The sequence below is a fragment of the Lepisma saccharinum genome, chromosome 16 (assembly GCF_977018435.1).
Source record: "Lepisma saccharinum chromosome 16, izLepSacc3.1, whole genome shotgun sequence".
Lineage (NCBI taxonomy): Eukaryota > Metazoa > Arthropoda > Insecta > Zygentoma > Lepismatidae > Lepisma > Lepisma saccharinum.
The window spans coordinates 3585866-3719147 of record NC_139244.1 but is presented as its reverse complement, the minus strand read 5'-3'; the positions used below and the strand labels follow the sequence as shown (position 1 = coordinate 3719147).

Below are 133282 nucleotides of genomic sequence, written 5' to 3'. Positions count from 1 at the left end.
TATTATTTATGAGACACTTGGTTTGGAGCCCTCCCGAAATATACAGGATGTCCCACGGGATATACAATATAAAACTGTTATACTTGTAAATATGTGTAGCATATACGTATTTACATCAACAGCAGACATACATATCAGTTGTACACATATTGCCATTACTTAATAATCACACTTTGAAACTTACATGACAAACACTGTTTTTTGAAAATAATATCAGCCAAATGGCGTCCATCTGCATCGATGCATTGCTGAAGACGTTCGTGAAAGCTTCTCGTGACGTTCTGAATCATTTCGGGAGGGATGACCGCAATCTCTTCTTGGATTGTGGCTTTCAACTCATCAATATTATGGAGACGGCGTGAAAACAGTTTGTTCTTTAGGTAGCTACAAAGAAAAAAACGGGTGGAGAGATCGGGTGATCTCGCAGGCCATTCAATATCACCAAATCGTGAGATTAATCAATGTGGAAAGTGGCGCCTCAGTTCAGTCATGGAAATACGGGCCGTATAGGGCGTAGCACCATCTTGCTGAAACCATGTCGTGTCTCGAAGACCTTGTCCCTGCAGTTGTGGAATGAAGAAATTGTTAATCATGTCCACATATCGAACAGCATTAACACTCACTGTACGCCCGTTTTCTTAAAAAAAATATATGGTCTAATAGCACACCAGACGTTGACCTTTGGGCTACCCTGGAACCGTTCATGAATCAGTTGTGGGTTAGTGTCAGAGTAATAGCGAAGTTTTGTTTATTCACAAAACCGCTAAGATGAAAATTTGCCTCATCAGACATCACAAGATGGGGCAGTATTGCATCATCATGGTTGATTCTGTCCAAAAAGGTTGTGCAGAATCTCCGCCTGCTCACTTTATCGACTTGTACAGAATGGGTCCGGGGGAACTGTGGGAAGATGTGAGGGGCGGGAGGTGCGAAACTGGGATGTTGCAAATTATAAGGGAGAGGTTGGGGAACGGTAGCAGGCAAGACATCATGGCAGAATGTAGGGAGAAGGTAACGCTCGCCGCCGCACAACCGCCAGGGGTGTGGGTGGAATGGGTGAGAAAACGATACATTGATACGTGTACGTACCAGCAAAGAAGTGGATTCGCCTGGTTCCTGCTAGGGGGTGGAGGCAACACAAACTCAGGGGGCCGGACGGTCGTGCCATCTGCACGTTATGCGGCGGAGAGGAGACGAGGGCTCACATCCTACATGAGTGTGTTTGGTCGGCACCCCTCAGACAACGCAAATGGGGGGACAGCATTGAGCAGACCATCCAGGCTGTATGTAGGGAGGAGAGGAGTGATATAACGAATGCAAACATCAAAGCCCTGGGCTCCTATTAACATGCAGTTTGGAGGGAGCGCAGAAAAATGCTGCAAGGAGTCAGTGAAAGTGAAGGGTACGGAACAGCAGTGGCTCAGGCATAGGTATAGCGTGTAATGTAGTGTTGTGGATATGAACAATCTCAAATGTAAGAAGAGGACCACATTGCCATTTATATATGTACATAGTATGTAATTCTTTTCCAAATGTTTCTGTTTATAAATGTTCCTGAATGTATGATCAATGAGGTGTTTATGTAACAATATTGTAGGATACGCACAACCGAAGGGTTCGTATCGATATCAATAAATATCAATACTGGCCGTAATTGTTGAGCCATTTGCACTTTGTAAGGATGAAACTTTAAATCCTGTTTAACAATCCTCTGGAGGGATGTGTGGGAGATTTGTAATGTTCTGGAATGACGACGAACTAATCGCTTTGGACTTTGTTGCAGAGCTACACGTGCACGTTCGATATTCTCTGGCGTTCGAATTGTCTGTCCTTTCAGGCCCTGCAGGCTTCACATTGATTACCGAACCAGATTGATGAAATTGGTTTATCCACCGGGAAATTGTCCACAGGGAAAAGGCGGTATCTTCCACGGCGCATATCGCGTTGGACAGCTGCGACGCTCCTCACACGTGCGGACTCCTCCACTGCCTCAATGCGGAAGTAGACTGGCCAACGTTCCATCCTGTAATGAATGGCAGTAAGATTACCTGAAGTAGATTTTCGAGGGTGCCCATGTCTTAGCACGGTTGCCAAATGATAATGTGCTATATCCCGTGGGCCACCTTGTAGTTCTAGATACGTGCCTGACATGTACGTACCAATTGCCAACCTCATGGACAGAGTCAGTGGCGGCGATTGGGTTCCAAACCTGGGGGAGCAAGGACAGTTTACTTTCCCTTGGCAAGGTAAGGTTTAGCATAGTGCGGGGGCAAATGTGGCACTTACCCGCCCCCTAATCGCCGCCACTGGGCAGAGTGGTTAGTACAGCACGCTACGATTTCAGGAGCCTCGGGTTTGAGTCCAGCCTTGGACATGGATGTTCTCTGTGAGTGTTCATCATATCATCATCGTCGCGTTTAGCCAAAAGCGACAAAATAGAAATCAAATCAAGCTGTGTTAAATTTGGCTGCTAATATTATTTGCAATTTATTATTGCTAAGAATAAAGTTTGAAAAATAAGTGAGTGAATATTAATTATGCTGTAATTTATAAATTATACCATTCCCATTCGTGCATGCACATGCTTTGATAGAGAGACACCTCTGGTTTTGACATGCCTGTCTCAATGACTGAGGTTCCTGGGTAACCGTATTTGAACTTAGGTCATGGATGTATTAGATATGTATAAAATCCAAGGATAATTAAATTAGACCCTGGCCAGCGCATGACTTGTGTTGTGAAAGTATAAGCAAGCTCTGCATATCTTGCTGCCGTGTTTAGTCTATGGCGATGGAAATAGGTTTTTGAAATTCGAACAGAGGGCGCTGCCTTATCAGCTCTCGTTGTTTGTTCTTCAAAAGCGGGAAAACCCAGTTTCAGTGCGTTGCGGAGAACCTTCACTGTCAAGAAATTGAAACAAATCAATCTTGATATAGAGCTCTCTTTTATTTGTGACTTATGGCTCTGACGAAAGCCGACAAAATCTTTCTGGGGATCGAGTCAGGTAAGTTTAGATCATTTTCTACAGCTATAGTGCATGGAAGCGAATCTTTGGTCAAAGTGGTTTTTGACAATTTTTAAGTACCAATTGGTCGTGCATATGTAGAAGCATTCGAATCTACTGAATATCTATTTATATCTAATACACTGACTGATAGAAATACAAGTGAATAAGTAATTTTAGTACAGTCAATGATGACGCTGGATATGGACACGGGTGGACTCCTCCCCCAGCAAACAAGAAAAACTACGGAACTACAGGGTGTCCAACAAGTCCCATGCCATAAGCCAAATGGTAAAAGTGACTTTTGCGAGACTGGCTAAATACTTTTACGAAACACCGGATGAGTCCCCAGAGGATCCGTTGAATGGACTCCACGCTCACCGGATTTGAATCCTTTGGTCCTTGTATTCTGGGGGTATCTGAAATCCCGAATACAGCGTGAAGAATCGTGATCTGACCCACCTTCGTAACAGGATCGAGGACGAATGTCATGCCTTGACATGATCAAGTTCCCCTTCCCCGTGTGCTTAACAACTTGCTATTACGGCTAAAGACCTGTCTGAAGTTTGGCAGAGGACAAATACTGTTGTGAGGGTCGCTTTTTTAAAGGTCCAGGAATTTTAAATAAATTCAATTCCGGTCGAGGAGAGAAAATCAGCAAGTGTAAATGGGTTCTGGACCGTAACGAACCTTTTTATCTCTAAAGTAGATTCAATCCGGTCCAGGAACCCTTTTCCTGATGAATTTAAATGCAGTCCAGGAACTTTTTTTCCGAATCAGTTTAAATAGGATCCAAGTTCCATATTGAAATGAAACAATACGTAACTTGGATCGAATATTAAATATAATATATGGGTTCTTGGACCTTCAAAAACCCTGCTTCTCATTACGGACCTGACGAAAGACAATCACCCACTTGTGAGCATGAGAGACTAATCGAGGTGCTGGCTCTCTCTCTCGAGAATCTAAGGAACAAGGTCGTGCATAACGGTAGAAAAGAGGAGAAATATAGTGGGCGAATCACGTTACTCCTCTCCGCGTTCCTTGCCTTGGTTAAGACCTCTCGCGTCACTATTTGCGCCCCATTTGCTTCGAGAATTTCCTTATAAAGGACAATTTCTCTTGATGTAGCAACACTGCCCGTCCCTCTTGTGATTGTTACTGGCAAAGAGAATAGGATTGCAAAAGAGAAATTACTCCCTATCCCTACAATGGAAACATTTTAGCAGACGGGTTGAGATGACGTCAGAAATTTTGAAACAAACTGGCCAATGAGGAACGGGCAGGTGGAATGGTGCTGCCGCCGCCGTCTAGGTACCGAACTACATTCGTTGCCATAGCAACGCAGCAAGCAAGTTATATGCAGACGTCTTTCAGATTCAACACGGCAGTCAATTGGATATTGAATTTAGCAGTTTCGTGTTGCGCAAAACATTAAAGGGCTGAAATATGTTGTTCGATTATTAAAATCAATTAATTGTCTATACTTTAAGAAGATTTTGATAATAGTTATCACTAGGGCTAGGATCATTTTCATGACACAGCATATTTTTTTAGGGTAAGGGTGATATGTTCCCTAAACATGTAGAATTCATATTATGAAGAAACTAATTAAATTAAGGTGCTTTTACTGGAAGCACAGCAGGCCGGACATTTTTAGAAGGCAACTTTTAATTGGTCAACCCTGGTCCATGAATTGTAAATAAATTCAATCCCGGACTGGGAGAGAAAATCAGCAAACATAAATGAGTTGTAGACCGTATAGAACCTTTTCATATTTAAAGCATTTCAGTTCGGTCCAGGGATATTTTTTCCGGATTATTCTAAATACGGTCCAGGAACCTTTTCCCAATGTAACAATACCCAACTTGGACCGAATTTATATTGTGTGAGAATTAAGGTTCCGGTCCTGCAAGGAACCCATTAGAATTTACGGATCCCTGGACCTTAACGATCCTGCTTCAGACACCTAGATAAATGAATGCTCTTTTTGTAATCCAAATGTGCCTTTTATATGGTAATTTCGGAGTGAAAACCAAATATAACCCCCTCCTCAGAAAATTGTATGAATGAGTTTTTGGTTTGCTGATGTAGCTTAATTAGTAACACTGTAGTTGTTTTTCGCAACAATGTGGTCATGAATGATTCACAACAAAATACTGCTCCTGGGTAATATTGTATTTTTCAGAATGTTTATATTTGCATAAATTACAAGTAATGCCCCTAGTTATTTCCTAAATTGTATATTATTTTATTTTATTTTATTTGGAGTCCGGGTTCAATCACCAGCGTAGGCCCATTACATCATGGTTCAAATTTCACTTCAAACTGTAGGTCCCCTCCCGATTAGTTTATCTGAGCATAAAGTAGCCCTAAAAACAAGTGTTGATAATCAAGGGATCTCTGGTCCGATACCCAGTTGAGGCACATTACACTTTAAACTGTAGGTCCAATCCCGATTAACCAATCTGAGCATAAAACAGATTAAAACTTTCGTCATTGATTTTTTGGGGGTGAAGCCCCAATCCACCCCCCTTTCGGAACGCTCTTACTAGTAATGTTTATGTATCACTCTATTTCGGAATTTCTCGTGTTGTTTGTTGTAATATACGTAATACTGAAAAAAGAGAATGTCCACCTGAATTGTAATGGCTAACATAAACTACTTTTTCCCCTAAAAAAAGAACGTATGCGCCTGGTTCGTGATACAAAGATCTGGCCTTCAGATTTATTTTTTGGTATTTCCCCACATCTGCCCTAAAACAATATAACAAACAGCCTTTCAATCAAGATCGAATAACGACATATGGTTCTCTTGTTCGGGGATTAATTTACAAGTGACTTGCCTAAGTACACATCCAAGGAAGGTAGAAAAACTAGATAACAGCTTTTTTTCATGCCTCGCCGGGGATTTCCGAACAGCCGTAATGATAGCGACTATCACGAAACCTGTTGAATATTTTCTCTGTCTTATCTGGCAAGACTGCGTGCATGGTACGGGAACTCCCACCGGCTGGATTGGACGTGCAGGTCGAAAGCATTTGTTTTTCTGTTTACACTTATTTCATGCAAGGCAGTGAACATTCGCAGGTCAACTCGCATATGCAGGTCCACGGTCAATGCGCCGCAGGTTGAAAGAGACTTTTTATAAATTACTTTCCCCTCAGCGGCGTGAACCTGACCTGCCCAACCGGAGTTAAGTTGGTGCGACTTAAGTTTCTTTCCCGTGACGAAACATGTTAACTCTGCCGAAATTTCTTAGTCTGTGGCTTAATTATCACTTAATTATTTTCACTTCCCACTGAAACTTGGAGAAAATAACAACCTGTGTACAGAACATTAACAACGTGTTACAGTTTCTGAATTTTCTTTTAGCTTAAGCCTGTGGTAGCACAATGCAACATCCTGCGCGAAGGACTGAAATTATAGCACATTCATTATCTAGTGGCGCAGGAACCGGGAGGGGAGGGGGCGGAAGGCGCTCGCATTATAAGTACGTGGGTCGTACCGAAAGTAATGCAAAAGTGGTCATCTCTCTCTCTCTCTCTCTCTCTCTCTGCTTAGTACATAGTTACTGATGAAATAAACCCATCCTTGTACATAGTCTTCGAAGTGGAAAGTGTTAGATTGGGAGGGGGGTTGCTTGAGCCTTGGTGCTACCTGGGGAAAAGGCAAGTGCTCCTATGCTTTAACATGGAGACAGCTGGGTGATATCTTTGCACCCCCACTGATCCGACAAGTACACTAAAAATTTCAGCCTGCATCATAGACGTCCGGAAGGGGACAAGGGGGCCACGCCCCTCCCCCCCCCCTGGAGAATGAATGTCCGCCTAAAAAGTATATAATTCACACACAAAATTTCATTTCAGTCACAATGATTTATGTTAATTAATGTAAGTGCGTTGAAGGAACTTGATAATTTCAGACTGAAACAGTGTTTTTTGAGGGGGCATCACTATTATGGGGAAAAATATGTCCCCCTGAAAAAATATACCTTCCTTGCCCCTCCCTAGAAAAAATCCTGCCGACGTCCATGGCCTGGATTGTATTTTGCGATGATCATCATCGTCTTTTGAAAGATGAGCAATGTTAAGAGGAAATCTGGACGCGAACCAGGGGATCCCCGCTCTTTTTACACTTGATGCCGGATGTTTGTGTTTTTGCAACATCCCATACCTCGAGCAGCCTTCTTTCAGGATATCACATGCAGATTTTGAGGATCCATATTTTTCCTTGTGAGAGGATGTATTCTGTGCTGAATTCAGTGTTTTGGGTAGATTCCCGAATTCATTTGAAGCTAGGAAGAAGTTGTCGAGGGAATGGATTTTGTTCAGCCTGCAATGGAAGAGAAATAGAAAAGAAATTGAAGCCACCACGTGCAAAGCACCATGCGACGAGGGCCAAGGTCTACCTACCAGCTGCCGGTCTCAATCCCACGTGTCTCAGCAGAAGTGGCAGATCATCCAACCAGGTACGGGGTGACCTGTGGTCAGCACGACGAACCTCCGGTTGTTGTAGGTTTTCGTGACCAGGTTACGCTACTCATTCAGCTCCCCAATTTCCTCACGATGGTGGGTGGTCCCCATACACGGGCCGAAATCTCAGGAGAAAAGTTGTTACGCTTACCTCAGGAGACTCGAACCTGAGAGCGTCCCATAGCCCGAGGTCAAAGGCTGACGCCTTAGATCGACCACGGTGTAGACTTATTTTATGTACCAGAAATATAAATAAAGTCCATATAACTCCTCATATATTTTTATAACAATTAACCCTAGCAATGCCAAGGTAGTTTTTGTTACACGGATTACCAAGAGGCGGGGTGGGGGGTCTCAGAGGCCCATGAATGAAAGTTCAATTGAACTGGACTGATGTGTGTTTTCTGTCATTTGTACACATAAGTTAACTAATTAGACACTACTTTCATGTTTTGTTATGGATTATACATGAAAGATAAATTACATAATGATTTTTAAGTAATTATAGTAAATCACTGTAACATTTATTACTTTTATTCAATTACAATGTTGATACTTGGAACAATGCTTAAACTGTGCAAAATTCTAGCAAAGTTATCTTTTTTTCTTATTTTTCTACTACCCATACATTCATTATTTGGAATTGTTACTATAGTTTAGAAATTGAATATATCCTCTCATGTATTGAAATACCTTTAAAACATCATTGCGAAATCTTTCCTTAGAATTACCAAGGGGTGGGCCTTTCAGGCCCATAAACAATATCAACGAAATAAAGTAACTTTTTAATGAACATTTTTTGGGGAACTCACGCGATGTCATTCTAAATATTGCAAAGAACAATTACTATTTTTTATGAATATTTACATTGATGGATATACAGATACATGTAATACGCAAAAAATGAATCAGTGGGCCTTGGTATTGCTAGGGTTAATATTCATTGATTGTTTGTAACTGTAAAAATAACTTACAACTATTGTAGTTTTCAAGTAAGTGTAGTTGAGTTACTTTTTAAAATGAGTAACTGTAATTGTGCTACTATTTGAACCAAGTACTTTTAAAATGTAACTTTCGGAGCACTAGTGAAGATAACTTTATCAACAAGATTTGGGATATTCACATTTGCAAGTTTCACAGAAATAGAAAGGGCACCGTAGACCTATCGCTGTCTGTCACTCCTAGACAAAGGGTGTATTGAGTCCAGCTATTATTTAGTTCACTAAATTTTATCTTTATAGATCTGGAAGTTTCCTAGAGGCCTATAATTAACACTTATGGACGAACAGGCAGTCACATAAGGATACTTTTTTCGTATCTGGCAGATTAGTATCCTGAAATCGAATACGTGTTCGTGTTTTGTCTGGTTCACACACAAATCGTCCACTGAGGGTACAAATTCAAATTTTCTTTATTGAAGGGCGAGGTTCAGCAATGTCCTATCTCTAATTGTAATGCAATTAGAGATAGGACATTTGCATTCTCAGTGGACGAAATACCTCTTCCTGACGTCATTTACTATAAACCAATAACCGTTCACTAACTCGTGTGTAGTCTACCAGCCCAGTGGAATATGGCGGCCTCGACACTGCCGCCACCTGGTTCGTGTAACTACGTCATTTCAAGCCTTGATGAAAACAGTTTTCATATTTTTTATACGAGTAGTATTATTTTCAGGCGCTTTATAATTGTGTGAATGCCCTTGAGATTTTATAAAATTGCAAAACACCGTTATCCAATCAGGTTGTGAGTCATGGCTGACGACGATTTGTTTTATAAATTTGAACCATGCGTCCATATAGTACCTCCAACATCCGATGGGCTCCTACAATTTTTGTTTTATTTTATTTCACTTCCCTGCAACTTTTGACTAATTGCGAATATGAGCATGATTGGTGATAAGACGAAATGGTGAAAGGACAATATCATTCTGACAGGGCACGTACAGAGGATTATGCTGGCTGTGGGGCCAGACGCCAGGGCTTCTTTAGTCTGTAAAATACAGTACAGGGTGTACGACCAGCGGCAGAAATATTAGTAGGCGAATTGTCTATAGTCAATTTAATTAGCACTGTTTTCCTGTGATTTCCATGAATTGAAATTAAAAAGGTAATCTGCAACAGAAATTCATTCCTTAAAATAACACAGGATGAAGAATAAATTAGAATGAAAATAGATGAACAATTTGTACTGTTATTTTTGCCGTTGGCTGTAGTACGTGGAAGAGTAGTACATATGTGTGTATTCATAAACAGTCGTCCCTTACACTCTAAGACACCTACGAAAATGACCATATATGGCTCCCCCTTTCCCGTCTAGAGAAAGGAAAAATTGCCTAATTTCATTGAAAGTGTATAATGAAAACTTACATTTATTAAGAAGTAAGTTTTCCCTGGAATTTGAGTAGTTATAAAGGATATCTGAAATGTATGTGCTAGTGGTCGATTTTGGACCTCGCCACTCAAGTCCGCGGGTTTGAATCTCAGCCTGGGCATAGGTATTCATTGTGAGTGTTCATACGTCATCCTCATCGTCACTATTTGCCAAGAGTGGCAGAGAAGCGACGTAAATTAACAAAAATACAAATACAAAAGTAGCTCCCGTTTTTGGTATCATGTGGGTCGTAGATATAAAAAAGCGTTACATTGTATTGAAATCAAATTCATGTTTTTGGATTGTCTTATCAGAATGTCTTTATTCATTCTGGTTTCTGCAATGCGAGGTTCGTGAATTGAAAAATAAACGCAAGTAAACAGGGACCAACGTGTATTTTTGAATCACAAAATTCCACTTAATACAACATAGAAATAGAATAAAAATGTTCGAAAATAACGATGGACAATTTGACTACTATTATATTTGCCGCCTATTATACAGTGAGGTACATAAGTATTACCAAGCAAATTTTCCATCACCATGACTATTGAAACATGCTGCTGACAACCTCTACACCAGTAAAGTGGGATCCATAAGTATTGCTCGGCAAATTGTCCATTACTACTTTCATTAATTTCTCTGTTGCATCCTGTTAGTTTTAAAGTAAATGATTTTTACTTATACTGATGCAGAGGTTGCCAGCAGCCTATTTGGCGTTTTGTTCGAATTCTTGAAGCTCTCATTGCGTAAAATAAAGATAGTAAACTTGGTGATGGACAATTTGATTGGTAATACTCATAGATCCCACTGTACATGTAATAATTCATTCCTAATTAACGTAGGAAATGATCGAGTGGACTTATATGCTAAACAGGCCAGAGATTTACAACTCATAAGTTTCAATAGATTAATGTATACGGATTTATTACCAGGAGTGAAAATCAAATTCATGGATCAATGGAACAAATGGTGCAAGGAACAATTTAAGGTTGTGGGTAATACTTATAGATGGATAGCAGACTTTACTACAAAAGATTCATGGTTCTTTTTATACACACTCCCATGGCAGGTCATAGTTTTTATTAATAGGTTAAGGAAAGGTCACGTCCGTACTCCAGCTCATCTAGCAAAGATACATATCAAAACCCAAGAAAATTGCAAATGTGGTAATGAAAATCCTGATGCACAACATTTATTTCTTGAACGTCCTATTTTCTCAAATCAACAAATTACACTCTATAAAGGTTTTCAACGTTTAAAAATGTCATTTCCTATATATCTCTCTTCCTTTCTATCAGAATTATCTCCTCCATTAATATGGCTTCTTTATGCATATGCTCGAAAATGTAAGCTTGAATTATGACTTCTATATAATCGCATATGACACTGGTGAACTAGAGTGACTAATTTCAGAAGGAAAACATTAATACAAATCCAGAAACGATGTCCAAAGTCGACAGGTTTTTGTTGACAGAAGAAGTAGAAGAATTGAAAACCTGCAGAAAGCACGAGAAAAATTGCTGGGTAAAATTTGTGTATCGCAATGTACAGCGGTGGAATTGTAAGTAAGTGGAAAAGTAGTGTAATGCACTTAGCTTATTGCTAAGTAGTTTTTTAAGAGAGAAGATATATCATTAGCACTAACTAACTAACTCCCTAGCCTTCTTAAACCCGAAGGTTCATGGCTGCAGCAACACAGGTCTTCCATCTTTCCCTATCTTGAGCAAGTTCTATATACTCTTTTCCATCCCTACCGATTTCCCTTAGGTCCATCTCAACGTTGTTCTTACATCTTCGTCTTGGCCTTCCTACAGGTCTCTTACCATCAGGTTTCCCAACAAGAATCCTGTAAACTCCTCTTTCCTCTCCCATTCGTGCCACATGGCCTGCCCACCTAAGTCTTCTTGATTTAATTATTCTGATAATATCTGGACATGAATACAAATTATGTAGTTCTAAATTATGTAACCTTCTCCACTCACCTGTCTCCTCATCCCTTTTAGGTCCAAAGATTTTCCTAAGGATCTTATTTTCAAATACTCTCAATTTATGTTCCTCTTTCAATGTAAGGGACCAAGTTTCACACCCATATAATACTACAGGCAAAATTACTGTTTTGTATATTTTATATATCATTAGCACTGTTAGTATAATTAAATGCACTAGTATAGGATATAATCAAGGGGTTCCGAGTTCGATGCCTGGTGGAGGCACATTGCACAATGGTTTGGATCCCACTTGAAATTGTATGTCCAGTACTGATTATCCTATCTGTGCATAAAGTGGACTTAAAACAACAATTCAAAGAAACAAACAAACTACTAAGATAGAGCAAAATATAGAAATATCTTGAAACTCATTAGTTGATGGATTTGTATTAATTTATTTTAAACCTTGGCCAGAAGAAGTAGCAACATTGTCGTTCAATTATTCATCCTGTTCAAAGAAAATTTGTTTCATGCTAACACACTGAAAAATATAGGTGTCTTGGCGAATACAATAGTTGCAAAATGTAATAAAAATGAAATGAATGGTGTAATTACTTAAGGTAGAAAGAAAGGCATTAGAATTTATTTTGTTTATTGCAATATTATGCCTTTATTCCCCATTCTCCCCTTCCCCAAATGGTTGTACAAAATCGTAGTTTGCCGCCCTCTGTGGCGGAGTGGTTAGCACAGCGCCATGTGTTCTTTGTGAGTCTCATCATAACATCCCCCATCCTCACCTTTGTAATTAGCCAAAACTGGCAGAAAAGCAATATAAAGTAAACCAAATCAATCAAATGAAAATCGTAATTTGTGTGAAAGTATGTCAAAGTTTAAGCCCAGTTTATGCAGAGATAAGCTGATCTGGACTGGACCTACAGTTGAAGGTAGAATCCGAACCATTATGCAATGTGACTCTACCGGGGATCGAACCAGGGAACCCTTGTTTACAAGGCCACAACACATAAGAACGAATGCAGAAAAAAATTGATTTAATTATGTACTTTCTTATGAAAATATATTCAAAACATTTCTGAAAACTCATACACTAATACAAAGCAAGCAAAGACAAAATTTATACAATTTTTATTGACTTCTCACGCTTCGACAATTTCTTCGCATCTGGCGATGGTTGGCATTTTGATTATTCAATATAGGTGGAACATAAATGTAGTGCAATGAAAAAAATAACAGCAAGTATTGAAGTGACAATTATTTTTTATTAATACAAATGTAGTACGTGTTTTCTTTCTATATTAGTCGAAAGTGTTTTGTCTTCATCCAAAGGATATTGGTTACGAGATTGTGAAGTCTCGATACCATAGTCTGAAGGCAATTTTTCCTTCTTATTTATCTCACTGAATTATATTCTTGTAATTACTGCTAATATTGACCATTTATAACTTAACAAATAGGCTACATAATTTCTTCAGATTCAACAATAAATTTCATAAAACGAATCTGATAAGTGTCGATCGCTTCATAATCGATTACAGGTTTTCGGTCTTTGCAACATTGCGTCTGGCTATGAACTTCAATATTATTTATACAGCATAGATGCTAGCAAAACAGCGATTTGTGATTGACATTACAAAGTGCTTGCTTGAATCCTAATTTTGCTGAGACGAAAGGTGCTGTAATTCAAATTTGTTTAGTGCTTTATCAGTCAAGAATCACTGCAAATCTTAGTAATAAAAGAGATAACTACGTGATAATTTTCCCAGAAGATTTTTATACCTGTGTGATATGAAAGTAAGACTTTTACACCATTGTAATAATAATAATAATACATTATATTAATATATGTGTGTATGTATAATAATAATATTTTACAGTAAAACTAACGTTGCTAGGCCCCGTTCACATAGTAGATTTCAAGTTTACTCTACCCACATATTCCCATTTTATTTCTTTAAAAACTTGGCTGTTTGTAGTAGCGTCAAGATGAAATTTGTTTTTCGAAGGAACATTACTGCATAATGAAGTTCACTTGCTTGTTTGTTGAAGCTTACAAATATTTCCAAACTAATTTTTAATTATTAATGCATGTAATAGCAGGAATGACGAATGAAGAAGTATTACAAGTATTGTAATATTTTTAATATATTGCGTCCATCGCGATTGATTGCAATTTAAATAAAGGAGAGAACAATAAAATGTCAATACGTCACGTGGGTTTCGAACTTCTGCTGATAAATAAAGAAAAATAAAAACCCTAACTAAATGTATTTGTTTAAACTCCGCCTTATGCACAGATTAAACTGGCCTGTCTACTTACGGTTTAAAGTGAAATCCCCACTTACACTGAAATTGAACCGTGATCACTTGATTACAAAATGAAAATGATTACGTACATCGTTAACGATGTAAGGGACTGTTGTTTATTATCAACAAAGTTATAATGCTGTGCAGTTTTTGAAAACTAGTTATTAAAATCCGTATATTTTTTGCGCGGATTTCTTTTTACATATTATTTAACTATTCAGCCAATCAAGGTTTTACTTACCAAGAAATTCCTCGTCTTTAACCAGAATGAAATTTGAAACCGATTATCACCAGATGACCTCGAAGTGCGATTATAATCGATATTCACTTCGAGTCGCGAAGTTTAGAAACAACACTGTCGGCAAGTTTTGAGCAACGTGTCCAGTTCTTGCGATGCCGTTCTATTGTGTCGTGGAGATGAAATGTGTGTCGGTGTCAAACTTTAAGTGAAGGTGGATTTGCGAGCAGTGTTTCCCATGTGAATTCAGGTTCATTTTTTTACAAAATTAAAGCTCGATTCCCTTCCCCCGTGGCCTCGCTGTAAACGTTATGGATGGGAGGGGGGCGAGGGCAACTTTGGTTTTCCCAGTCGGAGCCATCAGCCCCGCCTCGACTAACTGGTCACCATTCTCGGCTAGCAGAAGCTGGTAGGGAATTCCAACGTGCGGGCTGGGTTTAGTGCGACTTGCAACAGACACATCGCTGGAAAGACACAGAAATGCCGACCACAGCATTAGTTTTCCTCACGCAACTGACAGGTAAGGTCACAGTACACATCTTCAAAAACATTCTAATGTGTAAGCATGTAATGCGAAACTGATGTACGCGCAAGATAATTATGAAATAATTTTCCCTTGTACACGATTTGTAACAACAGCCCCTGTGCCGTTTTTGTTTTGACCCAAAGGTAGATTTCGTAAGATTTGAACTTGGAACTGGTGGTGGTGAATCATCACGTGATAGAGCTTCTGTGGAAGCCCGTGTTTACCTTTTCCGTGCTATGAGTTTGTGCGAATTTGTTGTGTGTCGTCACAGTACTTTGACCTGTGGAGTTCGTTCGTGTTACCGGTGTGATGTAGAGACATTACGTAGACATATTGTACTTGTACCGTCTCGATCATGTTGGTGATACATTTTCAGCAACTGCATAGCAACAATAATGCGTGGCCATCATTGTTTCTCTTGGCTAAAGCACGGTCTATTTTAATGTGCTGCTGGAAGACCGAGAGATTTTGTCAAGATATTGTTCCACTTCTATGGCGAATTTCAAGTCTAGCAATGGAAAAAATAGATGATAGAAGCAGTATTGTTCAGGTAGGTCGTTATGATACTATAAACATATTTTGATTGGACACTAAAATTGCGTGGTCATAGTATCGACAAAAGGGTTGTGTGATGCGTTGTGGGGTGAAAAAGCAAGGGTTTTCCTAAAGATTCGTCATTCGTGAAAAGGGGAGAGACACGTGACTCATGCACGAAGCCTATCATATAGGGGAGTGCGTTGTAAATACGCGTGTCTGCTTCTTGTTACCACCCGCCTGCGTAAGGCTTAGGAAGGGGGTGGTATTGTGATTACTTCAAGCCACATATTGACCTAGAATATCATTGCCGCTTATTCTTAAATCTTTATTGTTGCGTATGGTCGCACACTGGCGTGGAAAGTTGTAGTAGTAGCATGTTCGCTTGTCCAGTTCAAGACTGCTGTCTATTGGCACTTTGTATTACACGTAAGTAGCGATGAAATAACATGTTAATTTTTGCACATTGCAGAAAAGTGGTTTCTTTTTTATTCTATAATGCACTCAACTTTTGTTTTACCTAGTTGGAGGGTGGTAAATTTACGAAAGTAGGCCATTTTTCTTCATAAGTGTGACGTAATTAATTTTGTGAAAGGTCTGATTTTTGTGTGATGTCACTAGCTTCCCGGAACTTGAGCATGACAGGGTTAGACGTGCTGTTGGAAGGAGTGAGCTTGTGTCTTAGGAATGTTCTTGCCGTATGTCCCTGTTCCCAATAATGAAGTGTATGTGATATGGGCGCTATTTAATTTGACAAAAATATCGTAATTTCAGAATCTAGAATAGTTTCTATTTTTCAAATAACAAGTTGATGCGTTTGAGAGCCTATGTGCGTAGATCTTTATCATGGGAAGAAAGCGGGACTTTGATATGTAATCATGGTGTTAACTGTCTGGCATGCCTAAACCCGAAGGTTATTGCCACAACAGAAGAAACGTATCATCCGTCTCCCACTTTAAACTGTAGGTTCAGTCCCGGTTAGCGTATCTGTGCAAAAAGTGGACTAAAAATAAACTCGACACTAAATTAATGAACCAGATCTAGTTTTGAGGGTACATTGTTAATTTTTAATTGCAAATTCACAAAGCTCCAAGTTGGTATGGAGGGGGTGGGTATAAGAAGTTGCTGTTGAATCGGACACACATTTCTTGTGAAAGTACGTATCTTCAAGTAAAAAAATGTGAAATTCTGGTTGAGGGAGAATAAATTCAACATATTCTAAATTTTGATGATTTCTTATTGGCTTAGTCTCTGAAACAATTCTCGGTCTTGTCTCGAACAACATGGAGACTGGTTTACGTGGCCCCAAACACACAACGCTACCATCTTAAATGAGAGACGCCTTAGACACGAGTACGTAATGTTGACGTTATCAAGAATTACCTCACGTGTATGTGTGCGTAAAAGTGTGGAATAAAATGCTTTGGGCGTGTGTATATACCGGTCGGTAATATAAACGATACGACAGTGATTAAGACATGACGTCATTCAACAGTGTTTGGGTAAACTATTGTATTCAAATGGTTGAAAGTCATTCCATTGACTTCAAACCCTGAGTTGAATACGGGTTATAGACCACTCTTATGTCTGAACCAACAGGTTGGTTTCTTGCCAACCCTGCCATTTTCTACAATCCGATTCGGTATGATAATACAGAAATCTCACGATTTTCGCATTTTAATTGCAGTGTTTCTGAGACACTTGTTGAGTTAATAAAAATGTATAAATGAAATGATTGTTATTTCATGTATTTGAATTTGTTCTTTTGCATCGCTTTTATCTAATCGCGACTACTGCTCTTCTAAACAGGGAGTGGTTAACAATGTATGGGGGGGGGGGGTCATTCATATCCCCAATTGCCTCAGATGTCATAAAGTAAAAGATCAGTGGCGTTCTGAAGGAGTGAATTGATAGGGATTATAACTGCTTCAAAATGACCGCTAGACTTTAAAATATGCACAATAAGACACTGCCTACTGAAAGAAGTATACACTACCTCATCGTTATCAAAGAGTAGGAAGCATACTGGGTTCGGTTGATTGATTATTTTTATTATTAATTTGGCTTATTTCCCTTCGCTTTTTGGCTAATCGCGAAGATGAGGATGATATGATAAAATTGGTGAAGGGACACACAAACTGGGATTCGAACCTGGGACCGCTGACGTGGTAGCAGGCTGTGCTAACCACTACACTACGGAGGTCGGCTCCTACCGGGGGGGATCAATTAAAGGTGAAGTTCCGATTAGCCTATCTGTGCACAAAGTAGACTGAAAATATTTTCCCTGTAATATTTATAGCAACGTGCGTGAAAGTAACAAAGTAATTTCATGAAAACAGACTCTTCTTTTATGGGCCATGTTTAAGTATGGTTAGCAGTTCCATAGGAGAGCAACCTCGATTATGGCGGCATTAGGAAAATCCCAAAGGTACCGAGAGAAAGAAGTAGGCTAAGCCTCTGCGCATACCTATACGCTCAAAGCACACATCGTTATGGAGGTAGAGTCCAGCGCAGATAATTCTGCCGTGCAATGCGCGACAGAACTAAAGAAGCAGTGTTGCTAATGCAGCAGATAGAAAAATCGCTGCGGTGCGCCGATGCACAGCTGTTACGTACAACAATAAAATTAGAGAATTCAGGTCTATCTAACGTTGAGTTTTAAACGTCATGCATTATACCAGGACTAGGATTAATATGTACTAACAAGTGACTATGTATGTAGCTACATACATATGGACTAAAAATTCGCAAAATATGAACTAACACATAAGTAAAATTACCAAAAATGCTGCAAAGAAGACTTCTTCATACGATTCCTTATTTGAGTGATTTCAAACAAAATAAAAAAATATATATATTATTTTTCATTGCATTAATGCACTGGTGGCGTTCTAACTTTTCACTCCCAAAACCCGTATACACTGGTATGGAACTGCAACGGCAGATAATAACATGCCAACGTGTTAAACCGCTACAATTGCACCATAACACTCCTCCTGAAGCAGTATTATTATTTCCTCTCTGAGATCGGCGACAGTCGGTTGCCTTTGTTGTACATTTACGAAGGATGCCGGCTTCCACAACAATAACAAGTACTTATACTGCCACTAGACGATAAGCTGCGCGGCTTTTTCTTTTGTTATGAACCAGGGCCGGCGCTAGTAATTTTGCCTCTCTGGGAGGTGGCGGCAGATGCCGCTCTATTTCGACCCCCCCCCCCCGGTCATTACGCAGCAACGGAAAATTGAAAATCAATATATTCCTAACTAAAACATCAAAATATAAAATAAATAATGAGACTTCTTATGCTATTTCAATACTATTCAGCGCAAAAGAATATCTCGCTCGATCACAGTTTTCAATAGGCTTATTTTTTTCTTCTCTTCAAATTTTGCCGCTCTGGGCGATGGGACGGTTCGCCCTCCCCTTCCGCCGGCCCTGCTATGAACTTGGTCACCCATCAAAGCATGGCAATTTTAACACAGAAAACAATATGTATCGCATTAAGCAGCAAAAATGACAGCCTCCTCTATGCAATTTCTACAAGAACACGTGCCGGAGCCAGAGTTGAAATGATGTTGGAACCACATAATTTATTTATTTTGAATAATTCCAAAATTATGAAATATGAACAATTTGTTGCTGCTGTTCGCTGCTCTCTTGCCAAAATGCTTTATTGGGATGCTAACACCATGACTGGCTTCCTCCTTCATGAACTCGTGCACGTTGCTTAGAATTTCCCGAGCTTGGCTATGCAAGGTTTTTGATTTCAACTTCGACAGAACTGGAGGCATTATGGAATTTAACGTTCATTAGCAAACACACACTTTTACATACACACACGCAATACACGCACACAACGTCAAACCGGTCAAATACTTAGTATAAAATAAAAATATGGTGCTTCCAATCCAACAAAACTCACCGCCACTTTACCTGCCTTTTCCCCTTCCGTGACAGAAATAGTGCTTCATTATTACAGTTGGCAACACTAGTTACTAGCTAGCCAATGAACATGCACTGCATAAAAGAAGCAAGCACTACGCCGTGCTATATTGCCACATTAGCGTCCCTACCGAACGGTGGGAACCGCGAGCTGGAGAGCTATTCAGTTGTTTTCAATGATGTTTGCGCGAGTGTGTCCAGGAATGGAATGACAATGTGGCAACAATAGCGAAGGTTTTCGAGCAGGGTAGAACACATGATGCTAAGAGAGAGGGAGACGAAACGAAAATTCGTTTCTACGCAACGGCAAATTTACGTGTGTGGCACTCTAACGGGTAAAACCGAGCGTTTCTTCAAGTCGGGATTCCCGAAGACACGTTGCGCGTAGAAATATTTCAAAAAGACGTTGCATAACTCAGCAGTGTTGCCATCCCACATGGTGAAAATATCGCTGATCATCTGAAATTGCAAGTTCTTTAGTGCGTTTTTGCTAGGGCGTTTGTTTCTTTCGAGCCCAATTTTTTGCTCGGAAGTGCTAATTGCAATTGGACTACAGACCACTATTCTATCTTTATCCATCGGGATTCGAATCTGGGATCCCTTGATGACAAAGTGCGTCTCCTGAACGTCATTGATTTTCGGAAAAGTAAAGCTATGATTTTTAACTATTTACTACCGTTCATTTGCTACATATCTGTCGTTTCATGAACACTAGTAAGCCGACCTCCATGCCGGAGTGGTTAGCATAGCGTGCTGCGACGGCAGAGGTCCCGGGTTCGTTCCCTGCGCATGGGTGTTCGTTGCGAATGTCCCTTCATCAATTAGATCTTATCATCACTCATGGTCGCGATTAGCCAAAAGTGGCAGAAAAGTAACGCTAAATGACAAAAATATAAATGATTTTTTCGTAAAGACCCAATCACCACAACACGAAAATTCCCGATCACAAAGCGTCTGACGGGTCCACCTCTACATGTGCCACCTTAGTTCTGACGAAAGATCGCCGATAGAAACCAACGAACTGACAGCCTGGCATTCGTTGTTTCGGTGTGGGATTGTCCATAAACTTGTATTTCTGAACGTAAATTGTTAGAAATGTTACGTTAGAATTAATTATATATATTACAACGCAACACAACCTTCCCGAGAATCTAGCCCTGTATTCGGTGGCTAAGTTTCCAAGTCGGCAACCACAGTTGTCGCCCTTTGCCAGAGACTTATCATTATCGATACGACTTTTTTCAAGTAAATAAACAAGAACAAAAGCTTTGTTTTGATTTTTCGAAGATCCGGGAGGTCAGTCGCACGCGAGAGGGCATTCGGTGTTGTCCGCATTCTCGTTAGGTGCGACAGTTCCACAGCTGTTTCGCAACACTGTGACCTTGGAGCGATAGAGCGAAGTAATTTTCATTCTTATTTCTTTAAAACGTTTACTTGTTATTCGTGCCTGTGAAGCGTATTGTACTTACGACATCGTTACGTAGGTAAGTTATCATTTAGTAGTTTTATGTCAAGCACGATTAGGTTCCGGGTTCGAGTTCCGTATGCATGCGTAGAGAGCGACCGTTTCGTGACTCGAACCCGCGACCTATCGATTTTCCACCTGGCATTCTAGTTGTTACGTTTGTCTTTGTCGTCCTGGCTTAGTGGCTAGCGTGCTGAAAGATAGAGCGACGGTCCATGGTTCTTTGTTCTTCCGGGCTTCATGTTGTAAGAGGTGTCACGCCCCCTTAGTTAGATCCTTGCGGGATAGGAGAACGGCCTCGGTGGCTCAGTGGCTAGCGTTTCAAGTTGAAATAAACGAAGAAGCACCTGTCTTTGTCTTTTCATCTAATAATAATTCATCCTCATACTTGAGACAAAATAATACAAATACAATGATAAAAATGTAATTGAAATTTGTAAACGTGTTGGAGATGGTGCCGCGTAGCGGCGACGTTTAAGAAGGGTGAGTCAGTCTGACCTAGGCTTACCATATTTTTTTGGGTCCAACCCAGGACATATTTGCGATTAACTCGTTACTGCTGAATTTCAGTTTTTTAATAAATTGAATTTACTTAAAAGCCTTAATATTTTATTGGAACATTAAACTATACATTATACAAGAAAGAATATTAACATTATTTTCTAAAATCAATCAATTAATTTGCAAATGTTTAATTGAATAATACATTTTTTGATTTTTAGGAAACCTCTCTGTTCTAGGTAGCATTATCTGTTAGTTGACTCAGTTGTACTTTTCACTAGACATGACTTTTTTTCAGAAATGGCTAGTTTGTTTTAATAACATCATAAAATTCACAACATTAAAATTCTGAATTAATTTTAACATTCAGCAGATGTTTAACAGTGGATACTACAGAGCATTCCATGGCATTCGCTACGAGACTCGGCGGCAAGCGGCCCGGCGTCAGCGTTTGTCTTTCCTGGTGAACGGGTCCGCGACAGTCGGCTATTAAAATTACAGTTTTCATATTGTGTACTAACCTTGACTACAGAAGGTGTTGAAAATGATCCCTCTCTGCTGCAACACATTCCTGGCATCTCCGAAGGAAATTGGCATTTACACGTGCAAGTTCGTCTACTGTAATTCACCCGATTTCTCCTACAATACTCTCTTTTAACTCACGGACGGTGTACGGATTGTCTTTGTATACTTTATTTCCCCATTTTTCTTTCCACTTTTATTCAGAACTGACCCTGTTACTCTAAACTTTTTTACGAGGTTTAATATAGCGGTCCTATGTGGAACGGGAACACCAGGAAATTTCGTTGCAAAACGTCGTCGCACTTCTCCACAATTCCTCTTTCCGAAGTAACACTCGACAAGATAAATCCTTTGTTGTAATGTAAACTTTTTTGGTGCCATATTAAGCCACAATCTTCAACACACGGACACGACACAACACAACTTCCGAGGGAGGATTATACTGGCGTCAGTCTGCAACGTCAACAGAAAGGGAAAGAGAGCGAAGGCAGGGAGAGCGAAAAAAAAAAACAGACTGTAGTGCGACTGTCGCGGACCCCGTTCGCCGGGAAAGACAAGCGCTGACGCCGGGCCGCTTGCCGCCGAGTCTCGTAGCGAATGTCACGGAATGCTCTGTAGAAGTCTACCGCTTTTTGCAGACCAAATATTCCCCATAATTGAAAATACTCTCTCAACTGGAGCAGATGTTCCAGGCAAAGACATAGCAAATTCAACCATTTTAGAAATGTTGTTACGTGAAATGTCAGTCTTTTGAAACACCTTAAAAATTGCTTGCCACTCCTGGTACTTTTCAGAACTTGAACCAGAACCTACCTTTTGGTTTTCAATTACCTTTTTCAACAATGCACGTACGTTCATCAAATAGGTCATCAATCATAGGTATAATCAATCTATCCTTGCCGGTCATAAATCCTGGTCGTGAATATTCAATACCGGTAGATATTTTCATGTTCAGATTCTCAAAACCCGGACATTTTGCAATCTCGGACAGCACTAAGAAACCAGGACTGTCCGGACTAATCCCGGACGTATGGTAAGCCTAGTCTGACCCCCAGTTTTACAAACAAAAAATAATTTGGTTTGATATTTGTTATTTTGCGTCGCTTTTCTTCCACGTTTTTAGCTAATCGCGACGATGAGAGTGAATGATGAAATGGATGAAGGAACACTTACAAAGAACTCCCATGTCCGGGCCGGGATTCGAACCCGAGACCACTGGCCTCGTAAAGCGTTGTGCTTCACACAAAAATAATTTGACTATCAACATATAACGGTATCATTATTCCCACACATTGGAGTAAGGCTGTGGCGTCGCGTGCGGTTCGCATACCAGTGTTCACAATAATGTTTTTGTACTGAATGCAGATTTACTGCACTCCCAAGTAACTTCATCTTGAGTTGAAAAATTGAGAATAACAGTTCAATTTATTTTCAACAATTTTCCCCCAAAATTGCGCTATATTTAAAGTAATACAAGAAGGACCCAGGGGAAATTGCCCCTCTCCCCCTTGAAATCCGACAGGTTTAGCGAATTCTCGCTAAAGTTTGCAACTATGTAGCATAGACCTTTGCGAGTCCCCCTAGACATGCCTTGTGTATGCTGCACTCTGGTGCCGAATGTAAGAAGTATTGCCGCTTGCATCAGTGTTCGCACAGCGAAGTGAACATCTTCGGGGTATAGTGGCCAACAGAACCTTAGCTGTCAGTTCTTTGCAACACGCACAGCAATTGTGTTCAACGCCCTCCGTGGAACACCGTTGGAGTCAGAGTTACCAACTATCTAGAGAAGTTATCAGACGTGAAAGAAGTCGTGTCAGAGTAAATTGTGTGTATATACTCGTACATCAAACATAGAATTCTATCGAATAAATATACGTATTTGTGTGTGCATTTAATATGTACGTAAATTAAAACATATAGCCTACATGAGTGTTCACGTGCTCATGCGAACATTATCAGGCGACGCGCCTGGAGTAAGGACATGCAGTCACCTCGTGGCCTAGGGCGCTGACTGTTGGACTCATGATCACTCTACTGACTGCCCCTGGGTCGAGTCCCGGCATATTCACAGGTGTTTCTTTACAGGTGCTCATCGATTTAATAGGCCTCTTCCATGGCGCAGTGGTAGCGTCATTGCCTTGTAATCAAGGGGTCCCGGGTTCGATACCCGGTGGAGGCACAAGTGGTTCGGATCCCACTTTAAACTGAAGGTCCAGTCCCGATTAGCCTTACTGTGCATAAAGTGGACTTAAAACACCAACTCAAATCAAATCAAAATCAATCAATTTAATCAGATTACCACTCATTTCTCATCGTCGCGACGAGCCAAAACAGATAGCTTTTCGAATTTCTTTTCAGTACCGGAAATGTTTCAGCCTGCCGATGGCCTAGTGGTATAGTCCTTGTCTTGTAATCAAGAAGTTCCGGCTTCGACACTCTGTGGATATGGACGCCCGCAGGATTTTTTCCCTGGGGGCAACAAATGTAATTATTTTCCAGCGGGCCGCACGAGGCATATTTTCCCCCATAATAGTGTTGCCCCCCTCAAAAGACACTTCTTCAGTTTGAATTTTTCATTTCTGCAGAGAGGGGGGAGAGCCTATCTCTCTCCGTCTCCCACTCACTCACACAATATCTTTCCAAAACTTAATTTAATAAAATACTGTGATGTAAATGAAATTGTGTGTGTGTGTGTGTAATATATACTTTTTTTTTTTTTGGTGACTCATTTTCCAAGGGAAGGCCATGACCCCCTTGCCCCCTCCCATTCTTCCGGACGTTCATGAAACATAAACTCGGTATCGGAATTTTCCATAAAATTTCCCTTTTCCCTTGAAGCGGAACAAGTGCCATCACAATATCTGGTGAAATTGCGCTAGAGTTAGCAACACTGGTTCAGTGCGCCGGTGCGGAGGTCGAACCCGAGATCTGCATGGGTTCCTGCGAGTCCCATTTTCCCCCACATGCCCCGTCGTTGCGGTTGGGAAAGGCCTGCGTACAAGAGAATATGCTTAGTGGCACGTTCCTTGTAGGGCGAAAGAAAGCTGGTATTTACGCGTGAAAGTGGGTATTCCCCGTTCTATTGTCGATGGAATTTCTATTCTCCCCAACGAGCTAGAATAATAGTGGCCTCTCCCGTTTGAGCCAAATTGAATTTCTTTGTGAACGGATGGGCCTGTCTACTTTCTTTCTGGGACTCCCCGATAGCGTAGTGGTAACGTCGTTACCTTGTAATCAAGGGCTCCCGGGTTCGATACCACCTTAAACTGTAGGCCAAGTCTCGATCAGCCTCTCTGTGCATAAAGTGGGTTTAAAAATTCATAACTTTATTTCTGTGTTATGGTCTTTGTATCGGAGTTGAAATATTACACTGGTGTAAATACGTGCTTCACTGCGAGCACTGGCGTACGAAGATGGGGCCTGATTGGGCTACAGCCCTTCCCAAAAATCTGAGAAAATCAAAATTTTCAAATGAACGCAGTAAAGAACTCGGGGGGACCCAAAATGATAACTGAAGCCCCGCCTTATTTTATTTCTTTCTTTTTGTCTTTGAGTAGCATTTTAGACGAAGGTTATAATGGTAATTTGAACAATTTTTACAGATTTTCCCGCCCCGTCTAGAACGCATCTATGTTATATCCACCTTTACAATTACAGCCCTCCGAAGAAAAATCCTCTGTATGCCATTAACCGCCAGAATAATAGGTTCGTCGGGCTTCTAGGTAAAATTCGGACATGCATACGTATACAGTGGCGTGAAATGGGGGGGGGGGGGGTTGCGGGTGTTATATACTCCCACTGGCCTAAAAATTTCTATAAGACAACTAGAGGGTCAGATACATGGAAATATGATAAAATTGTAGTGATTATCCCATTTGCGGTCTCATTCTTCACATCACAAAATTTCATTGCACTCTACTATACCTATACTCAATGGGTTCGTTTGTCGATCTAACCATTATAATAATAATTATATAATTATGCTCATTGTCCTCGTGGAAAAGAAGCATTCATCTTTAGCACAGCACTCTTCAAAGGTATCAAGTGGTTGGCGGCACTACGATTAAAATAATGTCTATGTTAAAAAGTAACGAATTTCGTTTCGCTGGATATTCAACCCCCACCCCCTGCTCTCTCTCTCCCCCAAAATGTGATATTGTTTACTATAATAATCAGTAATCACGCAATAAAGATTTTTTTCACTTTATCACACAGAGCTCATACACAAATGGTCGGCGTGCACTTATCCCGTTCCGAGCACAGCCTCGATTGCAAATGCAACCTTCTTCAAATTACAAAAATAGTAATTTAACAATTATTTCTCATGAAAAAGTTAGTTAATTATAAAATCCTATAATAATCCTTTGCGCAACAGCCCTGAAGGGCCTTGGCTTACCTACCGACTGCCGGTCTCCCTCCCACGCTTTCCTTCGTCACCTCTAAGCGTGGAGATCTGCAACCAGTATTGGAATAGTCGGGGGGTCAGCCCGACGTATCGCCAGCCGTTATAGTAGGTTTACGCTTACTCATTCGAAGCCCCCAATTTCCCCACGATGGTGGGTTGCCACCGCCCCTTTACATAGGCCGAATAAATTCTGACAAGAACCGGATTCGAACCTACGCCGTCCCGCAGCGAATGATCTCAAGACGAGTGAATGCTACGGAGGAGGACTAATTATAAAAACCAGTTGCCATTAAATAAAAATATGGAACCTTATACTGAATCTGCAATAGTGAATGGTGATTCATAATAATATAATAATTAGTGATGTATTAATAATTAAAGTAATTACTTACTTTATCTTATAATCATTTGTCAGTTAACGTTTATAGCATATAGGAATGTCAAACCTAAAATCCTCGTCAAACAGAAAGTGATCTTCCCGCGCGGGTGTAGAGCGATCCAGTGCAGGGAGTTCACCGCACAAGGTCTAGAAGTTTTTCAACGTAGTCATCGGCCATTTTTCTGTTGTGATCGCCGCGGTCTCTGAAAAATTACAACCCGAAAACTGACCGCCGAGTCTGCCCACGTACTGTTTGACTGGATAGTAGTACCGGGTGTCCCAGAAGTCTTTCCCTGATTACAAACTTTATTCATATCCGCTATATGCAATGTAGAAATGTGAAAGTGGTGGCAAAATGTTGGAAAACTAACCAAGTTTATTTGTTGCAGGTTTCAGTAATGTGGCTGTAGTGTAGCAGTGTCAGTGCCAAGGAATCCGGAATTAATGCTCTTGACATCGGGTGGCATCTTTCCATGCAATGTTTCTTGGACTTGACAGGATTTGGGAATGAAGATAAATTCCATTTTTTAAATACCAACTTATTGATGGCAGATATTCTAGACGAAAGAATTCTGTACATTTGAAAGTTCCTCTGCACTGTTATTGGTGACCGGGGTCTCGTGATACCAGAGGACATGCTGAGCTTTTTCCTGATTTGTGAACATTTCCGGTTTTCTGGGCACTGACACTGCTGCACTACAGCCACGTTACTCAAACCTGCAACAAAAAAAACTTGGTTAGTTTTCCAACATTTTGCCACCACTTTCACATCTCTACCTTGCATATAGCGGATATGAATAAAGTTTGTAATCAGGGAAAGACTTCTGGTACACCCGGTATATCTTAATCAAACAGCGACCGCGTAACGTAGCGCGATCTGCCCGTGCGGGAAGATCGCTTTCTGTTTGACGAGGCCTTAAATTATCTATAAAGATACTTTTTAATTCCACAAATATATCCATTAAACTGAATTGTCGTCTTCACAACTTATTTACATTTATACATAACAAGAACATTGAAGTAGTAATCGACACCACACCAACCTATTTGTGGAGCTCTGAGCAATTTATAAAGTTGTAATAATAGTGATTTGGTCGTTCTTTATGTCGAGTAAGATTTACGAAGATTTGTCTTGATTATTTATCCTGCAGTGGACCTAAAGTGACAAGATAACTAATATATATTAGTTTTTTTTATATATATATATATATTCAGACTACAATGTTAAAATTTCTGAAATGTATATTTATTGTATTTTGATATAAACTTTGAACACATCTTGTTTAAAATAAATTTTCAAAGGGGAAAATTTAGCCGTAATGTTAGCCGTGACATCTCGCATAAACCTCTAATTTTTAGCATTTTTTAAAACTGGAAAACCATTTATTCTTTGGTGTAAATGGTAGAATATGAAGACAATCTGCTCCCTGTATTTTAGATTCAACTTCTGGTTATTGGTTATTTACGTTTGTAATATTTTTCGTTTTTTATGAGGGCGGTAGGGAGCCTGATTGAACGATTGGGGAAGCAGCCCCCCCTCCTCCGACGCAGTAACAAAGGAAGTGAATTCCCAAGTTCATATGATGTATATTTTCTATCAACGTAAAGTTCGAATTCCGGGTTTTTACTGGGATTCGAATGTGCAAAATATGCACAACCCATCTTTGTAAAATGTTCCTTGCAGAATAAAGCAAAGAAAATCCCGTTATTTGTCGATAACGGTGGACTTTCACCTTCCCTGTCGTTCAAGACGTGCAGAATGGGGCAACAAAAATCCCCAAGTAAAATCTCTGAACTCTGTGTTTACGTAATAAATCCTGATATCGCCTGCTTAGGGAATATCCCTCGCTTCGTTCGCTCCATTGCGGGCATGCATGTGGCACCCGTTTGGGGATTTTGAGGCGAGATATTTACGAGAAGTAATTCCCTTACCATACGCAGAAAAAACAAGTCACTCGTGTTGCGGGATTCGTAAATATAAGTAAGCACTTTCGCACCTCATTTCGGCATTCTTGCTCGCACACGTGACACAGTTGAGTTAAAAATTTCGTTCCGTTGACGTAGCTCCTCATGAATAGCTCCTCCCACTTGGGTTTTTCCTTGCTTCCCAGCGCTCGGATCCATACCTACATGGCGATACAGTTGTAAGGTCGTACGAGCAACCGAAGGTCGTTTACGAATACCAGGGGGAAAAGTTTCATTTATCGATCAAGAATTGGACGACACAACAAGATTATACGAACAGTGAGTTTGCGCGAAGCATCGACTATGTACGAATCTTCTAGCGAACGGAAACGTTGTCTTTGCGTCTAACCTACTTTTAACCAGTTGTGCAGTACAGTACGACTGGCTTAGGCCTAATCGAAATCAAAAAAGCTGTAAATGTGTCGAAGTTTTTAGTGCGATGAAATAGTGTCACCGCGATTGTTATCGTTATCTGCCACCGTTGTTTCGATATTTATTGTTGTTTTGGATACAAGTGTGTTTATAACAATGTGGAATCATCCTTCACATGCAAGCCATATTGACAATCCTGATTTGGTTGTTTCAGAAAGTGCACCTGGACAGGCTGTTTCACAGAGAGCGTGCATACATGGATTGGCATCGCAAGGTTTGTCGTACGAGGAACAGTGCAAAATCACAGGAGTGCAAGATCTGGGAGGTCATGTTGTGAGCAGAACGCCAACCTCACCCACCTATATGAGGGGTTATTCAGATAGTGGAAAGTGCTCGTCTTTATACGAGTCTGGACGGACAGATTCGGGGTTTGTGTCTGGACCGAATATCCTATCCTCAGAACAGTGTTTAACAGAAGAGTTGTCGTCGAGAAAATTGGACGAGACGGAAGAAAAAGAAACTTTCGGCAAATCATACATGAGGATTGATAGTGATAGTGGTGTGGATCTAGGGCTGCAAGAAAACTTTTCAACTTTGAGTTTGAACGATTTAAACGTGCCAACAAAATCTCATCAAGAGTCGCCCTTACCGTACAAGAATATTAATTTGCAGTCTCCTTACCTGCTGCACCCACAAAATGAAACCCAACTTCGTCAACCTGTCACGTTTCAATTTAGTTGGCAGAAGTACTTTATCCAGGACAAGGAAGGTGACACGTAAGTAGAGCTATTTATTATTATTATTATTATTATGGCTGTGAAAACTAATTTTGTTATTGTGGTCTAGGATTGCAGGATCGGAACTAAGGAGCGACAGCTTTGGCAACTTGCAAATGTACACGCAGCTGTCATGTTATTGGGTCATGTATATATTGTACTACACCTAACCTACTTACATTTGCTGTTGGGTGAATACGTGAGTAGGTTAGGCAGGTCAGGTTTTATGCTGTTATCATATATCTCCAAGTTACCATAGCTGTCGCTAGCTGTTTGTAGATCACATTCAATAGAAACAGTTCTATGGTGCATTTTCTGATGGGTGACAGTGTAAATTAATCTTTGCAGGACTTTTTTAATTTTTTTTTTTTTTATTGTTCGATATCACCATTATGAAGGACTGTGGACTGTGATTCAAGTAATGTACTGCATGGCAGTGTGAATTACTCGCTGATTTACAATGTAAGGCTTATGTGACAAATGAATGTCACTGTATTTCCTCCCCCCCCCCTTTATGTATGTATGGTTAGTTTAACACATTTTATGGTAACCAGCTTTCAAGGTCAACCACTGACGCATGTAGTATTTACCTAGCTGTATCTTTGTGTACAGTTCTCTTTTCCATGCTGTAGGCACATGATAACAAGGAATAACATGTTGACGTCAAAGGTGCCCAGTCACAAGTCACTCCAACATATTGGCTTGAATAGTCTCAACCATGCATTGTGGCTATTTTCCATTGGCATCTCTTGGGTGCTCATTGTGAACTTTTTAATTTTATTTCCCCTTCACAATTCATCACATAGAAGTTTCCACATCAAATACTTTGAGTACATTGTAAACTTTCAACAAGTTTATTTTTATATTAGACGAATAAGGCATGCCTCTGTGAGAAATGAATAAATAACTACGGTTTGGATATGTACTCCGTCATAGTGAACATAACATAATTATATTTGTACTTTTTTCTATCACAGATTAAAATGTTGTTGTCATTTGCAAGTTCACATGCCACTTAGTTGTACGGCTATATGATAAACAGTTTGCTATAGGTAATCTAATTATTAAATATTGATAATACCTTTTTCCCATCACTTTTTTTTTTTTAACACAAGACACTAAAGTTGGTGATTGTTCTTGATTGGTAATACTCAAGGTATGAATTAACAGGTAGGAGATATCACCCCCCCCCCCCCCCATAAGAAATTATCCCCAGGAAAGGAAAATTATTTTTATCCCTGTCGGTGATGTTTTTGTTCCCTCAAAGAGAATGGAATTGATACGTATAGTGTACCATATTTTTTTAGCTATATAACGAACACAACTGAAAAATCATTTCTTTCCATTAATGGTCCAGTCATCAAAGATTTCCCTGCCAAAAAAGTAGGTAGCCTTGTGGATTAAAGAGGGAAACCATTGTGTGATTGACTAACCTCACAGAACCAAGAGAGCAGAGTTCATTGCATTCTAGTAGCTGTTTTCATGAAAAAGTGCTCATGTTTTACAGCTATTAAAGTGTTCACAAGAAACTTGTAGGCATGTTAGATGGCCATGAAGTGTGAACTTGGCAATAGAAATTCAGTCGAGTTTTCTGTGTCGCTAGCTTTATACCTCTTTTCGTGTGTTTAGAAGCCCCTATCACAAGGAACTGGATTTCTAGTAGGAATGCCCTAGTTGGCGCTGAACTAACTTTCTAGGTAGCAATCATGGCTGACTGGTTGACTGGTTTGGAGGAATATGACATGTTCTAATTGCTACTTGCTTTCCTCGACTGGATTCTGTGGAAAGGAGCGTTTTTGTCTGTGGTTTGTGAGTGTTACTCCAGCAATGTATAACGTATACAGCATGAAAGGCGCGTTGAGTTACACCATCTATGCTGAGTGCAAGGTGTTTACATTTGAAACAACTAAAATATTCTTCGATACATGTACAGTGAACGTTGTAAAGTATGTATTTAGTCAGCGCCATTGTTTTGTACCTAATAACGTTTTATACGAAACGTTATTCCTCTCGGTTGTTAGTTATCGGCTTTTAAAAATGTGAAGTGATACATTGTTTACATCTCACGCGGCCGCCATTACAACTTCTCTCGTATGGCAACAAAAGTATATCGACAAGTACGCTGATAAGTATCGTGTGGGGTGAAAACTAGCAAATTGGTAGCCAGTCCAGGGCCAAGTAGGGCATATCTACTGGAAATCCAGTTCCGTGTGATGCAGGCTTTAGAATGTAAGTATAACATTATCCGTGGCACAACAGCTTGCCAGGGCCTACCTACCAACTGCCGGCCTCACTCCCATCTGTCGAGGTGCGAAATCATCCTACCAGTTACGGAATGACGTGCGGCCATCATGTCATTGTTGTAGGTTTCCATAACCAGGTTAGGCTACTTATTCATAGCTCTGCAATTTCCACAGGATGGTGGGTGGCCACTGGTCCTATACACAGGCCGAAATCTTAAAATCTTCCCCCAGGAGACTCGAATCTGTGTGCGTCACATAGCCAGAAGAATATTAAAAAATGTACTGTTTCTAAATTACGTTTAAATGTTATAAGATTTAATGCCCTAGGTTAGAACCAACGTTCTAAGGCTTTTATAACCACAGGGCATTAGTTTAATTGACTCACTGGTAATATATACAAATTTGCATACCCACAAGAAACTGCCTTCCGAAATGAAATGACAATTACACGACTGTGTTGTTGTCCCTGCAAAGCAAAAAGCCTAATTTTGCACAGTGATAATACTGCTAATAAATATCCCCTGATTTATTTTGGAGAGATAAGTTTTAACTGTAACTTGATTGTTTTACTGTAAAAATTGTTCAGGGTTTCAGGTGGGCAGTAATACTGCTGGCACTTTTGGGAACCTTTATACTTGTGCTTATATTTTTTTTTTTTCATATTAATGTGTACAATTTGATACTCTTACTTCAGGGTGGCGACAGACCTGGAAAACCTGGAAAACCGGGAAAAGTCAGGGAATTTGAGGTGTCAAAAAAAGTCAGGGAAATGTCAGGGAATATCGTCTTCATTGACTTCGAACACTCTTTTGACGAAAATTGTTATAACTCGGGCACTATGGGAGCAATCTACTTCGGATAAGTTTTGTTTTTCAGCTAAAACATCAGCGCATGCAACCGTGTACAATTTAGAACACCGGACCGAGGAAGGGGGCTTGGGGGGGCACGTCCCCCGAATTTCAATGGGAAAAAACATAAAAATCTGTAGTTTGCCCCTCTTCTCCCGCTATTTTGGGGAGAAGACGCAAACTTTAGTATTCTTTTCAAAGAATGGACATTTGTCACGAGAATGAAACATGTTTCATGCTCTTGAGTGCCATACAAGTTGAATAATAAGCCAACATGTGATTTTTTTTTTTAACAGAAAATAGGTAATTTGCATTTTTGGAGGAAAATTGTTATAACTCGGGCACAATGGGAGCAATCTACTTCGGATAAGTTTTGTTTTGCAGCTAAAACATCATAGCATGCAGCCGTGTACAATTCAGAACGCCGAACCGAGGAAGGGTGTTTGGAGGGCGCGACCCCCGAATTTCAATGAAAAAACCATAAAAATCTGGAGTTTGCCCCCTCTTCTCCCGCTATTTGGGAAGAAGGCGCGAACTTTAGTATTATTTTTAAAGAATGGACATTTCTGAAGAGAATGAAACATGTTTTATGTTCTTGGGTGTCATACAAGTTGAATAATAAGCCAAAATGTGATTTCTTTTTTTTTTTTTTTTTTTTTTACGAAAAATAGATAATTAGCATTTTTGGAGGAAAATTGTTATATCTCGGGCACAATGGGAGCAATCTACTTCGGATAAGTTTTGTTTTTCAGCTAAGACATCAAAGCATGCAACCGTGTACAATTAAAATCGCCGAACCGAGGAAGGGGGGTTTGGGGGCGTGACCATCGAATTTCAATGAAAAAAAACAACAAAAATCTGGAGTTTGCCCCCCTCTTCTCTCGCTATTTTCGGAAGAAGGCGCAAACCTTAGCATTCTCTTCAAAGAATGGACGATTCCAAAGAGATTGAAACTTGTTTCATGTTCCTGGGTGCCATACAAGTTGAATAATGAGCCAAAATGTGAAACTATTCGGAAATGTGTCATGGATATGTTGCGGAGAGGGTAGGGGGGGAGGTTGGTCATCAATATGAATTTACCTAGGCTTGCTCCAGACCTGTGTCAGAGTTTCAACCCAAACAGAAGGGTCCAAAATGCACATTCATTTCGTAATCTGCACCATGATACCATATGGTTTCATCGGGCCAGAACGACCTTACTCTGATGATATCATATAATATCATCGGGGGAGTAAAGGTTAAGCCTCTAAATATTACGTGGAAAATGCATTGAATTATAATTTTCTCTCGTCCGTATGGGAGTAGTAAGGAGACGGAACTGTCAACAGATGGAGGGGATGGGAGCGGGTGGCGCCGTCCGATAGTTGTCGGACGTCGTAGTAAGGCATTTTGTTGGGCAAACTGAAGGACCATGGAAACAAATAGGTTCCATTGAAACATACGATTTTTGTCGAATATCAGCACCCGACAAAGTATCTCACTACAACATGTGACAGAAATTGCATGCATGGGACTCTTATGATTTTTGTTCGATGTCTTCGGACTGCAACATCCAACAAAAATCGCATGCATAAACAAGAAGAGCTTTAGACTGCAAATATGCTGCTGGAATCTTGTTACTCTTCTGGCTCACTTCACCTCATTTAATGTAGCAGTGCTTTCATCCTCCTGACGTATTACTGGTTTCGCACAAGTTAACATACGTTTACAATCACATTAGATATCAAGAACAATCCAACAAAACTGAACATATATTGAATACTATCACGAAAATGTGAAACATAAATCTAAATTCGTGAACGTTATAAAAATTGGCAAGTGCATGCTCCCAACCTCAAATTTACTGCAACACTAGTATTGCAATGACATTAACACCATTTTCTGTCCTGACTGTTTAAACTCGTGAGAGATGCTCATTAATCTCTCACTGAGTAACGTTAATGTCCAATATTATGAAATAAAATATAATAAATACGTAAATATTTTAATATCATATTTACTCGAATCATTCAATCATAAAAGCAAATCACTTTCTTCAAGAATTGACTTTTTTCTGCCAGCCCTGCTAAATTTTCACTTTCCATCTACTGAGTTATACGAGGGGTGGCCAGAAAGTAATTTCCGATTGATTTTTCGCAAACTCCAAAACCGTGAAAAATGTTAATTGCTGCGAAGTTATTTTTAGGAATGTGCAGTGATGTCTGGACACATTTTTCGCCCTTTCTAAATATCGAAATAATGCGAATTTGGCATAAAATGTGAATTGTTGGCATTTTTAGCAATTTCTTTAAAAGAAATGACCTAAAACAACGAAAAATTCCATGAAATCCAACATTCTTGTCTTTTCTAGGCCATGTTTGTGTACATAGAACATGCAAGTTTTCCAGCATTTTACTCCAGAGTAAACTATAGAGTTATAAGTACATGGAATAATTCCGACAGCCACATTAAATCATGTATTTCCCACGATGTTTTCAACTTCTATCAAAACCATTTGCATCACAGAGCAAAGTGGCAGGGTTCTAACGAGAGATCGAGTGCGTATCTACCGTCACACGGGAGCCACATCTTCAGTATTTGTCACGCGAGATGTGTTTTGAATTACCAATCTAAGTTCGCACCATCAGCATTTGTCGAGCGAGAAATAATGGAGCTCAGTCGTTAGGGCGTCTGACTACCATTCCAGAGACCCGGGGGTCAGTCCCCTGCGGAGGACAACCGGGATCCTTTCCTCCTATTCAAACTGCTGCGGCGCCCACCCAGCGTCACATCAAACGGGTACATGGAGGAAACTTTGAGGGATAAAGGTAGCCAGGAGCGTGGTGCTGATCACATCACCCCCGCCTTCAGCCGTGATCAAGAAAGTGTGGGGCCCTAACTCCACACCCCTATACACCTTCATGGCAAAGTGCAGGGGAGCACTTTACTTTTACTTCCTCAAAAATCTGTTCCAACATATCAAACTGTCACGAAAATACGTAGACCATGTGATCTATAATTTAAAATAATCGTTTAAGAGCACAATGGAGTATTATGTTTCGGTATATTTGGCAGATAAATATTCTAAAACAAAAACGAGAATTTTGTGAAACGTAATACTGACAAGTCAAAAAAAGATAATACCAATTTTTGGTGCCATAATATATCGGTATCTGTCACGTGAGATTGATTGATTTTAATTTTTTGGGTGCGTCGCCACTTATGGTCATTATGCACCCTTCAGTATATATGGGGGGAAACTCCATTATCTAAAATCCTTACCTTAAAATTAAAAAAGGGGTATGGAAAATAACTTTCCCAAAAGAACTTTCAAGATATCAAACTCTCACGAAGAGGCGTAAGCCATGTGAAACAGTAGTTTAAAAATAACATCAAGGAATAATTTCAGATATTTGCCAGAAAATGCTCTAAAATGAAAATGTGAATTTTGAGAAAAATAACTCGGTATAGTGAAAAATAAAAAATAAGAAAATACACCAATTTGAAAAAAATAACAAAATATCAAGGTCCCTACCGATTAGGCATAAATAAAACAAGAATATCAGTTGTAATTAATTGCATTAGTAACAGGGAGTCCTAACCTAATTTTCGACATAATCACCACCGTTGTTCTGGCATTTGTCGTAGCATGGCACTAAATTTTGTATGCCCATGGTATATGTGTCTGACAGCAAAGACTGGAACTATCTCTACCGCAGTGTAGCTGTCAAATCCTTGCCCTGCCAGAAACCTCTTCAGTTAAACAAAGAGATGAAAGTCGGTACATTCAAGGCCAGGGCTGTTCAGGGAGTGTTCCAAGATCTCTCACTTGAAGTGATGCAAAGGGCCCGCATGTACTCAGCTGTATGGGGTTGTGCACATTCGATTGGCCTTCCGTTAATTGTCTGCACCATCGTCTGACCATAGTATCACTCACGACGCCCGGTCTGCACACCTCACAGGATTGATGGTGGCTCTGTGCCAAATTCTGAGCGTGCAATGTAGGCTACATCGCAGTCGATGGGAGACTGTATGAGAGCTGCAATGTTTAACCTAGAACTGTCCTAAAACGGCTGCGTTGCAACTGTACCAGATTCCAGCTACATGCCACTTCTTCCTGCCTGCATGGGTGTGTGTCTATCTCTGACCACCAGTGCTGCGTGTAGGCACCATTGGAGCTTTTTTCAGGATGCCCCTCGTATATGAACTTTCAGAAGCTTTTATTATTAGAGTGTTCCTGTTTTAATGTATGGTTAGCTAAATCAGGTACCTATACAATGCAATTCTATAAATTCCTTGCGTTAAATTTCTAAAACCTACATACCTTTTCGACAGCATTAATGGTATAACTTCATGTTGTTGTCAGTTTCACAGTACTTCACTTGGATATACTGCACTGAAGCAGAAATCCCATTGATAATGTAAGGAAATATGACACTTTATTTTGTTCGATGCAATTGTTTCACTTATATGCAAGAGTTAAGTTGTTTGCTGTACAGAGAAGAGAGAAGTAGCTTTATGCATTGAAAAATGAGTCTGCACTCATGGTTCTTGCAAGCAGAGGGTGCCAAACGTCAGTGGAAATATCAACATATAATACCGAGAATGTATAAGGAGACTGATAAATTACAAATTGTATTTCTTAATCAATCACTCTTCACTCTTGTCTCATTTAGTCGTAACTTTAAAAATAATCAAGTATTTTATTTTAAACTTACTGCGTATGACAAAATTCCGTAATCCTTCCCTAGCTTGTGAATTGTAATAATTTTCCAAATTCACTATTTTGCAGTTTGAATTCAAATCATAGAGAATAGAGAAATTGAGTCAATTTCACAGAAGATAATATTGGTACTTAACAAAACCATACGTGGATCTGTATGAGTTTATTATTTACATTTGCAAAAACATCGATTTAGTTTGGTTTGTAATTGTCAGGGAAAATGTAAATTTTGTCCTGGAAAACCTGGAAAAGTCAGGGAATTTCATTTCTGCTTGTTTGTAGCCACCCTGTACTTGCATTCAAAAACAGTGTGCAATTACAACAAATTTACACACTTTATATTTTCTCTCTAACTTTCAGTGTGGTCTGATTCAAAAGAAAATAGTGCTTTTTTTAAATATGTGGAACATTTAGGCAAAGCAGGGATAGTTCACTTCAAGGTTAAATTATGAACATTACTTGCTGCCCCTGACAGCATCTATTGGTGATGTATAATGGTGGTGCAGTGGAATGTGTATATCAGGATGTTAAATTTGGACCCAATGGTCATCAGTATTCACTTTCATTTCAAATGTACAAGTGCTGTTTTTTCTAATTAATTATTGTTGAATATAATAGCTCACCTGTAATTGAGTGATTAGCTGTTTTGACTTTGGTGAGAGCGGTCCTGTTTTAGTTCCCTGGTGCGAGTTCTAAACTTTTTGGTGGTCATCCAACATCGTGAGGGCAAGTAGGGAGCTACTTGAAAATAAAAGTAGCATGATAACATTCAGTTTTGTTCAGTATAATAGAGTATGTATCCAAATTGTAGATATTTGTTCATATCTCACAGAGGTGCCTGTCAGCTGTAGAAAGCCTGTCATCCCATGAAGCTTGGTCCGAAACTGCACTACAGTGAATCACAGTGTCATGGAAGAGGCATTTTCTACTTGACAGTAAAGTTATCTGTTTCTCAGATTGAATCGTATGCCATGTGCAGTTGTATGTGTATTCCACACTGAAGTTCCAAAATTGAGCAACTTGAGAGGCTAAGTTCCCTCTCATACCTCCTCAGAATTATATTTTCTGGGAGGCTGTGTTTTGATGTGACTGCGAAACTTTGGTAACAGTTCTACGTTCGAGTTCTTGACAGGACATTGGAGTTTCGTTGTTTTATGACGTTTCACTTCATTTGTTTCCATGTTGCACCTGTACATTAGCTTGACTTTTACTTATTTATTAGAAGTTCCAAATTCTTTACTTGAGGTCGTTGCCCTTGCCCCCCTTCCCCCCCAAAGAGAGCCAACTGGATTATTATTGTTTCAAAAGAATGTGTTCAAGATATGGTTGCAAAGAGTTTGTTTTTATAGTGCAACTCAACTTTCAAAACAATAAGTCATTTCTTGAGCCTGTTAAGTCTTGGCAAGAAGAGGCCTTACAAATATTTTCATGAAAATAAGTTCGTAAATAAAATATTTTCACTGATTTCCTTGCGTGTTCACCAACTTTTTCTCTTCAAACTTATTTCCCATATCTAAACCTCAGAAAAAAAGGTCAGTTAGTATTCCACCTCAATAATCAAAGTAAAAACTGTATTAGACCGAAACATAAACTTTATGACCTAAGTTTCCCCCCTAAGTTTTGAAGATTGTTCTCGAATAACAAATAAAATAACCATGCATTTCAGTACAGTAAGTGTATGAAATCTAAAAATGTAATGAAAACCGTTGTGCTGGAATACAAGTGTAATACATTTGGACTACAATGTTTAGTAGTTTATAATTGTTATTATTGTACAATAATCAAAACAATCATAATAATTGATTCAAGTTTTATGAATGGATTGCCCCCCCCCCCCATTCTTACAAAGATGGTCATCATGCTGGAGTGGATATTGGCAGGAAGAAATTGTTCCTCAATCTTCCTGCCTAACCAGCTCATGCAGCCTCTTAGTACTTTGGAATAACCTAGGTGTGGGTTGGAGGTTCCCCCGTGCTGACTAACAAGGGGGATTCCAGCCCATTACTAATCCAATTACCCAACGCTCACCTTGAACCCTCGCGTCTGAGCACGTGGACGTTGCTCCATGCAATAGAATTCCTCTTGTTCCTGTTTTCGACTTCCGCCGGATCGCGTCATTGAGGACTTTGGCACGCCACATAGCACCATTCACATTTCGCGACTGGACCCTTTGTTCACAACTGTGCTTGGTTCATGTAGTGTCGGTGTTAAGACTCGTACCACCAAGAGTACAGTCACAGGCGCGGGTGGGTGTAACAAACCCACTGACTTTCATTGGAAACATTACAACCCAGAAGTGTCCGTGACTGTACAAGGTGTATCCAGAATTTTCCATTGGGGGGTGGGGGTGGAAGCATAAATTTAGAGCCAAAATGACCATAAATTTTCTCTTTGCATCATCTGGAAGCTATCGTTTGTTTTAGCTGCATTGAGGATTAAATGAATATATCATTTGCACATTCACCAACAAAAATTATCATCATCTGTAGCCTATATATACTTCACATATCAAATAAACTAATTTTGCTACTGGTTTAAAGCGTCATACACACAACACATTTCCATTGATTCATTCAGGCCAGGGGGGAGGGGGTGGTATCCCCCAATTAGCAAAGCCCCTCCCCCAGTTGCCATTGTCGCCATGCTAAACTATAGGTAGCTAATCCCAAGGCTCGGCCAAACATCCCCCCAGCTAACATTTTTCACCTCAAGCTTATATGTATGTATATCTTCGTACTCAGGTTGTTTTTTTTTCATTTGTTAGCAGCACAAAGTACTTCATAATTAAATGAAATAAGTGTATGAATATTTTAATCCACATGTGTAGATCCTTCACACACATAACGCTGGAATGCCCCCTTTAACAGGTTGACAACATGTTGAATGCCATATATAGGAAAATGATGGAAGCAATTGTATCGACTCATTTTCTTCAATAAAATTAGAGAGGAGGGGGGGAGGGGTTGATCCACACACCCCTCCCCGTCGCACTTTTTAATCTTCTTTACTTGCCGTTTCCAGTTGCATAAAGGTGTGATGTACTAGATTTCAAGTACAGCATATGCTCGTTTCATCCACGTGATGTATGATAATTATTATTATTAGAATTATACGCCTATCCAGGTTCTTGTCCCACCTTTTTATATTTTACTGATTACGCGATTCCCTCCTTATTGTTGGGGGGAGGAAGATTGCCGAGTTGGGTCCCATTGTTCTGACTATCAGCACTGGGGCTATCTTACTCGTGGTTTGACGTGGGATCCTTAACTTGGGAAAATCCATTGCAGAACTGCGTTTCGCAATTGTTCAAGCGGGCTTCAGGAATTTCCGAAAGGGCCGAGGTGGAAGTTCACGTTGATGTCTGCAGAAGTACGTATTTCGCCATTATCTGGCGATAAGCGAACTTGGCTTGCTTGGGTGTGCGTGTGGTTCTGGCATCTCAGCGTCGCTCTTCCGTCACACTTAGATAATCGCGACGATGCAGATGTGATATGAAATTGATGAAGGGACACTCGTGCCCAGGCCGAGATTCAAACCCGGGATTTCTGGCGTCGTGGCGAACCGTGCTAACCACCCCGCCACAGAGGTTGGTTGAATCCCTGGTTTTCTATGTTGGCATGCGTACGTTCGAGTATCTGTGGTGAACGGTGTGGTTCACGTCGCATGTCTGCCACTTTCGGCTAATCGTAACAATGGGAGTGAGTGGTAATATGAAGGGATATTCACAAAACGCACATGGACGACACAACACATGCCCCACAGGGGATTAGATTGGCTGTGCCCATTCACCAGTCTCTTTTTGGCCTTCAAGACTGCAGACACTGGGCTGTACTACGTGGAAGTGAGGTTGACATACATTTAGAAGTGGTTTGTTTGATTTTTTCTCCGCTTTTCTGCCAGTTTTAGCTAATCGCGAAAATGAGGAAGAATGTTGATATTGATGAAGGGACATTCACAAGGATGTCTATTTTAACATGGGATCGGATCAACCGGGATTCGTATCCGGATCCAGGAAGCCACCACGCTATCTCCATTATTTGAGATATTCCCTCTTCCACATATTTGTCGAAGGAATTGTCCCATGAAGGCTCGATGACTTGTTAACTGAATACTTCGTGGCCTGGCGGGGTGTGGTATAGCCACGAGCCATTTTAACGCTCGGGAGATAAGGCTAAACACAAACACGGCGTAGAAGCTAAAATTAGCTGTTGTCATCTCGATAATAAACATATGCATTGAAAGATATAAATCAACCCATTATCTTATTGGGTTTCCCCTTTTCGCTTCGAGTGCTTGCAGACCACGTACTGTGTGTGTGTCGGAGGACGGGCGGGGTATTGTTTCTCTCTTATCTCCAATAACGGAAATGCCCGCAGTCGTTTATCATGGGAAAATCCAGGAGATAAGGGGTCCATTGCACGGCTGGATTTGCAATGTGTATGTGTCTGCTATGTTTATTCTTAGATTGCAAGTGGGCACGTCACGTACACACAACGGCAAAAGAAACAGAAATTGTCCATCACCATTTTCATTGTCTGTTTTCCACAATGGGATGATCATGATCTGCTTTCGAATCGGCAGAATTCCATTCGAGAAAACGCCGCCCGCCATGTATGTATTTAATGTCATACATAATGATTCAGATTGTCATTGCATGCGGTGAGGTCATATTTATTCTTACTTGATTGGTTTTGCGTTACAGCTACACAGAACAGACATGCGTCCTACGTGTATCAAAAGTATAATGTAACACAAGTTTTTTACCTTTCAATAATTATATTTTCTTCAAAAATATTATTTTCGAATATTTTATCTGAAATCTTTTTTGTGCAACAGCAAAAACATCGTAATCTTTATTTAGAAAAAGCATTACTTGTGTGTTCAGTAGGAAATGTTCTAGGTTTGGCTATGAGGACGTGTAAGACATAATGTTTTTTTAAAAGAAAGGTTTTTCTTTCATAATTCCAATTTATTGCTAGGTTTTAATCAAATTGGTCAGTAAGTTGGCTAATTTTTACCCCTCTGTATGCTTGCAAAGGTTTCAATGTCTGCTAAATTTGAATTTTCTCAGTTTGTATGGGACCAACATACATTTGGTTTATTATTAGAATAATTAATTCAAGAAGACTTTGTGGGCAGGACATGCGGCACGAATGGGAGAGGAAACAAGATTTTTCAGGATTCTTGTTGGGAAACCTGATGGTAAAGACCTGTAGGAAGGCCAAGACGATGATGGAGGGATCCTTACCTAAAGGAAATCGGTAAGGATGGAAAATATTGGATTGATCTTCCCCAGGATAGGGACAGATGGAAGGCTTGTGTTGCTGCAGCCATACACCTAGGCTAGAGAGGTAGTTTTTTTTTTAATGGAAAATCGACATGAAAGCCATCCAACCACGTTAGGGTGAAGTGTTTGAATGCCAACCACTCAGATTAGTTTCTTTGCATCCATTATCTTCGACCCGAAACCGATGGCCTTAGTCCTGACTCTACAAAGTTGATGGCCCGCTCGCCAAGCAGGGAGATGTAGAACTTCATATCCTGCCGAAAAGCGACTCCAGCAGAACGATGAACTCCTCCACAGAGACTCCCCGCTCGCTCAGTGCTGCTGGCACGACGACGTCACATCCCGAAGCGCCTTCCGCTATGGCCATTGCGTGGAACGAAGGTCACGCTTTCACGCTCAGAACGACGTTTTCACCACGGAGCGAGGCGAAGAGACAGTGCGTATGCGAGCACCACCATGAAAGCGGATTGCTCCATGTAAAAGCCACGAATATTCCCTCTATCCATCGATTTAGCTTGTTTTTCTACTTCTATAGTTCTTTCATTGAACTTCATCCTAGCGAGCGAAGCGTTCCGTGTTCTTCAAGTGATTAAAAAGTGGGATGAGGTTCCTTTTATGATATTATTGGACTTACATGCTGCCAAATGATAACACAAACGCTTTTCGTAAAGGAATAGAATTCGCAGACTTATGTATAATGTCTATCTTTCTCTCACTCTCTCTCTCTGAATGAAGTGTCACTTATTCGGTACATAAATATTTAAAAAGCAGTTTTTTTTTCCAAAATATTCCATGTTGGTACAAAGATATTGTGAAATATATGAAGAAGCATACAAAAAAAAGGTAAAGTGTTCCCTTGTGCATAGCACCACGCCATGTAGGCGTATAGGGGGTGTGGGGGTAACGCCCCACACTTTCTTGATCCGGTCGTGAGTGGGTGTGATGTGATCAGCATCACGCCCCTGACCGCCTTTACCCCCCAGGGTTTCCCCCCAGGTACCCATGTTATTCGACGCTGGGTAGGCGCCGGGGCCGCTTCCACCGTTAGAAAAGTTCCCGGATTTGAACCGGCCGGGGATCGAACCCGGGACCTTGAGCATGGTAGTCAGACGCGTTACCGACTTTTTTTTTTTTTTTTTTTTTTTTTTTTTTTTTTTTTTTTTTTAAAGGAAAGCCCCTATGCGGAAGCTTCCCCCATCACACTTCATTCACTCATATCATTTCATTCATATTTCAATTTCAAGACTTTTCAGGACAGACAATCACAAACATCCATGGCCGAGCCGGGAATCGAACCCGGGACCCCTGGCGTCGTAGCGCGATGTGCTAACCACTCCGCCACAGGGGCCGCCATCTGAGCCACCGCTTTTCCCTTAATCGAATAAACCGTGACCTGGGTTCGATTCGTCATTCTTTTTCAAATTTACGAAATTCTTAATGTGTGTTAGAAATCTAGAAATCACTAAAAACTATTTCGTAAATCATCTCTAGCCGATGAATACTATCAGGCCGTCTACATTTTGCTTTATACTACAATAGATTGATTTTTTTAAAAAATAATATTGTTTCTGCCACTTTTGACAATAGGTTAGCACAGGCACCCCGGCTTCGAATCCCGCCCTGGGCATGGGAGAGTCCCTTAATCACTCATCATCGTGGTTAGCCGAAGGGGCAGGAGAGCGACGTAAATTTAACCTAATTCAATAATTTTTCGTGTTACTTTCAAGATGTTTGGAATCTTTCTTCTTTGCGAATGTAGTCTTTACCTCTGGTAAAATTGAAGCCGAATTCACCGAGTTGTAGCTATTGTAGCGCTCTCGTGTCCAGAAGATCCTGGGTCCTCCACAAAAAGTTATTTTCAGACTTTCTCATGGGTAAACCGAGATTATTTCACGGTGGCGTAGGGCTAATCCAGTGGCAGTGTTGCCACAATCTGAGGGTACAATTTAACTTTCCAAGGGGCAAAATTTCCCTTTTTCGACCATTTTTTCCCTTCACCTAAACAAAATATAATAATAATAATAATTATTATTATTATTAGCAGTGGTAATAGTAGTAAAATTTCCGTTGGTCCATGATTGTATGAATAAAAAAATGTTGCACAAATTTTTCACATAATGTAAGCTTCATCGCTTGCTGGTCCGATGTCCCAGGAATCCATTAAATCGTTAATTCTAATAGTTACAATTATCCGAAGATAGAAAAGCGACGTACAATAAACGTAAGAGAAATATAAATAGATACAGGTTTATATTCAAGGGAACAAAAAATTTAGAAGTGTGAATATGAAACTGGAATTTCACATAAACTATAATATAGACAGAAGTCTTAAAATTTTCCTGAAATTGTGATATTTTTCTACGAAATTCCCTTTTGGTTATAACTTCAGTCCGAATTTCCCTTCATGTGGCAACACTGCACTGGGCCGCTGAACGAGGTAAAGTAATGATACGAGGAAATTTTTCGGAAGAAAAGGGAAATTTCTGCTTTGTTTGCGGGGAATTCTACGCAACGCGATTAGCATACGGAATCTTGGTGTTAGCACGGCAATCCCATGATTTCTTTGCAGATTTAACGGATGACGTCATTCCGCGTGGTCCTTTTTACCCCCGCGTTGCTTTCCTCTTACATTGCACGTGCGAGCACACACGGGCTCAAGTGCTTGGGACACGCGCCGTTTTGTTTCCTACGCCCTGTTGACCTCGCCAGTGGCGGGCTGCTTCGGCGCGTTGGTCCTGCATGTTACTTCGGCGGAAGAGGCACAGCTTCATATAAGATGCCTGTTTGTTCAGCACCATCGAAGACGTGTTAGATGTAGCTATTTCGCTAGAGGGTTAAGTCAAGTTAACTTTGTGCACAGTAAGGCTAATCGAGACTGAGCCCATAGTTCAAAGTGGGTTGCAAGGGACGACGTTACCACTACGCCATCGGGAAGCCCCTGGTTTTGATGGCGAGCTATGACGATTTACGATCAAATGTTTTCAGATAGCCGTGTATTTCTTATGGAGGAAGGAAATGTCCCAACTTCAACCCCGTTATTGCCTTGTAATCAAGGGGTCCCGGGTTCGATACCCGGTGGAGGCAAGTGGTTCGGATCCCACTTTAAACTGTAGGTCTAGTCCCGATTAGCCTTACTGTGCATAAAGTGGACTTAAAACAGCAACTCAACCCAACTTCAACCCGGCATTGTTTTTTTTTTTGTTATTAATTATTTTATGAATGTTAGTGTCAATGATTTTACATTAGCATGCAATGTTAATTGGACATTATAAACTTCACCGTGGAGTAGTTGGAGGAATAAATAGAGTTCAAAACGCAAGACAATCGATAATGTCGGAATAACATTGCATGCTAACACTGATTTACAAGCTTTTCTTATAAGGAGGCCGTTGTATTTCAGGGTATCACAGTCCCTTCCCAAAACCAGCTAACGTGATCAGCATCACGCTTTGGTAGTCTTCAAACTCAAAAGATTCAGTCATTCTGCCGCTCTCAAGGTTGGCACCGACAAATCGAGAATGAGGCGATAGATAGGTTGGTTAAATTAGGCTTCTTTCCGTCGCTTTTCTTCCACTAATCGCGAGGATGAGAATAAGTGAATAAGCAAGCTTAGGCCAGGATTCGAACCCTGACCCCAGGCGTCGTAGCGTGCTGTGCTAACAACTTCTCCACGGAGATCGGCTAAGAGAGGGGGGGGGGGGGTGCAGGACGAGACCAGCCATAGTATTCGAGATTTTGGTATTATAATCATGTGAACAAAGCGGATATCCACGTCAGCCAGCCTCTTTAGATATATTGTGATTGTAAAGTTAATGGCAACCTGACAGCCTGTGTTGTATGGTTGCACATATTCAGAATATAATTATTATTTCGAAAGTCCGTAGCGTCGAAACGAGGAATGAAACGCAAAAACGTTATGTACGAGGGGCATCTGAAAAGTAGTACCAGTTGTTGAATTTAAAAATAAAAGGAACAATTGTTTTGTGACAAAACTTTCTAATTGTTAACAACAAATTTTAATCTACTTGTACATTTAAGCATTTGTCATAACGTGTGACGAGTTTTTGTAACCCAGCTTCATATTCCTGTGCCTCCAGTCCATTAAGAAAAGTAGTCACCCCCTTCTTACACTTCATCATCACTGTGAAATGTCTTTTCTCCCAAAAAGGCCTTTAGTTTTGTGAAGAGATAAAAAATCGGAAGTAGCCAGTTCCGGGATGTAGGGCAGTTCGTCCGTAATGACAGACGGCCGCCCGGAACGTTCGTCATCGTGGACGTTCTTTCTCTCCGAGTTAAAGTTTCGACACCAGCGGCGAACAGACGACTCATCAATAACATTGTCTCCATAAACCTTCTTTAGTTGACGTTGAATATCAGATGGTCGCACATTCATGGCGTTGATAAATGTGATCACAGCCCTAACTTCAAAAGTGGTGGAGTTTTAAATTCTTTTGAACATTTGTAAACTCATATTAACAATAACTACAATGACGGCGGCTACTCTCCTCACTAGCGCTCCACACGGCGCGAACGGGTACTACTTTCCGGATGGTCCTCGTAGAGAGATTGTTTGCCTTGATGTGCTGTGAAATTCTATATTGCATCGTGTGAATTCCACCCTTTCTTTTATCCATTACTAATTATTTTTTCTTGTCGATTGCTTTGTCCCTGCTACCTCGTTATCAAATATTTTTATATTTTAGTTTTCCGATTTTATTTTTTACTTTGTGGTCGATTGGCGCCCAGAGCCCCCTATGTTTCTAACGGTGCTTCCTCTTGTCTTCCAGGCAGCTGCACATAGCGATAATACATGGGTTCATAGAAGTAGTCTACAGCCTAATCACTAATGTTCCTGATCCACGTTATTTGGACATACCCAACGACCTATGTCAGGTAAGTGGTTTATCACCCCCCCCCCTTTTTAACATAGAAACTACATAAAAATGTGATTGCTCAGTTCATTGGGAAATTAACGTTGGTTTATTCATGCAGTACTCTTTATTTTTTGGAGAATAGCAAAGATTTCCAATACGAATAAAAAATTTTGGTGCGTCAAAACAATATATTCGGGAAATGGTAGGAACATGTAATGAAACATGTATTTGACAAAATGATGTGATGGGATTGTCCAGATTTTTGTCGGGTTCTTCACATCTCAAGTGGGTCGCATCCAGGGTTGAAATTCCAAATTTGACATGTGTTTATCTTATCAATTCGAAAATGTCTCAGTTTTGCCTCTGAACTGGATCTACAAGTTAAGCTATTTTAGAATCGTAAAGAAAACCTTTAGATATCGAGATTATTGTATTTGTAGTGAAAATGGAATTTCCATTTTATTTTCTAATATGCAATTTGGTGCTGCATCGGCAATAAACAGTTAACCATAAAGAATTACACAGAAAGATGACTTTTTGTAAAGGGAAGACAGGGAGAGAACTCTAATTTACTTTGACTGCATTTTAAAAAAAAATCACTTCTTGGTGGGGCTAGTTCATTCTTAGGTGTTCTTTATATTTTCTTTTCCGTTTCATTTGCATCATTTGAGTGTGTGTGTGTGTCATGACACAACATTAGTAGTTTACAACATTACGAATTGGTTCATGGGCGTCGTTAGGGGGGGGGGGGGCGAGAGCTCAAAATAACTGGAAAGTAACAACGATTTTAGATGGATCTCAAAACTATTAGAAGATCCATGGGGAAAAAAATGTAAAGTTATTTTTTCTTGGATGAACAAGAGTAGGGATAACGTTAAATAATAATACTATTAATATTTATTGTTAGGTGTTGGGATAGACATAGGGTTAGATGTTTGTTCTTTTATTTCATCTTGTATTTTTGCCCTATATACGAGAGAGAACCCGCTATAATGTAGTAACTGCTGGAATATAGCATAGTAGTCATTCCTCAGTTTGCCATCTTTTCCTGCCTTTGACGTTCTTTTGTATGTGAATACTTGGCCAAAGGGCGGGGGTTATGACCATGTAAGTGGAATTAGGGTTTTGTAAGCAGCAGACATTTTTTGCAAAGTGACTGATTGTTTGTTCCTTGTGTTGCAGACCCCCCTCCACATGGCCGTGCTGACCCACCAGCCCCAGATCGTTCGGCGGCTGCTGGTCGCGGGGGCGTCGGTGGACGTGAGGGACCGCCACGGGAACACCGCCCTCCACCTGGCTTGCCGCAGCGGCGACGTCGAGTGCCTGAACGCCCTCCTGCAGCCGGTGTCCGTCGCCGAGACGAGGAGCGCCAGCCTGCAGTACGCTGTCATGTTCCCCCACGTGCCACTCAGCCTGGAAGAACGCAACTACGACGGTGAGTACCATAGATTTTCTCCTTGCCTCTTTTTCGGTCGACCCGGTCGCGGAGTGGTTAGCAAAGCTCGCCACGATGCCAGGGGTCCCGTCCAAATAGCACAGTAAGTTCGCTTCAGGCTTTCCATTTAAAGAACAAACTGGCTGCAAGCATATAATGGCAAGCTTGCAGCAGGCTTCTACAAGGTACCTCAAGTTTCGACAAGGTACCTCAAGCTTGCCACTAGCTTTCGTGATATCTTAACGGCTTCTAATCCCGAGCTGGGGAACGCTGTTCTTTGTGAGTGTCCATCAGTTTTCATCGCTCATTCTTGTCTTTTTGCGATTAGCTAAAAGTTCCAGAAAATCGACGCTACATAACAAAAATCAAATCGAAGCCACCTCTGTGCCCCCCAACTCCTTGATTAGCTGTCTGTGATAGCTAATATCTTGGTGGTCACCAAATGTCTCCGTTTCAATGCTCGTCTCTGCAACACGGCCGAGAGATATGAAGTTATCTCCCCAGCTAAGATGCTGTGTTCAAGTCGTGAATGTCCCTTTCTCTAATCTCTGCGATTAACCCAAAGAGACAGAAAAGTGGCATAAAATACGAAATTACCGACCGCGTTTTTTGGTATCAAGAATTAAGTTTTTTCAGTGTTGCGAAACCCACGTTCATTATCTGTGAAAATTCATGTTTTCAGTATAAATTTGGAAAGGAAGTATTTTCTAACATCGCAGTGTGGGTCTCCTCAAATCTGTGAAATCGCAGAGAGAAAACTTGTTTTGAATAACCAAAATGATTTCGGGTAACCAAACGTTTGTTGAAACATGCGACAAACCAATGATTCTTCACGAGAATTCTTTTAGTAATGTCGACCAATTGTTTAGTTACCAAATTTGTTAACTGCTTATTATTTATGCTTACCAAAATACTAGCTAAACGTATTTTGTTGATTCAAACAAATTAACTTTCACTGTGTAGTGTCGCATTGAAATCCAGAGGTCCGATGTTTGATGCCCAATTCGGATTCTACTTTCAACTGTAGGTCCAGTCCGAATAGTGAATCTGAGCATAAAAGTGGACTTCAACTCATTTTAACAACCTGAGATTTGTGAATCAGTATTAAAAACTTGACAAGATTATCGTCATCATATTGGAAAACTTTATTGGAAAGAGCAGTGTTGCAAATTTCTGTACCTTTTTCAGGGGTTGCCTCCCCACGAACATTCTGGTTGGGTGTTCCGATTTTAAAGTATTTGCATGTGTGTGCGTGCTTGCAATTCACTCTGAACCTCCTGGGAGGTGATTTGCAATTAAGAAACATTCCTTTCTCTGGCTGTCAGCGTTATAATGCACCCGTCCGTATTGATCTCTCCGCTGCGATTGACCGGGCCACCCATTCGATGTTGGCCTCCGTCCAGCGCCCCTTCGATTCAGCGGCTTGGCACGCGAGGAACTTTGGCCCACCACCAAACGGCGCACGGCCCTTGCGTAACAGTGGTCCGGGTAATGTTGCTCGAAGTGTAATGGACGCATAGCAGGGTAACTTCGTTTGCTCTTGCCGCCTACCCGTGTCGTCTACATGCAGTTACGAACGTCAGCACATTCCAGCGCATTGAGTGGAACACTTTATTGATTCATGTTATGTTAGCAGTTCGATATTATTGTCTACTGCTCGTAAGTTGTGATTGCATTTTCGTACAGAAAGATCAAAAATTATTTCTTTGTAGTATGCTTAGTCCACTTTAAGCACAGATGCCCTTAACACGGACTGGGCCTACAGTTTAAAAGTGAGATTGGAATATCTTGGTAGGGCAAATGTAATATCCAAGGGATATACTCTAGTAGCACTCTCATTTCCAAATTATATATCGTGATCTCAATTATTACGTTCCCTAAGGGCTCTGTACATCTTTCACATGAATTCAATGATTACTATTAATCTTCATTCATTGTAAGAACGTAGCAAAACCATGTGGCTTCGAAACATAGGTTTTCTCGTATGTGTTTGTTCTGCTGTTATCGATGAGTACATTGGTTGCAGTTGTATAGCTCATAATACACCGTGACGATTTTATAATACTACAATTTCGCTAATATTAAACATACATGAGGGATGTTTGAAGTTTTGTACTGGCTTTAAATGCCTCTTTGAACTGTAGGCACAGTCCCGATTAGCCTATCTGTACATAAAGTGGACATAAAAACAAGAACTTGCCTTACTCTTCTGACCTTGAAGTGGAAGGGTTAATCTGGACCATACAATGGAACACCACAACCCGGTCGACTAGTAGGTGATCCTGTGGGCAGTGCAGTATTTCTAGTGTCACGTCGGTTCCAGCAAGTCTCGTTCTTTGAAAACGCGGTTCCCAGAGCCGCCGCGCACAAGCTGGCAACACGTAGAAGGGTTGCCAGTGGCGCGGTGGTTTCTGCAGTTGGCCGTCCGTCGCTACGGCTGGAAATTTCTGTCCAGAGATTTCCAACCCGTCCAGCAGAAACCTACCTCAACGTTTTCCCACTTGGCAGAGTGGAAAGACTGCGGCAGAGTGGAAAGACTGAGTTCCTGCTTCACTGTTGGAAGTTGCTGCCCTTTGTCTGACGTGTCGAAAGGTCACTTGTTTTCCAAGTGTGGGACATTGATTACCAATTGTATGTGTGGGTGAGTGGGCATCAACATGTAACTGATACTTTTCTCATAAATAAATAAATAAATAAATAAATATGCATTTTAGTACACTAACTGCATGAAATGTAAAAAAACATCGCAGCGCGATGTGCTAACCACTCGGCCACAGGGTCCGGCTCGAGTAGAAGTGTTTCCCCAAGGATATAACAATAATAAAGTTTCAAATAAAGTGTTTATTTTTATTAATTATAATAGTTATTATTTGTACTAGTCAAGTTTTATCAATAGCCTGACGCCCCTACAAAGTTTCTGGTGGCTGGCTGTTTTTCCCCCTTAATTTTGTACTCTTTTAAATTTCCGCTCCTATTTGACTAGTATAAGGGACCATTTCACATTGCAAACACTATAATTTCTACAGCTCGTATAACGACCTTTGACCCACAAGCCGTTACTGTTAGGTTGAATTCTGCGCTTGATTCACAGCGTTGCACAATTAGTTATGACGAGGGCCATTCCTCTTAAGGGACGAATGCCTTGCGTAAAAAAGGTGACGTTGCTTCCGGACGTTGGGTGACTGACGCAATCTCTAATTGCAGTCGGCTGAGAAATCGAGGTCCGTGGAATGGACGGTTTACCCACAACTGGATTCATTCATTTGTTATTCATTCAGTAATGGGCAATTTGCCTCGCTACCAAAGTTTCTGTGTTCCAAGTCCTTACCTAGGGATTCCTTTATTTCTTCATCAATTCCGTTGATCGCGTTATGGTCGCGAGCATGCACGTCCGCAGGATATTTTCACGGGAGGGGAAAGGAAGGTATTTTTTTTCCAGGGGGCAAAACAAGGGATAATAGTGTTGTTCCCTCAAAAAAAACATTGCTCAAATTTGAATTTACCATGTTCGTGCAACAATTAACACATTATTGTGGCTGAAATGAAATATATAATTTTTGGTCGACTTTCAGTTTTCTACGGACCCCCTTGGTCGCGAGTTCGAAACTTGACCACCTCATGCGAAGAAATTAGACCAAGTCAATGGAATAGAGTTTTGGACTTTCGCCCCGAAAAACTTACCAAGTACTAAAAATTAGTAATAAAAATATTCCTCTTTATTTTTGTTATTCAATATACAATTCAATTCTTTACTATTTGACATGTTTTGTGTCAGGGCACTTGTTTTTTTTCTTGTTTTTTCGAATTATGCTGATCTTAACTACATAAAGAATACGTGCTGTCAATGTAAATATTTTAATCTAAGCATTATTACTAGTAGTATTTCTGACACTTGGTTTGGAACCCCCGAAATATATATGTCCGTGCCTGAAGAGAAATTGCAAGACAAGGGGGAATTAGGGATGAAGTAGCCATTTCCTGACAACGTTCAAAGCTTTCAGCTGCTAAAGAACGTTGCTCTTTTCTGCTGCAAGAAATTGCAATGTAATTTCGGGTGTGCAGCAACACTTCTGTCATTAGGTGGGAGGGAGGACCATTCTCCATAACGAGGCATTATGCGGAGGGCCTGGGTTTCCCCAGCGATCCCTCGGTTTCTCTCGTGGGGAATCCCTGCCTCGCTCCGAGGAAGGGAAAGCAGGTGGTTCGGCCGTGGGATTTCCAGTGGCCTGGATTTCAATGGAAAACAGCCTGCGCGGAGCTTTCCATTGTGCATCTGCAGTCTGGAACAATGAGGGCTCTGCAACAATGGTTTCGCGGCGTTCCCTGGCGTCTTGCCTTGGGTTCCTGAAAGAGAAAAAATGAAAGAGTTATCCAGTTCGGTGTGCTTTGGCACCTTGGGGCTGAGCTATCATTTATAAAAAAAAATAGCAAGGCAGTCTCACTTCATATCGTATGATACCGTGATCATCCCCACGCTTAGGCGGGTTTCGCAGTCTTTCATTATTATACTCGTTTTCGTGGGAGATTTTGCGTGCCAAACTATAAAGCTTCCCATGAGCTTTTTTTCTGCCACTTTTGTCTAATCGTGACGATGGGGATGAATTGTTATAATATGAAATGGATGAAAAGACAATCGCAAGCATTCGTGGACAACGCAACACAAGCTCCACAGAGGATTGTACTGGCTGCGAGTTCAGATGCACGCCAGAGCCTCTTTAGTCTGCAAAATGAAGTCCAGGGTGTACTATGTAAAAGATGAAAAAAAAAACCACACACACACCCCTCTTCCGTGTAATGGAGGCACCTAATCGGCGCAATATGTGAACAGCACCGCGCTCCTGCCGCCTTTACCCATTTGAGACTAGGTAAATCCTAAAGCTGATTTATGGAAAGGCATTGCCAGCAAAATTTGTAAAAACTGCCTTAAAATTTGACTGAAACTACCCAATAATAATACCCTCGGTCCTTTTTAACCGGTTTTTGTTGCTCGACAATGCCTGGGGTTGGAATCACATTTGGGGAATGCTCTTTCGTTTGTTTCATGCAATCATCATCCATCCTCGTCACCGCGATTACCCCCAGACTGCGAAAATATGAATAACGATACGCCGACCTCCGTGGAGGAGTGGTTAGCAGAGTGTCTTGCCTCTTCATCAATTTCATCACTCATCATCATCTTGGCATTATCCAAAGTGCCAGAAGAGCTAAGTAAAAATGAAGCAAATCCACGAATAACAATACGACCCCCCCTCCCCCCGTTCATCAGGGTAAAATAAAGTGTACTAGACTCGAGACAATGTACCCATGAGCTTATATGTTAGCACGACAGTCGGCGTCCGTGTTGACAAAGTGCTGGAAATTCCAGCCGCCCTTCCATCATTCCACGAAGAGGTTTTTCGCGCGCCTCATACCTGTTGCGGAGGGAGACGTGGCAACAGCGCACGTGGCTGCCGGATAGCGTGACCCTATTTCCGGGATTTCCCAGTCTGCGAGCGGGATGTTGGGGGCGGTAGCGTGTACACAGTTCACGCTCTCCAGATGGAGCTGGCATCCGTCGGCAACGCGCTTCCTTCCACGCAGCAAAGGGGACTGGAGGGGGCCGACGATCTCTCCTCCACCATAATCAAAAATAAATTTTTGTGTTGTATTAAGGGGTTGAGTGGTGAAGCAGCCAAAGGCTGACCCGCTCCTGAATGATGAATTTGTAAATAAATGTTAAATGAGTGATTTATCACACCCAATTTTGTGGTCATTTTGGCGCAAATTTACCCAATATCCCAGTGGCGTGCCCAAGGGGCGGGTTTGGTGCGGGACATAATCCCATAGCCCAGTATTCCGGGAAAAAGGTACAAAATAAGCATAGTAACACCCCTGCCCCCTTTCGAAAATCCTGAGCGCGCCCTTGCAAAATCCTCCCACTTCTGTGTACCCCTTCAATTTGTTGCGACACTGACACGGTTTCCATGTCGAAGAAACAGTCAGTTGTCGAATAAAGGTGTTTTTCATCTGTTTTTGTGCGTTTGTCTCTGCATCCAGCAGCGTGATTAGGGGCCAGATTTGGGAGTCTGTTAGAACATGAACCTCAGCTTCAAGAAGGTTAAAAATACTATAATGTAAACTTTAATAAACCTAGAAATTTCCCACGGCAAGCATGCTTGTAATGGCAAAGCTGTTTCGAACAGATTGCTTGGCGAAATTTACCTCCTACCGTTTTCTGTGTTTACGTACACTGTAAATTACAGTGAGTAACCAGTGGCGTGCCCAAGGGAGAGTTAGTGGAGATCGTAACCCCCTTTGGCCCAGTATTCCTAAAAAAACCACTGCAAGTAACATCTTAAAGTGATCGACCCAAAATTGATGTGTTTTATATTTATGTATTGGGATTAGCGGTAGTGTGTTCAAGGGGAGGGTTTGTGCGGGTCATTTAACACCTTCTTGACCCGGTATTCCTTAAAAACATGAATGACAGGAAAGATGCTCCCTCGAAAATCCTGGCACGCCACTCGGTAGTACAAGATACCAGAACTGAGACACATTCTTCGATTTTCAACCAGTGGACTTTGTCTGAAGCTCCTTCTGTGAAGGAAGCGACGTTATCGAAGAGTTTAGGGTTTTCCCCAGTCACGTGAAGGTCTTAGCGCAGAGAAAAATCACCCTTTGCATCATGGGTATTGCAGAATAGCAGCCTTTTTGACGTTTTCGGAAGCAGTTCGTAGCAGATATTGCACGTCCAACCTTACCGATTAGGAAGAGAGAGTTCCCGAATCGCTGCGAGAAAACAAATGAAACAAAACACGCTCGTTAAATTTGCGGAAGGGAAAGCAAAACCCACCTAACAGCGGGTTCGTCAACCAATTTGCTTTTTATTTTCTTGTATGAATGACCTTGGGATCTGAATGTAGCGAGAATGACGTATGCTTCGGCGAGGAGAGTTCGATGCCTGACCGGTAGGTGCTGCTATCTTGCGGCCGAACGGTAAACTGACAAAGGGGTTATTATTCCATTCATTCAACGAAGTAGGTCTTGTTTTCGAGTGTGCGTCGATGAGAATATTTTAAGATAGATTTTTGTTTTTGATTTGATTTAGTTTATTTTACTTCGCGTTTTGTGCCTCTTGGCTAATTTGCGAAGATGGGGATGAGTGATGAAATTGATGAATGGACGGACATTCACAAACAACCAAGCCCGACCGGGATTCGAACCCGGGACCCTTGGCGTCGCAGCGCGATGTGCTAACCACTCGGCCACAGGGTCGGGCTATTTTAAGATAGAGTTTATACACTTCTACAAATATGATTTACGGAATACCAGATCAATGATGCTTTGCTATTTAGTCCAGTTTGTCATCAATCGATGCATGTAAATTTCTACATATGTTATGCGGGCTGATTAGCAATTTCTCCGACGGAGTCCTGCAAGTTCCAAAACGCGACTGGCTGTGCACAATCTGGGCAACAATTCGTCTCACGCAACTATGCCATTCACTTGTCACTAGTGTAGCCTTGGTTGATATATCACACTAGCCCCTTCCTCTTTAACCCACATCCAATGCGACGGACATGTTAGTGTATTAGATCCATGACCGACGATTCCAACCACCCACATTTAGAAACTCCAGGACTGTATTCGAACTTATGAATCACCCTGTAGATTGAAATGAATGTGCGGAATCGCCGTAAAGACCAGAAATCTGTAGCCAAGTTTATGATTTATTTAATCGGTGGGGCCTGTTAAGGATTTCGTCAAAGCAAGCTAAAAACGCGCACCTCTTGAAATTTATCGCCTTGATTTTGTGGGGAATTTGACCGCGTGATATGTTTGTCGGTGTCATTGAAGCTACATACCCACTGGGATGAAATTCTTCACATAGCAGTAGACTACTTCGGGAACCCATTACGCGCTGTGACCGGTTTTTGTTTGCGTATCGGATGAGCCAGGAGCCTGTGGTTAATCTAATTACAAGATTAATCTAATTACAAGATCGCACGGATAACGGACGATTCCTGCGCGAGTCGTACTGGGCGCTGAAATGCACGTAAAAGCTCGAGTGTAAGGATGCTACCACCAGACCGCGAAGGTCGGCTACACTGTGAATAAAGCCCTCGCAGCCTAAAACTGCAGTTTTTTTTTGGTGCTAAGTGTTTGTCTACGTGACTTACGGAAAAAGCGAACTCTTCCCCTCCCCCTCTTTATCTGCTGACGAGGTGACTGGAGATTTTTTTTCCGCAAGCTCACAAGGTGTACATGTGGCATCGCCGTGCAGCTGGGAAACCCGCATCACTTCTTTCTCGCCTCTCTGATTATAAAAGCAGCCGGCCGGACGGGTGTGTGTGGGGGGGGGGTCGTATTTCCCCTCCGTTGGTACGCCAACACGTGGATTTCCCTGATCGATTTGATGGAACAGAAACCTTCCATCATCTCGCTTATCACCAGTTCTGTAGTGTTCACGTGGAGCGTGTTTTCAAATTATTACTTCTCAAGCATGCGGGAAATTTTGAAGACTTGAGAAAACCAACTGATTAACAGTTCCTAGTCCTTTCGAAGTATCCCTAAGCTACCCTGTACTTCAGGCTGTGGTCTACTGAGCAGTGTTGCCAATCTCCGAATGCAGAATTTCCCTTTTACCAGTGTAAAATTTCCCTTTTTCGACCTAAATTTCCCTCGATTTTCAAAACACATCTGAAGCTATCTTTGTATTACTATAACTGTTAATAAGGCGGTTTAGTGGGTTCAAACCCCCATCGAATAAAATACTAGAAACTGATCATAGTTTCATAATATAATTATCCTAAAATAAACATTTGAATTTTAAAATAAAACACTAATGTATTGAAAAAATCCCCAAACAAGAAAATAATTCGTCTGTTGCGCAATGATTGTCGGACTTTGAAACCCACCCATTGTCAAAGCTTAGCTAGGGGCCTGCTGTTAATATTTTTCTTTTGACGCCTGTTTTGCCCGAGGAACAAACTTTATTATTATTATTAAATATTTATGAAAATCATAAAAGTGTGAAGTAATGGGCAGCCACTCAATACGATTTTTTTTCACATGTTTCCCAGATATCTTTTCATCCGCAGATAAGGGCCTCCCCCATGGCGCAGTGGTAGCGTCATTGCCTTGTAATCAAGGGGTCCCGGGTTCGATACCCGGTGGAGGCACAAGTGGTTCGGATCCCACTTTAAACTGTAGGTCCAGTCCCGATTAGCCTTACTGTGCATAAAGTGGACTTAAAACACCAACTCAAACCAACTCATCCGCAGATAAATCCCCACGATGTTTTATAACCTTTTTTGGGAGTTACATGTAGCTTCCTATCAGTCACCTCTTCCATTCTCCTTGCAACGACATAGGACACACAAAGTCACACACACAGCCACTAAGACACGTTCTGAAATGATGGACGGAACAAGAAAAAAATGAAAATCCCGTCCCAAATTCTTTCGAGGTGCAGCGCGGCTCGTGCCTTGAGGCCTTTCTAGGAAACGCCACAAATATAAGACTGACCGGTCAAGGTCATCTATAACAGGGAGAAAGAAAGCTTACTGAAAAGTGTCACTGTTGCTAACTATTCGTTTGGAAAAAGTACACGCTGAAAAAAATATTTTCGAACTTTTTAAAAGAATGAAACGGAAATGTGAGTTTAAATTTCCCTGTTTTTTTAGCTATTTTTCATTAAATTTCCCTTTTCCCTTTTCACCCTCAAATTTCCCTGTGCCGAGGGAAATTTCCCTGCTTTTGGCATCACTGCTACTGAGACGACAGGGTTAATTCATCATGGTAGGCCAATCAATGTTCAGTGAACGGAGATTGGTTGACGAGGAATGACGTCAACAAGTGGACTTTTTCCCGAGTTTTCGGGAATCATTACATTCCCAACCGTGCACTAGTGCTTTTACAATTATTGTTGCAATAATTCAGGTCATATCACGCGTATGTATAGATAAATGACTGCGTTGATCATTGTCGCTGCCTGTTGTTCGAAGAACAATTATCTAGTGATAATTTTGTATTCTACGGCAATAGACACACACTTCAGAATCCACGTTTCTGCAGTAGCTATTGAAAATATTCCCAACATACATCGAAAGCGCCCACTGTTTCCGATCACATTTTTTTGTCAAATGGACGTCACCGTTTATGTACCTACCTTCTTAAGTCATGTACAGTAGGATCCATGAGTATTATGTGCAAATTGTCCATCACCATGTTCGCGCACTTTTATTTGACCCAATAAGAGCTTCAAGAATTAAAAGAAAACTCAAAACAAGCTGTTGACAATTTCTGCACCAGCATACATAAAAATCCATCGCTTGAAAACACAGGATGTAAGAGAAAAATTAATGAAAATAGTCATGGACAATTTGCCGAGCAATACTTGTGTATCGCACTGTACCATGGTCTATTGTTGGACTAGTCATATTCTAGACACAGCCGGATTATTTTCCATTGCATCCTATTATATCGTTGTGTACTTGCCTATCTAAAGTCCGCCCGTCCAAAGACTGGACATGAGGAAAGCCAGACTTTCCACTTCCATTACAGGGGGGGGGGGGGGAGCGATGTTCCTACCGGTTGCTACACGCCTGATTTTTGTCCAGTCGTACACGACACCTCTTCCTGTCAACAAGCCCACTTCGTGGCGGCAAACCATTAGGCTACGCCGTGCTTGACTTTGATGAGTGTGCCACCTGTTTCGAAAACTACCCAAAACGAAAAATTTGGCAACGCAGAATACCACGAGAATTCCCCTCACCACGGCAACTGGACAAAGCCGATTGGTTCAGCGGTTCATGTGACCGACCCTCCATGGCTTTCGACAGAAAAGACAAAAATAGAATTTCCAAGTCCGTTCTATGGTCGGAACCACTGTAGGTCTGGAATTTTTACATGTTGGCTTTCCTATCCCACGTCTATCGTCAACTCAATTCTTTGATTCTCTGCAGGAAACTATCCGTATGATGACTTATATATTCTGTGGAGGAATCCTCGAAAATTTTAGCTCCTGATTTCCCATCGGGATAGCGATGCCGCATCGTGTTCAATTACGGATGACGTTTCAATGACTGATCCTAGTTTAAGAGATTTTCCACCGTCTTGGAAATCCTAGAAAGATCAGGAAAATTACCTCTATTAATTAAAAAAAATAAAAAGAGCAATCGAATTTCATAAAAGTGTTAAGAAAAAGCATGGAAGATTGGCTGCAGTAATACAAGGGCTAACGACGTTGCTTTGTAATCAAGGGATATCCGGCTCGATTTCCATGGAAGCATTTTATAGTCGTTTGGATTCAAGTTGAAATTACAGATGATCCAATCACGCAAATTAGGTTACGTAATGGAAAAAATAAAAAAGTTTGGGAGTAGGTTTTGGTTTAAAAAATGGAACACGCCTCTCGTTTGTCACATTGGAAATATTGGGCTGGTATTTTAGAGTGGTATTCAGTTTAGATACAGCCGTGCTTGGAAAAATTAGCCCACGGACGTTCTATTTAAAAAAGAAATTGCTAGTATTTAAGGAGCGATAGATGTGAACCCGTGCCAGATGGTCCTTTCCTCGTTGCGATGGCGTCCGTGGACCTATTTTCAGGATGTTTGGAGAATCACGAGTTCTCGCTTGTTGAGCAGTGCAGGGGGATTTCCCCAAGTCTAAAACTGAGCGGCCCTGTTTCGCAGCCTGCCTGTCGGAGCATTCCTTATACACCCAAAGTGCAGGGACGCCTCGACGGAAAAAGCCCGCGCAGAAATAGCCTCGCGCTTGGTCAAATGTGGCCAAGTTAGGAGCCAGAGCGATGAGTCAAGCTCCAGAAAAGGACCGGGGCTGTTTTAAGACTCCGATAAAAAAAAATGTTTAAAAAAAGGGCACTGCGTATGTTTTCGAAATGTCACCTTCCGCGTGGCTGTCGTCACATGTGGCGTTCACCCGATGTGCGTGGGTGCTGTTGAACCGAGCCTTTGCTTCCTGTGGCGATGGCAAAAACTGTGATTCAATCACAGATCGAGCGGTGATTCCTCCATCACCTATCGGAGATGGGTTTTCCTATATATGTATTTATTGATTTCTTTTATTTTGCATTTCTGCCACATTTGGCTAATGAGTGGTGACATGATGAAATTAATGAAGGACCACCCACAAAGAGTACCCCATGATGCCCAGACCGAGATTCGATCCGTGGCGTCGTCGCGCGCTGTGCTAACCACTCCGCCACGGAGACCGGCAAAGGTAAGAATGAGTCATAATATGATGGACCCTGACAAAGAACACTCAACCTTGGATTCGAACCCGTAACCCCTGGCGACGTAGCGCGTAGTCACGGAGGTCGTCACTATATGTTCGTTAGGGTAACAGTTGTGAAGGAAAGTTGAATGTGTGAGGGGAGGAGACTTTCCTCAGACAGACTTCTTTCCAACTGTTTATCATCCCTGTTGGGAGATGACGACAATGTTTTAACTGCTGTTTATAGTTAACCTACCTCAAGAACCCCGTTTGAAACTTTTAAGGTAAGGTTTTTAAGTAATAGGCCTTGTCCTTGTATACTTTGAAGGGTGCAAAGTGGCCACGTGTGCAGACGCACTGAACAGTGACAATGAAAGTGAATGAAGGATAGATTAAATTGGCGAAGTGAGAAGCATAAATGGACACACAGGATTGACGTAAAGACATAAAATCGACGTAAAATTAGCAAAATACAAATACGAATCATAGATGTCGCCGCTATACTATGAAATACAAACATTGAAAAACTAAAGGTAATCTTTTAAAAATGTCCTCTTCGGTCCTTTCAAGAGAAGAAACCAGTTTAACGAAGTACTTATAAATGCCTGATGTGTAACGTCACTGCTGAATGCCTAACCGTGAAAACCGAGCGGTTGAAGATCGGGTTTTACCGATATGCGGGCTGGTTGTGAAATTGGGTTTCCAGAGGATTGGCCTTTTTTATTTTGCGCAACGCCTGCATCTTATTCGTGGAAACTGGTGTCGCGAGCTCAAGTAGTTGTTTATACAATTGCTCTCTTGAAATACGGTAAGGGCACGGACGGGCGGGAAATTTGTCGAGGGTGAGGTCACTTTCTAGAATGGTGGACGTTGCACGGTGCGCGAAATTAGAATCAGAGTAAAAGGAATTTGTTTTAGTGGTCAAAGGCGTTTGTTGGGGTTCGACTCCCAGGGTGGGCTTCAGTCCTTGTTGGCGTACGTTGTCAACCTCTCTTCCTCTGCATTTTCTCAGGCGAACGAGGCTCTGGCGCCGGGGTTTCCGCTTTGTGTCGTATCCGTTCGTCGCGGTTGACCTACGAATTATATTAACGTACTACTTGAAACATTTATGTTATTATTTCCGAGACCGTTCGGCTCGGACGCCCTCCCCCGAAATATATTTCTAGAGACGTGCCTCGTAATGTCGTTTTTTGATGTGTATTGGAAAAATCACTGGGCGCTTGCCTTCCTTTTGGTATTGTTATTATTCCATGTTTCAGAGACTCGTTTTATCAGGCATCACATCTTGTGTTCGAAATGACCCCTTCTCCACTGCCATGCAGGTAATTGTTTTTAAGACAGGCCGAAACTATTGTAGACACTGTGTACTGTTGTAGCGTAGTACTATTGTGTAAGCAACGTATTGTTCGTAACCTCGTTTCTTAATCGCCGTTCATTTCTTCTCTTTGCAGGCCAAATGTGCGTTCATTTAGCGACTGTCGGCGACCACATAGACGTCCTAAGGCATCTCGTATGGTCTGGCGCCAACCTCAACGTCAAGGTAAGTTCACTTTCGCATCTCCTGCCCTCGATTGTTAGATTCACAAGGAGTTACTTCAATCCACCGGTGGAGGTTTTTTTTTATATAAATACCACGCCCTTTACGCTGTTTGATAAACACGAATGAAACATTGAATAGCAATGAAAGGCCCAGCCTCACTGGCGGTGTCGGCCTTGGTTGAAGGCGTGGAGATGTATTGTTGTTTTCGTCACTTTAAAGAGTCTTCATTCATCCTAATCGTCGCGATTAACCCCAGAGGTAGAAATGGCGAGGCAACTTGCTCATTGCACCGCACCGTGAAGGCATATGCGAGGGATCGCCATTTTTTAAAGATGGTGTAATCAGCAGTACACTCAAGCCGGTTATCCCCAGGTGCCTATTTGTTAGACCCCTCTGCCAGAGCCGCTTTATACAGAGGCAATGTTGGGAAGTTTTCCACTTACCGCGGGAATCGAACCCAGGTCTCTCGCGTGGCAGTCGGACACCCTACTGACTAGACGACCGCGGCATAAAATAACCGAAATAGGAAGAAAGGAAAATATAATGGATCGCACGAGTCCACGTTGATTAATTTGTTTTATTTTACTTCTGTGGCTAATCGTGACGGTGAGATGAGGATGCGTCATATGATGAAACTGATGAAGGGAAACTCTCAAAGAACTCTCCTGTGATAGCACAGAAACATCTCGCCACAATGTCCGTCTGCTGAGTCGGATCGGGACTGTTGAAACGAAATGCGAACCGCTGTGCCTCCATGGGGAATCGAACACGGGACCTCTTAAACGCAACGTTATTCTGTCGGGAGTGGCCAGGTCGAACCCCAAACTCGCCACTGCTTTTGTCCTTAGTCTGGAGACGCAGTAGGTTCGTGGATGGAGCACCGCAATTACGAGGCCGCGCTTTTCAAGGAAATGGCGTGCAGCCGACGAAGTACAGATAATAACGACCGAGGGATTCCCGGCGTTTGGGGAATCCCCGCGCTAATCGATCGAGGTTTTTGTTACCAGGTTAGCGACCTCGATTCTGCGAAAGGTCGCGTCCCTAGCACGCGGAACTCGGGCGGGCGGGAGGTAACCTTGAAGGGGAAGCGCCTTGTTTTGGCACCTGCCCGGTAGGTGGCATCGCTGCTGGTGGCGCTTCCTCGGGAAGCCGTGGTTAGGGCAGCAGGAGAGCGACCTCCGTTACCACGTTTGTGCTCTTTCGAAGCGCCTCGGAGGCAAGAAAGAGGTATTTTGATGCAGACAGTATTTGTCTTGTTGACAAGAAATGAACCTGCCGGCTTTGTGATTGGACTCGCCAACGTAGTTACTGGGTTCGAATCCTGGCCTGGGCATCGGTGTTATTAACGAGTCTCCCTTCATCGACTTCATCTGATCATAACTAGGGAACGGAACTTTATGTGCTAAAAAACTCAGAAATATTTATTTTTTATGTGTCATAAATGTTGAAAATATGTGATAAAAACAGGAAAATATGTGACAAAAATAAAAACATTTGGTAACAAAAACAAACTATAACATGCATTTTAAACACCTGAAATTAGTTTCTAAATGATTACCTCTTAGCGACCTATTTTTTGGAAGAGTTTCAGCGGATCACCATAGTTTTTTCCAAATTCTCCATTGTAAATCTGTGACGATTATCTCTAAAAAGCATTTATATTGTGAGAAAGATCGCTCCACGTCACAAGAAACAATTCTTGCAGATTTGAAGCACGAAATGTCACTAACGCTGAAGTTTTCCAAAGCTTCCTCTTCCTCTACTTCACCTCCTTCCAAAACACATGCAATTTGGCACAATGTTTGAAAACCTTGGTTTTTCCCCAAAAGTTCTGTACATTTAGACATTTAGATCCAGTGAGTTCTTTCAGTTTCGTTTCTACTATACGGACTTTACCAATGGAAGCTGCCAAAGTGTTCGCGGACGATTCAAGCTTTCATATGGAATTAGAGAGAATGGACAGGTTTGTTGAGATGTATGCCAATTCGACTTTTAAGGAGGGCTCCATCAACAGTTCTTGCAGAATTCTTCTTTGTCGAGATCATTTACAACAGATACAATTTTTTTCAAAGTTCTGGGCATAACATCTGCATCGCGTAACTACAGGTGTAGGGGGAAGTGAAACCTCAGGACATTTTTGTTTAAAAATGTCTATTCTTCTAGGCGACTTGATAAAAACTTTCTTCCCATTTGAAACCAGTTTATCGACATTGGGAAAAAGAGCTCTTATCTTTTCACATATTCTATGCAACGCATGCGCGACACATGTAACGTGCACCATTTTGGGGTAGCTAACGGCAAGACCACTGCATGTAAGCTGCAGCATCTGTCAAGAGAAGAACATTGTCAAATTTTATGCCTTCTGGCCACAATAGCTGCATTGCTTCATTAAAAAGCCTTGCTATCGTTACATGTAGCCAGCCCCAGCTACTCACAGCTATTTTCTCCCAATAGGATCGTAGGCGAGGAGCCAGAAGTCTGCCAGCGAGGGTGTTCAAAGACAAAACAAACCTAGCACTCTCGATATGAAAGAGGTGGGGAGAATAAACATTTTTCCTTCCAGGATTTCGAGGTAGATGAAGTCAATGAGCGATTTTATGTATTTAAAATGAAAATTCGCAAAATATGTATTTACATACGGAAAACTGGAAAATATGTGTTTTTATGTAAAATGAAATTTGCTGTGTTGACATATAAGGCTATGATCAGAATTTTTGCAAAAATGAGGGTCTCTATCTTATCGCAGAAAAAACATTTATTTACCTGAAGTTCCTTTCCCTAATCATAACTCTTCCTCATTGTTGCGATTACTCAAAAGTGATAAAAGACGGACGTTAAATAACAAATATAAAATGCAAATACAAGAAATGAGCTTGGTGCCAGTCCCCACCCCAAGATCAATGCACCCCCAGTTCGTCATAATTAAACGTATTTTTAATTACGACCGTGTGTCTTACTACTATCGTATTACTGAAAATCCCTCTTTTTTTTTCAGCTTTACTCAACACTTGACTAGATGCCCCCTAAATTATTCCTTATTTTTTCATCTAACTGATTAAATGTAGTGTAGCTAGTAGCAAATGAGCTGAATTGCTAAATAAATACATTCTGATGCTCTCCTTACCCTTGGCTCATCGCACATATTACAGCATGGTGCCAAGGTGTATTATTTTAAGGGGAAAAAATCCCACCAAAAAGAAATTATGGCACGGCGCGTCATTATTCTCCCTTGTATTTGTGTATTTGTTGTTATAGTAATGTCAGGGTGTCTACCAATCATGGAAGTCAAGAAAAGTCAAGAATTTTTGTTATCACAATGATTGATTTACTTTATTTTACTTCACTTTTCTCTCCCTTTGGCCAATCGCGAAGTTGAGGATGAATGGTGGTAAGATAAGATGGATGAACATATACGGACGACAACACGAGCCCCACATATGATTATACTGGCTGCTAGTCTAGAATGCCAGAGCCTCGGTGGTCTGCCAAATGCAGTCTAATTCTCTTGTTAAATACAGCTTCAGTTTTCATCTTAACTGGCTTTTTGGTCGTTTTTGTTATTGAATACATATTTATTTTCTTAATTGCTAATTTCCAGCTTTACCTAAGTAGGGGTCAGGTAAATAAGACTTAAGAAAACTTAAATTCTTAACTTTTTCATGACCTTTGTTTTTATATTATTATTATTTTGGTAGACACCCTGAATGTTGATTTGAGGCATTGGTTTAAACCTGTTCTCTCTTTTCCCCCAGGAGGGCAAGGGCGGACGGACGCCACTACACTTGGCGGTGGAGCGCAGGAACAAGCGCATGCTCCTCTTCCTGCTAGAGGCCGGCTGCCGCGTTTCCTTGGAGCTGCCGACCTTCGCAGGCTACACGGCGTACCAGCTGGCCTCCTGCGTCGACGCAGACCTCGCTCAGGTGCTGCTGGCCGCCGGCGCCTCTCCCCTCGGGCTGCCAGACTCCGACGACGACGAGGACAGCGACGATGAGGTCAGTATCCACTCGTTTCCAACTTAGGAGCAAATCTCTGCGCAAGTACCGACTCGATAGCTCGACCGATGAGCGCACGAGTGTATGGAGGTGAAAACGGGGCTGCAGCGCGCACTGCTTTGCTCCACAGATTCCCGATGCCGATGGGCTGTTTCGGTGCTAGCCTTTTAAGAACTATGTGCGAGAGAATTTTAATAAAATAACAAGCAAGTATCCATTTTACTGAGGTGTGGACCAGCTTCCTTGTCTTCCTGGTATGGGAATCACGAGGAAAGTTTTTTTTTTACAGTTGTTGCACAATGCATCAATATGAGCTGGGAAGCTACATGCCAACAGTAAGGTTGCGAAAGACTTGCGTAATGATGGGGAAATTCGCTTGTCCAACACGGGAAACCAATTTCTATTTTCCATAAATATTCCTGCGTTATCATCGTTGACTTCATTGATTTATTGTAAAACGAACTGTAATGAGGCTTCATTCCCAAGTGTCCATTTTGACTATTTCGGTGGTTTAGTGTTATATTTCGACATTAAGTATTGTCAGCATGTTTATTACAGAGCTTCTTGCATTGCTAAAGTAAGTTCGTGATTGACTCACCACATCTCTTCCCACCCAAGGTTCCGGGTTCGGGCCAGGACATGGTTGTTGCTTTGTGAAGGTCCCTTCGTCAATTTCATCAAATTATATTTCATCCTCATAGTCGCGATTACTGAAAAAGTGGTAGAAAAACGATATTTAATAGGTTCTTCAACGAACAGTATTTCCTCTCTCCTTTCTGCCGTAATATACAGACTTCCAACAGGGTGGGAACGCTATCTCCTGACAATAGAAGTACATCGGTTCGATCTACGGTGGAGGCACATTGCACAGTGGTTCGGATCCCACTTTAAACTGTAGGTCCAACCCAGATTAGCCTATTCCAGCTTGAAGTGAACTTAAAAAGATTTATTGATTTGGTTTACTTTGCTTTTCTGCCACTTTTCACTAAGATGGGAATGAGTGATGATACTGTGAAATTGACGAAGAGACGCTCACCGTGAATATCCATACCCAGGTATGGAATCGGACTCTGCACCTTAGTTTGAAGCGCGCTGTGCTAACGACTCCCTCACGAAGGTCGGCAGAACTGAGCTTAAAACGAACGACAGACGACCGTGGTATATCCTAGAAAATGTCCATACGAGTTGCATGAAAAACAGACTGTTTGACGCCAAACAGACACGTATAAGAGAAGTGCGTCATCAATAACCAGACCAATAACGTGTTACACAACCTTTTATTAGGATTGGCGCGAGCAAACCGGTAGGGGAGAATTCGGCAAATTTGAATAATATATTTTGATCGGCCCTCGTGTATACGAGTTTGTCAATTCTCGGATGAAGAAGGTTCCTGCCGCTTCCTCAGGGACAAACAAGGCAGGCTCTGACTGGAAGCTCTTTCTGGGGATTCCCGTCTTCGTGATGTCGGAATGGGCGGTAGCGACCAACTTTTTTCTCTGGATCTGCCTCTTGCATGGGAAATGAGAACAGGATCTCGTTGGCGCTCTGCGAGAGTTCTTTCATGGCATTCTTAGAAATTCGTGCAACACGGAATATCCACCCATTTTCTGGTATCCAGCGGCCACGAGATGCAAGTTTGCAACAACACAAATGTTCCAATTTCTGTTCCTAGTTTCGTGAGGATTGCTTTTCTTTCTCATCTTCCAGATAACGTCGAACTGTGTGACAGTGACGCAACTCCTGTTCATATACGTATACTTCCTTATACACCGGGGCACCGAATGTTTATATTCCAATATTTCAAGCCGCATACCTTGATGCCGTCATCTCTTCAACCTATCCTGGATCACTCCTTCATCGACTCATTTATATCCGCTCACATACATGCCCTGTTGGCTTCGTAGACAATATAAGAGTTCAAATATTGAAGCTTAAAATTTACTTTTATGTTGTGCAAGGATTGTTTGCGAAGTTCAGCAAGAGGAAACATTTCCTTTATCTGTTAGAATGCGTGTCACTTGAGTGTGTCATTTAAGTTTCTTAGCTCACAGTGGAATGAATAAAAGTGCCAAGCAAATTGTCAATCATGTTGTACATTCATTTTGTATTATTCGTTGCAAGGTTTTGCCGACCTCCGTCGCGGAGTGGTTAAAACACTGCGCTATGACACCAGGGGTCTTTGGTTCGAATCCCGACCTGGGCATGGATGTTTTTTGTATCACTTTGATCCTATCGTCGCGGTTAGCCCAAAGTGAAAGAAAAGCGACGATAATAAACAAATCGTTGTAAGTTTGAAACATAGCACCAGTTAACAACCTGTGCATCAGTAAAATGCCATTCCTTAAAAATAACATGTTTGGTATAACAGAAAAATACATGAAAATGGTGATGGATAGTTTGCCAGTTAATATTTATACATCTTACTGTACATTCACGAGAAAATTGCCGTTGTTGGAGACTCATTGCAAAACACACTGGAATCCTACAGCCTGTCCTGAAAAGTTTTTATTACCACCATTATCTGACGTTATATTCCAAAAGGAAATGTAAATTATAACAATTTAAGGGTGTTTTGGGGGGGGAGATTCCATGAAAACTGCAATTTACTTCCGACCGTACATGTTTTAACTATTTTTTTTACTGTATCTAACGCATATTTTCCTGATTGTTCTTTCAGATGTTCCAAAACACGGAGAACTGGTACAAAGGCATCGAGATCAACGGTGAACCAATCAGCGCTTGAGGCAGCAGCAGTGTAGAGACTGCAACGGATCATTTGTCGTCACGTCATGCGCCGGCAGAGTTGCGCAGTCGTATTTTTCCTCCCAGGGTAGGCGCTCTGCCTCGAGGGACGCAGAGTGGCTCGGGCGTGAAGGCAGACACAAAAAAAGGCCAACCGGGCGCATAGCCTGTACTTCTGTGTGCATGAGAGAGTGCATGCGTGTGTGAATGGCTGGGGATGAATGTGCGAATGAACTTAAAAGGAACGATGAGTCTGGTAAAGAGAAAGACAAGAAAAGACTGTATATAAAAGCAAAACCACCAAATTTCTGTTCAGGAATTACGGTACCTGCGTTGTCAAACTAAGACTGCAGACGTATAAAGATAAATCACTTATTTATTATTGTCAAGCAATGTGCCTTTAATAAAGAAAGACATATTTTCATGGAACGTAACATGTTCTAACTACCATTGTTGTCAAAAGAAGCAAGGAAAGACAGAAACATCATATTGTAGAGTTTATCATATACACTTAGAATGTAGAATAAATTATATGAAAATTGAATCCTATTAGTTTTTTTCATTTTAACAACTATTATTTGTTGAATGTAAATACAGTGTAAAAAATATTATACATGACTATTTTAGTAATTTGAAGCAGGTGAATAATATATAATAAATGTCACAGATAATTATACTGGTTTTTGTTTCTCCCCTCCTGACTTTCATGTAGTGTATATTTAAGGCAATTTATCAAAAATCAAAGGATTTGCAGGAGGTCGTCCCTCAAGGAATGAAGAGTCTAATGGAAATGGGGGGGGGGGTCGGTTACCCCTTCACCATGACTGAAATGTAGGTAGTGCAGAGTTGTACCAACTGGCACTATCTTATAATCCTATAGCGCTTCAGCCCAATATTGGACCCTAGCTTACCTACCGACTGCTGGCCTCCCTCCCAGTTGGGCTACCAGGGGACGTGCAGATCTGCAGTCAGATTAAGGGGACGGGTGGTCGGTTACGCTCTTCTTATTCTGCAACCTGATAGTAGCTGGTGTGGGCATGCATATTACATTGCTATAAACATTTCATTCAGTCACTGTGAGGAATACCCAACGTTTCCCCCTAGGCTCTCAAATATTGCTAATTTTTAATCGCCTCAGTGTGCACTGGCAATATGAAATTACATCTATCATGAAGTAAAAACAGGGTTTCCTTTTCAATAAATATTGTTTGAATATACTTTTTTAACTGTTGAGAGTCCCACACACCTTGGTCTTCGACCAATTTCTATGAAAAATGTCTTTTTGAGGAACTCGGGATACTGCTAACCCTGGAAAATCAGTTGTGTGCATTTCATTTACTAGTGTCTACAACAATTTTAATAAATATCATAATGCTGTGATATTATTACACTTATCTTGACAACTTTGCTGTAGAGGAAATCATAGCAGACAGTAAATGACATGTTGAAATGACCAAATTCGGAATTTCCTGTCAACATGTGGCGCTATCTATTAGCAAAGTTTTGAACTACAAAGATTTAGCAAATGAGACAGGTGGCGACATCTATCAGCAATAATCTGAACTACTGATCAGAAAAGTGAATGCCCACGCCATCTAGTAGCAAATGCCTGAACTAAAATTGAAAATTGTTGCAAACTATTTCACCCTTGCAGCTCAGTTGGGAAGGATGCAACTCGCAAGTACGACTGCCCGGGGATTCCCCATCCCCGAATGGAACCATTGCTTTCCATGATAGGAAAGGTATGTGATGTGGTGTGGGCTTCCGCTGGCCCCGGAAAGGATTGCCCCGTAGGGCGATGGCGGCTCCGTAGAGCCGGAGATCTGGGACCGGCTTGGCCCGGGTGAAGAGGAGAGGTTGAAGGAAATGAGATTGGTAAAGTGGATAGGAGCGAAGAACGGAGGAATTTCAAAAGCGATGCTTCCTGGAGGGGACTCGAACGCCCGGCCTCTGGAACTTGGAGTAACATCCTTACCGACTGAGCTACGAGGATATTCAATCAATCTGTTTTCGGAACTTGTATTTATACCCAACATTCACAACATTGACCTGAAAAAATGGAACCAGACTGGAGGAGATTTGAACTCGCATCCTTTCGATCGTGAAGCGACGCTCTTGCCAACTTTTTTTTTTTTTTTTTTTAAGGAAAGCCCCTATGCGGAAGCTTCCCCCATCACACTTCATTCACTCATATCATTTCATTCATATTTCAATTTCAAGACTTTTCAGGACAGACAATCACAAACATCCATGGCCGAGCCGGGAATCGAACCCGGGACCCCTGGCGTCGTAGCGCGATGTGCTAACCACTCCGCCACAGGGGCCGCCACCAACTGAGCTACTGAGGACGCTTTCTTATTTGAAGTGAGAACTTGTATTTCTAGCAACAAATATCACATGGTACTAAAAAAAAGAAAAAAAAACACATTTCATTTGGATAACAGTTCCGATTGTTTTATGTTGGAAAAACTTGCAAATTAACACTTAAGCCTTGCTTCCATGTTAATAAAACATTAAGCATCATCTCGATGCTTCTTCTTTCCACTGAGGGAGGACCCAGAGAACTGCGCTACGCCACTGCCCCCAAACCTTGAACGGAAATCAATTCTAGGAGGTGCAAGGGAGCAAATATTGAGGTAAAAGAAAATTTCCACGTCACTCTTGCATTCTTTCTGACGGTCAATATAGCACCTGCATGGGGCACAGAGGGTCAATTGCCCCTTCGATTTCAAATTTTATCTGGAGTTGGGTCTGGGCGCCAAACGGTCTAAATGAAAAAAAAAAAAAAACTTGTAAAAGAGAATGGCACCCTATGAATTATTTTGCGCCCTATTAAATCAATATTGTTTTCAGTTTGCAAAAATTTGGATCGAAAAATTTTCTTGCTCGCTTCGCTCGCAGTTTCATTCTTATCTGTAATGCATTGTAATTTGTAAGTGACCAGAGAGAGGAGTAGAAAAAGGAGCGCGCATATTTCAGAGACAATTTATATAATTTTCGCTGTTGGTTTGTTATGGGCGAATGAATTATATAATGTATTTATATATATTTACACGCACGCGCATTGATGCAATAAAAGTAAAAAAGTGAGATAAAATGAGGTTTTTCTATCCCGACTGAAGTTTCATCAAGGCATTTGCACCCCCTAATCAGAGTGTCTGCACACGCCTATGGCTGAAGCATCAAAGAGGGGATGAAAAGGGGATAAATGTGCTAATCTCACGAAAAGGTACAACAAAGAGTGCTTGATTACTTGTACTGAAATACATATCGTCCTCCTCCGTGGCCGTGCGGTCTAAGGCGCTGCGGGACGACATGGGTTCGAGTCCACCTGGGTTCTCGGCCTGTTTAGGTGGCCGGTGGGAACCCACCATCGTGAGAAAATTGGGGAGCTACGAGTGAGTAACGTAATCCGGTAACGGATATCTCCTGTAATGGCTGGGGTTTCGACGTGCTGACCTCACGTCACCCCATTGCCGGTTGAAGAACTCCACACCTCTAGGTAGGATTGTGGAAGGGAGACCGGCAGTCGGGAGATAGGTCAATATCCTTGGATGGCTGTCGCACCATGGGTTATTATTATCATATTTAAGTGAAAAACCAGTGTCAAGGAAACACTGCAGAGTTTTAGCGGCATCGTCAATCTCCACAATCGTGATCTGTGGGCTACAGCTAATCCTCGGGGAATGGTTGAAATGTCCCTTCAGCAACGGTTCAGCATCAATGTTTGGGCAGGGATTATTGGCGACCACCTACTTGGATCATTTGTTCTTTCGAAACGCCTTAATGGACAGACGTATCTGGAATTCCTGTAGAACACTGCCTCTTTTGCTTCAGAATACGACAGGTAATGTGGCTGATGCATGATGGAGCGCCAGCCCACTTTCGCATTATTGTCCGTCAACACTACATCTTCCCCAGAAGATGGATCCGACGAGGAGGCCCTGTGGCATGACCTGCTCGATCCCCGGACTTGAACCCCTTGATTTTTACTTGTGGGGCCATCTGAAAAGTGTTGTGCATGCTGAGCCAGTTCCTGATGTGTAGACCCTTGAACAGCGTGTCCGTGTAGCCTGTGACGCTATTCGGATACAGGCTGGAACATTCGAACGAGTGAGGAAATCCATGATGCGACGTGTAAACGCTTGAATTGCATCCCATGGAGGCCACTTTGAACACCTGTTCTAACATGGATGAAAGTCATGCCATATTATGTGTACCGGTACTAATTGCTTTATTGCAGACTCACCGTCCATTTCCGGACATATGTTGATATGAACTTTTTTGTTCCTTTACCTGTCAGGAATCACCTCCTGAAGTTTGTCCCTATAGTTAGTGTTCACCCTGTATAATAAAATAAATACATCACCAATTCGATTTGATAGTGCAGTCAATATTCCAACAGCGTAAGAACGAACATTTTAATAATAAATAACTAAACGATATGAAACCATTTTTAACCCATTCCACCCTAAGATAATTCTAATAATATTACGAGAAATAATTTAAACATTACAGTCTCTGCAAATAATAAAACTAAAATAATAAATCGATTTATGTTACAATCCCTCTCCACCAGTGTCGGCGATTGGGTTCCAAAACGGTGGGGGGAAAGTACCAAAACTTTGGGGGGGACAGTTTACTTTACCTTTATACATAAGGTTTAGCATACTGCGAGGGAAAAAGTAGCAAAAAGTGGGAAGCAAGATATTCAATCAAATATTATTGTTATTAGAACTAACTAACGATATTTTATTCAACAAAAATTATATTTTAAATTAAAAATATTACCCTTAGTAATAATGAAACTAATCTACTAACTATAGTGCAGGAGGCCTTAGAAAGATCGCTTCGCGGGCTTAGAGCAGACGACAATATGGGGTGAGTGCGAGAACCAATCAGGTCCGCGAATGAGCGAGCCTGGTTGCCACAGCTAGCTCGCTGCACCCTTCTGGAAGGGTGAGTGACCTCTGCCTCTTGCTACCTCGGCCTGTTTGTTCGGCTGAGGAGCAGACGACACGAGAGTATCGGCAACAGTGTGCGAGCGACGTCTGCTGTTAGCCCGCGAAGAGCTCTTTCTAAGGCCTCCTGCACTATAATAACCCTACTGAACTTACAACTGTAATAGAAAAATTAAAGATAATCTGAGGATTATGTGACTACAACGCGACAAAGTTACAACTACGCCACCGAGGATGCCCAGAAAAGTAAAATAAACCAAATCAAGGTATTGTAGCTAATTAATGAGTCACAAAGTGAATTAAAAGCAATATTTTGCCTTGCGCACAGGTTCATTCACAGGTTTCCATAAGAATCTCCGTTTTGTTGAATATCCTTTTGGAAAATGCACTGAAACGTAGAAGGATGCTGGTGATTTGGGTAGGCGGCATGATGTGGAAACCTTTGCGAATGCTATTCTCGTACACCAAACACCTAAATCGTTGCGTACGAAGCTATCACTTGATATCTTTTGGATTGCGTCGCTTTCCGCTGGTGGATTTCCAGATATCTCGAGCCAAAACTCGGTGAGAAGCATTTCAAGGGCGCTAGAACTGCCAACGTCTTCACTTGGATAAGTCACTCAAAGTAACGCTTTACAGTTACCGTTACCGTGTTCCCAAAAGTAACACATTACCATTATATTAACTGTTTTTACACAAGTCTCACCTATTCTGTTTTACCCAGCGTATCTTTACATGCACAACTTAAGTTTAATGCAACGCAACAACGCGTGTTTGTTCCTAGAAAATACATCCTCCAGGTAGGTAAAGCAAGAAAGCAGCAATAGCCCCGTCTACTTCGCTGCGCTCTTTGGCTCGCCTTTGCTTGATTTGATTTAATTGTTGTTATTTAGCGTCGCTTTTTTGTTACTTTTTGTAATCGCGACGTTGAGAACATAGGCGTGCGCACGGGGGAGCAATTGTCCCTCTTAATTATGGACGTCCGTAGATTTTTTTCCACGGAGGGACAAACAAGGTATTTTTCCATCGGGCATATTACCCCGATAATAGTGCTGCTACCCCCTCAAAAAACACCACTTGAATTAGAAATTACCGCATTCTTGCATCCGCATTATAATAATGATTTTAAATCCCCCCCCCCTACCTTGGACGGTAATCAATTGAAGTAAAACAAAGCAAGACTAGCAGAATTTAAACAGTAGCTGTACAAAAGGACACTCAAAATGGTATTACTTTTCACGTCTTTCTTGCACTATTTCTTCCAAACGGCAATTACCCCCTCGCTTTCAAATTTCATCAGGAATTGGCCCTGAGTGCTGAACGATCAAAACGAAAAAAAGTTGTAAAAGAGAATGCCATGGCCCCCATGAAATTTATGGGGCCCCATTAAATCAATATTGTTTTGTGTTAGCAAAAATTGGAATCTAAAAATTTTCTTGCTCGCTTCGGTCGCAATTTGATTGGATGAATTGGTTGTGTAATGTATTTAAATAATATGTTCACATATACGTGCATATGAGATGAAATGAGTTTTTTCTTTCCCTACTTTCATCAAGGCTTTTGCCCCCCCCCCCTAATCAGAGGGTCTGCGCACGCCTATGGATGAGGATGACCGATACGACGAAAATTGATGAAGGGTCACTCACAAAGAGCACCCATGCCCAGCCCTGGATTCGAACCCGTGACGAGTGGAGTAGTAGCGCGCTGTGCTAACCACTCCGCTACGGAGGTCGGCTGACTCTCTTTGCACTCATGTGTCTCCTTGGTTACAAAGTGAAACACCGAGTCGCCTACTCAGTGAATTTGGTGCCACGTAGTGCATTTACTTTTGATTTGATTTGAGTTTGAGTATAGACTATAGACTAATCGGGACTGGACCTACAGTTTAAAATTGGATCCGAACCTCTATGTGCCTCCAACAGGCGACGACATCTATTCCATCGGGGAGGCCAGGGGTGCCCATCTACCCTAAGGCCAATGGCGCATCCCTCCCAGGTCATGGCATAATCTCCATAAAGTATGTAATTATGACAGCTTGTCTACTACTATCACATTCTTGAAAGTCATTTTGTAGCTTTACTGAACACTTTAATTGATCTGTCCCCCCTAAATTCTCCCTTTTCTTCATGTAACGGATTCAATATGGTGTACCTAAGAAAAAGAAAAAGTGACTTTGAACCAGCTAAAGTAAATGAATTGGTAAGGGCATATATTCTGATTTCCGCTTCATTGCACACGCTGCAGTATGGTGGGAAGGTATAAACCTTTTTACATACGAGGGTTAAGTCATAAGTCATGGCAACTATTTTTTTTCTCGAAAACAGGGGACAGCACGAAAAATCTAAGATGTACATTTGAAAGTGTATGGAATGTACTTTCGAAAGAAGCCACCAAATTGTGTATGTAAACGAAGGTGGGGTAGTAAACACGCACCCAAGTTCACTCGGTGAGTGACAGCGTTCGAAAATGGAGGTCATGAAGCAGGAACAACATTCGTATGTTAAAATAGCAGTTCTCCACGACAGAAATGCACGGGAATGCCATACAGAGCTACGGGAAACACTGGGTGGTCATGTCATGCCCTATCAAACAGTGGCGAGGTGGGTGGAGGCCTTCATACGGCCAAAATAAAACACTGTTGTCCAATGTCATGTGTTCTGCCTCTTCCCTACGAGAGTCTCCTGCATCCAGACTTCATCTGGTGGTTTCTCTCGAAAGTACATTCCATACACTTTCAAACGTATATCTTAGATTTTTCGTGTTGTCCCCTGTTCACGAGAAAAAAAAATAGTTGCCATGACTTATGGGTTAACCCACGTATATTTTAGAAAAAAAAAATATATATAAAGTTTCAGAAACAGCATACTGAAATACAATTTTATATTGAAACTGTAGCAACAAGACAACAATAACAAAACAAGAAGGCACAGAAAAAAAATAATTTTCTCGTACATTCTTAGCGATTGTCGGAAACTGCGTTCTGACAAGAAAATATCAATATTTGCATGCAGGTTATTGTATAAGCGGGGAATCCTATAGAAAGGTGACCGCTGTAGAAGTGAGAGCCTTGTAGTGGGACTGTGAAAGAACTTTACGTTGCAGGTTGGCAGATTGGGTACTCGGTGATGAAATCGATTGATTAGGTATGCAAAAAATGTCATGTGTGCTTGTTTGCGACGAGTGTGTGGTGGCTGGGAAATTCAAAATAGACGAAATATCTGTTTTGTGAATGTGTCTGGGAGAATATATTCTATGGCGAGCGATTGGCGAGGAAAAAGCTGAGGACAAAATCAATCCTGGAAAGATTAGTTTTAGAAGCCATGGGTCCACACGGGGGAGCAGTATTCAAGAATAGGGAAGGTAAGGGATTTGAAAACAAATATGCTGGTGGATGATTGGCTTTGGATTTCAGTGAACCTGCACAGAAGACAACCGAGAAGCTCTTTGTAGTATTTGTAATGTGCTTGTAAAGTTTAGTTTTTTATTTTCGTTTTTCGTCGAAGATAACACCAAGATGTATACATGTGGAATTTTATAATAATTTAATGGAAAAAAAAACACCCAAATTTTGATGGTGGGGTTCATGTCATGATCTTCGTGGCACCCCTGGGGTAGGTCCTCAAGTTTTAGTCACAAGCGTAAATGAGCGAAGGTCATAAAATCTTTCCCAAATATGAGTTCACTTGCAATATCCCTTTCCTTAAACAACAGTCGTTTTGATGTTATTTTCACCCGATTTGTCGTGAACCAGAGAAAAGTACAGCGGTTTCACATGAATCCAGAATTTTCCACTCGTAATTTTGGAAATTTTAGCTTAAAAGGCAAGAGTGGTTCCTAAGCCACCCTTTCCAAAAATACCCAGTCCGGGGATTCCCAGCTTCCCCTTTCCCCGCGGAAGCAGCTTCCAAAAATACCCGGACGATTCACGGTCCAGGCACGGCAGGAGCGCTCGCGATTTTTTCTGTCGACTGCGACGGAATGAGCACAAAGGACCGTGCACTGCGTCATTCGGCAGGGAAAAGCCTGGCTGCACCATTTCCCGCTGCTTTTCCTCGTCCTAAATCAAATTGCAATTGCTTTCGGAATTGGGGAACATAGTTTCCATTTATCCGAATCATTGACTTCGGTAACAAGAACGTTCTCTCTCTCTATCTCTCTCTCTATCCCTCTACCTCTCTCTCTGTATATTTCTCTCTCTCTCTCTCTCTCTCTCTCTCTCTCTCTCTCTCTCTCTCTATATATATATATATATATATATATATATATATATATATATCTCTCTCTCTAGCCTCCCCCATGGCGCAGTGGTAGCGTCGCTGCCTTGTAAACAAGGGTTCCCGGGTTCGATACCCGGTGGAGGCACAAGTGGTTCGGATCCCACTTTAAACTGTAGGTCCAGTCCCGATTAGCCTTACTGTGCATAAAGTGGACTTAAAAACACCAACTCATTCTCTCTCTCTCTTTCCCTTGTCTATCGATCACCTTTTCTTTAATTGATTTATTTAACTTATTTTACTTCGTGTTTCTGCAACTTTGGCTAATCGCGACGATGAATGAGTGATATGATGAAATTGATGAAGGGACACTCCCAGGACGGGATTCTAACCCAAGACCCTGGCGTCGTAGCGCGCTGTGATAACCACTCCGCCACGGAGGTCGGCCTCTCCACATCTCCCCCCCCCCTTCTTCTCATCATCTACTCTATACTTGATAATTTCGCTGCCCTGCTGCTTTATATAGTAAACTATAGCTTTACTCGGTGGAGGCAAATTGAACAGTGGTTCGGATCCCACTTTAAACTATAGATCCAGTCCCGATTATCTTATCTGTGCAAAACGTGAACTTAAAAAAAAGAAAAAACTCAAACAAAGAAGCTTTCTAATTTAGGGAAGTTACCGAGAGAAGAACGAGAGGGAGATGTAAAACTCAGTTTTTCACCGACTTTTTCTTCACAACTTTGTCAAAGACTGTTTTGACTGTTTCTGTCTCTGGAGAAAATTTACCGAAACGAAGTAACGAGCAACTTCATATTACAAAATGCTGATTGCTCTGCCAAAATTTTCATCACATTAAATTTCAAATCAGTCCAGAACCAAGACATCTGTTCCGAGACTTATCATTATTTTTTAAAATCTTTAAAATATTCAAAGGTTTTCCAATTTATTATAAAACCAAGGTGTTATGCGAAACACTTGTGTGCAATTCAGGTATATAAATCATCCATGTATTAACCACTCCCCATATATATATATATATATATATATATATATATATATATATATATATAATGATATTATGTGTGTGTGTGTGTGTGAATGCATACATATATGCATAAAGACACGCACATATGCATGCAAATATAGGGTTGTAATTGAAAGGGGTTGAGGGGAAATTCCCCTCTGGTTGCTAATTCTTGGCTCCTTGGGGTCGATTATGTATATAATTCATATCATATCCTGATGCCTCAAGGAAACAAATGAAGGCAAGATAATGAATTTGCTACTTTTTCCTACACTTAAAACACCCCAGTAGTTGAACCCTTAATATTTGTCCTTCCTTCGCATTAATCTCTACCCGAACAGGCTTTTCGGTGCCCTTGCCTTTCTGCGTTCAGGGCACGTACCCCCCAGACCCCCCTTTCACATACAGCCCTGTCACAGCGTGACCTCTTTGGGGGAGCAAGAAAAAGATCGTGGTATGCTCATTACATCACTGTCGAGCTTGAAATGACATCAGCAGGTTTGGACTCTGAAGCACTGTTGCCAACGTAGCTATTCTAAATCCACAACTGGTGCTTTTTCAGGCACGTAGCTAGGAGGGTTGAATCCCCCCATCCCCAAGAAATCCTACAAATGTATAATTTAAATAGTGTGTGGTGGTAATTAATTTTACTCCCTTAGCAGCATGATCCATCTTCTATAATAGGCTGTAATATACTGAGAAATTCATCTCCAGGGCTTTTACCGCACCCCCAATTTTTTTTTCGCCTTTAGATGACGGCTGCTGATAAGGAATGAGCCCCCACCCCCGAAATAAAATTTTGGCTACGGGCCTGTGCTTTTGCATTCGTAATTAGAGCTCCTGAAAATCAAGAAATTCTCCTCACCCGCGAGTAGTGTTGCAGGGAGAGAGCATTTCGCTCGAGCGCTAAATAGTTCGCACGAACGACGCTAGATAGCGTACGGAATGGACAGATCCTTCGCTCGAGCGAATAACACTCGAACAGGAAAAGCGAGCGGCATACACTCGAAGCCCATTACACATTGGTTGGTTGATTTGGTGTTTTAAATTCACTTTTATGCACAGCAAGTCTAATAGAGACTGGACCTACAGTTTAAACTGGGATCCGAACCAATATGTGCCACCACCGGGTATCGAACCCGGGACCCCTTGATTACAAGGCACAGTAACTTGACTGTGGTATGTGGGCCCTCAAATTTGGATCGTGAAGTGAAAGATGCAGTAAAATTGATTCTGAAGTGAACATAGTCACTATCTCAATGTTAAAATGTAGTTTATTCTATCTTACCAATACGGTGATCAGGGAGGGATATGCTACTAGGATTTGCTATGGGCGGCAAAAAGATGAGACTCTCAAGGGCAGAAGTGACAAAGACCATTTAACTATTAACATTCCATTTAGTTGTATTTTCCAAGAGTGCTCGAATGATAAGAATCGCCAGCGACATCTTGGCAGTGAAAATCCGGCCCTGGCGGCGGCGCCAGGATTAATCATCTAGGGTTGCTGAGGGGGTGCGATGCTGAAAATAAAGAAAACATGAAACACACATGCAACCTTTCAAAATTGGGGAAGAGGGGGCAAGGACAGTTTACTTTCCCTTGGTAGATAAGGTTGAGCATAGTGCGGGGGCAAAAATAGCAAAAAGCGGGGGGCAACTGCACCCCTATTCGCCGCCTCTGATAAACATAAATTACTGACTGAAATGAAATTATATGTGTGAAGCATATATCTTTAGATTGCCATCAATTTTCCAGGGAGACTGTGCCCCCTTGCCCTCTCCCTGGACGTCCATGATGATATGTAGGGAGACAAATTTATGGTAAATAAAAACTGAGGAGAGCGGTAGATAAAATGTTAGATCAGCGGTATATACCAGCGGTGGAAGAAAAAAGAAAATTAGCACACAGTTTTTCATTATGAGAGGAAACAACATACAAAAGAGCTTTTATATACTGTACACATACACAAGTACTAAGCTGTCCAACCAAAAAGAAAACATCAACACAAAATCACTTCATTTCTAAATTGCATATCTCAAGTGATTTATTCATTGTATGTACTTAAAGGATATCCTTGCTGTCCAACAAATAAAATAATCACTACTGCACATACACAAACACATGTTGAAAATCACATGATGATAAACAAAATTCATTCATAACTTAACACAAATTACACCATTGTTTCCCTTGATGTGCGGGAACAGACTAATCTTATCGCTGCTACAGCTAGCAAGTTCAATGAAACTGGAATTTGAGTAGACATTCGGGGGAAGACAGGAATGCAGCTTGACAGGGAGCGAAGTTTTCGAACTGAGATTATGTGCATGGGAAATCCCAATTTGCAGCGTCTTCCTGGTGTGATCGAAGATAAAACGTTCTTCAGCTGTAAGTGGTAGGAAACTTTAGGCAAACGTTTCGTTACAAATCGACAGTTTGCGCGCACAACCTCGATTGCCGGGTTTTGCGTGTTTTCTACTTAATTTGATAATATTTCACGATTATTTCGCGAAAAAGCGTTCATTTCGTGGAAAAGCACATATTTCGCATTACTTCGCGAATGAAACTCATGCATATTTCATCATTGGGGGTGTAGTTACTTCATTATTGGGGATGTAGTTACGTGCAGAATGCTCAAACTTGCATCTTTTTTTTCACATTTCGCAATTTCGCGCATCGCGAAAATTCAATGTCCTTAATGATATGTATTAAGTCTTATACTCCAAGATAGTGGTCGTACAGTGCTAACATTCAGATACAGGTTACAGTCTTATTGAACTATGTAGTGAAATACAAAATGATATTACCATTGTCTTTACAAACAATTTTTGAACCTTTTCAATGTAACCAATGGAGGTACTACAAAATACATAGTACCTTCCGTCTGCTACATACTTCAGGACAAAACGCGAAGTGCACAGCAACTTCGTCTTCGTTAAAATCCCTTCTGCCGCACTATCCCCAACAACGACGAACTGTAAAATTTCTTCCTAACAGATTTTTTTTTTTTAAAAAAAAAAGCCTGAAATGGTACGTTTACTAGTTACGTTACGTGGAACAAATACATAGAACGTGTTAACAAGAAAACTACCCTTCACGTTACAACTCGCATTAACTACACATTCCTGCAGATACCTTCCAACTGAAATTTTTGCTTCAGTGAGAGGAAGAACAAGCAGAAGGAAAATAAACAACTCACATTAAGCTATATAGGCCTTGAGCCAGGCAAGTTGTCGGTACCACTCGGGGGGACGGGTTCTAATATGATTTTTTGGTACGGTTGGGATGCCTAGAGATGGAAGATGTGTGATAGATAGAATGTCATAACTCTTTGCCTTCTGTGTGTTATCACTCCACTCCCCACATAACCTTGATGTAAATGGAAAGTTTTGATAATTTTTAATAGTTTGACTTTTACTATTAGAAATGACAATTACAGTAATTCTGATCTAAATTAATAATAATGATGATAATAATTAAGATTATAATCATAACACTAATTAAAATATGTCCCAGCGATACCCGGTGGAGGCACGTACACAGTTGTTCGGATCCCACTTTAAACTGTAGGTCCAGTCCCGATTAGCATTTCTGTGCATAAAGTGGACTTAAAACAACAAATCAATCAAAAACTAATTAAAATATGTGAATATTTTAATAATTTAATTGTCAAGTTGGATGGTATTTAACACCATTACTGGAGTCAATTGGCTATTTGCCCATCATTAATGCCGATATCTTTGAATTAACAACTGAAGTACGCAGCTGTGAGAATGACAGTAGCAGTATAAGGACAGTGTAAGAGTTCATTGAGGAACGTGGGTAAGTGGTACAATGCCTCTAAAGTGCGATTTACCTGAATCAATGGCATGGAGAGCCATAGGAAGGGTGGAGGCTGGCCAGACAGCGAGAGGTATCTGTAGCCCTTGGAGTCTCTCAAAGTGTCATTTCTCGCCTGTATATTCGGTTCCAAACAACGGGAAATGTGCGACGAAGGCAAGGTCTGCGAGCAACAACATCAAGAGACAATGGGCACCCCTTTGTGAACAACCGATTGGAACAGACGACAGAATGCAACGAAACTACAACATGCCATTCTCACAGCAATAGAGCGCAGATGTCATCTCAAACTATCTGCAATCGCCTTCTTAAAGATGGCATCCCTAGTTATAACATAAATGCATATTTAAGATTTAGCCCCTATCATTATTGAAAATTGTAAGTAAAACTTAAGCCTTTAATCTGTCAGTATATAAGCAAGATAATAAAGTTTTATTATTATTATTATAAGGATTATATTAATATTATTACATTTAATAGTTATAATTATTACAAAATAAAATTGAATTTAAGAAGTCTGATGAAATTAAATTTATTTATTCAAATATTGTGATCAATTTATATGCTTTTTATAAAAAAATATGAAAAAAACATAATTTTTCGGCTATGGTTTACTAATTCAATAATATTATTTAAAAAGCAAAGGGTTATGAGATGCTATCAAACATTTTCCAGTTCCAGGCATTCACACCTTGAAAAAAAAATCATATGAGAACCATCGCCCCAAGTGGTACTCATCGCCTACTCATCCTGGCTCATGGACTAACATGAATTTGAATTTTTTGAATTTGAATTAAAATTTTGGGTGCGTCAGCACTTAGGCTATTTTGCACCCGTCACATTATACGGTGGGCAGCCCCTTATCATTACAAATAACAACTCTAACGTTGCATAACTAAAAAATCTTAAAATGTTCTGACTTCTGTTAAAAACTGAGGCTGTAAACGGACACTCAGCACACACGAGGACAAAAAACAGGACAACACACACAAAATTATACTGGCCATAGTGCCAGTCGCCAGAGCCTCGTTAGTCTTCAGTCCAGGGTGTACTACGTGGAAGTGAGGTTGACTTTTGGGCGCCTACGTGGAAGGTACCCCTTACACCCCCATGGACTAATATGCAATTATCGAAAACCAAACAGACCACTTGAAGAAACAAACGAAGAAATATTCATAACAACAATGCTGACGAAATAAAAAACGGCCACTGCTCTTTATAGAGGCTGCCGCCAGTACAGGAAAGTTATGTGTATCGGCATCTCTTTCAGTGCTTGGCTGTTGCAATAATAACGGTCTTACTTCAGTACTTAATATTCGGCGCTCAATATGACAACATGACATAATATGACATTCTGAGGGTTAGTGTTTTTAGTTGAACGTAGGGGGTGCCCCCTGTTGCACATCAATCCGGGAACTTTTCAACGCTTCAATGTGTTTGTATTTTCGCAAACATGACGCTGATTACTAGGAAACACTTTGTTGTAGCTTTTAGTAAGATTAGCACATGTATTCCCTTTTCACCCCCTCTTTGATGCTTCAGCACATTTTTCCTTCCTTTTCTTTCATGCTTTGTTAAAAAATTGGACAGAAAAAATAAATGATTTTCACTCTTCTTGAGCAGCTACATATAATCCTATAGTCTCATTTTGTAGAGCAGAACAAGAGCTATAAAATGGTATAATATGATCATTTCAGCCACAATAGTTCCCAACATAATGTAGTTTCTCCACATATAAGTCTCTCCTGTGATCAAACCGTCAGCGACTTATATTCGACAACGCAGAAATGTTAAGAGTAATTAGTGTTGCCCACGGGACGAGACGGGACAGGCTTTTAAAAATTCGAGACGAGACGAGATTGGTCATGTGTCTCGAGAGAAACGAATATTTTCGAGACGAGACAGCATTTCACAGCATTTCCACGAGACGAGACCGGCCAAAGTCTCGTCTCGTGGGCAACACTAAGAGTAATCCAGTGTAACAAGTTGGTTGAAACCCAGTAAATGCCACGTTTACTTCCTAAATACTGGTTATTTAATCTAATTATGTTATTTTGCTACAGTATTAAATAAAGAATGTTAATGTAACTGGTTTAGACCTGAATAAAGGCATTTTATCAGCACCTTTTTGAAAACATTTTCAGAACTTTTTCCCCCCTTTCCCGACCAAAATTTTGCACCTTAAAATCATTTCCCTAGCGATTACATGAACTTGATTGAAATACTACAGTACTTCTGAGTGAACTCCATTTTCTGTATAAGCAGACACATTTTCTACTTCTGACAATAAAATGAAGGAGATTTTGAAAGGCATTAAGGAGTGCACAAATTACGTCCTAAATTCGATCCATCCACCAGGTGGCAGCCGTGAAGCTCTTTGATAGTTCAGTTAATTCTTCCTGCCCTAAAACGGTCTCTTCTTTCAATTTTTTGCGCCTTCCGTGTAAAGGAATGGTCGGGATTCCCCAAGATAGACCAACAGACGGAGGAACTGGGTTTCCCAACAGCCTTCTGCTGTTTTGGGTCACCCAAGGGGAGTTCTCCATCACTCCGCATGGCATTGCCTTATATAGATGGAGCCACGGTGTGTGGCAGCTGGCAAAAAAGTTTACATTTCCCATCTACATCATTGTATGCATATTTTTACATGGTCCAGATAATATGAGCATACAAAAAGTACATAAGTGTGGCTTTGTACGTCACGTTCTGTATAAATCTTGTATGGTAATCTTAGAATTTCATCTAAAGAAGAGTTTAACGAAGATACCCAGTGACGTGCTGTGGCATGAATATCTAGGGGTAAGTTTTATATGCTGGGAAGTCATATTCATCATAGCACTGAGCATCTACTCTTGTCATGTGCTTGAGATAATTGTGTGTACTCTCGGACTCGACTCGCTCAGAAACGTTCTCTACTTTATGCACAGATAGGCTAATCGAGATCCGAACCACAGTGTGCCCAAACTTGGTAACGAACCCAGGACCCCTTGATGACAAGGCAACGAACGTTAATACTACGCCACCAGAAGGCTCTCACTCCCTCCCCAAGTATAATCTCGGGTACGCTACTAATTGCACAGATTGCATATGAAAACACAAGACGAGTGAACAAGTCGGCACATCTATTAAATATATGTAAGGTAAATGTAGAACATGCTGTCCCAAAATATAGGACTTTAAGTTGAAATGTAGGACACAAATCATTGGCACTAAATAATACATTACTCGAACATGTTAGCAAATAATGTAAAATCGACACATTTTCAGTTTAAAGATAATAATAAAAATAGGAACACACTTCTTTTTCTTGCAATGTCTGGATCAAAATAAATTTCACTATTGAGTTACAGAGTATACATTCCATAGACTTGTAACTTGCATGATAGTTAACAACTGTGTGAAAACTACTTCAACCGCCTGTCATAGGCGTGCGCACGGGGGGGGGGGCAATTGCCCTCCCCTCTAATCTTATGGATGACCGCAGATTTGATTTTTTCCACGGAGGGACAAGCAAGGTATTTTTCCATGGAGCATATTACGCCGAAAATAGTGTTGCCCCCTCAAAAAACACCACTTGAATTTGAAACTATGGCATTAATGTAAATTACTGTGACTGGAATCAAATTATACGTCTTAAATATATACTTTTTAGATTGACATTCGATTTCTAAGGGGGGGGGGGTGGCTCTCCTTGGCCCCCCTTCCTGACGTCCATGTTCCTACATTATTCAAAGTTCACCTAGAACTTTAGTGTAGAGGAATCTTATCGCCGTTATTAAACGATATTATACTTTTTAAAGAAAACGTATTTTCAAGCCGATTAAAGTTCAAAGCAACTACGAGTGAAGAGAGTGCAGTGGCGCAACCACAAGGGGGCAATTAGCATTGCCCCTTCCCAACCTTGCACGGTAATCAATTCTAGGGGGACAAGGGGGTCAAACATTGAGGTAAAAGAAAACAAGACTATTAGAATCTAAGAGTAACAGGACAAAAGGATACTCAAGATGAAATTAGTTTTCACGTCCTTCTGGCATTATTTCTTCCAGGCGGCGAAGAGCAATTGCTCCCCTCGAAATAAAATTGTATACAAATTTTCTTGCTCACTTCGCTCGTAATGTATGCTTTTCTTACAGTCTTGTCAAATACAGAGCCATAGCTAGGAGGCGGCGGGAGTTGGCCCTGGACTCCGAACGATCTAAAGGAAAGAAATTGTAAATGTGGCGCCCTATGATATTTGTTGTGCCACATTAAATCAATATGTTGCTATGTTGTCGCATTATAGTTAGGATTTTCTTTCCCGACTGAACTTTTACCAAGACTTTTGCCCCCCCCCCCTAATCAGAGGGTCTGCGCTCGCCTATGCCGCCTGTACTATTGGCGCTGACTTCGATGAGTAAGCAAATAAATCTTTTATGTCTGGTATTCACAATATTCGGACAACTTCTGATATTTGTGTGTGTGTGTGTGTGTTCTGGAAAGTTAGCCTGCATCTCAAAATCTTGTGCTCTTATAAAGAGTTAAGTACAAAGTAAATTTTAGTTTCAGATATAAAAGATTAGTTCTTAACACAGTTTAAATTCCTTAGCCATAGGGGCATTCCACAAGTGGTCCTACTCCATGAAAATAACACAATTAATTAATCTGAAGATTACTATTGTAATTGTTTATAATTGCGTTAAGTTTTAAATGCGTATAATTTGCATATTTCACCAACAAAAAATGTTAGCATCTGCAGCCTGTACGCTTCACAGACAACCTAAGTCAAACTTTGCTACATTTTTAAAGCGTCACACACATAACACAGTTTCGTTAATGCTTTTCATGCATTCAGGGTATGCCATCATACTCAAGTTTTTTTTTAAAAAAAGATGTTATCAAACAACGGAAAGTACTTCGTAATTCTATGAAATCAGTTACTTATAAATCTTTTAATCCAATGTAATGTTTAGACCTTTACATTTTATGTGTGAAATGTTACATACGTAACGCTGGAATATCTCCATAATATTACTATAGATATTGTGAGACATGGTACGAAAAGTACACCCTATCTACAAAATTAGTGCTATAAATTTGATAAAGTGTGAATAAATTCGTAAATAGTCAATTCATTGCTTACCTTTGTTTGCTACCGATGTGTATGTTCTTGACGGGCAAATCCGACATTGTGCTTCTATCATTTCGTCGAACTTGAATGATTGTCATTTGTTTTCAAAACTCGTGTTGATTTTCTTCGGTATTTTTGAGATCAGCTTATTCCATCTAATAAATGTAAAGCTTCCAAGCCACCTTCTAATAAAAGGTATTCATTCACTCTTTTATTTTGCATCTAAACGGTTTCAAGCCGTTTTTGTCGATGTTTTTACTAATAAAGGTAATACCTGTTGAAAAGTCTTATTACTCCGCAAATTTTCTCTTGTACATTATCAATGTTGCCAGGTTGTAGGGACGATATTCTATCAGGAGATAAATTGTATTGTTATGAAGGAATTAAATAATTCCAGTCATTGATTAGAATTCACCCTATTTGCCAGGTTCACTTTCATCTATCTCGGCAAACATACATTAGTTTACCTTGAAACAGTCGAAGTCACTGCGGTATGCTCGCAGAAAAACGTGACGTCTTGCCGAGAGGAATCGCTTTCAAGGTTGGCAGGTCCGTGTGTGTTAGTAGGGTAAGTAACAGCGATAAAAGCTTGTAAAACGCTACGTTTGCTGTCGTGACGATTCGGAGGTTGTTTCCCTGTCGAAGGAACCCAGCATGCCCCTCGCCTCGGCTGAACGACCTTGATGCAGGAATGTGAATTGCGCAAATATCGTAAACAAACAGGAAAGAGAGGCAACCCTGCGTGTGGTTTACCTATAGTCAGCTTTTTAACAGATGACAGTTGATGATTTTAACGTCGCCAAAAAATGTGCAAGGGCAGAAGGGAAGGAAATTTTCTGGGTATCCATAAATACTCTACAAAAATGCAATTCATATTTGGGGTAGTGGTACGAACATGTACATTTATTTATCGAGTTTTTCTTGTTTTGTTGGGAGGAGCGGTAAAGGGACGAACTGAGAGGCCGGGGAGGCCTTTTGCCCTCCTCTGATGACTAAAGCGACTGTGCAATTTGCACTAAAGCAAAGCCCTGCAAATGTAAAGCACGCGTACTTATTTTCCTACTATTTATTTATTTATTTCGTCTTCTTTTACATAGCGAAGTTAAGGCTGTGGAGCCTTTTCTTCCACTTGACCATGTTTGCACAATTTTTGAATGTGGAAATTATTACAATATAAAAATTTTAAAGGAATAAAAAATACAAAGAAAGAATTACGTATAAGAATAGGAATCTAACTTATACACGGACACACACACACACACACACACACACACATATTCTCGTACACATGCACGTACAAGCAAATATATAACATTACGCTTAAACATAGTCTAAAACGGTATACATAAATGATTCATCTTAATCATTTTTTTGTGCTTACTTTCTTCTATCACTTTCTACACCTGCTACTTAGTTTGGGAAGCCAAATGTTTAATTTTTATTATTTATTAGATGCAATTTTTAACAGTTTTTTGAACGTCACAGTTGAGGAAGATGCATGAATTTCAGGTGGCAGCTTGTTCCAAAGGTCTGCTGAGGTAACAGTAAAATAATGTGCATAAAAGTTGGATTTGTGGAGTGGAATGGGGAGCAGAGAGGGGCCTTTCGCCCGATCTGGTGTTGCGGCTGTGAAAGTCGGATAGATGTTGAAATCGGTTATAGAGATATTGTAGATCTTTTATTTGGAGGATATTATACAATTAACTTGTAAGAATTACGTTTATCGTTTAAGTTAAGCCACTTGACCTTCGCAAAGTACGGTGCCAAGTGTTCTGAATATTTTAGACCGAAAACGAAACGAATGCAGGCATTCTGGATTCGCTGCAGTCGTTTAGCTTGTTCGTGATTTACATCCAAATAAACAATATCGCAATAGTCAATTGAAAGACACTAGATTGGACCAGTTTAATTTCTATGCGTTGAGGGAGGAAATTTTTGAGCCGATAGAGTGAATGCAATGCACCGAAAGCTCTTCTAGATACCTAGTTAACGTGCTCTGCCCAGGTGAGATGGTGGTTGAGTATCACATCCAGACTCTTAACAATAGTGAAGAAGGGCAGATGCGTATCATTTACGTTGAGTTTAAGGAGGTTAGACTTATCTATTCTGCTCAAAATTCTAAGGGAACCTACAAGAATACACTTGGTTTTAATCGAATTTAGATGTAAGCCATGGTGTGAAGACCAAGTACTAATTTTTTTAAGTTCATTGTTCAAAACTGAAAATCGTGGGCATAGATGTGGTATTTACAGTGGTTAAGCACCGTCGGGAGGTCGTTAATATACAGAGCAAATAAGAGAGGGCCGAGTACAGTGCCTTAAGGGACACAGGTGATGTTCTTCCACGAAGATTTTTCGTGTAGGTCAACAACATATTGTTGACGTTCTTGTAGATAGGAGCAGAACCAATTAACCGTGGAGTCGGAAAAATTGAATAACGATAATAATTTAGAGCGAGTAGAATTTCATGATCAAAGTTTTGAAAACCTTTGGTGAAGTCTAGAAGTACAAGTATTGTAACTTGTTTATTATCCATGGCTAGTCTCATCATTAGGGGTCGGAAGTTGAGGAAAAATCCTTTTTTTTTCTCCCTAGTTTCCGAAGACGAGGCCCAACATAATATATGTTCATTTTGGGTCATTGTAGGCCAGAAAAAGGTGGGTTTTATTTGTCCTTTTTTGCCTTTTTCGGCGTTTTTTGGCTTATTGGTCCTTTTTTTAGCATTTTTTAGGTCTTGCGACGGCTTTTCTTGCAACTTCACCTTCTTTCGACTACGTTTTTACTGCCCATTCTCAATTTGAATCTTCATCAGTTCGTCACCTCTTAAACATCCTTTCTGTAGTAAAGAAACAAAAAAAAAAAAAAAAGAAGGAAATATATTTGAATCATCCCTGAAACGAGATAAAAACATTTTTGGACGAGTGAAGCAGGTACGGTACAAGGTCCTTTAACCGTAACTTGTCTGGAAGGTCGCGCTGTATACTTATATATAAGTGGCAACTTTCAATTGTTTTGAAGCTTTCAGTTTTTTTGCGCTGTGTGTTCCATACCACCACAATTTTCTATTTTTTTATTCATAAAATATGTAATTAAAACTGAAGTTATTAATTAATTTGGATCACGTTTTTAGGTCCTTTTTTTTGATATTTTTAGGTCTTTTTATAGGTCTTCTTTTGGCAATTTATACGTCTTCAACTTCCGAGCCCTACTCATCATCTTTACATTGACAAGAGCCGTGCAAGTGTGCTGTGGTTACTTCGGAAGCCTAACTGAAAAGGGTCTACTAAGGTATTTTGCGTTAGAAATTCAAGCCGGCTAGCGAACATGACGGTGCCACATGCAGAGGCGAAGATATAGTACAAGCAATGCAAGCACTGCTTGCATAATTCGAATATCATTTAATGTACTTAATGTTCTAACCGTATTTAGTTTCCATCGCACTCGATTTCGCGAAAAAATGCGGCCGCAAACTCCCCCAGCAGCTCTGTAGCAAGCACCAGCCTCAATGCTTGCAGCCGTTCTGCGGGAAAATAAGGCCTCCGAAGGAGTCACATGGCGAAGCGTGAAATTCTGGTGGAACCCGTCCACAAAGCTTCTACAAAAAGCTGTGCTTTCCGAGCTTGCGTGATTCCCGAAAATAGCCGAGTTCAACCGAAAGCAGAAGGATTCATCTATGGGTACGTTGCCAGCAAAAACTAGTAACGAATATTTGTCTTCATGAACACGTAAACAAGATCGCAAATATAATAATAATTGTTAGTCATAAAATAACTAAAAGAAGTTATTATCACTGTTCTAAATTCCATATATATCATATTATATTGCAAATTATTTTAGATTTCGCGAAATGTAAAACGCGTAAAAAAAGTTGACATTGGGAGTTGGGGCAGTGGAATTTCTGCACCCCCGTGAAGAGTTTTCTCAGGGAGGGAGGGAAGATTGGACGGACCTTGGTCCTGCACCCTGCTTCCTGGTCGGTCCAGCTCAAATTACGCCAGAAGTGTTGACCGCTACCAGTGTTTGCAACTGCCAAATTATTTACGCAGTAATTCAAGTGAGCTCTTTCACAAATTTTACAATCAATAAATTGACTGCTTTTGAATAAAACTTGGGGTGAAAATAAAGCTATCTGCGAAAGAACTATCTGGCATAGAAGTAAATCGTATACATTCTGCATATTATGAGCACAAGAATATGTTTTAATGATTGATTGATTGATTTGTTGTTTTAAGTCCACTTTATGCACAGTAAGGTTAATCGGGACTGGACCTACAGTTTAAAATGGGATCTGAAACACTTGTGCCTCCACCGGGTATCGAACCCGGAACCCCTTGATTACAAGGCGACGACACCACCACTGCGCCACCGGGGAGGCCCGAATATGTTTTAAGTTCTATTATTATGACGCAAGTGGTGTTCCCAGGGTCTTTTTACGGTCCCCATTTTGTCATCTTTTCCTTCCTTTGACGTTTTTTCTTAGATATACTGGGCCAAAAGGGGGTTATGTCTACCATCCACCCCCCCCTTCGCCCCGGGCACGCCATTGAATGACACTTTATTACTTAAATATTAATGTACATACTCGTTCTGCTGAAATGATTCTGATTCCTCCGCGTAATTTTTATCTCCAAACTGATATATCTTTCCTTTGTGACGGATAAAATTAAGGAAATAGGTTGGTATCACTTTCTGTTGTTTCAGAGATTTTCAAAGTGATCTTGTGTGGATGCTTGCATTTGCAGTTGTGGAAAGCGCGTGGGATAGTGTGAGTGTTTGTTGCTTCGTGTTTTGTGCTGTGAATTTATCGGAATGAACGCGTATTTAGGAACGGTTGATGTGAAGTGCGGGTGTATTATTGAGCAATTGAAAATTGCTTCGTTTAGCTCGAGAGAGATAAGTGTTAAAATGAAAATCGTGGAAGGGGGTCGACCTACACCAAGAGTTTGAAATTTATTGTGGTGAGTACATCGTCTATGCATGTGTTTCTTTGCTTTGAAATGATTTTTTTATTGTTTGTGTTTAACTTTTTATTTAGTGTTTAAGTTACTCCAATGCGGTTTTTAGGGTGCCCAAAAATACTAAATTACATCATGCAGCGTAAAATAAACAAATGATTCCCATTTTTTTTTATCTAAATCGGTTTGGTCACCGTTTGACCATATTAAATAATAATGAACAAATAAAGGTACTAATAAGTAAGTAAGAAATTCCGTCTCCCTTTAGTCGTATGCGGAAAGTTCGCATATGCAAAACGTTTAATATCATATGAATAACGTTACCTGGATTTTTTTTAAAAAGTAAATGTGACGTTTGCGGATCATATGGTTTATTTTTAGTACAGTCACTTTATTACGATATTTTGACAAATCCAGCGACTGGGTAAATGAGACTATAAACCTTGAATCTTTCCCCTCGGCATGTCGTTGTACTACATGTTTTGTTGTACTGAAACATTGCTTGCCTCCTTCGTAAGACTACGCTTCGCTACTGGCCACATGACGTCCGTGAAATTCACCCGTAACTTCCCTTCTTTGCTTCCTTGTAATAATAATAATAATAATAATAAAGTTAAATATTACATCTGTGCACTTTTAATTGAAGTCCAAACTGGAGTATCAGGTTGCAACACTGCGAACCAACGTCGCTGCGGAGAATGGAGTGGGGAAATGCGCAAAAGCTATTTGCAGCGTCTTGTTTTTAAACTTGTCAAGTTATGGGACATGGCGTGATAAAGAGAAGCAAGGAAGGATAGAAGAGGGGGAAGAAAGAGAAACTGAGAGAGGGATGAAATAAAGAGAAACAGAAAAAAGGATAGAGAAAGAAAAGTGAAATGGGGAAAAGGACGAGAGAGAGAAGGGAGAAAAAGAAGGAAATAGGAAAGAAAATGTAAAAAGAGAAGAAAGACAGACAGACAGAGAGAGAGAGAGAGAGGGAGATAGATAGATAGATAGAGAGAGAGAGAGAGAGAGAGAGAGAGAGAGAGAGAGAGAGAGAGTGCGTCAACGAAACACTACCTTCTTGAGAACGAGACAGGATTTGTAAGGTGAGACAAAACCGAGAACAAGCTAAACTCATTCATGGAAGATGAGGTTTTAAAATAACTTTTGGCAAAGCCTTGTGTTTGTTGGAAACAGAAAAAAAAAGTCCAGCATAAAGAATGAAGGCACGTGAACCTTGCCATATTCGAAAAAAAAGCAATTGGATGATGATCTGAATTGTTTATCACAATACGTCATAGCCCACGTGGTGGTACGTCAACGCTCCGCATCACGCGCCAAACTCCCACAACTCCATTTGCATTATGACGTCAGCATAAGACCTAAACCTACGGTTGTATTTTGCGTTGTCCCATTTCTGAACATAACTGAGCTGGTTCAGAAAATTGAAATCACCGATACATCGCAACTGTTATTGATATTTGATTCAAAATATCGAAATGATGGAAGAGCGACTTGAGGAAGATCGTACAGTGGGATCCACTAGTATTGCACGGCAAATTGTCCATGACTATTTTCATTAATTTTTCTCTTACATCCTATATGTTTTTAAATGATGGATTTTATGTATGCTGGTGCAGAACTTGTCAACAGCTTGTTTTGAGATTTCTATTAATTTTTTAAGCTCTTATTGGGTCAAATAAAGCGCAACATGGTGATGGACAATTTGCACGGTAATACTGTTGTTATTTCCCTTACGATTCTCAAAATTAGAAGTTTAAGAAAAAGAAAAGTATGGGCTCGAAATTGGCTCAAAGAAGACAATCTAATCAAGATGTACTCAACATGCTTTCTAATGAACTCGGGTGTGTGTTCATCAGTGGCGGCGATTAGGAGAGCGTGGGCATGGGCACACGCAAGGGGAGCCAGAGGGGCACTACCCCCATGTAATTCGCATGTTGAAATTCTAGCGATATTATTACAAATAATATTTTCTGTAATTTACAAAAAGTAAGTTGCAGCAATTACCTACCATGTCTAAAAAAAATAACAAAAAGAACGTTTTCAGCATAGACATTAGAATCACGTTGACTGCTTCACTAGAGATGTGAGGGACAAAATTTTTGGTCGGGACTGGGTTGAGAAGCGAATATTTTTATAACCCCGGTGTTCGATTCTGAAAAAAAAATTGGCATTTCCCGATCGAAAAAAGATTCTGCGTCAGGAAATCTCCCATTCCGAAAGTGGTCTCTATTTAATATCTGTGCATCGTGAAAACGTACAAAAAGACAAGAACTGAACACCAACAAAGTAATATATGTTTATGGAAAGAAAAGCAAGAAAGATCCAGTTTCTATTTAAATATCGGACGCAAGTTTGCACTTTTCAACAACGCCAAAGTATTTTCAATTTTATGATTTGTTACATAATAATAATAATAATAATAATAATAATAATAACAACAACAACAACAATAAAAGTTAAAATTTAAATTTCTATAATTGAAAGCCAAGGTGTTAAATCTCACTTCTCCCCCCCCCCTAGAAAAATCCTACGGGTGCCCTGGGCGTAGGGGCAGTTGAACCCCACTTTTTGCAAATTTTAGCTAAAAGTTAATATGTCAAATATTTAATTCAGTGGTAATAATAGATTTTTTTTTCATTATCGGCTAAATAGGTCGGCAAATCTTGTTGCTATGGATAAATTACTAAATATTAATGAGCACAAATGCACCTCATCAGGGGCGCCGACTTGTTAAAATTATTGGGGGAGGGGGGCTCTGATCACTGAAATAAATGAATGAATGACTCACTCCCTCCCTTTTTTAAAGATAAAAATTACGTCTTCGTATAACAGTTTTTAAGCAGCTATTATATTCCTCATGCAAATGAAATGTAACATGAAAAACTTTTAGAAAATGTTTCAAAGTCTTTTGTATCTGCTCATTTGTTTTTTAGATAACAATTTACATTTTTATTGAAAAGTAGGGTATGTATTTACATCCGGAGGTCTCGGGTTCGAGTCCCAACGAGGGCATGGGTGTGTTTAAATGTCCGCAACAGACTTGTAAAGAAAGGACATGTGACACAAGCAAATAACCTTAGTATTGACGTACCCAAAAAAATAACGAATATTTAACAGTTTTATTTAATTATTTACATAAATGATAACACAAATCGCAGGAAAATAGTTTTACTGTTTTGTTCTTGCTACAATATTTTACTTCTTAAATTTAATTTTGCAATTATAAAAAAACACATAGCACGCCGTGCTTTAGCAATAATGCATTTGATCATAGCCGTTCCCACTTTTGATATACAGACTTTTCATAAGCTTTCCTTGCGTAATTTACTGCTGTATGCCACGCCCTCCCTTGCCCGGGAAAACAAATGCTACCACTACCTAGATAGAGGCGGCAAAATCTCCCTCGGACAAGCGAAATAGCGTTACGGTCCAGGTTAAGTTCGTGTGTAGGAACCGGTGACCAACAGTGCATAGTGATAAGCCATATCGAATAAAAACAAAGACATATGTACTTCCAAATTACCACCTCTTTACCTGTAGCCGGGAAGCGGCTAGCTGCATACCTGAAAATCACGGGTAGCGACATGCATACGAAAATGATATAGCCCAAAATTAACATGAAAATAAAAAGTATATTCTATTCATAACCAACAAAAAATGGAATTATTACAGGTCCCCACACTTGCACTCTCACATTCTCTCTCAGATTCAATCCTCATGGGGTCATCGACACAAGAAATTATACATGACATGTACAGGTTTTATGACGACAAGCCCTAATTATTGCATTCTCAATTAATTTTATCTTACTTTTTGTCTAATCAGGTCATTTGTGATTTTGCTCCAGTGCTACTTAAATCCTAGCCAGCCCTTACTTAAGTTCACCTTTTGTTTTTAAAAAAGAAACTAGTCGGCGCGGTGACCATACATTACTTGACCAGTATAAACAAAGGCGTCTCAACGGCAATTACATTCACGTGGGCGGGCGTTTTCCTTTTACAAGACCTCACGTGGTTCCAAACATAACAAATAACCTCCGTTGAGTGGCGCAAACATATACTCTCTAGCAGGCGGGACTTAAACACTTCGCCGCGACGAGCAATTCACATTACCAGGCAAATACTTTAACAAATAATCACACATGCGACCGGACATAGCTAGCAGCGACACAGCGCTGACACATAAAAATGAACAAACCTCAAGTAGAATATGCAATTAAGCGGGCGGCGCTTTACTCTAATAGTACGCACTTTAAACAAATACAAAGGAGCACAAACAACAATGAATTTAAGATCATAAAAAAAATATCACAAGGAATACGAAAAATAGACCTGAGACGAATAGATTACAAATGACAAGCGCGACGGGAGTTTGGTATGGAGTTCGAGTTGAGTGGGCGTTTTCAAAATGTCGACGAATTTCAAGGGCGTTCTCTAAATCAATCGGGCCGTCACGTGTTAAGGTTCACACAGATGAATACATTACCAACTCTCAGCTTCCGAGGTGCATCCTGGCGTCGTTATGGGCGATTGAAAAACACATAGTATTCACACGGAAGGTTTCCTTGGTCGCGACGATGGAGATGCGAAACGTGTTCAAACACCTAGTTCCCCGGCTCCTCTTCCTCTCGGGATCGGTGGATCTCCGTGGTATGGCGCGGTTCGGACGTCGCATCTGAGCGGGCGTCGTCGGCGTCGTCGGGGCGTCAACATCTCTCTCTACGTCTCTCTGTCGCGGTTGGTAGGCGTCGTCGGCGTCGTCGGGGCGTCAACGTGGCGGATGGTAGGCGTCGTCGGGGCGTCAACATCTCTCTCTACGTCTCTCTGTCGCGGCTGGTAGGCGTCGTCGGGGCGTCAACGTGGCGGATGGTAGGCGTCGTCGGCGTCGTCGGGGCGTCAACATCTCTCTCTACGTCTCTCTGTCGCGTCTTGTAGGCGTCGTCGGGGCGTCAGCGTGGCGGATGGTAGGCATCGTCGGCGTATCAATAGGGCGGCGTTCGACGTTCTCTCTCTCTCCATGGCGGCGGATAGGCATCATCGGCGTAGCTTCTTCTGACATCGGGCGAATCGACGTAACGCCCCCATCTCTCTTCTTCCTCTAGCCCGCCATAGTTTCCGGTGTTCCTCGTTTCTCAAAAATTATAAATGGCGTAAGGTAATCACGGAAACACGGTTTCGCTTCAACTTCCCCCAGCGGTTGAGGTAGGCGCACTCGTGTAGACTTACTGCCTATCACACACACTGGTGTTCGCAGGACACAACAAAGTCCACTGTACACGAAAGGTAGCACGAAGGTGCTCTCGTTCCAAGAATCGCGGCAAAACTGTATATGGAGAAGTAGCACGGAGCTGTTCTCGCTACAAGGATCGCGGTAAGACTGTGTATGGAGAGGTAGCACGGAGCTGCTCTCGTTACAAGGATCGCGGTAAGACTGTGTAACGAAAAACCATGTCCTTCGTTTTATTTGGATTTTGAAAAAGGACGCTAGGCGCACGTTGGAGTGACGCTTCCGAAGAGGTTATTCCACCACGCTCTATTGTCTCCAAACTAGGACGGACCGTGTTCGAAGTTTACTGGTGCGGATTAAGCTTCCGCCTGGCTGTCGCCCATAGCTCAATTGCAATCGCTGTCCACAAACTGATCAATTAGAACCGATTTGATCTGGCGTCCGTAATTGTCGCTTGATCGTGACGAAACTCCACACATCTGTCCTTGCACACCTGCCGCTGCGCTGGTATAAGTTTCACATGAATCTGACCGTTGGAAACCGAGATATTTAAATGTTTGTCATTACGGTCGAATTTCCTAAGCTTTAGACGCATAGCGTGACCCTTCAGGTGCTCGCCCTTAACACACGCGAACGTTTCGTTCCTCCCGTCGGCTTGGCAAAAATCAAATATGTAATCTCACAAATTAAAACACTCAACACTTTGAATCAACACGTCTCTTTACCGCTACATACATGAATAATAATGATAATAATAATAATCACGGTAAATCTGACTGTCACAACCTCGCCCCTCTCCTTCTTCCAAGGATTTCGTAAGCGTGAAAAATTCGCTCTACACAGGGACAGAAATTTTTTTGTTACAAATCCTTGAACACTCTGTATATAATATTGACCAAGAAATACATGAACACCCTGTATAAAAATTGACAAGCAAATACATGAACACCCTGTATATAAAAATTTACTCTCTGAACGGCACGGACACTGTGACCTTCCAGATACATAACATATATAATAATACCCTGAATATAAACATAACACGAAGAGTATGTATACAAAACAAGAACAAGATGTGAGCATTTACGTGTCAGCTTGCATTCTTACGTCGCTCTCTCTTTCGTACCTGGGCGAACCGTGTCTCGAATTTGGCCTGTTCGGGTCTCTCGCTGGGCTCCATGACATTCTCGCTCCACGGCGTCCTGCATCTCCTCGATCTGACTCCGGGCTGACCGACCTGCTATGTGCGTTTCGCTGATAAAATCCATCCCGGACTTGGCCGTTCTGAAAAAAGCCGTCGTTTCTCCTTGGCGACGCACGAGTCGGACCTCCACGCCGTCTCCTGCCTCTGAACGGGCGTCTTCGTTGCGGTGAAGGTGGATCTTGCAGCTGGCGGTTCCTTTCAGCCCCTGGAGAGTGGTGCTGTCCTCTCCATCCCTGCTGGACTAGATGAACGCGCGGGTGTTTATTCCGGTGCGACGAATCATCTTCCGGTCGGCGCCGCTTGCTAAACTTCTCACCCCTGGTTTTCTGCCTCTCCTCCTCGCACTGAAACAGGTTTTCCAGTGTGAGGGACATCGCGTCGGCGTCAAACACGCATGCTCCATTGAGATGACGACGAATCTCGTGTGGGAAATGGTACACCAGAGCGGCTATTATCTCCGCCGTGGTCATTTGGGGTTGCAGAGACTTGAACTCATTGTAACGTTTCCAAAAGTACTGGGCATACGTGAGTTCTCCGCCCCTGTCGTATCGTTCGTTTCGCACCTGCATTAGCATCCTCTCGACCTGCAGGGGACGTTGAAAATAAGTGAGAAACGCTTCTTTGAACTCCTCATATGAATTGAAGTTCCCCTCGTTCCTGTCCATCCAGTTCTTGGCCCGGTCCTGCATTAAACCTTTCAGAATCAGAAGCTTATCCTCGTCCGTCAGACCTAACTCACGGGCGGTAGAATTAAATTCCTCGAGGTACGTGGAAGGAAGAATTCTGTTAGCACCCGAAAATTTTTTGAAGTGCTTCCGGTATTCGGGCGGAAACAGAGCCCTCCTGGCGGACGGTTGTCCTAACTGTAAATCCTCGACCCTCTGCTCGCGGCGCGGACTCAACCGTGGTGACCAGTGTTGCCAGGTCTACTGATTTCGCAGGAGATTTCCTGATTTTCAGCACGATCTACTGATCTCCTGACAAGTTTCAGGAAAATGGGGAAATCTCCTGATTTCTTGCTTCCTCAAATATTTATAATGAACTAATATTTAAAAAAAAACGAAAGTTGATTTAAAATTTACATATTCGGCTGATGGGATGCAAAGACCCATGAATATTCCACAGACAGGGTGCGTTCCGAAAGTCTTAACGAAACGAACGCATTCAACGAAAATAACTGGGCTCGTGAATCTGGTGAAACCAGTTATTTTACGGACTTATGGGACACTCTAGGCGAAAGCGCAGGCGCAGCGTTTTGTTCAGAGAAAGTTTCCGCATGGCGTCAGTGGAAGGAATGTCCTTATGGCAAAAATAAACTCTATTATGGCCACTGTTACTCATTTTAATCACATTCTAAGAACGGTCAAGGCATACTTATCTTGTGCATGTTGCTTCATATCGCTATCTGTTAAAATTATAATACATTTTCCGAACTAGTGCAGTTTGAATACATCATCACGCGCTTTGTCTGCAAGAAGCAGACGATTTTCACGGAACAAACCAGCATCCTGGCCCGTGCGTTTGGTGAATCTCGTTCTTGCACGAAACGCACGGAATGCGACTTTTGGGACAGCATAATGAAACTCACGAAACGCACGGAAGCACTTATGGAACGGTCAGTTCCCATAACTCGTTTAACGCGTTAAACTCGTGCGACTTTCGGAACGGGCCCACAGACAGACAGGCAGAGACAGAGACAGAGAGAGAGAGACAGAGAGAGAGAGAGGGGGGGTGGGGGGAGGAGGGTCATACCAGGCTTTATGACACTGGGAAAGACCCGCGGCTTCTTGAGCCCTTTGTCAATTGGGGACTCCAAGGCGGGTGTCCTAACTTTCCCCATTGAGTTTTTTTTTGTCAAAGGGGAGGAAACTGGTTACAACTAAATACCAATGTTGCCACCCACACATAGGAACAAGTATTAAAAAAAGGGTGGTCTTTCTTACATCCTGTAACTTTAGCTAGTTTTAAAGAATTGAATTTGAATTTGAATTTAAAATTTTGGGAGCGTCAGCACTTAGGCTAATTTGCTCCCGTCACATTATACGGGGTCCAGCCCCTTACCATTACAAATAACAACTCTAACGTTGCATAACTAAAAATTTTAAAACCTTAAAATGTTCTGACTTCTGTTAAAAGCTGAGGCTGTAAACGCGCACTCAGCACACACAAGGACATAAAACAGGACAATACACACAAAATTATACTGGCCATAATGACAGTCGCCAGAGCCTCGTTAGTCTCTTGTCCAGGGTGCACTACGTGGAAGTGAGGTTGACTTTTGGGCGCCTACGTGGAAGGTACCCCTTACACCCCAGTTTTAAAGAAAAGCAATCTAAGGTGTTATCAGGTAGAATATTTAAAAAATATATCCTCGAACGCGTGGTGGCTGAAGCTCTAGTCTAAGTTGACACAAAAATCACGAAAGTCTAAGTTGACACAAAAATCACGAAAGTCTAAGTTGACACAAAAATCACGAAATGTTTCCATACACTTTTAAACGCCAAGTACATACATCCACGCAGTCACAACTTATTTTAGAATATATGTGAGAGATGAACAGAAAATTGAGGTCGGATTTTTTCCAATAATATCACTGCTTTTTGCAATGTGTAGGGGCAATGCCGGCGATTAGGAAAGAGGGGGGAGGCATTCCTTGCACCCCCTCAGTTTTGGCACCAGATCGTCGCCACTGGTTGGGGGAAACTGTACCTTTACCTTAGGTGAATTTAGGGGGTGGGGTTATCGTACCCCTTTAAGTGCAAATTCATAATAAAATTTATATTAACATAACAACAATAAATTTATCTTTTGACTTATAAAATTAATAATTAACGTTCAATAATGATAGTGGAATGCTTTTCCCACTCTCCCCCCCCAGAACGTTGATAATCCGCTATTTTTAGTTCTTCTGATTTTTTAAGCAAATCTCCTGATTTTTCAGGGGACTATCTCCCGATTTTTAAAAATCTGACCTGGCAACGCTGGTGGTGACGCAGTGTCTTCTCTTCGAAGGGGGCGGGGCGTTCCTGGGGCTCGCTGGTCGCTTTCCCCGTTCGAACAAGTGGCGACGTCGGCTGCCGGTGGTGACGTCAATCTGGGCTCCCGCGACGATTGTGAAGTGCCGCTGCTAGTTATGCTCAGTTGACGCACTTTCATCTCGAGGTCCTCAATTCGTTCGGAATTCCCTTCGGCTTTAACTGAAATTTCTCTCACTTGTCGCCCCAGGGTGTCTATGCCACGGTCACAAGTCGCTTCCAGCTGCACGCATTGTCGGGCCATCTGCTGCATGCCTTCCTCTTGGTCGCGCACGCTCTGAGACAGTGTTGCCATCTGGCTTTCTTGCCGGTCGATCCGCACGTTGATTCCGGCGATCTTGGCTTCGACCCGGGATTCGCATTCCTGTACCCGCGTGACGAGTTCCTGCGTAATCGCCTCACCGGAAGTACGGATGGTCTCCTGGAGGCGGTCTTCCGTCACTCGCATCTGGGTGCTGATGGCCTCTATCTTGCTTCGCGTAGCTTCCATCTTTGATTCTAGCGAGGCTTCCATCCGCAGTAGCATCTCGATGATCTGTTGGGAGTTGGTACCACTGAGGCTAGCTGCTTCGTTGACCCGTTCTGCTTCTCCCAGAGATACCTGTTGCACGCTGGTCTCATTGGCTTGCCCCCCGCTGTTCGGTAGACTGGTTTCTTCACGTGGACCTGACGGGAGATCGCACCGGGAACAAACGAGGCTAGCTGTGCCGACGTTTTCACTTTCTGGGAACTCCTCGCTGCAGACATCGCAAATCACCCTTACGTCACTCATGTTTAAGTTCTCGATGCGGCGGTTGCGCAATTTCATGAAATCAAATATTCAACCCTCGGTCGATTCTCAATGCTCGCTGACAAGCGTAAACGTGAGCGCTCACAATATATACCAATATATATATTTAAACAATTCACAAACGAAAAAAGATAAGGGCGGTCGATTCCCCCTTTGCCAGAACCCAACTTAACGCCTAATGCCATATGCCAAACAAATAAAATTTAAAAATGCCTAACGCCTTAAGTAGCTGCCCTACTGCCTTGACAAAAATAAACGCCTAATGTCTCAATTACCACCTCACGGCAAAAGAAAACAATAAAATCTCACAATGAAACACAGTTACATGACACCAAAATACGCCTGACGTAGCCCTTACAAAAACGACATATGCACCTGCACTGAGGGTGCTTTCGATTTAAAATATACCGGTCCCTGTGTTCGCGGCGCCAAAAATGTATGCTACGCCCTCCCTTGCCCGGGAAAACAAATGCTACCACTACCTAGATAGAGGCGGCAAAATCTCCCTCGGACAAGCGAAATAGCGTTACGGTCCAGGTTAAGTTCGTGTGTAGGAACCGGTGACCAACAGTGCATAGTGATAAGCCATATCGAATAAAAACAAAGACATATGTACTTCCAAATTACCACCTCTTTACCTGTAGCCGGGAAGCGGCTAGCTGCATACCTGAAAATCACGGGTAGCGACATGCATACGAAAATGATATAGCCCAAAATTAACATGAAAATAAAAAGTATATTCTATTCATAACCAACAAAAAATGGAATTATTACAGGTCCCCACACTTGCACTCTCACATTCTCTCTCAGATTCAATCCTCATGGGGTCATCGACACAAGAAATTATACATGACATGTACAGGTTTTATGACGACAAGCCCTAATTATTGCATTCTCAATTAATTTTATCTTACTTTTTGTCTAATCAGGTCATTTGTGATTTTGCTCCAGTGCTACTTAAATCCTAGCCAGCCCTTACTTAAGTTCACCTTTTGTTTTTAAAAAAGAAACTAGTCGGCGCGGTGACCATACATTACTTGACCAGTATAAACAAAGGCGTCTCAACGGCAATTACATTCACGTGGGCGGGCGTTTTCCTTTTATAAGACCTCACGTGGTTCCAAACATAACAAATAACCTCCGTTGAGTGGCGCAAACATATACTCTCTAGCAGGCGGGACTTAAACACCTCGCCGCGACGAGCAATTCACATTACCAGGCAAATACTTTAACAAATAATCACACATGCGACCGGACATAGCTAGCAGCGACACAGCGCTGACACATAAAAATGAACAAACCTCAAGTAGAATATGCAATTAAGCGGGCGGCGCTTTACTCTAATAGTACGCACTTTAAACAAATACAAAGGAGCACAAACAACAATGAATTTAAGATCATAAAAAAAATATCACAAGGAATACGAAAAATAGACCTGAGACGAATAGATTACAAATGACAAGCGCGACGGGAGTTTGGTATGGAGTTCGAGTTGAGTGGGCGTTTTCAAAATGTCGACGAATTTCAAGGGCGTTCTCTAAATCAATCGGGCCGTCACGTGTTAAGGTTCACACAGATGAATACATTACCAACTCTCAGCTTCCGAGGTGCATCCTGGCGTCGTTATGGGCGATTGAAAAACACATAGTATTCACACGGAAGGTTTCCTTGGTCGCGACGATGGAGATGCGAAACGTGTTCAAACACCTAGTTCCCCGGCTCCTCTTCCTCTCGGGATCGGTGGATCTCCGTGGTATGGCGCGGTTCGGACGTCGCATCTGAGCGGGCGTCGTCGGCGTCGTCGGGGCGTCAACATCTCTCTCTACGTCTCTCTGTCGCGGTTGGTAGGCGTCGTCGGCGTCGTCGGGGCGTCAACGTGGCGGATGGTAGGCGTCGTCGGGGCGTCAACATCTCTCTCTACGTCTCTCTGTCGCGGCTGGTAGGCGTCGTCGGGGCGTCAACGTGGCGGATGGTAGGCGTCGTCGGCGTCGTCGGGGCGTCAACATCTCTCTCTACGTCTCTCTGTCGCGTCTTGTAGGCGTCGTCGGGGCGTCAGCGTGGCGGATGGTAGGCATCGTCGGCGTATCAATAGGGCGGCGTTCGACGTTCTCTCTCTCTCCATGGCGGCGGATAGGCATCATCGGCGTAGCTTCTTCTGACATCGGGCGAATCGACGTAACGCCCCCATCTCTCTTCTTCCTCTAGCCCGCCATAGTTTCCGGTGTTCCTCGTTTCTCAAAAATTATAAATGGCGTAAGGTAATCACGGAAACACGGTTTCGCTTCAACTTCCCCCAGCGGTTGAGGTAGGCGCACTCGTGTAGACTTACTGCCTATCACACACACTGGTGTTCGCACGACACAACAAAGTCCACTGTACACGAAAGGTAGCACGAAGGTGCTCTCGTTCCAAGAATCGCGGCAAAACTGTATATGGAGAGGTAGCACGGAGCTGTTCTCGCTACAAGGATCGCGGTAAGACTGTGTATGGAGAGGTAGCACGGAGCTGCTCTCGTTACAAGGATCGCGGTAAGACTGTGTAACGAAAAACCATGTCCTTCGTTTTATTTGGATTTTGAAAAAGGACGCTAGGCGCACGTTGGAGTGACGCTTCCGAAGAGGTTATTCCACCACGCTCTATTGTCTCCAAACTAGGACGGACCGTGTTCGAAGTTTACTGGTGCGGATTAAGCTTCCGCCTGGCTGTCGCCCATAGCTCAATTGCAATCGCTGTCCACAAACTGATCAATTAGAACCGATTTGATCTGGCGTCCGTAATTGTCGCTTGATCGTGACGAAACTCCACACATCTGTCCTTGCACACCTGCCGCTGCGCTGGTATAAGTTTCACATGAATCTGACCGTTGGAAACCGAGATATTTAAATGTTTGTCATTACGGTCGAATTTCCTAAGCTTTAGACGCATAGCGTGACCCTTCAGGTGCTCGCCCTTAACACACGCGAACGTCTCGTTCCTCCCGTCGGCTTGGCAAAAATCAAATATGTAATCTCACAAATTAAAACACTCAACACTTTGAATCAACACGTCTTTTTACCGCTACATACATGAATAATAATGATAATAATAATAATGACGGTAAATCTGACTGTCACACTGCAAGCCGTTAAATAAACTCAAAGACTTTAGAATTATTTTCCCCTTATTCTTTGGACTAGAGGAAGAGATTTCGAGAATAACTAAATATCGCACATATCAATATTGCCTGAAAGTTGTGTTTACGACCTCAAATTGTTCAGAATTCACTAAACAACATATTGGTATAATTTTCATCTCAGCTCGTTATTTAGAAACTCTTTTTAGTAAAAATGTTAACAATACTCATAATAATATACTTAGTATATAGCAATAAGTCATGTGTTTTGCTGTCTCCGGTCATAGACCCTCAAAGTTGATGGTCTAGAAAATTTCACATGTGTATTTAAAGTTAAGTTCATGAAGCACAATACAGAGTAAACTTTACAAAAGAAGCAAAATAATACATTAGATCCTCTTAAGCAAAATTATTTGAGGAGCTCTGCCCCAACATCATTAACATTGGGGGGGCTCGAGCTCCCCCCCCCCAAGCACCATGGAGTCGGCGCCTATGCACCTCATATCTTCTACTTTTTCTTATCGAGCAAGCAAAAATAATCGCACAATCAACAAACACTCAAAAAACCACAGACAAAAGTCGCTTTTCTTTGTCAAACGTTCGCTCGTCTCTATCTGCACCCTGGTAAATTAGAACATAAATAAAAATTTCGCATACGTCAGTATTGCTTTACTATACGATGTATTCAAACACCAAAATATGTCGCTGTGCTGTTTAGCGTGCAGTTCATTTTATAGCCACATTTTCCCCTTTTTCCATCTACAATTGCGATATCCTTAAAACGAGATTCCAAGAGGAAATTCTGAATTGCGTTCAGCTTAACTGATTATCACTCTTAAAAATATGAAAAGTAAACAAAGTAAATAAATTCTTGCGGAAATAACGAACAAATGGTCTCCAGATTATCACCAATATCAATGTTTCCAACTAAAAACTGGATGAGATCACAAAGAAAACGCTCCTGCACGGAGATACTGACGGAACAGCGTTACGCACAACCGAACGACAAAGTTAATCCGGAAAGCACCGAGACCAGCCGAAACACTCCGAGCCAAAGTTGAAGTCATGTTCCTTTTTGAACACACCCCAATCAACGGAGACGCCATGATGTCTTATAATGAAGATTCGTCTTGCACGACGTTTCTTTCACGGAGTGTTACGTCACGGAAAAGTACAGACCGGAAGCTGTGTGACGTACGGAGACGGTAGTATTTGTAAGTCAGCGTGCTCAGCGAATATCTCAAGGTTAATTCTTGAAGGTTCACATCCTGGTCGGTTGACCTGATCTCCCTCGGGTTTCGTAACACGTTCTGTCACCAGTCAAGGTCCTTGTGGTTGCGGAGTTATCTTCCTAAAGGAGACCATACACGGGTCAAGATATTCGGAAGACGAGCGTTTAAGTCATATTTGTTTTCATTAACGTTACTTATTTGTATGTTTAGGTTAACCACGACGGAGAATATGGTGGAAGGGAATATGCGACCGAAAAGGAAGGAGAAGCGTCCGTGACTTTCGAAATTGCCTGAAGTGACTGCAGAGAAAACATGAAAAAGTGGAAATCTGAATCTTAGGAACGAGTCAATTGAAGATCCTTTTCTCCGAATTAGAAAAAAAAAAACGGATAAATAGGGAAAAGAAGTGAAAAAGACAAATTATATAGAACAAAAAACGGGATACATAAAAACAGAGGCTGCGATTAGGGGGAAGTGGGGGGGGGGGGAATTGTCAACAATGAATCTGATGGGTTAATGAATCTGAGGTTCCCATCTTCTGCAACAATGTGGGAGCCACCTCCAATATAGACTTAACACTAGTTAATGAATAGGAGTAGGCCGTATTAATAACTGGTGGGTAGAGGATAATACCACTTCAAGTGATCATAATACTATGTCAAGTAGAGGAAAAGGTCTAAATATGGGCCCCCCCTTTTTATGTGGTCATTTTTTGAGGAAAAAAATTAATATATCAAGCACCTGCCTTTAAAATGCATATCTATGAAATATATACTTAAATGTAATAGCATGCTAAAGTATGGAAGGTCTCCATTTTTCTTAAAAAAAAAGCAATTTCCAAAAAATGGTAAAATGATGTATTTCAAAATTGTGGTCTAAATATGGACTACTAGTGGCAATATCACAAAAAGCAATTAAAATTTTAAAAGAAACAGTCATTTATCGCTAAAACATTATAAAATTCATATTTATGAATAATCTGTTGTTTTGAAAATCACACGGAACGATTAAAATCAAAATTATGAAAAACATTCAAATAGTTGTTGAAAATGTGATCTCAACATTAGACCTCATGTCATAGCCCATATTTAGACCATCACGCTATTTTTCTTCCTCAACTAATTTTCGCCCTCTGTGGTGCATATTTCACAAACAAAGCATGGCATCATAAAAGCACACATTTGTTTTATGTACCGCTAATATCATAACCTATACAAAGCAGACGAGAATTCAGAAAAAGCTGAGTTAAAACATACCCGCAAAAAGTTTTCGGAGGTCGCAATTATATAATAACGTCCAAGGCAGAAACTAACCACCACTTTATGTTGTGAATTGGCGTCGCAACCTTTGTCCTTGGCAGATAACAAGTTCCAATAGCCTCTGCCAGGCTGCAGCACCCGGAAGCGCTGATAACTCCAAAACCCATATTTAAACTTTCGCCCATATTTAGACCTTCTCCTCTGGTAGTGATGAAGATCAAGCAACAATAAATAGGTTTAACCTAAGAAAGGCGGACCGGGATGGGTTGAACAGGGTATTTGAAGAGTCAAGGGACCTGTATCAAGATGAAGACCCTGATCTACAAGTCAGGAAACTGATAAAAAAAAAACATTGAAGAAGCAATACAAGTGTGTACCCCGCAAAGACAAAATAGGGAGAAGAAAACCCTCAATTGGACAAAATAATTAAATAATACAAAGGGAGTTATACCAAAGGTCAGGTTCGAAGTTAGAAAGAGAGAATATGGGGCGGCCAAATGGAGCTACGTCACACTACTCGAAGAAGAGAAACAGAAATTATGGACGTCATGGGTTAGTCGAAAACTAGAAAGGAATCCTTGGGAGCCTACAATACAAATTGGGAGCTAACAAGATAAAAAGTCCATTACAGATATACACAATTGAAAAAGAAAATGGAGAAACTACCGTGACATGGGAAGAAACAATAAAACATCTGGTGGACACTCTTCTTCCAGATGACAATTTTGAAATGGATAATCGGCAACAGAAACAAATAAGGAAAGACTCAGAAAAGATATACCACACGGAGACTTTGGTAATGCATTTCGCTTTTGAAGTAGCAAGTAAAAGTCAAAAGCCAAAATGTGGGAAGGACCCTGGCCCGGATAAAATCCCTAATGAGATAATTAAAATGACAAACAACACGATTGCTCGAACCCTAACCAATCTGTATAGCAAGTGTTTGATTCAGGGAAGGTTTCCAAAAGAATGGAAGAGAGGAGAAATACTAATTATAAAGAAGGGTCCAGATAAAGACCCATCCAAAGCAAAATCCTATAGACCTATATCTTTACTCGATAACCTAATTAAACTATTAGAAAAGCTAATTATAAGGAGACAAGATCTCTCAAGTAGTTTCGTTTTACAGAAAGCAAGTCAAGTCAACAGAGGATGCTACAAATTATATGATTCACAAAGTAGAACGTAACAACTCTAAATGTGTTATTGGTATCTCTATAGACATCGGCGGCGCATTTGATAATTTATGGTGGCCGCATGTACTTAAAAAGCTAAGGGAGAAACAAATACCAATGCCGCTGTATAACATTCTGAAGGACTATCTTAATGATAGGACTGCGTACTATGGATGGTCACATGGTACTATGGTGAAAAAAGTGTTACTTACCTACTCCTGGCAACTTTTTCACCATAATTTTCATTTTCTTTTTTTTCCTGTTTCCAGTATTTCCATGTCATAGACCATCACTAAACACACCTTTTGTTGTCTTCAAACATCAACAGTGTTGCCACTGTACCTCATAATTTTTTTAAAACACCCATTTGGACCGGTACGCCTTTACGAGGCATTTCAGGATTGGCTATACGCTAAAACGATCGGTTTTCTTCTCTGAACTATTGATGGCGAAATAGTCCACCTACCCAAGGTGGAAATTGACGTCCAAATTTCAGTACGAACGTTTGACATGCAATTTTCCATCCTTTGTGGAAAAATAAATTTACACTTTCACTTCCATTTGGCAACACTGCATGAACAACACTGCACCCCGTTTGTTGTTTCTATGTTTAAAAATATCTACTTGGACAGGGCTAACATTTGGTGTATGACTTATGTATGTACAGGTTTCGGTTACAAAGTAACGCCACTCTTAATTCCCAGTTGCGCCGTTCGTGGGACACCCTGTACAATACAGAAGACAATTACAAAAGGCAGTCCTCAAGTATCAGCCTTAGGTCCTATTTTTTGGAACCTATCAATTGATCCACTTCTCCTTTTACTGATATAATCCTAGACATAGTAGCATATGCAGATGATATAATCATCCGAATAGAAGGAAACAACAGAATGAAGCTAAAGCAGAAGACAAAGGAAGTCTAAGGAAAAATCAACATATATACAACTTACGGGATTCCTCAAAAGATCTCCAATAATTAAAGTACAAAATGCTAATTTGAAAGTCAAACCAGATAAAATACTTTTTACAACTATAGGCAGAAAATTAAGCTTAAGGAAACATGTGGAAGAATTAACAACTAGAGCAAAAGATAAAATCCATAAAATCTTAAGTATTGGAAACAAGAAGAAAATTCCCATCAAAGTAGCGACCTTATATTATAAGGCAGTCTTCATCCCAACAATAGCATACGCAGCTAGTGTATGGGTTCCTCTCCTGGACTACAAGACAGTTGTTAGAGAGCTGAGGAAGATCCAGAGGAATGTTCTACTCAGAATGTTTGGGGCTTTTAGAACTAGCTCTACTTACGGATTACTGGCAGTATGTGGTATACAGCCTCTGGAAATAGAAATCAGTAAAAGAGCAGCCACTAACTGGCTACGAAAAAAGAATGAAGACAAATTACAATTACACTTCAATAACATAGCAGGCAAAAGAGACATAGCTTTAGAAGTCTTGAATAGGTGGCAAAAAGAATGGGAAGAGTACACGGAATCACTACATACAAAGAAATATATCCCAAATGTGATTCGTCGTATGAAATTAAAACACATGATACATACAAGCGGTATGGCCCACATGGTAACTGGACATGGACATTATAGTTCCTATTTTTCAAGGTTCCGGATGCGTGAAAGTCCACAATGTGACCTGTGCCAGAAAGAGGATATTCCAGAACGTAGAGCATTAAAATGAAAAAAAATATGTACATCTAGAATAGCAACAGATCTGAGACAAACAATAGAAGAATTAGAATATCAGAATCTATTAGAGGACAAGGAAGTTATTCCATCACATCAGAAAGGACAAAACAAGAAAATAAAGGAAATGAAGAAAAATAAGATAAGAAGAAGGAAGAAAAGAAGTAGAGAGAAGAATGAGGGGATGAAGAGGAAGGATAAAAGGAAAGAGAAGAAAGGAAGAGTAATAGAGGTTGATGAAAGACAGATACCCCTCGCTCATCAATCTTCGTAAGAAGAAAGGAGAAGAGGGAGGAGAAATGAAGATGAGAAGAGAAATAAGAAGACTACTTAAAGAAGAATAGATCAAATACATTCCAACTCTTATCTCTCTACACTAGTTAGCTTCAAATTATCCATCCAATAGATTTATATTAAACCAGGCTAAAATGAACCTTCTTCGCAACATAATTTATAACATTGGAATCTAAGGATTCTATTAGATATACCAAAACTTTCACACACAATATCTAAGACATCCAATGACCTCTACAGATAGCCACACAAGTATTATGGAACTAATATCATAAAACATACACATATCTCTTTCTATTTACTACAATATTATACTTTAATACTCCACGTTAGGAGATATGTACTCCAATTTTAATATATGCATATAGGTAAAAAAAGGTAAAGTGCTCCCCGGTGCTTAGCACCACGCCATGAAGGCGTATAGGGGGTGTGGGGGGGGTAACGCCACACACTTTCTTGATCCGATCGTGAGTGGGAGTGATGTGATCAGCATCACGCCCCTGACCGCCTTTACCCCCCCCCCAGGGTTTCCCCCAGGTACCCATGTCATTCGACGCTGGGTGGGCGCCGGATTGATATGCTTATAGGTATGTTTCTTATTAGTACTTTTCATTTTTCTTATATACTTTTATGTATACGTATTCTAATAACCCAAATTTATATTATATGTATTTAATAACATTATTCTTTTATATTCTTATTTCTAAAATTTCAATTAAACCAAAATATTATCAAGAAAACTTTCATTTACACCCTGGTTTAATATTAGGCATCAGGGACTACAGAAACTCTGGTAGGAGGTGAACAAGGTGGCCCGAAAGGGTTCACTTTTTGCCACTTTTTGCCCCCGCACTATGACCTGTTATTGCTTAAGCCTTGTTTACCCAGAGAAAGTAAACTTTCCTTGGTCCCCTTTCCCCAGTTTTGGCACCCAATCGCCGCCACTGCACAGAAACTGAAACGGGGGTATTCTTTGTGAGTGTCCCTTCATCAACTTCATCACATAATCACTAATCACTCGTCCTCATCTTCATGATTAGCCAAACGTTGCAGAAAAGCGTATCAATCACTCTTGTAACGATTGCACATGGGTCGAGATCGAGTATCGGCTAGACATTTTGAGGGTTACGAAAGAAGACCACGTAGAAGTGAAAAAAATCTGTTGCTTTACATGGTGCCGCAAACGGCAATGCTCTATGTCGAATAGTTTCCTCACAATTGTAATCTGAAATCAGGGAGGTTTCATGTGAACGCCCTATATTTCCGTTTCCAAAGCTCTTGTAAACTGTACGGTTCATTTACGCTCTTTGAACGATCGCAGCGCCACTTCCTTCGTCCCTTTCGATTTTTTTTTCTGGCGTCGCCACTATCCCTCTTCGGTAGGCGTTTGCCTAGGTCGATTTCCAAAGATTCACTTTTTGTTTCAGCACATCCGTAACGTGAACGCGCTTAGGTGGAACAATGGTGGGATATGTATATATACACATTCCTCCGTATAGCGATATATTGCTAGGAATTTCCTGGATGAAAAACGGCAGAAAAAGGAAAGGGTTTCCCTAAACCGCAAAAGTTTTTTTCTCCACGCTCCCGGAAACCCACGGCCTCGAACCCAAAAGGTCAAGAATGGCGCTGGATAACCGAAGAAACTTACATATGTGAATGAGTGGGCGAGATATGGCTAGTGTTTCGGATTCATTTAACCCAAAAGAAAGAAAGAGGCTTGCAAAATGTCCCTTGTCAAAACTAACCAGTTTTAATTAGCTGGCGTCTACATAGAATAATTAGAATTCGATCTACTTCTCTGATATCAATGAAATTAAGGACTTAGAGTGGCTAGAGCGGTTCCCCAGGTTTAGCAACGAGAACGAGAGGTTTTGCCTAGATATTTTTGTACGCGCGCAGCTGCAAACTGCCTCTCCCATATTGGTTGCCTCCAAATGTGACCAGATGGTGCTAGTATATTCTCCGCTGCTTGGAGCAATCTCACTGCTTGTCGCTGTAAAATAGGGAAAATTTCGTATTCAATTTCCTTCAACAAAAGACGATCGATGAAGCTTTCCGCTTCTGCCAAGTCTTCTAGCTCGTTGGCTCATGCTATACTTTGACGTTTTTTATAGAGATTATGCCAGTTCCTAGAGTGTATGTTGAAGGATCATGGGCAGATTAGGGGGGAAGGCAGGCCCAGAGAAATTGAAAGTAATATGTTCAATATGTTTTTTCCTAGTACCTTACAGAAATTCGAAACGTGTTCTTAATTATTAGATTAAATTACAGAGAAAAGTGGGACCTGTGGATCAGTTGCATTTTAAGACACAAGCAACAACAGGTAAATGAGGCCCCTATGAGTGAAAAGCACTAAAAATCGGAAAACAAAGAATGTTTCACGATTTTTAATCTGGTAACTCCCTATGTTCTTAAAGTGGTTAGCCATTATAAATAAAGACATAAAAATATAACATAGCATAAATCGAGTTTCTATAGAATTATATGATTTTTCCCCGAATAGCGGATATTTTTATGTTTCCATCAGAGAAGTTCTACTGTATATACGTAGATGTAACTTGTGACTGAACACTGTCTCTGACGGTTCGGTAGCATGGAACATTCACACCCTCGATTTCCCCACTCTTTAAAATTTAGAAAAAAATGTATCAACTCAACTATCATAGAGGCTTGAGTAGGGTAAGCAGTCAGGTAAGGTCCCCTTCCAAAAATATTCACTCCTTAACACCATAAAAGTGCTATTTTCAGTTATAATACAGTGATATTACGGGGAAATATAGCATTAATTGCACGAAAAACTCATCCACGTATTTGTGATTAGCCAAAAGTGGCAGAAAGGCGAAGTAAAATAAACTGAATCAATCAATTGGATGGGAAAAAGAGCCATCCTTTATATCGTCATATAGCTATAACGCGGTAAATGCAGGTTTCTGCGCTCCAGATATTTCCGAGAATAACTTCTGAACAACCATTATTCTAAAAATCGAAAAATTACAATAACCAAGGGATCCTGTTCTGCTACATCTAAATGTTGGGTATTAGTAAGGCCAGTGGCGTGCCCATTGGGTTGGGACTCCATGACATTTTTAGGTCAGTATTCCTGGGGGATGAAGGAACAGATGGCAAAATATAGTACAGAAGACTACTAAAAAAGAACCCCTCTTACGAAAGCCCTAGACACGCCACACCACCATTATTTCACATTTCCTGAGAAACAAGTCACAGACAACGTTGCATCTGCCTACACAAAACAGTAATGGATAAAAGCACTTACGTCCACGATAGTGTTGGAACACTATTTCAACAAACAAACAAAAAAAGCATCTTCTCGACATGCAGTTTATTGCTGGGGATTCCCATTATCTTGCCATAATCACTGTACACTGTTCCTACGCACACGACTGTAGTGAGAGTGATGACCTAAAGCAATTGCGATTCCTTCTTTCCGGAAGCTCACGTCACGATTTGCGAGCACGAAGCGTCGTTCTGCTGTGTGTTAATTGGGTATGTTTTGCTAGTTTTCTTAAGATTGAGAAGAAGGTCAGAAGAAGAAGACAAACTTAAGTTCCCGTAGCCTGTGCTTTTGCACGGCTTAAAGTTTGATGCGTTCAGCAAAGAAATGTGAAACATTGAGAAAAAGAAGAAATATACTCAAGGTCTGGTAGTTTGTGCTTTTGCACACCTTAAAATATGATGTTCAGGAAAACAAAATTAACATGATTCGTAGAAATTACTTTTTCTTTCCTAGTTCATGTAATGATCATCAGACTGCGAGGAGTTTTGAGGTTACAGCATTTTTAACAGGCAGAAAATGGCAATTTTATTTATGTGATGAGAAAGAAAAGGACGAAAGCATGACGTAATAGTTATTATTCGATAGTTTTCTACTTCTTGAGCATGGGATGCGATAGGGGACTAGACACACTGTGTCGTATGTTTCATACAAGAGTTACCTACACAAGATATAAAACAGTAATATTATAAAATGAGTTAGCCATTCAAAAACTAGCTGAGGACAGCCAAAATGACACTCATCTGAATGTAGTGATGTGCAGAATGTTATAGAAAATGTACACACGTCATTTCCTTCTTGCATCCACTTAGAAAGGTACCAATAAGCAAACTCTCCCTTTAAAGTGCCAACAGGTGAGGGATATTGCTGTTTTGTTTATTGTAAACTTACAAAATATAATTTTTAAGCTAAAGATGTACCATTGTAATACAAATTACTATTATACAGGGTGTCATTTTAATGGCGCCCACGGAACCCAGATTCGTATAGAGGACATCAAAACAAACAACTTTTCTCAGTAACATTTTTTCTCGTTGGTGCGTCGATTCGACGCTACAGCCGTTCAAAAAAGACCGTTTTCCGCCTGGATGCTGGCAACCCAACACAACATTTGATCGTATCTGTGACGTCATTTCCTGCGGCGAAACAGCACACGGCAGCGTTGCAAGGAACACACAATTTTTGTGAAAAATGACAAACTACCAACCATATTATTAGCTGTAAAACGAAGCTTGAAACGCGTCCAGAAGACCGAACATCATAGCGTACCAGCCAGAAGATCAGCAGTCATCTCCGGGGAGGGAGAAGTGAACCAACGATATGAGAATGGTAAAAAAACGTATTCAAAATGAAGTATCAAAATCTGATTTTGTCTCAGCCTACATATCAAAGTGTGAGGCGTTACCCCCACACCCCCTATACGCCTTCATGGCGTGGTGCTAAGCACAGGGGAGCACTTTACTTTTTTTTTTTACTTTTTACATATCAAATATCAACAACAATAAATTTCATTGGACTTACAGCTTACATGTGGCTGTTTACGCTCAGCTACATGTCAAATATTTGCAAATCTCGTTGCAAGGTTGATATCTACGGTTTGTGTCCAGATGCCTTGTGGTACTTTTGTGCTGATAAGGGAAGTATCCGAGGTTCACGTTGTTACATTTCGGCTAAAACACGTACAACCACAGTAACAATCTAATGATGAATCAGTAGCGAATATACTGTCCTGTTCACAGTTGCAAACTATTACATGTGTATCCGGTGCATAGATAAACACAGTCGTCGGAAAGCTTGTATTACTACTACATATATCCCTGTATTTTCAACCATTTTTGCCACTTGCCTCATAATGCCCTGAATATACATTATATTTGCCTATGTGTTGCTTACCTTTGGAATTTTGAGTTCTATCATTTCAATTTTGTCGTCTGTTCAGTGTGTCACAGACAACTATGTAGTATCAGAAGGACGAAGTGTATAAGACTAAATTGTATATGCCAACTTGGTAACTACATAACATGTAAGCTGAGACAAAATTCGATATGACCACTTTTACTTGAATTCGATTTTCATTCTACCATTTTTAGTATCGTTTATTTACTTCCTGGTAGGTTACAGAACGTGTTTTCTCGTTTAATTTTACGGTATATAATGTGGCTGATTCTAGCTATGTCATTTTTCACAGAATATGTGTGTTCCTGGCAACCCTGGAACGCATCGCTTCACGACGGGATATGACGTCACAAATGCAATTAAATGTTGTGTGTGGTTGCCAGCATTCAGGCGGCAAAACGGGCTTTTTAAAATGACTGTAGCGCCGAAACGACGCACCAACGAGAAAAATGTTACTGAGAAAAGTTGTTTGTTTTGATGTCCTCTACACGTTTCCGTGGTCCGTGGGCGCCATTAAAATGACACCCTGTATAATTGAGTGTATATGGAAGTTGAACGGGACTGGACATATCTAAATGAGACCCCGAGCAACTTTGCAACGTGCCTCTACTGGGGGTCGAACCCGGGAGTCTTTAATTACAAGCCGACAGCGTTACTATTATGTCATCGGGGAGATCCCCAGATAATACAGTATAACAAGTAGTATACAACAATTAACAGAATTGCAAAGTCTCAAAACCGAACTGTAGACCAAAAACAGTGCCTGGTTTTTAAAGTGTATAACTTTAATACCAAAAGTAGTATTCTGCGGAAATGTTCACACTAGTTGCATAAAGTCATAAAGTTTTTGGTGGTGTTCATTGGAATTACAAACACTCAATGTGCGCTCCACCTGTTACGCGGGAAACATCGAGACGGTAATTCAGCTCCAACCACACCTTCTCAAGCGTATCCGGTGTGATGAAGTTGACAGCTGTACTGATGCGTTCCTGAAGATGATTCAAGGTTATGGGTAGTGGAAGTACATAGATCTGGTCCTTCACGAACCCCAAAGGAAAATGTCACAAACTGTTATGTCCGGTGATCGTGGGGGCCACTTGCATAGATTTTGATCTTTGGGTCCAGCTCCTCCTATCCATCGGTGTGGGAGGTAGTTCAGAAAGCTGTGTACAGATTGATGCCAGTGTGGGGGCGCTCCATCTTGTTGTAGAATGTAGTCAACTCTCATGGAAGGTCGCCTCATCACTAAAAATTATCTTTGTCAGAAAGGTGTCCTCGTCGTCCATTAAAGTGTGGATAGCCTCGCAAAACTTACGTCTCTTTTTGTCTCGAGGATATAAATAACGTTTGAACCAATTGCAGCCGGTACGGGTGAAACCGCAAACGCTTCCGTAAAATCTTGCTTAGGATTGTTTGTGGCACCTGCAACTGCCTGCTAGCTTGACGTGTTGATATCCTCAGGCTGCGTACAAAGGCTTCTCGTGCACGCTCCATAATTTCCTCAGAGACGGACTGTCGGCCAGAATGTTCTTTTCTTTGATCACAAATGTTTTATGCCACTTCAGAATGGATTTGTGTGTTGGTGGATCAACATCAAAATTCCGTTTAAATGCACGCTGCACTCTCACAACACTGCTTGTTTTGGCAAGTTCTAACACGCACCAGCTTCCTTGCTGCGGGGTGAACGCCATTTTCGATGTAACTATTAATTTTATGACATATTGAAATCAGGGAGTGTTTTTATGCTCACGCTGTATACGAGGGTCACTATTTATATTTTGAGTCTTGGCAACACTGATTGAAGTTAGGCGCGATTTGACGTTTGCACAAAATCGTCTGGCATTATTCACCATAACGTACTTCAAATGTTTTGTCAATAGCTTCATTTGTGTTGTTTATGTTGCCTTGGAGATTGCGCGACAACAATAAAATGGAATTAACTCGTGAACATTTTCGTGCGATCATTTTTTTACGATTTTCGACGTGGATTATCAAGACAAGAGTGCATCGATCAACTTACTTCCACATTTGGCGATGAAGCCCCATCCTTTGCCACTGTGAAACGCTGGTATAACGAATTTAATCGTGGCCGCCATTCGCTCACCGACGAGATTCGCGAAGGTCGTCCAAAATCAGTTGTTGTTCAAGAAAACATTGATGCTGTGCAAAACCTAATACTGCAAGATCGTCATGTGACATACTGTGAGATTGAGGCAACCATAGGCATTAGTTCCACCAGCATATATAAAATATAACATGATCATTTAGCTGTGAGAAAGGTATGTTCTCGTTGGATCCCACACAATTTGACAAAAACTCAAAAAGACGCTCGCGTCAATTGGTGCAAACAAATGCTCAATAAATACAATCGTGGTGCATCAAAAGACGTATATAAGATTGTAACAGGTGACGAATCATGGATATATGCATATGAGCCGGAACGTAAACAGCAGTCGACTGTATGGGTGTTTCAAGATGAACCCAATCCAACAAAAGTTGTTCGCGCTCGAAGCACATCGAAACAAATGGTCGCCTGTTTTTTCGGGAAAACTGGTCATGTGGCAACTGTGCCTTTAGAGGAACGTAGAACGGTCAACTCTGAATGGTACACAACAATTTGTTTGCCAGAGGTCTTCGGTCAAATACGGAAAACAAACAAACGCCGTCGGATCATTCTTCATCAAGACAATGCCAGCTGTCACACATCTCGTCTAACAACCGACTTTATGAACAGTCAAAAAATCGAATTGATGGGTCATCCGCCGTACAGTCCTGATTTGGCACCCAATGACTTCTTCTTGTTCCCGAATGTCAAGAATAAATTGCGTGGATAACGATTTTCGTCGGCGGAAGACGCCGTTGCTGCGTTCAAAAACCATATTATGGAGGTGTCTCAAGAAGATTGGAAAAACTGCTTTGACAAATGGTTCGAACGAATGCAAAAGTGTATTGACCATAAAGGAGAATACTTCGAAAAACAATAAAGCAGTTTTCAATGCCAAATTCCTGTTTTTTCATTGTTAGGCTCATAATATAAATAGTGACCCTCGTATATAAATTTCAATTAGATTATTGACGATTACAGAAATATTACATACAATATAACATATAGTTTGAATTATTTTGTGGCAATTATATTGGATTCTCTGGTCAAAACATGCATTACTTATAGTTTGCATTTTAAAAGATATCACTAGAAATTTATCACCCAAACTGTTATCGATACTTTATGAGTGATAAATTGGTAATCTTGGTATGCTGCTGCGAGATTAAAATACGAAATAGCTGTAAAATTCAGAGATGTGAACTATTTATAAAACACGTTACTTTTGCGATTCATTAATCAATAAGGGGTGTAAGGGTGACCTTCCACGTAGTACACCCAATTGTCAACCTCACTTCCACGTAGAACACCCTGAACTGCATTTTGCAGACGAACGAGGCTCTGGCAACTGGTCCTGGCCAGTATAATTCTGTGTGTTGTCCTTATGTGTGCTGAGTGCCTCTTTACAGCCTCAGCTTTTAAGCGGTCAGAATATTTTAAGATTTTAGTTACGACACATTACAGTTATGTTTATTTTAGTTCTGTTAACCTAAGTCAGAATATTTTAGTCTTCCAACGTTACAGTTGTGTTGTTAGTTACTTTTTAGTTCAGGTAAGGGGCTGGACTCCGTATAAAGTGACGGGTGCAAAATAGCCTACGTGCTGACTTACCCAAAATTTTAAATTCCAAATCCAAATCCAAAAATCATTAATCAATAAAAATGTCCGTCAATCGTGTAAATGAAATAACTAAGGTAATGGTCCAATGTCCTGTGCGTTCCGGGGGTGACCCTTTCGAGGACACCCAAATGTCAACGTCCCTACCACGTGGTACACCCTGGACAGACTAGCGAGGCTCTGGTGTCTGGTCTCACGGCCAGAATAAACCTCCGTGGAAGTCATGTTGTGTGCAAATCACCATTCATCCTCATTTTGGCGACTAGCCAGAAGTGAGACAAAAACAAAGTCAAATAAATTAAATCAACCAATCAAATCAATCAATAAATCAAATGTAGTGTGTTCCTAAATTCTGATTGGAAATTTCGTGAATATTACGATGGTCTACTTCGGGCCATATGGGATGGAATTAAGGACGGAAGAAATTGTCTTCCTGGATTGAAGACGAGACAGCTGACACACGAGTTGAGAAGTCAAGTCCTTCACACGAGCTTTCTAACGATACTGTGGTGACGGTTTTGTCTAAGTTTTGGTTGAATAAACACATTATTTTCAAGTAAAAGCCTAAGATTACTGGGCCATAGGTATTAAAGTTGATATTTGGTTGTAGAATAACGATACTACAGCCGGTGAAAGTGTGTTGTGTGGATGACGATTTAATTGGAGATGTGCTTCTTTATGGGAGTTCAAGATACATTGTGTCAAGATTACCTCCAACCTCGAGTAAGGAAGGTGGAGATTTAGCCAGCATTAAGTAACTGGCAGTTGCATGGCCATTTTGACTATGGAAATATCATAAGGAACTCTTCACTATCTCCAAGGAAGCCGTATCATCTTATGGGAACCACTACTATACCATGCGCATTGGCTGTAGCGCCCACTAATATCAGAGCCGCCATTTCGGAAACCCTCCTAGCTAAACAAACCTCGGATCACACGGGTCAAAGTACAATAGTTAGAATCCTGTTACGTGAAAAAAGCCAGCGTGCGTGTTCATCAAACGAAACAATGATGTCATCCTCACATGAGGGCTGGAAGTTAATTGTGAGTGTGACTGCAGACCTTCTGCGGTCCGCTTTGAAGTTCCGGCTGCAGTGTGATAAGCAAATGTCCCTCGGAGGATTCTATTTCCAACGGGAATTCCTCCTGAATCATCTCCCTGTTAAGTTAGACATCTGCTGAAACTATAAAGTGTCCGGTGCAGATTGCGAAACCTGCTACTGGAATCATGGGGTTTGATCAATCACAAGATGTTTGCTTTGGTTCCTTTACGGTAATTATTCAGCATATTCTTCAAGAGTTACCAATAGAAAAAACCTGTGACTATTTCCAACTAAGATCATGGGGTCTGAAGTGTGACCTTCCGGAATGATAGCAACATTCATTTCGCGTATTATATTCTGGAAACCACAATCTTGCAATAAAAATAAGCTTTGGCCCTTAAACTTCGGATTTGGTTTATATATTAAGTAAGGCACATCAGCACATAGGGAATTTTTGGGATAAAAGAAATAAAGGAACTTTTGAAATTTTTAAATATGGTATAATAAATATATTTCTAAGGGGTCTCGCATAACTCATGTAAGACAATAGAGTTACAAAGAACAATTCCTTAAAGGTGTCAACTTTCTCTTCTTTTCGTTAAGGGGTTTATGCCTGTGTGTTCGGAGATTTATTTACATACCTAATTACAGAGTCCATACACATAGTGAATACAGTTACATATATTTTTGTTTAATATATTTGTGTTTGCTACTCTATCACACCATTTCATTAGGAAATGCATTTAACATCAGTGTGTTAACGGAAGCATTACTGAGTTCTCTTACGTTCATAGAAAAGATGTCAATGGTCTTATTGATTAGTAATTTATTATAACCGGTGCACATTCTCCATAAAGTAGATTTCTTTTCAATTTTAGATCTAGCTTTCTTGAGGAAAAAAAAAACTTCATTCTTGAGTCTAGTTTTTGTTGACGGGATTCGAAAACATATCTGACAGAATAGAAGCTCATCAACTACTTCATGATTGAACAACTTCCATAAGAATTCTATTTCCTGTAACGTTCTTCTATGAGACGAGTACAAATCGTCACTGAAGACGCACGCATTATATTTTTCAATGATAAATCAATCAACCAACCACGATCATGTATGTTCGGTTCCAGATAAACGGATATACAGTGAGTCACATAATTATTCGGACACACAGTAAATTTCTAACGTTTAAGAGCGGGAAGGGACTGAAATCTGCATACAGCGTTGAAGTTGATTTTCGTTTAAAAAATGTCATGTTTAGCACAAAATTGGACGATAAAAAGTTAAAAAACGAACATCAGCAACAATATAACGAAGGATGAATCCCTACCGTTGCAAAAATAGTGCCACAAAATTATTCGGACACATAGTAAATGTTAACGTAAGTTTGCGATACAGTGACAATTTCGATTTACGGATTGATTGATACTCTGTTCATATATATTAACTCTGGTTTCCTGTAGGTTTCTATAGCAATTACGATCGCGTTTTGTTTAACAAAGTTGTGATATAAGAACATTTTCTATGTAGAAATGGGCGAAGAGGAAAGGAAAGTTCATTTGAACAACGTCAGTTAGTGATATGGCACCACGCTAAGGGTAAAACTTACCGTGCAATTGCCTCAATGTTGAAAATGAAAAAAAGTACAGTTGCAGATATTATTAAGCGATTTAAAGATGAAGACAGGATCGAGTCCCACGGTCATACAGGGAGACCAATAATTTTTTCCCCCAGAGAAGAGACAGTAATCGTGAGGAAAATTAAAAAAAAAACAAAGATGAGTGCTCCAATGGTGTGCTGAGGTAGTTGAGGAGTGTGGAAAGCATAGTCATCCTGAAACTATACGAAGAGTGCTTAGAAGGGCAAACTATCATGGCCGTGTAGCTAGGAGAAAGCCATTTGTAAGTAAGCCAAACGGGACAAAAGACTGGTGTTCGCGAAGGAACACTTAGGAAAGGATCAGACATGGTGGAATCGGGTAATTTTCACTGACGAGAGTAAATTCAATATTTGTGAGTCAGATGGGAGGGTAACAGTGTGGCGTAAACCAAATGAGCAGCTCCGAGGGAAAAATTTGCAAGCAACAGTGAAGCACGGGGGTGGTCACGTAATGGTTTGGGGCTGCATGTCGGCCCAAGGCGTTGGTAAATTGGCTTTCATCGAACAGACAACGGACAGGTACCGTTACCTTGACATTCTGAAGTCAAATCTAAAGACTAGTGCTGAAATGATGGGCATTCTTTGTAACTTTATGTTTTATCAAGATAATGACCCGAAGCACACTTCCCGCGTAGTACAAGAATGGTTATTGTACAACTGCCCAAAAGTGCTCCATCCTCCACCGCAGTCTCCAGACTTGAACGTCATTGAGCACCTCTGGTGTAAGTTGGAGAATGAAGTGAGGAAAACACCTATAACCTCGAAGGCAGACCTCAAGGAAAGACTTCAACATGAATGGACCAACATATCGCCAGTGTACTCCAGAAAATTGGTAGAAAGTATGCCAAATCGTTTATCCGAGGTGTTAAAAATGAAAGGGATGCCTACCAGATACTGACATTTCTGTTCATTGATTTTGAAGCGTGTTTTCCTGTTTCTCCTTCCATGTGTCCGAATAATTTTGTTTAACCCACAAAAAATGTTTGTTTTGTTTAATGAAAATATTCTACTAATATATTATATTAAACATAATTGAAGATAATTAACAGTGTGCTCATATTGTGTTTTGTTTGTTAAATAAATATTAAACATTTATCATCGTATTATATCACGACTACGTCAGTAAATATTCAGAAATCTTATCTGTCCGAATAATTATGTGACTCACCGTATCTTGAATTTTTAAGCATGATGTGAAGAAACAGATACGTTTTCAATGCCACACTTTTTTTCGGAACATTAAATGCAAAATGTTCAACTTACGGATAAATATTTTAACTAATAGTTTTAAGGTAATCACATTTTATTAAAAATTATGTTTTCGGAAATATTTGTGGAGGTCCTCACAAATAAACATAAAACGACTATTCTAAGAGTGAATGAGTGTATGTTTCACCTTAGTTTCATGCATTGGTCTCCATTAATAACTGAAAACTTACGAGGAAACTCTGTTTTACAAATGCTAATGTGTTGTGTCTTTCCGCGAAAATAAAAGACATGAAAACGTTGAAACGAAACTGATAAGTTTGTCTTGTTAGTTGAATTTTATGTTTTTATCTTCTCGGTATTCTGTTTTATGAGTCGTTCCTGATTCTTTGCAATTCTGAGTCATTATCAGCTAAATCTTCCAGTTTCTATACATGGAAATGTCAAAGATTACATAAAAAATGGGAACAAGTTACATTTCTTTTCCTTCAGTTCATAGAGGGCGTTCAAGTACTGGGCGGAACACGTCACTCTTACGTCACTCTCAAACTAGTTGCAAGGATTCTCTCAGACTGAGAAAGCCGTGCAGAAAACACTATCCTGTGGGTCCGTGAAATTCTTATAATTTCTACCTTCTTTTCTCAAATGACGTAAGCACGGTTGCAAGTCACGGAACAAGGACATGTTAAGCTGATTCAAGTAAAAACAAAATTGAGTTTATTTTTCGCTGCTTGCGATTTAGATGAATTGCTGATTTACTACTTGTGCTGACATCTTTCGGACGGCAAGTTTCAACTGTTGATGAAATCATGTAGATTCTTGTTAGCTTAGGTCATGGTTGGCTAGGAGATCTGTGAAGTCATGCCCTTCACACGAGCATTCTAACGATACTCTGGTGTCTGAGTTTTGGTTGAATAAACATTTTTTTCTTTCAAGGTTGGAGCTATTCTTGGCATAGTGTATCTTGAACTCTCATACAGCAGAAAATCTCACATAACGCATTTTCGTCGGCTGTAGTAGGCTATCGTTATTCTACAACCAAATGTCAACTTTAATACTTTTAACTCGTACATGTAGCCCAGTAATTTTATGTTTTTTACCTTACAAAAGGTACTGTAACGCTGAAAATTTGTGGAGACTTGCTTTAGACTACTCTGAATCTTATACTAAAACCAGAGCGTATAGAAGAAATAGTGTGCGCACTCCCTGAGTTGCCGTGGTCCACCGCCTAGATGGCAGTGGTGACGTTTGAGACGGCGCGGAAGATGCTCGCGTTGCTTACATAACTAACTACATAATAAACAAAAATGCATGTTACTTACGTTTGGAGAAAAGCTCAGCAGCTGGATAGTTTGGAGAATTTCCGAGATGATTTTGCTGTCTTCGAGGCACTTAATTCCTTTCTTATCTGCTTGGTGCGGAAGAAAAATCGACATTTCAGATAGTGAAATACGAGTTTAGGTAGCGTACGCAGCACATGATCTTCACAGCATCCTAATTGCGAAGTTTTTACAGCAATTATATTTAAATTGTCCAAACACTCAAAAAATATATCACCCCATAAACTATTAGCACATGATATTTTTTCTGCAACAAATTCTTCCACTCGTAACAGCACATCATAAACACTTTTCGATGCATAGGTAAGGTATTTACAGCCGTCGCTCGAACCATAGTCTTGGATTAACGTAAGTGAGGCAGGTACATTAGTTGGTTCCCCGTGCAGAAAAGTTGTACACAGTTTACAATCCGTCACTTTGGAAATATACCGCACTATGTATCCTACCAAATGATACACCAAGTATTCTTTACCAACACTTTGTTCATTTAAGTTCGGTATGTTGTTTTCCCAGTCCGGTATTTGAATTTCATCTTCAACAATGGCAATTTTTTCCCTTATTTTATTTTCAGCTTGCTTCTTCACAGAAATATTTTTATTTTCGGTTGATCTTGCCAGAGTTCGCATTTGATTAACAAAAGACGTCAGAGGAGATTCAGTCCTGTATTCACAGTTTCCGCCCGCAAATAAAGCAAGTTTTGCTGGTACGTAAATTGATTGCAGCATATGTAAGTGCAGAAAATCCACAGTGGAGGGATGATCATCGCAAGTGAACGACCGCAATATACCAAAATGGCGTTCTAGGGGATCTTGATTAAATTTTCCTGTCAAAACGTACTTGTAATTGTTCTTCCACAAATATTCGGACACTTCTAAAGTACTTTCTAGAGTCACTCTTAAGGACTCTAGAGTTTTTTCTGAAGCGAAGGAATTTCGATTATCTCTAAGGACAGCATTCCATTTTATTAAAGTTGTATGTGCTTCTGATCCTTTATATAGTGCCTGTGCAGGAGTGAATGAATTTAATGCGTCAACCAGGCAGTTTAGGTCCCTTGTGAAATTTTCTGTTGTTTCACTGCCTTCTAACCCCTCTGCATTAAAACTCCGATAAAATTTTATTCCATTAGCCACAGATCTGCTGAACAGCTGCATTGCGAGTCTTACATTCATTCGTTGGAATGAATTAGGATCCAAATGAGCAGAGGTCACTTTGTAGCAAGCTTTCATACCGCAAAGTTCAGTAGATGAATCATGTTCATACATTTTTCTGTAAAATGAATAATCAACAATATCACCATTATAGTACATCTGCACTTTATCATGGAAGTTATTCTTTATGCATTTAAATATATGTGGTGCGTCTGAAAATGCCCAAAGCTTTCTACTAGGGTCAGCTGGATTGGATATAGAGCACTTAAGATTGTTTCTGTTTCCGGAAATTCCTAAGCATTTCCATAACTTTTTGTTAGATTGGCTACCGTCAGATGTAAAACCAATAATTCTCACCCCTGCTTTTTCCAAATGTATGATTACCTGGATAAGTATTTTTGTGAGAATGTCACCAGGGGTGGCATGCTATGGGTTGAATCCAATTATACAGAAAAGGAACAAACATAAAAACTAGAGCATGATTTGCTAATTGATTCTTGCTTTCGTCTGGAGTAAGATTTCCCAAATCAACAAAGTCGTCTATTTTTAAGGAATTCGAGTTAAACTGAATTGCTTCCCTAAGTTTAACTTCATCAAAAATCAGCATTCCGCTACGCTCATTCTCATTCTTTTCACTAAAAAAATGTGTTATAGCGTCGATGGCATGGGAATTTACGCCGTAAGGACATTTAAGACCCTTCACCAATTTTCTCAAGTGAGCTTCAGAAGGCAAAGGTAGCAAATCGTGTCTATACCCCTTGGGGGACTTAATTTTTAATAGAAGAGAATCCAGTATAAACTCAGAACTGTATCTCATTCCTGTCTTACTTTTCAGTTGGCATTTCTTTAAGATTGTATCAATTACAATTTTTTGATTTTTGCTAAGAGACGCGAACTGTTTCGACTGTGTGACCGTTGTCTTTAACGCCTTTTTCAAGCAAATTTATTTTAGCCTGTGCGACCTTTAGTTTATTCTGCGTTCTAATTAAATTGCATTTCTGATTCTTAAGTTTTTTCTTTAGCAATGCTATTGTATTGCTAGCATCCGCAGTGTGAAGCAAATCATCCTCTACTGATAAGCTTAATGATACATTGCGACGAGTACTTACTTTATTATCATCTGTCCGCAAGGATTGCCTTTTCATGGGAGATTTTCGCTTCTTAACTGTCTTAGAGAGGTATTTGGGCAGATTAGGAAATATATGAGGAACTGCTTCTGGTTTTAATTTCCACCTTTGTCGTGGAATTTCTACTGTATCGCCATCCACTATGAACGAATCCACTTTCACTAAAAGGTCAGTGGAAAAATGAATATCACACACATAGCAATTATGACTTAGTTTTTTTCTTTTCTAGGGATGGCACTCTCCCATTTTGAGAGACCATTACTGTCTTTAGGTGGCCTAAAAAAATGTCTACTGCCTGAAGAACAGCAGTCATATCCAGATCTACAGCCGGGTACGAAACACGTAGGGGTCAATCCATATGAAATCATACCAGCTGGTTGCTTGACCATTTTTAAAAAAGTTTATTTTTTGAGTGGTGTGGGCCTCATATATTGACAGTTCAGAACCACTCTTATTTTATTTTTACTATCACCGATTTGAAGATGGCGGGCATTTTTTTATCATGGCGCGCGTCATTTTCTCCATTCGTAAGCATCAGCGGCAACTTTTTTTTCTCAGCTCTGGTAAGTCCTACGACAATGAGACAAAATCTGTGATGTTAAGCACATTATAGGCTACAATTATATTTCTGTGTAATTTTCTAAATATTATTCCTTCATAATAAATTTTAAGGTTAAAATTGTGTATTTTAATCGCTCAAAATGACATTTTCGGACATTTTTTTGAGGGGGAAGGCAGTTTACTTGACACTTGAATTTTTTTGCGCAAGTACCTGTGTACCAATAGAGTATGTCAAAATTATTTGAAGCTTGAGACTTTAATATTTGTTTTTCTACAGGGTCATAAACATGTACTTTTTGTTAAAAAAGTCCAAGTTCAGGGTTAAATATCTCTGGTGGGCAGTTGTTTAAAAATCTGAAATTTGTACACAATACAGTACTTCAGGATAAGTAACTTCAGTAAAAATTTTGAGTTTGAGATTTAATTGGTTTAGGAGATACAAAACTCGTGAAAAATTCAACATTTTGCATTAAATATGGCATGCCTAATTTCATTTCTTATTAACATTTTGTGTTGAAATTCTGCAAACTGTAATTTGGAATGTCAATGAACAACATTACAATCCTGAAATGGATCTACAATAAAGAATATATAGGAGGGCGTGCTGAAAAGTAACGCTTCCTATGTTTTTATTTTCTTTGTTACCTTGTAAACGCATTTTGGATTTTGAGCAACCATACATTGCACTTATAAGACTTTCCCGCTTCTCAATTGAAGGTTTGAAACTTCTATCGCCAGGGGGTGCTGAACTATTGCGAGGAAAATGGCAGCATGTAACCATACAATGTCGGTGAAGTACCTGAAGTAGCGTGCAGTGATAAGAGTTTCTAAACGCCGAAAATGTGCTAGAAATTGACATTCATCTGAGACTGAGGGCACTTTATGGGGATGAATGTGTAGACATCAGTACTGTGCAATCGTGGGCTGTTCATGCTCGTAAAGATAACCCCAGCTGAAGAAATCTCAGCTAAGTGAGAGAATGGAATGAAAGGCCGCGAAATGCAACTGATGGAGGTTATCGTAATCGTGTTCAGCTGGGGTTATCTTTACGAGCATGAACAGCCCACGATTGCACAGTACTGATGTCTATACATTCATCCCCATAAAGTGCCCTCAGTCTCAGATGAATGTCAATTTCTAGCACATTTTCGGCGTTTAGAAACTCTTATCACTGCACGCTACTTCAGGTACTTCACCGACATTGTATGGTTACATGCTGCCATTTTCCTCGCAATAGTTCAGCACCCCCTGGCGATAGAAGTTTCAAACCTTCAATTGAGAAGCGGGAAAGTCTTATAAGTGCAATGTATGGTTGCTCAAAATCCAAAATGCGTTTACAAGGTAACAAAGAAAATAAAAACATAGGAAGGGTTACTTTTCAGCATGCCCTCATATATATACTTTATTGTAGATCCATTTCAGGATTGTAATGTTGTTCATTGACATTCCAAATTACAGTTTGCAGAATTTCAACACAAAATGTTAATAAGAAATGAAATTAGGCATGCCATATTTAATGCAAAATGTTGAATTTTTCACGAGTTTTGTATCTCCTAAACCAATTAAATCTCAAACTCAAAATTTTTACTGAAGTTACTTATCCTGAAGTACTGTATTGTGTACAAATTTCAGATTTTTAAACAACTGCCCACCAGAGATATTTAACCCTGAACTTGGACTTTTTTAACAAAAAGTACATGTTTATGACCCTGTAGAAAAACAAATATTAAAGTCTCAAGCTTCAAATAATTTTGACGTACTCTATTGGTACACAGGTACTTGTGCAAAAAAATTCAAGTGTCAAGTAAACTGCCTTCCCCCTCAAAAAAATGTCCGAAAATGTCATTTTGAGCGATTAAAATACACAATTTTAACCTTAAAATTTATTATGAAGGAATAATATTTAGAAAATTACACAGAAATATAATTGTAGCCTATAATGTGCTTAACATCACAGATTTTGTCTCATTGTCGTAGGACTTACCAGAGCTGAGAAAAAAAAGTTGCCGCTGATGCTTACGAATGGAGAAAATGACGCGCGCCATGATAAAAAAATGCCCGCCATCTTCAAATCGGTGTTAGTAAAAATAAAATAAGAGTGATTCTGAACTGTCAATATATGAGGCCCACACCACTCAAAAAATAAACTTTTTTAAAAATGGTCAAGCAACCAGCTGGTATGATTTCATATGGATTGACCCGTAGGCATCTTGTAGTTTTCGCTCGCTGCTGTCTCAAGCACAATAATAATGCGTTGAACACAACACAAACTAGTTACAACGTATCAATCACAAATCTAACGACACTAAACTCAATAACGTAACAACGTTGTCATTAACAAATGTACACAATGTTATTCTAGCACAACAAAACACAACGCTCTACGTAAAGCGCGGCCGTACTGCAAGCAGAAGACGCTCGCAAGCGAAGGTGCTGCCAGTGTTTCGATGGGGCACCGCTCTATTCACTTGGCTTACGGGAAGAAAACAAAGTGCACACACTTTCTCTTCTATACGTTCTGCTAAAACTTTCCAATAATTTCATGTCTGCCGCGAAAAAAATATGGAGGATTTAAATCATTGATTGATTTAGTTTATTTTACTTCGCGTTTTGTGCCTCTTGGCTAATTTGCGAAGATGGGGATGAGTGATGAAATGATGAAATTGATGAATGGACATTCACAAACAACCAAGCCCGACCGGGATTCGAACCCGGGACCCTTGGCGTCGCAGCGCGATGTGCTAACCACTCGGCCACAGGGTCGGGCGAGGAGTTAAATCAAAATGGTGGCCAGCAAATTATATCTACATATTTATGAGTGGTGATGTAATCGTTACCATTACAGTTAGAATCTTTAAACCAACGGCACTCGAAAGATAAACTTTCATAGACTGTAGCGATGACAGACAATTTCGTCTTCTCTTTACTGGTTTTATTATAGATGTAGAAATGTAAGCCTGCAAAGCAGTTTTTTTTTTTTTTTTTGGAGCTGACAAGAAAAAGCAGAAAATGACGAGAATCAACTTGCTTCAGTCTCAAACGTTTAGTTTTAGTGACAGTACCAAAAGCACCTCGAAATAACGCGAATTTGTCAGAATGACGTAGAATTATACGTATTAAGCAAAAATTTAATATAAACTGTCCTAACTGTCCTGTTAAAACAAGTTTTCTAGAATGCAATCAATTTGAAGCAATACGAGGGCCAATATTTATATTTTGAGCCTTGGCAACACTGATTGAAGTTAGGCGCGATTTGACGTTTGCACAAAATCGTCTGGCATTATTCACCATAACGTACTTCAAATGTTTTGTCAATAGCTTAATTTGTGTTGTTTATGTTGCCTTGGAGATTGCGCGACAACAATAAAATGGAATTAACTCGTGAACATTTTCGTGCGATCATTTTTTTACGATTTTCGACGTGGATTATCAAGACAAGAGTGCATCGATCAACTTACTTCCACATTTGGCGATGAAGCCCCATCCTTTGCCACTGTGAAACGCTGGTATAACGAATTTAATCGTGGCCGCCATTCGCTCACCG

General features: G+C 40.8%; 1 protein-coding gene across 4 annotated transcripts; it reads left to right on the top strand.

Moving 5' to 3' along the window:
• Positions 1–14497: 14497 nt before the first annotated feature.
• Positions 14498–70156, top strand: cact (NF-kappa-B inhibitor cactus). 4 transcript variants are annotated; one of them, XM_083137597.1, is made up of 7 exons: positions 14498–14863; positions 29172–29733; positions 47601–47706; positions 48870–49122; positions 62790–62878; positions 66631–66870; positions 69548–70156. In XM_083137597.1, exons 1-7 carry the CDS (start codon positions 14824–14826, stop codon positions 69611–69613), a joined length of 1356 nt encoding a protein of 451 aa, XP_082993723.1. In that variant the 5' UTR covers positions 14498–14823; the 3' UTR covers positions 69614–70156. The 4 variants fall into 4 exon arrangements, with proteins under 4 accessions (XP_082993723.1, XP_082993724.1, XP_082993721.1 ...); XM_083137598.1 differs by lacking the exon at positions 14498–14863 and adding an exon at positions 15108–15419; XM_083137595.1 differs by lacking the exon at positions 14498–14863 and adding an exon at positions 15766–15832.
• Positions 70157–133282: the final 63126 nt, after the last annotated feature.

What these genes read in the sequence shown, in the direction of transcription:
- cact (XM_083137594.1), top strand. Translation starts at nt 29,114, where the DNA reads ATGTGGAATCATCCTTCACATGCAAGCCATATTGACAATCCTGATTTG. An exon ending in CAGGACAAGGAAGGTGACAC is followed by an intron (nt 29,734 to 47,600) that starts GTAAGTAGAGCT and finishes CTTGTCTTCCAG; the next exon opens with GCAGCTGCACATAGCGATAA. An exon ending in GGAAGAACGCAACTACGACG is followed by an intron (nt 49,123 to 62,789) that starts GTGAGTACCATA and finishes TTCTCTTTGCAG; the next exon opens with GCCAAATGTGCGTTCATTTA.